The following is a 144,179-nucleotide window of genomic DNA, read 5'->3' on the forward strand; positions in this document are numbered from 1 at the left end:
CAAGACGAGGTAAGCCCATGGAATTGCTCTGTGACAACGGAACCAACTTTGTAGGAGGAGACCGAGAACTACGTGACACTTTTGATGTCATGGCACCCAAGCTTCAAGAGCTGCTTGCTCCACAGAAGATCAGATTCCGCTACATTCCACCTAATGCTCCTCATTTCGGAGGAACCTGGGAGCGTGAAGTCAAGTCTGTAAAGACTGCACTACGGGTCATTCTGCGAGAGCAAACGGTGCCAGAGCCAGTGCTGCAGACATTGTTGACGGAGGTTGAGGGTATTCTAAATGCCAAGCCCCTCGGCTACGTATCTTCCGATGTTGCAGACGTCGACCCAGTGACTCCGAACCTACTCCTTATGGGCCGTCGTGATGCCTCCTTACCTCAAGTCTTTTTTGACTCTACCAACCTGCTAGGAAGACGCAGATGGAGACACAGCCAGGTGTTGGCGGATCATTTCTGGACTGCCTTTATCCGAGATTATCTCCCAAGTTTACAGGATCGGCATAAGTGGAGAAAGGATGGCAAAGAGCTAACTGTAGGCCAAGTGGTTCTCATTGTTGATCCCCAACTTCCCCGTGCCCTCTGGCCTGTGGGCACAGTGACTGAGACGTTGGCTGGACCTGACGGGAAAGTTCGCACTGCTCGTGTCAGAGTTAATGAGAAATCCTACACTCGTCCAGTTATTAGGTTGATTCCACTTCCTCACTTCGAGGAAGAGCCTTAGACACTGTAGACAGACTTTCTTAGTATTTACAATTATCCTGTCAGATAATTGGGGGCGGCTGTGTACGAAAGCCTGTCCTAGGGACTAGAGTTGTTGGCCGCACGGACTGATTATAGTGTGACGCGCAGGAAGACGGTTTGGTGAATGTTCATCTCTGCACACTTGTCTTTGCTCTGTATAATGCGTTTATGCCTTGATGTAAGTACATTTGCATATGTATGTTTATTGCGTGTATGTTATTGATGTCCCGCGATCTTTCTGCGGTTACCATCGGCGAGTTTTGAGCGCCGTAGCGGCCGTAATTTGCCGCGAGAGAAACACGCTAATCAGTATTAGCCTCGGCAGTATTCTAAACTGCGTCATCAATGTTGTTTACATTAATAATGTATCATTGCACAATTTATCATGACTATTTGCATCGAGAGGGCTGTTATTAATGTTAAGAATGCAGACTTGAGTGTTTAATCATTGTTTATTGCATTTGTTCGACTATCATGCCAGTGTGTAAATGATTCTCAGAATATGATTGTAATTATATTTCTTTATTGTTCTTTTAGACCATTAATACAGACATCATTGCCAAAGAATAACTGATTTAGATGACAACGCAAAGACTGTTCAATAAATCCATCTTTGTGAAGATCTGTTCTCCGACCCTTGATTCTCTAACCGGAATCCCGTCCATATTTGGCCGCCTCAATCAGCATATTATAAAGTTGTAGCACGCCTCCGCTACAAGTAGTGTTGTCAAAAATATCGATATTTCGATAAATATCGATACCGAAATATCTGGACGATACCAATACTAATTTCCCGAAGTATCGATACTAGCCGCGCTTTCACTTTCACTTCTCTCCAAAAGCGCGTTGACAAACACCACACGCGCACTCGTCTCATTCGCTCTGGTTAAATAGCAAAAGCCAAGTGAATGGGGTTGCATTTTTTGCAGTGAGAGACGCCTATTTTTAATTGGTTTTACAGCGAGCGTTTTGCGCTCTGTTTATGCGCCTCGCGGGCCTTCCGTTTTAGTGATGAAAGCTAGTTGCTTGAACGCCCGGAGAGTGCAATGATGGAGGATAAACTTGTGGTGCTCTCGCGACTCGCGGGTTACCAGGAGCTTAACTACTTCACAAACCGTAACTACCACAATGTTAACAGAAAGTAAATAAAGTTAATAAAAGGCTGAATTGACGTTTACTTGACTGACAGGACTAGGGGTGTCCATGGTTAACCGATTAACCGTTAAAAATTGCGTAACCGAGTGAAACATTTTGCTCGGTTAAAGTGGCGTCAATGGCGTGCATTGAATTTAGTTGTAATACATTTTTGCACCACCAGAGACCGCTAACGTTAGACCAGTTTTCTAATATGAAGCGGGCAAAGAAAGCGCGCGTCTGAGAGTGAAGGCTGTGCGCGAGCCAGAAACAAACATAGTATCCACGCCACTGATCGCAGCACAATAATATCTGTCTGCAGAGCCGTAGAGCGACAGCTTTATACCAGCAGTTTTACCCCGCGCATGCGCAGTTTCATCACAACAGTTTTACCCGCAGAGTCCGTTTACCGTTACATTAACCCATACAATTTGTATTATGCATTTCCTAAACATGTACTTGCTAATCAAACACTTTATATGAACAAACTACTAATCTATAAAACACATTCGGTCTTCCAACCTTTTACTATTGTGTTGATATGCGCGAGGGAGAGAGAGCAATACAGCGCTCGTGTTGTTTGAAGGCGGTGAGAGTGCGCGCGCGCGGCCGTGACTCTCTCACTGTTTGTTCTTATGCGCCCTGTCCACTGATCTAAATAATTAGTTGTTACGACGACTTTGTTCCCTCGTTTTAATAAATCGTGGACACGTTGAACTAATTCCCTCCCTCATTTTGATTTAACGAATTACAACGTGGCCAAAACAGTTTGAAACTATTAATTAGTGAATGCTAAAGACCTATTTTTTTGTGAATTGGTGAATTTGCAGGTGAATTATTTCGTGGCCACGAATGAATAATTATTAAACTGTTTTTCTTACCTGTGAAGATAGCTCTTCAGTGAAGGCCGACTATTCTCGTACAGCTTTTTATTCCTTTTTTTGTGTGTGTGTGTGAATTGGTGAATATTCAGGTGAATTGTTTCCTAGCCACGAATTAATAATACCTCAGCACGTTTTACAAGACCCTTCTCGATCGCAGCGGCAACGAGCACTTTGATCACTTGATTTAAAAAACAAAACATTTCAGTGCTAGATCGCCTAAAAAAAAAAAAAAAACGAACGAAATGAATGCTCTGCTAGTTAACTGGAGATGTTTTGTTTACTATTTGTATTGGTATTCGTGCCGCGAGATGTTTCAAAAGTGGTGGGGACAATATCGACCTTAGAAAATAGTGGTGGGGACATGTCCCACCCGCAAATTACGCCTATCTCGGGGTTGCGGCGCGCACGCACACTATGGTTAACCGAGTATTAACCGATAAGGGCCTCGGTTAACGGTTAATGAAAAACTTGAAAACGTGCAGCCCTAGACAGGACAGCTGTTTCAGTGGTTGCCTAGCAGCATTAAAAACGCAGCGCACTGCTCGTTCTGTTTTCGAACCTGAAAAACGCGTTAGGTGTGATGGATCTATATAAATAATTTCGAGAGGTTGGTAACTCTTCTCATTTTAAGATTTTTGAAATATTAACCAAGATGGACTAGTAGCCTATTGTTGTTGATATGAGTGTGTGTTGTCTTGTTTTTTCTCTGTAATTCTTAAAGTTAATATAATCTGACTGAGGAATCTTAGACAAGTAAATATTTTAACTGTGGTCAAATGTGCTTATTTAACTTTATTCAAAAAAATATTATTTGATTCTGCAATTTGCCTTCATTAGCGATTATCATCAATTTGATAACACAGATACTAATTAAACTAAACTGAGCTAGAAAATGACATCTCTGAATTCTATAATGAAATGCCTTTAACTGAAAATTGAATGCTTAATCTTATTATTATACATTACTGACACTCTATCCTCCAATTTGATACTGTTAAGTGCTTTGACACAATCTGTATTGTTAACAGCACTATATAAATAAAGATGACTTGACTTCATGTCGATCCAGTGAGCATAGTTTTCGGTTGTGTTGCACGCACGTTTGTGTTTAAATCTGTTCATCAAATAATGTTAATGTATTAACCAGCATTTATGCTTTTGAACAAGTGCACTACCTCAGGACATTTTTGTTAATGTAAAATATACCTCATTGTTATATTCAAGACTTGTTATATTTAGCTTTAAATAAAAAATATCCCCTTAATATTAAGGCAGTTTTTTTCTCCGTGGTATCGAAAATGGTATCGAATATCGATATTTTTCAAGGTATCGTATCGAAGTTAGAAATTCTAGTATCGTGACAACACTATTATACAGATATAAAAATTGCTAAACAAAAGCTTATTTGATGTGGCAGTATATTCTACAGTAAAAACTGTACTCAAATCTAGTCAACAAAATGTTGTCTTTCATATTTCGCCTGACTGTAACATTGTTTTTATGAAATATTAGGGCATATAAATGTTAATTTGCAGTTTAATACGTATTGCTTATACAAATAGCCTACATTTTATTTCAACATATTTCAGTCGATTTTTACTCATCTCAGTATAGTAATACAGTTTGCTAAAACATCATCATTCATTCACACACGCGGTTTAAATTTAAACTGTCTGTTTGCGAGCTGTGGTAAACAGCGCGCATCTCTGCCGTTCAAAAACTTACAGTATTCCTCAGCTCGCTCCTCGATATACCCGCACTTCTGAGGTACTTTTTTCATTATTGTTATTCATCACAGCGCTGCGAGACGGTGTAAACAAGTAATGATCTGAATAAACTGATATGTGGGCGTTCACAGGATTGCGTGGATTGCCTCATTCATTTGCGTTTGAATAGCATGCGCTCTCCGTAGGCGGAGTCACATTACATTTGAATCAGCTCTAATTAGGTCGACTGGAATCGCTCTCTTTTAATACAGATTTCACAAGATGAGAATATTTGTTTTTTATATAAGGTACTTCATTTAAAAGAAGAGAATTCAATCTTCATGCCTGTCTGTCTGTATGCCTGTTTGACTGAGTATTCGCTGAGTTATTGTTCATTTTCGGACGCGTTTCAGAATGGACGACACTGGCAGATAGAAGGCAGAACTCGCATCACGTATATTTTTCTTTATTTGGCGAAAAGCACAACACTTTGTTTTTATTGTGAGTGTACACAAAAATAATACCCACTTAACAGGTTAGATTGATGTACAAAACAAGCATATAAGATAAAAATTAATATTTTTATTTTATTATTTTTTGCACTCATACGGAAAAAAACGAGCCTATCGCGCCGACCTCAGGGGGTTAAATGTCATTTGCCATGTGTCTGCCTAGTCCTGAATGCTGTCCAGATCATTTTGAATGACCTTTGCTGGTAGAAAGAAATTGTGTAATATATATACAAAGTTTGGTAAAAAAAAATTAAATAAAAATTTTGTACATATTTTTTTTATTTATCATTAATTTATCATTTATTGAAATATTTGTTCAATTATGGATACATATGGTTACTTTTATTTCAGTTTGCCCTATTCACCTTATTTTTAACGGAAATACGGACGCAGCCAGTTGACGGTATTTTGTGCGAGACTTCCGGTAACTGGCGCGCTGATCACTTTTCACCATATCGGTTAATTAAACAAGTGTTCCTAACAACTAACTCATCGTCATGGCTTCGGGGAAGACCGGGATTGTTTGTGCAGTTAGAGGTTGTCATAAACTGATACAAAAGAAAGGTTTACTTGGAGCAGGAGTGTTTTAATCATCGAAATCATTGACATTTTAATCAGGCGCCCTACGACCAGAGACACACTGGCTGCGTGGCGTTTTACATGTCTTTGCACACCAGAAACGTGTCTGACGCGGCACTGCTAGGTGACATATGATCCTCATTCATTGGTGATTATATTCGACATAATGGGGAGAGAGTTGTGGAAGGCCTTTAATGTTAAACATATATATAGCAGCAAAGTCAACGTCGGCAGTATTGACGGCAAAACAGGCTACAGAATATTTCGTTCTGTATTGACAGGTGCAATATTAGAAAATCGATTTTTTTTCATTGCATTTATATCTGCATTTGTCAAAACCTAAAATTTCAAACATCAAAATGTAATTTATTAATATGTATTCATGTAAAATTAAATACAAAGATCTTTTCCAATTCTATTTTGTCTGGAAACGCTTCCAAAACGCTTGCGTGTTAGTCCAGCGTTGGCTCGACTATGTTTAGGGCGGGGCTGAAGGCGCCGGTGAAGTTTTGTCACTCTGCCAGCTAGATGCATGAGTGTTTTCAACCAGGTCCGGTACCCTAACTGAGTGAGGCGGGGCTTTAGTTCTTTGTAGTATTCATCTGCTACGGCATGTGTAACATTTTTCTATCAACTCTGCATAATCCTTCGCGATCGATATGTTATTTAGCCCAGGGAAGCGAGGAAACGGAAGTGCCGCACAAAAACCGGATATTGGACCCATGTTTACTTCCGCGTTCAAAAATAAGGTGGATAGAAGACATTTTCCACATTTACAACAACATTGTGCACAAAGATTGGACATTTTGCTGGGCAACACATTTAGTTAAATACAGAAACCTACAGCGTTTGTTTAAACATTGCCTCAATGGGGAATATGCCTTGTATCTGTGACCTTCTTGAGCGTTGTTGGAGTACTTTCGGTGTTGCTGTCGGTAGATTTCATTTCCTTACGTTCCCAACCGCTAACGATGAAACGGAACGAATGTTTACAGTGCTGATGATGTCATCAAAACGAGACGGATTTTGTTCTTGAACAACTATACAGCCATGCATAAATTGCTTGCCGACAGTCGTCTGTCCGCACAGATCATTTCATGAATAGCAGTACAGACGACTTCTGTTCGTTATAAACTGAATGGGATTAAATATGACACTCGGCAAGTACTTTTATGGCAGACCCCTGGGACCCTTGTCTCTCCCACATACATTGCTGTTGTTTTTTAGCTGACCCTGCTGCTTCACTTGCTTTTATTTTTGTCTCATTGAAATTGCCTGGCAGGGAGCTCTCCCAGCGCTGTTAATAAATTGGTTTTGCTTACTGAACTCCTTGGCACTGGTCTTTGGAATTCCTGCAATTAGATTTGATATCCAATGCAGGAAAAAATGTGTAATGTTTCAATGGTAGTGTTTTTTTATTCTTTCTAGTTTCAAACATAATGAGCTGATTGTTTTTAAAATGTGTATTCAGTTATGTATCAATGACTATTATGCATGAATTGGATATATCAAAATGTATTTGGCAGGAAGACAAAGTAGCCTAAACTTCTTGTCTGCTAAGATAGGGCCCTAATTTTAACGATCTGAAACGCAAGTGTCAAAGCGCAAAGCGCAAGTAACTTTGTGGGCGGGTCTTGGCGCTGTTGCTATTTTCCCGGCGGGATAAATGACTCTTGCGCCAGGCGCAAATCTAAATGTGTTGGTGTGAAGTCGCTTCATTATTCATAGGTGTGGTTTGGGCGTAACGTGAAATAAACCAATCAGAGCGACATCTCACATTCCCTTTAAGAGCAGGCGCCCTTGTTCTAAAGCGGATTCCTATTATAACGGCGGATTTGCCAGGCGCGCGCCAGGAGCGGTTCACAGCCAAGGAGAGCAGCGCTCTCGTCAGGGCCGTTGGGGATGGAGAAACCCACCCAAATTAACTATTTTTTCCTGGTTTGTGGCGCAATTGTTTTCTAAACCTGCAAAATAGCATGAAGGAACGTTTGCGCCGGAACACGCCTCCTTTTTTGCGCTGAACCGCCCAGGGAGCGCAAGTTCATTCCTTAGTTTAGCGACGTGCTTCTGTGGAGGGAAAAGCGCGCTTTGCGCGGGTGCAAAATAGGAATGATACATGAGTCGGTGTACAAAGTCAATTGCGCTGGGTGCAAGATAGGGCCCTTTATCTTTATCTGGTTTATCAGTGTGTGCTGATAGGGCCCTTTATCTTTATCTGGTTTATCAGTGTGTGCTGATAGGGCCCTTTATCTTTATCTGGTTTATCAGTGTGTGCTGATAGGGCCCTTTATCTTTATCTGGTTTATCAGTGTGTGCTGATAGGGCCCTTTATCTTTATCTGGTTTATCAGTGTGTGCTGATAGGGCCCTTTGAGTGTAAAGGGAATACTGAAGGGAAACGTCTTAAGTGAGAGATGGACTTCGATTTTTGGATTCACTGAACATGTAAAGTTTGAAACCATTTGTTAAACCATTTCACTGTTCGAAGTGTTAAAGTGAATTTGTGGTTTTAGTGTTCATTAGTTGTTTTGAAATGGTAACATGACATGTTTTTGTGTTTGCCATTATGTGTTAACACTCTGAACTACATGGCTTTATTGCACCATTAAAAACAATGTACTGCAGGATCATTGTAGGAGGAGTGGGCAGGTAATGGGGGATTGTGCAAATCTTTCTTCAGAAGGAGGCTCATGCTCAGATTCCAGGAAAGGAGAGTGAACCTGGACCTGCTCCAGCACAGCACACTGTATGTACTGTACTTACTTTTCTCCATCACCGATTTCTGATTACTGCAGAAAGAGGAAGCAGGTAATGGGGGATTGTGCCAGCAGGAGTAGGAGGAGTCTCATGGTCAGATTCCAGGAAAGGGGGAGTGAACCTGGACCTGCTCCAGCACAGCACACTGTATGTAAGAGCAGTGGATCACCTGAGCCTGACCCACAGCCAGCCTGACGCCGAGACGACAACCGACACACACCTCCAACAGAGAACCAGGTGAGCTGTGCTCATTTAAAGACTGGGTGGCAGGAATTGTTAGAATGACAAACTGAATCGGTCAGTCTTATATTTGTGTAGTTTTTTTTTATTCCCAAAACAAGCTGTGCCTCATTTACTGAACAGTGATAAAATGCTAGAATGACTTGCTGGTATAGGAAAGACACATTACTTTTTAAAATGTTTTTTGAATGCACGTGTTTGTGCTTCCACACTGCAAACTGCTCTATGTTTTGGAAAGTGGGGGTTAGTGTAAGTGAACAATCTTGCACTTTTATTCAAAGTTTTCAAAAATCAGCAGAACATGTGCGTAGACCCCCCCCCCCCCCCCACAATGATACTGGTTAAGGGTAGATTCGGGTGGCGGCGCTCAAAACAACAAAGTCAAGAAAAAGAAAAAAAAAAACTTTTTATTCTAATGATTCGGAATGGGGGTAAAAATAAAACAAACATGTTTCAACCTCAATCCTGGTCCTGGATTCCCCGTGTCTGCTGGTTTTTGGTCCATCCAAGCTCTTAACTACTTAAAGGGTTAGTTCACCCAAAAATGAAAATTCTGTCAGTAATTACTCACCCTCATGTTGTTCCAACCGCGTAAGACCTTCGTTCATCTTCGGAACACAAATTAAGATATTTTTGATGAAATCTGAGCCATATCTGAATCCTCCATAGGCTGCTAGTGTGACCGAAACTTGCTGGCCCAGAAAAGTTATTAAAGAGATCGTTAATATAGTCCAAGTGACTCCAGTGGCTCAATCTTAAGTATATCAAGCGACGAGAATACTTTTTGTGCGCAAAAACAAACAAAAATAACGACTTTATTCCACTATTCATTTCCTTCTCTCTGGACCTGTAGTTGGTTTGCGTAGTGTTTTTGCGCAGCGCGTCCGTGTTACACGTCACCACGTAGGCTTACTATTGGCCGACGCGCATCATGTGTGTGATGCGTGATTACGTGGAACACGGACGCGCAGCGCAAAAACACTACGAGGCCCAGAGCGAAGGAAATGAAAAGTAGAATAAAGTCGTTATTTTTGTTTGTTTTTGCGCACAAAAAGTATTCTCGTCGCTTGATATACTTAAGATTGAGCCACTGGAGTCACTTGGACTATATTAACGATCTCTTTAATAACTTTTCTGGGCCAGCAAGTTTCGGTCACACTAGCAGCCTATGGAGGATTCAGATATGGCTCAGATTTCATCAAAAATATCTTAATTTGTGTTCCGAAGATGAACGAAGGTCTTACGCGGTTGGAACAACATGAGGGTGAGTAATTACTGACAGAATTTTCATTTTTGGGTGAACTAACCCTTTAATTGAACCCTTAATTGATCTCATTTTGTCTTTCTCAATGGTTTTCCTCCCTTAACCCTCTGAGGTCGGCAAACGCGCCGGCGCGTTTTGCTGGATTTTCTCCACATTGTAGCACTATAAACTTAAATTACTCCGTCATTTATGGTCATACAGAAAAAAGAAAAATATAAAAATGATCTGTGATATTTCTACTTTTGTATGTGTCCACTTACAATCAAATCAAAACATTATGCTTTTGTAAAATAAAGAAAATAGACAGGGTGTGCGTTCTTCCTCTCCGTCGCGGTGAACTTTTTTTTCTTGAGAACGTCTATAAACTGAAACAAAACTCAGCGAATACTTGTCACACATTTATGAGCCATATACCTTTATAAACATTTAAGTGTGTACTTTCAAATGATCGGGTTCAAAACGAAAACAAATATTTTCTGTTTAAGTAATTTGTATAAAACCAACAAGATGTCCAGCTTCTCAAACGCTTGATCATTAAAGATAATTTGGCCACGCCTACTCGCGCAAAAGAGATTCACATGCAAATCTCCACATGGGGACGCGAATGCGCTCGTTACCTCAACAACAAAACACCAAAACACTTCACTTCACTTTTCGTCGAGTTTGAAAGACGCGCCAGAGCTTACATTGGATTTAGGCTACCTCAGAAGAAGAATAACGCGATTTGAAGACCAGAAAGATTTAAGGTAAGAAATGTTTCCATATTAGTTTGTTATTGTTGCATAAATGTCACATTGCAGTTGAACTGTTGCTAGATATATGGGGAATATTATAATATTTAGACCCGTGTTTACTGTTAGGCCTACTGTGTTTGTGGATATCTGGTGCAAACGTAGATATGTATGGTAACCATAATGTTTTATATTTGAGCTCGATCACGTTTGAATGTATCAGATTTTGCAGCGCGATCGCGTTTGAATGTATCATTTGAAAATTTGAAAAGCAAAACACACCAAACGGCTTCATGTTTTTACTATTATCTCATTTCATATCATCATAACGAATGGAAACATTTGAAGTAACATGATAATCAATATATTTTTCTCTAGCTTGGTTGTTACTGAAATATTTTGGAAGATTTATACTGCTATCTATTGTTATTATTATTTTACCCAGCACTGCGCATAGCTTATGCCTACAAGGCAAACCTGGTCTTCATTATATTATATAAACGTGTGTGTGTGTGTGTGTGTGTGTATTTTGTGAATTTTAAAAAGCAATTTTAACCAGAAAAATCTAATATTTATTTCCAAAATCGTGCAGGCCTTTCTCTTGATATCAGTATGTTCACTTTTTTTTTCAGGGTCCAGATGCCACTGAGTCCTGCCGACTTCAACATTCACATGAGTCTCTGGAACATGAACATGGTAAAGTGAAAATCAAACACCTTGAAAATGAAAGGTATGTACAATGTTTTTAGGAATGGCACAAAGGTCTGTCTTTCAATAAGTGCTTTTTTGCCATTTGTTGTGTCTATTTGCATTATGTTGTGTAAATAAATCTAAACAATTTAAAAGCCATTCTTTTTTAAATCTCCTCATTTACAGTATTGTGCAAGGTTGCTCAGAATTATAGGGGCCTGATAGCTCCTAATAGGGCCATTAGGGAGTGTCTTTGTCTTTCTCAGGTGAGAAAAGCCATACATATTAATGAGCTCTCGCATAAGGCTTATTCACACAAAACACATCGTAAAAATTTTAAATCAATATATTGTCTTCTCTGAATGAGCAGTCAGGGTGATTTTCACATAGTTTTGCAGCAAATATTCTAGGCTATGTCATACAATTTTCAAAAGTCTTGTGAAGAAATAATCAGTAGGGGTTTCATGGCCTTATTTCAGTGAGAATTTTTTTTTGTATTTTCACAAACCACGCATAAATGTCATTATCTCAAAACTGCAAACTTTTACATACATGCTGCTGATATATTATTGTAGCAGAGTTTGTGCTGAATACAGTGTAATTAGACTTTAGCCATGAAAATGTCACAAGTAACAGAAATAACCAGAAATGTCAGAGCATATCAGAACACCTCCAGGGCCCAGAAAACAGCTCAGACCCCAGAGGGTTAAACAGGCAGAGGTCGTTCAGATAAGCGTTCATCTAAGTAACTGATAACTCAGCTGGAACGAAAGCCAGCAGACACAGGGGTAACTCCAGGACCAGGACTGAGAACCACTTTTTAAGGGGCACCTATTAACTTTTAACAAATGAGTAGATATTACATTAATAAACATTAGTTACTGGTCTGTTAATAGTTAACAGTTATTAGCCCTTTGCGGTCCATTTATTAAATGTGCGTCAGCCACGCCAGGTCTAATTAATTTTCACACGTGCAGTTAATTTTAGACGAGCTGTTTAAAAGTTGTTGTTTTTTTCACAGTCAAACGGGTTTAAATGGCCCTGCAAATCAACAAAGCACTCACTAGGCATCTCCAGCCCCGGCCCACCCTTCGTTTGCTATAGATTTCACCGATGTAAGAAATAAATAAATTACAATAATAATAGTCGTACATACCGATCGATCATCTCCGGATCACTCGTTTTATCACCAAACTCCTCAATAATGCGATCCAAGTCATTATTACTATAACATCTCAAAAAAGCTCTGCAAATGTCCGTGTTCTCTATGGGCTGATTCAGGCCCCGTTTACACGTACATGGTTATTTTGAAAAACGGAGACATTTCCCTTCGTTTGTGCCCCTCGTTTACACGCAAACGGAGAGTTCGCCTCTGAAAACGATTCTTTCTAAAAACTCCGGCCAGAGTGGAGATCTTGGAAAACGCCGTCTGCCCGTTTGCATTTAGGCAGCCGACGTCACCGTATGCGACATAACTGGCATTTGCATCAAAAGTGTGACCTATATTTTGGGATTCTGATTGGCTAATGTGTGCTTGAGCTTCTCGTTACACTGCCACCTACAGATTTGGCATGCTCTTAACGGCATATAACACAGGTTCGTGTAAACGAACACTTTTCTGAAAACGGAGAGGGTGAAATGTCCGTTTATGAAAATAACCGGCCACGTGTAAACGTAGCCTCAGTCAGCCAGCTTGTTTACTTGTGTGGCAAAGTGGGCGTGGTTTGACTCAAATTGATGTAATTTCCGACTACGCCACCTGGGGAATTTCACCCCAAGAATTTAATATAATCTCTAAGCTAAGGCACGCACAGGTCCCAATCACCGTTGGAGTCAGAGACATAAGTAATCGTACAAAAGTATTTTATTTAAGCAACATTCATCATTAAAAGAGGCATTGACCAGCAATCACACTCATCTCTGTTGTAAGTTCAATCATTAGTGGCCAAGGAACCCAGGCTTACCAACGGGGGCAGTCTCAGAATATCACCCTTAATGGAAATCACTCAAATCACAGTGACCACACACACACACTAGCACACACACAGCGACCAAGGTCAGAGAAGACCACGACAAACAGTGAAGGATGCCATCACCAAAAGGTCACTCGTCTGCCCCCGGGTGCCCAGGTCCTGGCAACAACCAGAAAGAAAGAAACGTTAAGGGAGTAGAGATATGCATAAACAAAATAAAGTACTCAATGCAGTTCCGGGAAGGAACCAACTTCTCAGTTCCAATCGGATCGTCACAAATTAACACTAGAAGTCCCAGAGATTTGTAACCCTCCTTTAGCCAAGTGGATGCTAACTGGCTAGTCTTTTGGCTATCATTAGCATCAATTCATGTGTAAATGTGGTCATTACCTGAGCAATCTGCAGGGGGGTTGGGGGGTGTGTGTGAATGGTTGCTGGTGGCTTGTTTGTATGTGTGGGGGAGGGAGGGCTGTTAAAAGCAGAGAACTTGATTGACCATGTCTCACATTGGCATGTAAGGTCTTGCCCAGGTGTAAACAGGTATGAATTAGCACATCTAATTGCATGCAGCTTGCTCTCAAATGAGAGGTAATTCCTTTTGTGCTGAGGTGGATAAAATCTCACTGCACATAGCCTACTACTTCAGTGCCCTCAAGAATTCTGTGGTGTACGAACCTCCTCTCCAAGAAAAGAAAATGCAGAGAAGACTCACCACTCGGCAGGCCTTGGAAATTATCCTGAGTGAAGTAAACCCTTGTGACTCAGATGGAGAAGACATAGAACTACAGCCGGATTCGGACTCAGAGCTGTCTGATCTGTCTTCAGGTTAAGTTTCATTTCATATTATTTCCTATTTCATTTCAAACCAGTAAGTGGAAAACACCAAAAAAGCAGAGTGGAGTGACATAAATATTTACTCTGCCTTTTTTGTATTGTCCACTTTTTTGTTTGTACTACTTAGCAGACATTCACTGCCATCTGAAGTGCAAAACATTATTAGTTGTTTCTTTGCTTTAGTTGTATCTTTTTATTTAGGAAGATATTTCAGACATTATTTCGATACAGAGAAGGTGATACTGGAATTATTATTAGTATCTATGCATGCATTTGTGATATCATTTGACTTTTCCATTGCTCACAATTTGAATTTGTTCACACTGCAGATGAGGAGACTGCTCCTCAACCAAAAAAGAGAGCCCGTTTGGGGACTGACCTGACAGAGACAGCGAAAGATGGCACAGTGTGGCGTGAAGAACAGGTGGGGATGCGTCTCCCTTTCACCCCAATCAAAGCGTACGCTGCAGATGGAGAGCCAACGGCTAAGGCCAGGAAAAGTATCTCGAGTCGCCTTCAGAGCTTCCTGTGTTTCATCACTCTTGACATGCTTCATAGCATTCAAGAATGGACTATTCAACATGCACAGGAAACGGAGCATGTTCAATGGTTCATGGCCCTCCCTGAACTAATGGCATTTATTGCAATTGTCATCTTGCGGGGGCTTACCAAGGTTCCATCACTACGTGACTGCTGGTCAGCAAACCTGGGAAACCCACATATCATTGGAACAATGCCGCGAAACCGCTTCCAAGACATCATGCGACACCTACGCTTTGATGACAGGTCCACCCGGAGGGATCGAGCAAAGACTGATAAGTTTGCTGCAATTTCCAGTGTGTGGGGATCATTTGTCAACAATTGCATCACGTCCTACAACCCTGGTCTACATATCACCGTTGATGAACAGCTTTTCCCATCAAAGACTCGCTGCTGTTTCCTGCAGTATATTGCAACTAAACCTGACAAGTTTGGGATCAAGTTTTGGGTGGCTTGCGACCTAAAATCCAAGTACATTTGTAATGTCCTCCCATATCTTGGCAAGGACCCTAGTCGTCCCAGTGGAGAGAGACTGTCTGAAAATGTAGTGATGAGGCTGATGGAACCATTCCTAGACAAGGGCAGAAATGTTACCACGGACAATTTCTTCACATCGCTGTCACTTGCGCATAAACTTCTTAGCCGGAAAACCACCATCCTCGGCACAGTCAACAAGATTCGCCAGGAAATCCCTCAATCCGCTAGACACACAGATCGCAATGAATTCACCACTCAGGTATGTTGCAGGTCTTTTGTGGTTCTATGTTTGTGTTTCTAATTTTTAGAATCAACACCGCCAAGTGTGTCATTGTGTGTAAAAGTGCAATGAAAATAACAATTTATCTTATTTATTAGGTGTTTTCAACCACTGCTGCTACGCTGACGGCGTATGCGCCCAAACGGAAGAAGACCGTCTACATTCTTAGCAGCATGCACAGCGTGATTCAGACTGATAATACCACCAAAAGGAAGCCAAACACTGTCACCCTTTACAACACCACAAAGTGCGGCGTGGATGTGATGGACCAGATGGTACGGGAGTACACTGTCCGCACAGGGACACGGCGCTGGCCAGTTGCCGTGTTCTATAACATGATTGACATGGCAGCACTGAATGCACATGTGCTGTATCAAGCATGCACCGGAAGGCAGGAAAGACGGGTGGACTTCCTGGTGGAGCTTGCAAGAGAGTTGGCTAACTCTCATATGTGTGCGAAGAAGGCAAGAAAAGAACAATTGCTTCGGACACAACCCTCCACACCTAGCCCTGGAAAAAGAGCCATGTGTCAAGTCAAACACCAATGCAAGAACAATCATGCCACTGTGCGATGTGTTCGCTGCTACAGATACACATGTGGTAAATGCAGACGGGAGATACCATGGCAGTGCCAGGATTGTGAGTGATTGCTGGAATGTACTCACTCACTTTTTAATAATATTTGTAAATATGTGTACAAATGGTTGGTTTCTATTTTATTTTGTACTGTTTTTATCAATAAATCTCAGCAACAAAGGAAAAAAAACATGTGTGTTGATTTCTCCCTAAGATGGCAAAGTGAAACACAAGTTTCCTTGAAGTGGCTCAGCATGGCCCCACATTATTTACATAACAAAAGCAACCGTTCACAGGTGATTAAGGATATTAGCCTAAAGCCTTCCAGCCCATCGGCTGTCCTGCGGGTTTTATAGGTAGAAAAGCCAAATGGCTGCTCTCTGGGACTTCTAGTGTTAAGATAAAAAAAATAACAAAAGGGAACATAAACTCAATTTAAATAAATTAAATAAATTGGCACTATAGGTCAACTGTAGAAAATGGTTGATACAAACAATATTCAATAATCACAATAAATGAATTGAAACCAAAATACAAATTCAAAAATACCCAACCATTAAAACCAAAGTAGTAAACAAAAATAAAGAAAACAAAAGCAACTCAAAACATATGACTTAGACACAGCTTAGGAAGCACAAAAGAGATGAAAATCCGTTAAGAACATCTCAGTCTCGTGAAAACAGGTGAAAAATCGTTGAGAGCGTCTCGTAGAAACAGAATCCGATGGAAACAGAACAGCAACTATGATGTGAGACAGAGCGTCGAAGCGAACAGCAACTCTATGATGAAGCACGGAGCGTCGGAGCGACCAGCATCTCTGTGATGAAGCACGGAGCATTGGAGCGAACAGCAACTCTATGATGAAGCACGGAGCGTCGGAGCGACCAGCATCTCTGTGATGAGGCACAGAGCTTATAACAATTAACCAGAACGCCACCATTGCTCTTGTCACGCGCCTATAAACAAAACAGAGTGTTACACTGCCATTCATTCTCCCTATGACTTCCGGCTCGAGCAACCATACTCACAATAACAGATGCTGCACTGGGATTAATATCCCGAATTCCTAGCGATGCATGGAGCCAGATCTCATCGGCAGAGAGCGCGGATGAACTTTAGACTACATAAAGCATACAGATTAGTACTCACTCGATTAAAACCCACAGGAATCTCGTTACACAAATGTCGTCATACATGTTTTCCTTACCACATCAAATGTTTACATTTGATCCTCCAGCACAAGCAGCAGGGCGCGTAGGTGACGTCACGGCCCCGAAAAGTGACGCACGCCTACGACTGGCAGCCCGTGGTCTTATACACCCATGGTCCCAGCCCATTGGCCGAACCTCAAATTAAAAAATTAGGAGGGGTAACAACCCATCCTGCCACAATCTTCTCCTCCCTTTTGCATCGGCGCCCCGACGATGGACTCGATACGGAGCCACCAACACCACTGATGACCGAGGCCTAAACAAAACTGACATACCAGCGGTGGTTACCTCAAAGCCAACTGTGACCCTGCTTCCAAACTCTCCCACCACCCGGGGAGGATGGTACAAGTTCCCATGCCGACCAACTCCAACTCGACCTGTTCGCTGAGGGGCGACCACCCGATCACCCTGGGAGCTAGAAGACTACATGCTTAAAATCACATTACAGGTGCCATTATCTAAACAGCACCTCATGCCTAATAATAAAACAGTGAACTTCAAGGGCTAATGACAGACCAGAAAGAACAGGGCCATATTGTCCAATCCCAAATGACCATAAGGAATTAACGGCCCATAACCAGCCGGCAGCTACAACCACTGACACGGCTGACGTCTTTCCAGCCCCCATAGTTCCAAAGCTTTCAGATACAACTCTCAGTAACAATAGAAACCACAGAGCTAATATCAACCACACACGGTACTCAAAATCCACCCATCTATCTGACAAGATAGGGAACAGGGCAACCTAAACGGGACATGTTACAAGACCCGAACCAGCCACTTACCTACCCGTGCATTGACTCAACACAGAGCTCGTGTCGGTCACGCACAGTACTTAAAATCCACCTATCTATCTGACAAGATAGGGAACAGGGCAACCTAAACGGGACATGCAACTAAGCGACCCTGCAGCTTTTGCAACGCTTTAGTAATTTTACTGGGGTCTCCGCACTCCGCCTCAGGACGATATCGAATCGCTTCTCGGGCCTCCCCCTCTAGGTGGTCAAATAAAAAGACTTGTTCAGCGATTCCCCTATGTCGTGCTCTCATGCACATTCGTGCCTCCTCGACCCATTCATCAATACTTAACCCAGATTCACAGTTAAATTTTGGGCACCGACACACGAAAACCAAACGTTCCGGTGCACTAGCACCAGAAGGCCGGGGCACAACAGGTGGAGCACCGGAGGCACCAGGCAAGGCTGCATCATCCCCGGGTACACCAGCCACTGGCGCCTGTAGCTGCTGCATCCCGGCACTATCAGCCTTCAACTGAGCTCCCAACTCCCGTAATTCTTCCTCAGTTTCGAACAAACAGAAATGGACTTACCACCCCAGAGAAGGAGCCACCTACACTTACACCACGCTGCTGTTCTGTTTCCAAAAATGAGAAATCAAAAACACACAAACAATGTACCACAGACAGCCTATTGTCTCTGACCCAATCTGGCAATAATCCTGCCGACTATACGCCAAAATGTGGCAAAGTGGGCGTGGTTTGACTCAAATTGATGTAATTTCCGACTACGCCACCTGGGGAATTTCACCCCAAGAATTTAATATAATCTCTAAGCTAAGGCACGCACAGGTCCCAATCACCGTTGGAGTCAGAGACATAAGTAATCGTACAAAAGTATTTTATTTAAGCAACATTCATCATTAAAAGAGGCATTGACCAGCAATCACACTCATCTCTGTTGTAAGTTCAATCATTAGTGGCCAAGGAACCCAGGCTTACCAACGGGGGCAGTCTCAGAATATCACCCTTAATGGAAATCACTCAAATCACAGTGACCACACACACACACTAGCACACACACAGCGACCAAGGTCAGAGAAGACCACGACAAACAGTGAAGGATGCCATCACCAAAAGGTCACTCGTCTTCCCCCGGGTGCCCAGGTCCTGGCAACAACCAGAAAGAAAGAAACGTTAAGGGAGTAGAGATATGCATAAACAAAATAAAGTACTCAATGCAGTTCCGGGAAGGAACCAACTTCTCAGTTCCAATCGGATCGTCACAAATTAAGATAAAAAAAAATAACAAAAGGGAACAAACTCAATTTAAATAAATTATTAAATAAATTGGCACTATAGGTCAACTGTAGAAAATGGTTGATACAAACAATATTCAATAATCACAATAAATGAATTGAAACCAAAATACAAATTCAAAAATACCCAACCATTAAAACCAAAGTAGTAAACAAAAATAAAGAAAACAAAAGCAACTCAAAACATATGACTTAGACACAGCTTAGGAAGCACAAAAGAGATGAAAATCCGTTAAGAACATCTCAGTCTCGTGAAAACAGGTGAAAAATCGTTGAGAGCGTCTCGTAGAAACAGAATCCGATGGAAACAGAACAGCAACTATGATGTGAGACAGAGCGTCGAAGCGAACAGCAACTCTATGATGAAGCACGGAGCGTCGGAGCGACCAGCATCTCTGTGATGAGGCACAGAGCTTATAACAATTAACCAGAACGCCACCATTGCTCTTGTCACGCGCCTATAAACAAAACAGAGTGTTACACTGCCATTCATTCTCCCTATGACTTCCGGCTCGAGCAACCATACTCACAATAACAGATGCTGCACTGGGATTAATATCCCGAATTCCTAGCGATGCATGGAGCCAGATCTCATCGGCAGAGAACGCGGATGAACTTTAGACTACATAAAGCATACAGATTAGTACTCACTCGATTAAAACCCACAGGAATCTCGTTACACAAATGTCGTCATACATGTTTTCCTTACCACATCAAATGTTTACATTTGATCCTCCAGCACAAGCAGCAGGGCGCGTAGGTGACGTCACGGCCCCGAAAAGTGACGCACGCCTACGACTGGCAGCCCGTGGTCTTATACACCCATGGTCCCAGCCCATTGGCCGAACCTCAAATTAAAAAATTAGGAGGGGTAACAACCCGTCCTGCCACACTTGGGAATGCCCCGTTATCTGACACCTGATACCATGTAGATTCATGAGATACGCCTTTTTTTTTTTTTTTTTTTTTTTTTTTTTACTTGTCGGCTCCTGTCGCTCCCATTCGGCAAATGAATGGTTTTCTCGACTTTTTCCGCAGAAAAAACTACTAAAAACCCGTTTTTTTCATTGCTATATCATTATAGCATCATTGCTATAATGATGTCGGACCCAGTCCGACAAAGGACCGCAAAGGGTTAGACCATTGATTACTTGATTTATAGTAAATCTTCTCACAGTTAATACATGGCTTAGTAAATTATCTGCTATAATGTAAAGTTATGGAGTAAATGTTGTAGTAGCACTTACCTATTAACACACATAGTAGTAAACATATTAATAAAACAATATATGCTATTCTATTAATAATCGGTGGCATACCAATTTGTTAAGTCATATCTTGTAACATTTCTCACAATTAATAAATCAGTTACTTAATTAACTTGTTACAATGTAAAGTTATGGTCTAAAAGGTGTGGTGGCACCTATTCATGATAAATAATCAAAGAGTAAACCTAAAAATCAGCATTTTCTTCTTCTGTTAAAAGTTACTTAAGTGATATTTAAAGGGTTTATTCAGAGACCTATTGTCTATTTCCTCAGTCAATACCTTAATTACTAAGATGTTAAATTATGGACAAAATCAAAACTTTGACACACCCTCTAAGCACACACAAGAAATCTGGTACTGCAGGTGTTTTTTTATTTTATTTTGTTAGAGGATTATTGCTTCGATCACAGAGGGAACCCAACATGAATACTGGGATTATAATTTGTGATTAGCAGGTGTGTGAAAGTTTTTATTTGGTCAGGTCTAAATGTCATGGTAAATATGCTGCATGCTTACCTTCAAACCCCAAAACTGACTCCCTTCGTCTTCATCAAATTGTCTTAGTGTTGTGTGTGTGGTTCACCCTTCAAAACGTTGTGCAGAGCTACATGTCATGAAGAAAGGACATGTAACTACTTTAGTTCATAGTGAACAGGCCCCCTAAAATAAAGTGAACCCCCTTTTCATTAACTAACACGCTTGTAAGCACTTGAAGCATAGGCGTAAAGACATTAATATAGCCAGTCAACAAATATAAGTCCACTCTTTAAGAATCCTCATAAGTCTAAAGGGACTACCGAAGTACGAATAAGAATACAAGAATACAATTGCGCAACAATATGGCAGTTTCACCCTCTCTTTATTACTCATTCAGTACACATTCTACTGACAGTGTTGCTTTTGTTTTCTCTTTCATTACATGGTATACTTTTGTTAGCTGCTCTTGCAAACAGAAGTAACAAACGTACCAAGAAGTAAGACTGCTCTTGAGTGATTGAGGCCAGACGGCCGAACCGGGGAAAAAAACAAAAAAAGCTTGCAATGGATAATCAAATACTTTACGAGGTCATTTTTAAAATAAAATCCTGGAAGACCGCTCAGCTTCGAGTGGCCGAGTGACAAGGATGTTGAGGTTATGTTGTAATGTTGTTTTTATAATAGATCGTATTATATTGCTTGATAAACCCTTTGAGTGTTCTTGGATAATGGTGTCTTCTATATGTAGTAGTAATAATAATAATAATAATAACTCCAATGCAGCTGCTTATTAGCTACATTAGAGAACTCGAGCTAGTATTTATTTTTAGTTGCGTTTCGGACATCAGCATCTCATTACTGCTTCCTTCACAGACACCTCAAAACCTATGCATTTGGACCTTGTCTCACGCTCGCACGCCCAGACATGAAAATCTCAAGCAATTTGCAAATGAAATACTTTTTCTCCTAATTTTCTCCATCCGAAAGTGTTGTGTATGTACTCCTCTCTCTCCCATTCTCCACTCACGAACACCCAACCCCGAGTGAATGAAACGTGCATCTATTTATACTGTTGTGCTGGGATTCAATTACTAATTAATTATTCACGTGAATTAATTACGTGCAACCCCCATGCACACATTCTAAATACTTTAAATGCACGTGCGTGATGTGCAATCCTCGTGTCTAAATACAATTATATATTTTTAAATACACCACGTGAAACACAGACCCGTTTATATCCCGTGTACCAATGACTATACACCAACATTTACACACAACATGCAACATATAACACACATATGCACACAGGGGCGAGGTACATTGCCACAATGAGTTATTTCAATACGCATGTTGCCCTCATCTTCAAGAAAACAAAAAAAAATCTCAGGCATCGCACTTTGCCGACCTTGAGATCTCTGCCTTCATAATTGAAAATACATGCTCTGTAAGTCTTATATAAGATTAAATACATACAAACTGTACACTAGATCTGTAGCAACAACTTGGGTATCTGTTTCACTGAGGTTGCTGAAGACGTTTCATATGGGGATCGTGAGAGTGAATCTTCATGGAACTGAATCTGCCATGGACTTGTCCCTGTAATCCTGTGTGGAAACCAAAGTTAAATGCACCTACCGGAGAATGATTAGGTCCAAGCAGGTAGAAGCAAGGTCCAGAAACCATGCAAAAAGAAAAAGGGAAAAATAATGGTTAGAATGTGTGTGTATGTATTATAAAATCCAAATGCTTTACCAGAACAGGATCCTGTTACCAAATCAGAAGTCACTATTAACTCAGTCACTATTCAATGTTAAGTACTTGTTGCCCCTCACCTTAATTCATCACCTGAGATACTAACTGGGGATGATCTTGTGGTTAGTACGCAGATCCATACTGAACTAGTAGGCAGTTTAAATACCAACTGCAACGAACAAAGCAGCAGAAGATAGTCTCCAGCTGTGTACTAAAAATGTTCTCAGTTGCAACAAACCCACTTTAACTGCTATTGCCCTGAAAGCCACCAGGGAGATGGAAGAGAGTCGAAACAGCTGGGTTCAGATAGGCAGAAGCAGGGAAAAAAAGAAACTTCGTCAAACACAACCACCAGAAATCCAGACATCCAACAAATTTGAGCCACTTCAACATTTAGATGACCAAAACCAACATCAAGAGAATGAAAGAAACAACATCCAGGACCCTATAAACAGTGCTGGCCAGGAAGCAAAAAGAAGGGAAGTCATGATTGTTGGGGACTCCATATTGAGAAACACTGTACACAGCAAGCTCAGTTCGCAGTTTGGACCCCCTTACTACAACAGTGTGCTGCCTTCCAGGAGCCTCAGTCAAGCACATCACTGAGAATGTCTCCAGACGTGATTGAAGTTGGGGGATTTGGTTTGGTTGTGGGCACCAAAAGCTCACCAATTTGCTCCCAACCCTGCAAGCAACTGTTTTAATTCTACATGGCTGCATTTCAGTAACTCCACGGAAACTCGTAACCTACTACAAGCAAACCATATGTAGTATGCTGATACACATCCTATATGCTCATACCTTGTGCAGTCGATGCTAATGTAGACTATCCTCTTCTTTCCCAAGTGCAAAAGAAAACCTGTCGGTGTGTTTACCTGCAAGGGTGGTAATGAGCTACATCACACAGGTGCCCATATAGCATGTTATGTATTAGCACATTGATATCAGCCTATGTATACATTGAGGGATCTGCAGCAGGGACAGAATGAGATGTACAGCATGTGGCAGAGAGCAGTTTGGTGTCTATTTGTGAAGCCCACACCGTGAGCTGGCCTTATTATGTGTGACGCTTATGTTCAATCCCCTCATTCGGTTGTGGGGAATCAGCAAAAGGTCCATTGATGTCACCCCTTTGTCAGGTATTGAACATGGCCGCATCAACAACAACACACGCACACACAGCTTCTTCGGTCGGGTAAGGTAGCCTATGAAGGATGTAACATAGATTCGGTAATCCTGTTCTTGTAGGAGTCGCCTACACTCTTAAAACAAATGTGCGTGTTTATACAAGGACAACACAATATTTGTGTTAAAATGAACAAACCATAACACAATAATGTGCATTTCTTACACAATAATGTGTTTTCAGCCACACAGACTGTGTTAGAAAGACACATCATTGTGTTGTGGTTTGTTGATTTTAATACAAATATTGCGTTGTCCTTGTATAAGCACGCACATGTGTTACATTTAACACATTTGTTTTAAGAGCGTACAATACAACGGAAATGTAGACTGCAATACATCACAGTGCATACGGTTTATTTCATAGATGCTGTGTATTATTGGGTTATTGTTAATTGATCTGTAGAGGTTTATATGGAGTGTAATTTGTGCCAAAATGAAACAATAAGTAAATAAAGAAATAAATACAGATAAATAAATAAATATATTTATCTTTGTATTTTTTTTTTATTTATGTCTTGATATTTGTATTTATGTATTAATTGTGTTTCTTATGTGAGGATTGAATTCATTAGATTAGGTAAGGCGATAGGGGACCACTCACTCTAAATTGCCCTCTGTGTGTGTGTGTGTGTGTGTGTGTGTGTGTGTGTGTGTGGACTGTGATGGACTGGCGTCCCGTCCAGGGTGTAGTCTCGCCTTGCACCCTGTGTCTGCTGGGTTAGGCTCCGGCTCACCGCGACCCTATAAAGGATTAAGCGGTTAATGATAATTGATGGATGGATGGGTGGATAGGGGACCACTCCCCCTTCTCCCCCTATTTGTAATGAAAAAGCGTCAGCTCCTCAATTTCAAGCAAAGACCGCTTGACTAGGTACCGGGATAACTTGCTCGAAGTTCTTATTTTGATTAGGTACCGGGAACGTTTCCGCTTCACCGTTGGCGACTTGCGATGTTTGATTAGGTCCTGCCCTTAGTCTATAAATGATGTCTTAAAGGCCACAGTTGTGATTAGTCAAAATAAAACACCCTGTACCTTACCATGACCTTTGAACAAAGTGTGTCCATCTCATACTATTCTTTTTTTTTCCAAGTCCTCTGCAAAACGTCAAAATATGTATTACAAAATTATTTGGATGAGGTCGTCTAAAATGGCTTGTCTGTTCCAGGTCCTGTCTAGTGTTGTCACGGTACCAAAATTTCAGTATTCGGTACCAATACCAGTGAAAATCCACGGTTCTCGGTACCAATTCAGTACCAAAGCTTAATTTAGATTAAATTTAAAGTGTATATCACGGTTACAGAGATGAAAAAAAACTAGTATAAAAAACACTTTACAATAAGTTTCCATTTGTTAGATAACATTAGATAAAATAATTATTATTATGTGACTGACTTTGTGTGTTTGACTGAATTGTTTGCTTTATTTGTATAGCTTCTTATACCTTTTACTTATACTTTTATAATGGCTAATATTGATAAAAATGAAATTTAACAAAAAGAGACTGGGTTGAGTTTTGTCATTTTAAATTGTAATAATTGTATTTAAAAATTTAAAAACTGTAATGTTGTTTACTGCAAAATCTGTTGTTTAGTACAAATTCACATATTGCCTGGATCATATTAAAATGTTTAATGTTTTTATATTATATTTAAAACGAAAAGAGGCAGGTTTGTGTTTTATATATATATATATATATATATATATATATATATATATATATATATATATATATATATTCTTTTTTTATATATATATAAATAGGCAAACGTTATGTGCAGTGAATATAATCAATACGTGTTGCATGAACCACATTTGTGTGGCTATAATGTTTAAGATTTCTTTAAATGAAAACGAAAAGAGTTAGTATTGTGTTTTATCACATATTTCGTTGCCTAAAATATACACAGAGATAACCGGAGTAGCAGAGCGAGCTGAGTGACGTGCGCTGCGTCTGAAGGTGGGCGGGGTTAGGATTTCGCAAGATTTTCCATGATGAAAGTGACCAATCATAAGAGGGTCAGTGCCCTCCTTGGTTTCCGCCCCCAAATTGTCAAAAGTCATGTAGACTCGAGGGAGCAGAAATCAGCTGAGCGAGCAGAAATCCACTGCGCGAGCAAAACAGCACTCCGCGAGCAGAAGCCCGCTGCGCGCGAGCAGGATTCCACTGTACAAGCAGAGTTAACCTATGAGAGTATGCCAGGCGCTCGCTCGCAGCTACCTGTACACCTCTCGGTTGTTGAATTTGTGCGCGAGTACTTTTATCATGCCAGCTGAAGGTTCATTTTTGCTCGTGTGAAATAACATAATGTGCTCGTGAGCATGTTTACACAAAATAACGCCATAGAATTCTTCCTCGCTGTCCAAAATCATCTGAAGTGCGTCTTGACCGGAGAAGCGTGCCATCCTTAAAACGCGATGAACTATCAGTAAATCTCTGATGAAACTGCGTGTTTTTATGGCATTGATCGGGGGCGTGCACGATGCAGATAGATCACCTAAACTATTACCATGTGAAAGCGCCAGGGGGGCGTGGCCGCCTCAGCTCATTGCAGTTAATGAAGGTAGAAGGAAAAAACTGTGCCTCTCCTTGGTTTCAAACGGATTACATAAACTGAGAATATTTTTTATATATATATATAAATGACTTTGTTTAAAAGAAGAGAATTCTAGCTTCATCAAGACACATCACTCGTTCCTGTGTGACAAATATTCGCGGAGTTAACAGTTCATTTTCGGACGCATTTCAGAATGGACTTCACTGACAGAGAGAAGGCAGAATTCGCATCATGTTTATTTTTCTTTATTTGGCGAAAAGCACAACACTTTGTTTTTATTGTGAGCTTACACAAAAATAATAGAGACTTAACTGGATCGAATGATGTACAACACTGATCTGTATGACAAAAATCGACAGAGTTATTTGAGTCTCTTTTGCACTGATATGATTCAGAACCCAGAGGTTTAACCTATTAGTCTCTTCTTGCATTTAAATCAGTGCCGCCCTTGCACAATTTCCTAAATATATGTTTCTCTCTTCATTTCAAGAACTCAAAATAAACAAAGAAAAATGTCTTGGAGTGTCATCTTCTTCCCTGATAACCCTGCTAAAAGGGAGGAGGTCATCCGCAGAAACCAAGAGCTTCTGGAGTTGATGAAGAACAACTTCCGAGCCACTAACCAACTCATTGAAGTTCTTGACAAGCACCTGGGTTTGTCCTTCAGTCCCATAGAGCTGAACAACAAGGCCACCATCAAGGAGAACTGCGAGGTGATGATACAACGCATGCATGAGATCCAGGCAGAAGTAAAGAAAATCGATGAGAAGCTGAAGGAGAAGCTGGAACCTGACTTATATGAGAAACTGAAAACCCTGTCACCCAGCGTCAAAGACTTTCAAAAAATTCAATCAATACTCAGCGGATCATTGGGTGCCTTAAGTTTTGTGTCCTTCACTGTACTTTGTTACCTAATCAAAAGTGGAAGGATATTTGCAAACGTAATATCCACATGTGCTAAAGTGTGTGCAGGGGCTTTTTCCAGTTTGGCCTTAGGGGTGCTGTTCATGGGCATTGATATGATGATCCAAGCCATTTTGGGGGCACTAGAGAGAGATCAACTTGATCAGGCCCTGGAAGAGTATGAGAAAGCTTTGGATGAATTCAGGCCTGCTTCTGTAGAGTTCCAGGATCGTATAACTAACGTCAAGGTTAGAATTGAAGTAATGAAAGAGCTAGGGTACTAACGGTCACCATCCTTAGGTTAGCTTTGAATTGTTGCGTATCTAGCTCTATTCATTAGTACTGGATCATCTACACTATCATGATTTTCAGTTACTCTGGTAATCTTTACATATGGATTAATAAGAAACTGATTAAGAAAGTGGTAATTCTTGATCAAACTGTTTTGAATGTTAAATGGTACTTCAGTGCTTGTTTTCTTTCTATATTGCATTCAAGATTTTTCTGTTTTTCAACATTAAAGTTTACTAAAGATACGAATCAGTTGTCTTTTTTATTCATATAATCTGAATTTCAGTTGATCTATTCATCCATGTATCCTCCCTCCCTTCTTCCATGCTCTTCCTATCCCTGCTTTCAGTCCTCTTCATTGTATATTTGAACATTTTTGTTAAAAAAGACTCAATCTTAACCTCAGCAGGGGCCATCCGTTGTTCATTGTGAACACCCCTTGAGCAGTATTAGAGCAATAGGCATCTGCTTTTGACAAGATTAAAACCTTTTGGTGTTGGAGTTTGTTATTGTGAAAGATCCCTGCAAACATCAACTCATGCACTCTCATCTTTTCCATGGGTTCCCCCATTGTCTCATAACTAAAGTGGTACATTGTAGAATTTTGTAAATGATGAAATGTCAATGGGAAATACGTCACTGTTGAATACTTTTGTTCCACCATTAAACCTGTAGGATAGATGCAAAACTACCTAAAGCAAATAATGCAAATCACAAACAAAAGCTTGTCTTGTTAAAGAGGTGTCAGTCGGAAAGTTGATGTGTAATATTCAACAGCCAATACAACACAAGTGCATTACTTTATTGTATAATTGCAGTGCATTTCCTCTTTACTAACAGAAACCACCAGGATGCTGTCGCTGTTCTTTGGGGATAAAAAAAAAAGAAGAAGAGCTGATTCGCTCTTCCCAGCGCCTCCACCACTATCTCCACAAATACTACACCATCACCAACAAAGCCCTGGGGATCCTCAACACTCACCTAGATGAACAAATCTCCCCAGTCTCAGCGAAAGAAAGCGAAGGAATTGAGGAAAGCTGTGTCAGGGTGAGCCAAGTTATGTCTGAGATCTCCCACGTCGCCGAACGGAGGGACAGACATGTCCACAAGAGTATCGAACCCGCCCTGTATGACAAGATCGCCTTCTCTGGGGTGTCACTGAAAGAGAAGGCTGCGGTGGTCAAGGAACTCAACGAGAGCACCTTGGGACTGTTGGGGAAAATCTGTGGTCCTCTGGTCGCTGTCCTACTGGCCAAAAGTGAGCTGGGGAACGTGGCACCTCCAGTGGAGCAGCTCAAGGGCCTCCCACTCTGCTCTCTTACCCTGGGCGACCTAGTACAGAGCAGCGACAAACTCACTAAGCTTCTGAGTACATCGGGGAGCCAGCGAATTAGTCTCGATGAAGCCATACAGTTGTTGGAAGATACCCTCTCGGTTCTGAAACCACCTTGCGACGCCTATGATGACATTGTCAGTGAGGTTCAAGCCTATGTGACACTTGTAACTGAAAACATCTAGAGAAGGATTTTTTGTTGTTGTTGATGTTCAAAGAGGGTAAAAGAAAAAGAAAAATTATATTATAAAATCAAACAGATCATGCTAAAAAGTAAGAGTGGGGAGGAGTAAGGAATGAAATAAATCACATGGGCGATGTCTCATTTTTGTTGTTGTGTTTTATTATTGCTCTGCTTGGTTCTCAGTAGTTTCTTTTGCTTAGAGAGTTAGCCTTCGTTTTTGTGTTCATCCTAAAGAAAAGTACAAAAAAAAGAATTCAATAAATATTGTACACCCTCCTGCTTCACCCAGAAACCGAATATGACAATCAGTCTATTAGCACTGCTGGTTCGTCCACCCTTCATTGTGCATGGAACTGTGGGATACAGGGAGTCCCAGTGTTATGACAGTTGATCATTTGTAGACGAGCCCTTGCGCTTTGTTGAAAATGGTGTTGTAAGTGCATTCTGTAAAATAAATAAATTCATTTCATTTTTTGGATTTTTTTTAAACCAACAACAACATAACACCCAGAACAAAGATTATCCATATTCTCCAGACATTCACTGGTAAATGTCAACGATTAACTTGTTACTTACTCAGACATCCTAAGACGTCAATCTTTGACACTAATCTAAGGAATCGTTAAAGTACTCAGCATATTATTATTTATTTCTTAGCAGACGCAGGGCAGCAGTGTGGAGTAGTGGTTAGGGCTCTGGACTCTTGACCGGAGGGTTGTGGCTTCAATCCCCAGTGGGGGACACTGCAGTAGGGGACACCTTGAGCAAGGTACTTTACCTAGATTGCTCCAGTAAAAACCCAACTAAATAATGGGTAATTGTATGTAAAAATAATGTGATATCTGTATAATGTGAAATAATGTATAATGTGATATATTGTAACAATTGTAAGTCACCCTGGATAAGGGCATCTGTTAAGAAATAAATAATAATATGTATCATATGCCACACCTGGATGTGCCAGTATTGTATAGGAAGCTGGACATTACATGTTGAATGTACCGGCAAGATTTCCAGCAATACATTGCCAAATGTAGATTAGAAAAATTGCTATCAATTATTGTCGGCAACTATGTGTAAACAGGCTTTAACACCCCTAAACCAATCATAGCCTCAGGGTTGAGACGATTCGACTAAAGATTACCCCTTTGTTAATTAGTTCAACCACAGCAACATTAGAAGCCGTTGTCATGATGCCCATTGTCGTAGTAAGAGCGTGAGAAGCTATTTTAATCATGTCAGAAACAGGCGTAGATATATTACGAAGCTTTTTGTACAAATCTGGGTCCAGTTTAAGTCTGGGTCCGGTCTAGTTCCTTTATAAATGGGAACACTTTAACAGAGTATTTATAGAGTGACAGTAGTAGCTGACCTCTACAAATGATTTAGTTTGATGTTATTAAGAAAAAAAATGAATATAAACACTCAGCTAACCAATTTCGTCCTGGCAACTTTGTGTGAGGTTGTAGTTTGGTTGTATTTTGGTTTTGACAAATATGACGTGAGGAAACTGTTGCAGAAACGTATTACCCTGACCACACGGTGAGGTTAAAATGGTTCCCTAAATGTGCTAGTCTAATGTTTTCTGACTGTTGCATAGTAATGTTGTATGCACATTTCATAGACACATCTCTTGAATTTCCATACATATTCAGACCAATTCTATTATTTTGCAAGTATATATTCAGTGTATTTTGTTTGATTTGTTTCATTTAACCCCCTGGGGTCGACGGTATCGCCGGTGATACCAGCTCGCTTTTTTTCAGTTCAGTTCAAAAGAAATTAATTTTGCTCTGTGGACTTTGATATTACAACCAAGTTTCATACATCAATCGATTCTGTTAAATGTGTATTATTTTTGTGTATACTCACAATAAAAACAAAGTGTTGTGCTTTTTGCCAAATAAAGAAAAATAAACGTGATGCGAGTTCTGCCTTCTCTGTGTCAGTGAAGACCATTCTGAAACGCGTCCGAAAATGAACTGTAACTCAGCGAATACTCAGTCAAACAGACATACAGATACACAGGCATGAAGCTTGAATTCTATGCTTTTAAATGAGGTAATTTATATAAAAAAACAAATATTCTCATCTTGTGAAATCTGTATTAAAAGAGAGCGATCCCAGTCGAGCTCATTAGAGCTAATTCAAAGGTAATGTGACTCCGCCCACGGAGAGCGCGCGCTATTCAAAACTACTGAGGCAATCCAAGCAAACCTGTGAACGCCCCCATCTCAGCTCGAGAAAACAAGTTTATTCAGATCATTGTAGCCTACGTATTTACACCATCTGGCAGCGCTGTGAGAAATATTAATAATGGAAAATCTACCTCAGAGTGCGGGTATTGCAGGAGAGCTAGGATCCGAATATGTAGTAAGTTTTTTTTCCTTCTCAAGTTAATCGCGTTTCTGTGAATGAATGAACGGCAGCCGCAGAGATGCGCGCTGTTTATCACAGCTCAAAGACCGTTTAAATTTAAATTGCGTCTCTGTGTGAATGAATGATGATGTTTTAGCAAACTGTATTGCTATACTGAGTTGAGTAAAAATCGACAGAAATATGTTGAAATAAAATGTAGGCTATTTGTATAAGCAACGTTTTAAACTGAAAATTAACATTTATATGCCCTAATATTTCATAAAAACAACGTTACAGTCAGGCGTTTCTGTTTGTGTATGAATGTTTCGGTTTTTAGCAAACTGTATTGCTACACTCAGTAAATATCGACTAAAATATGTTGAAATAAAATGTATTTGTATAAGCAACGTATTAAACTGCAAATTAACATTTATATTTCTTATAATAAAAATGAAAGACCTATGTTACAGACATATGAAAGACAATATTTCGTTGATTAGTTTTGGAAAAAATGTCAGGGCATGTCAGAACATCTCAAGGACCCCAAAAACACCTTAGACCCTAGAGGGTTAACTTAAAGAAACTTGTTATATAAATCAAATTTTAAAACGTTATTTTACAGTGTTTTGACAACATCGCCTGGAGTCTACAAATTTGTGTTGCTACAGTGTCACATGGTTCTGTTTGCACTTTGATGCAATGTTGCCACAACGTTATTTGGCTTGCTGGGCACTCTGTAAATGTTTAACTCAGGATGGATTGTTTATTACTCATAACTAAAGCAGAGGTCAGAGAGCCATTGGCAAACTCAGACCACAACATTTCATTTGAAATATTTTTGAAAACCTCAAAAGTAATGACTAAAGCTAAGGTTTACAATTTTAGAAAAGCAAACGTTCTCGGTTACCTAACGTAACCTCGGTTCTCTCTAGAAGAGGGAACGAGTACTGCGTACTGAAAGTACGCACCGGGTAAAGTCTCTTTGCTCGAGATATTAAAGCCAAAATTGATCCTTAAATTTGAATACATTGTCAACACAATGCAGCAGCAGTCAGACCTAGAGCGGGCAATCTCGCACGCTCATTGGCTGCCCTGCGGCAATTGCTGCAGCCTACCGCTGAGCTCCTGGCGTGATGTCGCGCCCTCTCGCGTCATAGCCCGCCAAAGTGGGAGTGGCTTAGCGTATAAAAGGAGGCTCGAGGCTGCAAACCAGTGTTTTTCATCGCCTGAAGCGAAATGAGCTCGTTGCACAACACGGCAGGGAACGCAGTACTCGTTCCCTCTTCTAGAGAGAACCGAGGTTACGTTAAGTAACCGAGTACGTTCTCTTACAAGAGGTTCTCTCGTACTGCGTACTGAAAGCCGGCAAAGCTGAGAGTGTAATGATCTGCACTCTGAATGGGGTTCCAATCGCTTTAGGGACATAGCCATGCCTCGGTTTAAGGACGACTTTAGAGTCATTAGGTCCAAACTCGAGGCACGCAGCGCTCACAGAGAGCGCGTGTAAGTCACCCACACGTTTAACTGATGCTAGAGCGATCAGGAACGCGGTTTTGAACGCGAGGTACCTCAGATCCACAGAGTGTAATGGTTCAAAGGGATGTGCTTTCAGGGCCTCCAAGACCAAGGAAAGATCCCAAATAGGAACCGAGGGGGGCCATGGGGGATTCATCCTCCTAGCTCCTCTAAGGAAGCGGATGATGAGCTCATTCCTTCCCATCGCCTGGTCGCGCGTCGACTCGGCGAACGCTGCGATGGCCGCGACATACACTTTGAGCGTGGAGGGGGACCTGCCCCTGTCCAACAGCTCTTGGAGGAAGCAAAGCACCCACGAAACTCCGCACGTTTGTGGCTCCAGGCTTTTGCCCGTGCACCACTTAGTAAACACAGACCATTTAGACGCATAAAGCCGCCTGGTAGAGGGGGTGATCGTGTTAACGACCCCTTCTGGCAAAGCAACGGGTACCCGTTGATTATCCATGCATGCAGAGACCATCGCTCTGGATGAGGATGCCAAATCGACCCTCCGGCTTGGGAAAGAAGGTCTTTCCTCACCGGGATTGGCCATGGGGCTGAGTCTGACAGCCGCACCAGCTCCGAGAATCAGTGGGCTATGAGGAGCACCGAATGACGCATTTCCCTGATCCTCTTGATTACCTGTGGTAACATTGAGACCGGAGGGAACGCATATAACGGGCATCTGGGCCAGAGCATCCTCGTTCTTTGAAAAGAACCTTGGGCAATGGGCGTTGTCTGTCGACGCAAACAAGTCGACCTTCGCCTTGCCAAAACGGAGCCATAATGACTGGACTGACTGAGGGTGCAAGGACCATTCCCCGGGGGGAATATTGTTCCTGGACAGTCTGTCCGGTCTGTCGTTCAGGCGTCCTGGCACATGCGCGGCTCTGAGCGAGCGCAAATGGTGCTGAGCCCAGATGAGGAGAGAGAGCCCTGGAACGGACACCGCCCTGGCGGTTAACGTCTGATACCACAGACATGTTGTCCGTCCGAACCAGTACGTGGTGGCCCCACAGAAATGGGAGGAAGTGTTTCACAGTGTACTCGACCGCTATCATCTCCAGACAGTTTATATGGAAGAGCTTTTCCGTGTCTGACCAGAGGCCAAAGACCGGTCTGCCCTCGAATATTCCGCCCCAACCTAGGTTGGAGGCATCTGTCGAGATAAGCTTTCGGTACGAGACAGTTCCCATCGTTACTCCCCGCTGATACCAGTCGGTCACTGACCAGGGCTGCAGAGCCGAAACGCAGCTCTGAGTCACTCTGATTCGTGATCCGCCGGACGCCCAGGCTCGGCGATGTACACGAGCGTTGAGCCAGCGTTGCAGAGGGCGCATACGCAATACCCAGGTGAAAAAAAAGTGCACTAAATTACATTTTATTTAAGTGCACTTAGTACACTTCCATAATACACTTTCATAATGTACTTAAAGTGCTCTATTTTCGACACACTTATTTTGCACTTAATATACTAAAAGCTCACCTTTAGTACTGCTTAATATAAACTTAAAATCATCTTAGTGTACTCAATTGTGCTTTTTTGAGACACACTGAAGATAAACTGAAGTGTATTTTTAATATACTATTTCATATTTTCAACAAATGTATTTCGTTACCAGTTTTAGTATAATTGAAACCATCTTTAAATACAATAATAAACTATTTAAATTATAATAGTAATATTAAATTATTTACAAATTATACTTAGAATGTATTCCGAGATTAAAAAAAGTGCACTAAAATACATTTTATTATACTTCCATAATACACTTCCATAATGTACTTAAAGTGCTCTATTTTTGACATACTTATTTTGCACTTAATATACTAAAAGCTCACCTTTAGTACTGCTTAATATAAACTTAAGATCATCTTAGTGTACTCAACTGTGCTATTTTGAGACACACTGAAGATGAACTAAAATACGCTTTTAACATACTATTTCAGCTTTAATTTATTTTATTTTGTTACCCCTTTTAGTACAATTGAACCCATCTTTATTGCATTTTAAATACACTTAAATTATTTAAAATTTAAGAATATATAATATATACAAATCATATTTATGTATTGCTCACATTTTTTTTTATATAGTAAATCATTTCAAATATGTTTTAATACTGTGAACAGTACCTTTATAAAACAATTAAATATGTTAATGGTGTATTAAAACACATTAAAAAAAATGTATAAAACACACACTTTGAAAGCTAGTAAACTTTTACCCAGTGTACATCAGTACAGCAGCATATGTAAACTGTAAAAAAAATACATTAACATAAAATACAGTGATCTGCAAAGGTATTATAAACAACAACAAAAAAACTAACTTCAATAAACCCAACTAGTCAATAAAGTGCAATCATTAATAGCTGCAAACAGTTACAGTACTGTTACTGATTGGTCTTTGAGTTTGCCTTATTGTTGCATTTCCTTCGAATCTGTGCTTGCACCTCAGACGTGTTGGAAATTGTTTGATCACAGTGTCTATGAAAGGGGGGAAAGATGAGTTTATTTTTATATTAAAGCAAAATTAACCTCTGTTAAAAAAGTAACTGTTCCCTATCAAAAGGGAACTTGCACTGCTTCGATGATGCTATTGGGGAACAATGTTCTCTAGGCGCCTCTTTCATTCTTCTGAGTCGCACTAGTCGTGTCATAGGCTGTCGCCAGTCAAATTCTATTGCCGAGATTGTACAGCTTTTCAAACACTGGTTTACATGGAGGGTGTTCCCCATATCGTCATCAATGCAGTGTCTCATTCCCTGTTCTCAGGGAACAGAGGTCGTAACCTAGACGTTTTTTATTACAACACAGTACACTGTAAAAAAATTCTAACCTCTCCAAGTCAAAATTTTCTAGTGACGGGTCACATCTAAATTTTTTAATTGGCCCAAGTGCAATTCTTGTTGCAATAGTCTGTTAACATTGGCTCAATGAGAAATAATACGTCAGACTAATTGAAAAATTTAGATGTGATCAGTCACTAGAAATTTTTGACTTGGGGATGTAATTTTTTTTTTACAGTGTATAATGTTTTGACATTTCCCTCTGTTGTACATACAAGGTGAAAAAGACATACTGTTAAATGTATTATAAATGCATTAAAGTATATTTGTTTTGTACTAAAAACATACTTAAGTACATATTTATTACATTTAATAGTAAGTCTTTTTCACCTAGTAAAAATGGAATTCTTTAACATAGCATGTAATGCTTAGTTCATATATTTTAACAGTAGACATTTAATACAACATGTTAATTAAGAAAAGGAGTTAATAAAATAGCTCTTGAACAACTGTGAAGTCTACATATGTCACTGCCCTGGTGAAAAAAAATATGTTAAGTATACTTGAAGCCAGACTAATTATTAGTATACTTCAAGTGTGTTAATGATTAGTTAACTTAAAGTGTGCTATTTTGAAACAACTAATTTTGTACTAAGTATATTTTAGTAGTAATGAAGTTGTAGTAAAGCATAACTTTAAATGTATTTAGTGTACTTTTGTGTACTAAATTGGAACAACTTTAAGTATATTTAGTATATTTTAAGTATATGCCTGTGTAGGGACTAGTTACATACTTGATTAGTGTATTAAAGTGTACTTTATTTGTGTTAGAAGTACATTACAAATTAATTACAAGTGTCTTCGAAACATACAAGAAATATACCGTAAATTTATTAAAAATATATACTAAGTATACTTGCAGCCACACTAATTATAAGTATACTTCAAGTGTGTTAAGGATTAGTTAACTTTAAGTGTGCTATTTTGAAACAACTAATTTTGTACTAAGTATATTTTAGTTGTATTTAAATTGTAGTAAAGCATAACTTTAAGTCTATTTAGTGTACTTTTGTGTGCTAAATTGGAACAACTTCAAGTATACTTAGTATACTTTAAGTATATGCCTGTGTAGGGACTATTTACATACTTGATAATTGATAATAAAGTGTACTTTATCTGTGTTACAAGTACATTACAAAATCATTACGAGCAATATACAAGTCTATTATTTTTGAGTAAAAATGATATTCTCCGTAATACATTTGGCTTAATCCAAATACTATAAATAGCACACTTTGTCTTCAATAACAAATGCACATTAATAAACAAATATTACTTAGCTATACTTTGTACAATATACTTTAAAGCTATAGTAGGTAATATTGGAGAGCTAGCAAGATTTGAAAGCGGCACCTCTTCTAAGCTCCACCCCCTCCCGTCCCGTCAGTACTCCGTCCAAAGCTACGCCCCCACAAACATGAACGCGCATCCACAGTCGGAGTCAGCTGCAGGTCACAGGAAAGCAGAGTATTTTTGTCATGTTGGAATAAATATTTTTAAACGATAAATGCCTTTCCTTTACCATTTCAGCATAAACAAGCTATTACTTTTCTTACCTCCTTACATGCTAAATGAATAATGACAATGGATGTGGTATAACACTTTTTGTTTTATTTTTTTTTAAAAAACGAACAAGAGAGACCTAAGAGAAATACTTTTTTACACAAGTATCTGTACTTTCGCTGCTTTTGATTGTCATAAACAATCTGTATTTACATATAATAAATAAGAAATAAATATATAAGAAAAGGAGTGTCCAGGGATGGCTGACAGGTCAGGCTTTGCATGAGGCGTCGTCTGCTGTGGTGATCTACTCCTTTGGCAGTGATTTACCTTTAGGAAGAATATCACAATTACACATCTGACAATAATTACTGCATCTCAAAGACACACAAAGAATGACAACAAAACTTTGTTTCCATTTCACACAGTAACAAACATTTCTTCTCGTAGCTAACAAAACACATATGCCACATCACCACAGTTGTCCCGTTTATAAGCAATATTAACGTCATTTTATCACAATTATAATGCAGACACTTGCGACTATGGCTGTGCAATATGTTCAAAATGGCATGTCCTAAAAGTCAGATAAGCAGACCTGTAACGCAACTGGCTTACACCGACAGAGAAGCTAATGTTAGCATTGGGCTAATACTAGCAACAAAAGTAGCTACGTTGCCTAACGTAACATATATCATGGAAATAACAAATCCCCCCGAAGCAAAACAAATCATTACCTGTTCAGCAGAAAGAACGCAACCTCGGCATCGCTTTTCATCACTTTTGCTCCCTCAGTTGTCTCCACCGTTCAAATGCTGCAATGTTGACGCGAGTTGACGCTCTGGCTTTATCCAGTGCCTGTTTCGTTGCAGCCTTTTCTGCCTCCGATTTTCTTTTTATAGGCTTTTTATCAGGGCGAGCAGTTACCAGCAAAGCTGCCATTGGTAGATTTTGCTGCATTTTCTCTTCCATTGTGCCGCAAACTCCTGCTTACTCGGTGTAGTGAGCTGAATATTTCCGAATATTTTTTTCATTCCTTTTTCTGAACACATAATGTATTGACTTCTCTCAGGATGGAAGGACCATTTCACCCAGTATAAAAAGAAGTGTTTCTGAACAGGATTACCTACCCTAGTGAGTGAACTTCCATTTTTGGCCATGCAATATAGCCAGTGTTTACTTGGCTGCATGTTAAACGGCCACTTGTGACATCACAATCCAGTAGCTGCCACTTTCTGTACAGTAGAAAACACATTTTCTTGTGTGTTCCAATGGTGTGATGTTGATGTAAAATTTGTAATGGATTTGTGTTTATTGTACATTGTGCCTATCTTTAACATTGTATAAACTTAAATTAAAAATACTTAAATCACAATTACAAAAGTAGCCATTTGTACACTGAATACTCAAATCTATTTTAAGTAGATCAACATAAGTATGTTTTCTTTAAATACACAAAAACTTAAAAGGACTTGTAGTGTACTTTTTAGAAATATGTTAAAAGTGTGTTTGTTTTTAGCATATTTCTTAAAAATGTAATTAAGCATATATTTATTACCAATGTACTTATAGTGCACTAGTTAGAAATATATTAAAAGTATGCTTGTTTTTAGCATATTTCTTAAAAGTGTAATTAAGCATATATTTATTACCAATGTACTTATAGTGCACTAGTTAGAAATATATTAAAAGTATGCTTGTTTTTAGCATATTTCTTAAAAGTGTAATTAAGCATATATTTATTACCAATGTACTTATAGTGCACTAGTTAGAAATATATTAAAAGTATGCTTGTTTTTAGCATATTTCTTAAAAATGTAATTAAGCATATATTTATTACCAATGTACTTATAGTGCACTAGTTAGAAATATATTAAAAGTATGCTTGTTTTTAGCATATTTCTTAAAAATGTAATTAAGCATATATTTATTACCAATGTACTTATAGTGCACTAGTTAGAAATATATTAAAAGTATGCTTGTTTTTAGCATATTTCTTAAAAATGTAATTAAGCATATATTTATTACCAATGTACTTATAGTGCACTAGTTAGAAATATATTAAAAGTATGCTTGTTTTTAGCATATTTCTTAAAAATGTAATTAAGCATATATTTATTACCAATGTACTTATAGTGCACTAGTTAGAAATATATTAAAAGTATGCTTGTTTTTAGCATATTTCTTAAAAGTGTAATTAAGCATATATTTATTACCAATGTACTTATAGTGCACTTGTTAGAAATATATTAAAAGTATGCTTGTTTTTAGCATATTTCTTAAAAGTGTAATTAAGCATATATTTATTACCAATGTACTTATAGTGCACTTGTTAGAAATATGTTAAAAGTATGCTTGCTTTTAAATATATTTTTAGAAAATATACTAAAGTATATTATTTTAAAGTGTGTTAAAAGTTGTATTATAAAAATAGATAAAAAGCATGATGCTAATATACTTTTAATATATTTAAGGATAGTATATTTTTTTTAAATATATTTGCAATGTACTATTGAAAAAGGGAATATATTTCAAATATAATAAAGTATACTTTTTTTTCACCAGGGTAGACCTAGCCGGAGCACTGCTGCGGCTGAAGCCATAAAGCCCAGCATTCTCTGAAACGTCTTCAGGGGAAATACTTTGTCTTTCTGAAAAGACGCGGCCAGCTGCTGAACACGGCGCGCGCGCTGTGTTGACAAGCGAGCTGTCATTACCATCGAGTCTAGCTCTATTCCCAGAAAGGAAGCTGACTGACGGGGCAGCAGTGAGCTCTTGGTCCAGTTGACCGTGAGACCCAAGCTTTCCAAATGACTGAGTAGCACAGTTCTGTGAGACACGAGTTCCGCCTCTGATTGTGCTAAAATCAGCCAATCGTCCAGATAGTTCAGTATCCGCATCCCCTGACGCCTCAGGGGAGCGAGAGCGGCGTCGATGCACTTCGTAAATGTACCGTGTGCTAGGGACAGGCCGAACGGCAGGACGGTGTACTGATATACCTGGCCGTCGAAGGCGAATTTCAAGAATGGCCTGTAACGGGGTATGATCTGAATCTGAAAGTATGCGTCTTTCAGATCGAGAGAGATAAACCAGTCCTTCAGGCGAATCTGCGCGAGGATTTGTCTGGTCGTGTTCATTTTGAACGGTCTTTTCATAAGAGCTTTGTTCAAATGTCTCAGATCTAATATAGGTCTGAGCGTTCCGTCCTTCTTTGGCACGAGAAAATAACGGCTGTAAAAGCCTGACTCGCTCATAGAAGGATGTACTCGCTCTATTGCCCCTTTGCACAGCAGTTTTGCTATTTTTGCGCGAAGTAGGTGTGCAACTTCTGGGTTCACGCTCGTCACGGCACGGGCTCGGAAGCGCGGGGGACGGCGGGCGAACTGCAGTGTATAGCCCTGTTTTACAACATTCAGCACCCATTCTGACACGCCCGGAATCGCTTCCCATGCTTTCGCACACATAGCTATGGGCAGAATGGTCTCCGCGTTCTCGAGAAACTGAAACGGAGGTGTCAGCGCGGCACGCGCGATCTTGTTGGCTGAGTAATACTGCTTGCTGATGGCAGCAACCTGCTGTTCCACATTCAGTAACTCGGCCGCTAGGGACGGAGAACAAACTGTGGCACGAACAGCGGTGCGCGGTATAGTGGGGACAGTGTTCAACAGTAAGCGTGAGCGCTCGCGAGCACTTACAGCGCTTACGTTTGAGACACGGCCGGTGAGCTTTATTGATCTCGCCCCCTGTGATAACTGTGCGGCAGAGCGGGCATTTTGTAGGTGTGGGCATTGGGGAGTGTGCACAAATCCTACGTTTAACACTCGAGTGGTACGTGCCCGCTTTATGTGAGTGGGCTCTGTGACAGATATGGACACCGGTTGGGGAGTGCTTGTGCGTAGTGGTGAACACATTGTGGTGGGCACATTTTCTACACTTATAACTCAATCGGCGTGAGCCGCATAAACAGACATTACACTCTTTTTGAGATTTATCTGGGTCGCCGTAAAAACAGCGTTTGTGTGCAGGCGAGCGTGTGCTGTGACGGGCTTGTTGGCTGCTGAATACACTACTGCAGTAGCCTTGCCTAATAAGGGGACTGACAGAGCGGTTAACTTTGATGGCGGTCCGGCAGCGGTGGCGGGACTCGCGCATCTTTTCCTCTTCGCGGCTGCTAGGAGGATTTCGCGGGCTCAGGTCTCAGCGTGATCTTCTGCCGGGGTCCCCGGGGGGGAGGCGGTCTGTGACGGCTGGTCGAGCGCGATCGAGGGCGGCCGCCCTGTCGCTGCTGCGAGGCTGGCGGCGGCTGAGATGGGCGCTGTTGTGCAGAGCTTCGTGCAGGGCCGACAAGGGCTGAAGTGGTCCTGCAGGCTTTAGACGGGAGGGCAGACCTCGAGCGCCATTTTGGGGATGGCGGGCAAAGGTGCACTGCGACCGCCTCTTCCACTGGGGGAATCCGGCTGTAGCCTTTTCCTTTCTCTGGCAGGAAGGGTGCTGACCTAGAGGCGGGCACTAGGCGGCGGCTAGGAAGGAAGCACCCTTCGAGCCTGTTGGGCGCGGGGGCCTCTGGCGGAGACCAATCCAGGCCTAGCTGGTCGATGGCCATAGAGAGGAGGCGGATGAGTTCGGCGTCCCCGTTAGACCGAGCCCTGCCCGATTCCTGAGTCGAAGAGGAAGTGGAGTGAGATCCAGACCAATCTTCACTGTCCGACGCCAGGAGAGAACAGCTGTCATCGACGTCGTCATCCCCCGCCCCGCCCCTTAAGTCGACGGCAGTGAGGGCCGGAGCCGGCACGGCACTTCTTCTTCCGCGGGCCACAGGAGAGAGGCGGAGCGACAGCTTGTGCGTTGAATAAGGCGAGTCGAGCCCTCAGGGTCGAAATCGCCATCTCGTCGCATTCCGCGCAGCCGCCCGTTGAAAGGGCGGTGGCTGCGTGGTCTTGGCCCAGGCAGAGAGCGCAGATGAGGTGGCGGTCTCCGTCGCTGAGCGCGGTTCGGCATGAACCGCAGGCGAAACAAGGCATTTTTGTACAAACGCCTCGGCTCTTTTAGTCGCGGCGGCGAGCTCACGGAGAGTTTAGCTTTTAAAAAGGATACTTGTCGCCGGATAGCGTAGCTGGCACGGATGGCTGAAGGTGGCGAAGACGGCCAGCTTCCTCAGACGCTGTCCTAAGCTGGCTGGTCGCTTGCTTCAACGGCGGCGGCTTCTCTCAGAGGTCAGGGAGCATAGAGCGTCGCTGAAGAGATGAAAATCACTGGTTTGCAGCCTCGAGCCTTCCTTTTATACGCTAAGCCACTCCCACTTTGGCGGGCTATGACGCGAGAGGGCGCGAAGTGCCCTCATTGGGCGTGACGTCACTGCAGCAATTGCCGCAGGGCAGCCAATGAGCGCGCGAGATTGCCCGCTCTAGGTCTGACTGCTGCTGCATTGCGTTGACAATGTATTCAAATTTAAGGATACATTTTGTCTTCAATATCTTGAGCAAAGAGACTTTACCCGGTGCGTACTTTCAGTATGCAGTACGAGAGAACCTCTCGTAAGAGAACTATGAAGGTATGAAACGGAGACTAACAGAAGTAGATTGGAGTAAAATAGAGAAAACATCCAAAGAAAAAGGATGGCTGTTTTTTAAAAATGTAGTACTAGAAGCGCAAAATAATTACATTCCAAAAGTAGACAAATCTAAATCTAAAACAAAATGGCCAAAAGGCTTTAATAGATCAATTTAAAAAAATATTCAGTGGAAAAAGGCACTATACAGAGCATTTAAAAGGGACCAAAAAAAGTACACAGAAAGAGTACTTGGAACTGCAAACACAAGTCAAAAAGGAAGTTAGAAAGGCCAAGAGAGAGATAGAAATCAATAATCCTAAGGGGGCTAAAACCAATTCCAAAATATTTTTCCAATATTAGAACAGCAAGAGAAAATTCAAAGAGGAGGTTAAATGTGTAAGAGACACAAATGCCAAAATCATAGATGAAGAAAAAAAAAAGAAGCAAATGTGGAGTGCAATAAGTGAGGAGACAAGAGACGGAGATGCGTCGAGTCAGCTTTACTCTCCACTTCAATATTAAACAAAACACTGTACAGCGATTGATGTCAAAACAGCCAGCCCGCGTTAACCCGGAAACTCTAACTCAAAACAACTCTCCCTTAAAGGTACAGTCCCTTGGTGAATGTCTCTTTCGGTCTTACTTGTGGGTCACCACACAGCCCCCCCCAGAATTCATCCATAATAACAGGACCAGACCGAACAGGTACCCCAAATAGAACATGGGACCAATTCACTAGTGCAAAACAGAACAGTCCAGCTCATAACAGTCCCTAGAAAAGTCAACGTATAGGGGGGCGGACCAAGCGGCCATACCGGCTGCGCTTAACAGGAGAGGGGCAAAGGGCAAGGGGCGGGGCAGGGGTCGAGGCTGCCGCAGGGGGGCGCCCTCGCCGTGGGGGCTGGGCCAATTGAAGCGGTTCACCAATATCCACATGAGCAGGCTTGAGACGATCTATAGCCACCCGCTCTGGTCTGCCCCCCATATCCACAACAAAGTTCTTAGACCCTCCCACCAGGACACGGAAGGGCCCATCGTGGCGGATGAAGACATACTTGGCTGATGGTAAATCCTTGGGCACATAGAACTGGGGGAGGCCATGGTGAGACGTTGGAATGGGAACAAAAGCGTCGGCAATGTCCCGAGACACAGCGCGATGGGAGGCAAGTGACCACGGGGCCGTGGCATCTGGAAGAAACTCCCCCGGGACGCGTAAAGGCTGGCCATACACCAGCTCGGCCGACGAGGCCTGAAGATCTTCCTTGGGGGCGGAGCGGAGGCCAAGCATAACCCATGGGAGGTGGTCAGCCCAATCGCTGCCCTTAAGGCTGGCCCTGAGTGCAGCTTTCATGTCCCGATGGAACCGCTCGCAAAGTCCGTTGCTCTGTGGGTTATAGGCTGTGGTACGGTGGACCTTCACCCCCAGGACCTCAGCGACCGCAGTCCAAAGCTCCGATGTGAACTGCGGACCTCTGTCCGAGGAAAGGTCGGACGGTGTGCCAAAACGGGCCACCCAAGCCATAATGAACGCCCGGGCCACTTCAGCTGATGTAGTGGAGGACAGGGGAACTACTTCTGGCCACCTGGTGGTCCTATCCACCATGGTGAGGAGGTAGGTGTAACCACGGGAGGGGGGAAGTGGGCCCACCAGGTCCACATTCACATGATCAAAACGCCTCTCTGGCACTTTGAAGGGTGCCAAAGGGGCCTTGGAATGACGAGTCACCTTTGCGCGCTGGCACGCCACACAGGCAGCAGCCCAGGTCCTGACGTCCCTCCGCAGGCCTGGCCAGACAAACTTAGCCCCCACCAGCTTGGCAGATGCCTTCACCCCCGGGTGGGAAAGGCTATGGATGGCGTCAAAAACCTTATGCCTCCAGCCAGCGGGAACCAAAGGGCGCGGTTGGCCAGTGGAGACGTCGCATAGGAGTGTAGTGTTGGCCGTATCAAACACTAAATCTTCCATGAGCAAAGCAGTGGGGGCCGTCCTGTAGGCTTGCACCTCAGAGTCCGCGGTCTGATCCTCAGCCATAGCTGCATAATCGAGGCCCAAGTGGACGGAACCAGTGACCGCCCGGGAGAGGCAGTCGGTGACGAAATTGTCTTTTCCAGCCACGTGCTGAATGTCAGTGGTGTACTCAGAGATGGCAGCGAGCTGACGCTGTTGTCGACCAGACCATGGCTCCGAAGACTTGGCCATAGCGAACGTCAGCGGCTTGTGGTCAACGAAAGCCGTGAACCGCCGGCCCTCCAACAGGAAACGGAAATGACGGGTGGCGAGGAAAAGACCCAGGAGCTCCCTGTCGAAGGCGCTGTATTTCCTCTCGTTGTCACGGAGCTTGCTGCTGAAAAAGGCCAGCGGCTGCCAGGCTCCACCCACCCACTGTTCACACACAGCCCCCACGGCGTAATCAGAGGCGTCCGTAGTAAGAGCAACTGGGGCGGTTGGAGACGGGTGCGCCAGCAGAGCAGCGTTGGCCAGCGCGGTTTTAGCAGCATCAAAGGCACCAGTCCTCTCTGGGGACCAAACCAACACGTCCGCCGGCCTCCCACCCCGTAAGGCGTCGTACAATGGTCGCATGAGTTGGGCCGCATGGGGGAGGAAACGGTTGTAGAAGTTCACCATGCCCAGGAACTCCTGCAGGGACTTCACAGTGCGTGGGCGTGGGAAACTGGCGACAGCGTCCACTTTGGCAGGGAGGGGGACGGCCCCCTGTGGGGTGATGTGGTGGCCGAGGAAAGTGATGGACGACCGGCCAAACTTGCACTTGGCAGGGTTAATGATGAGACCATGCTCACTGAGCCGGCCGAACAGCTGCCGGAGATGCTTCAGGTGGTCGTCTGCGGACACGCTGGCCACAAGAATGTCGTCCAAGTAAACAAATAGGAAGGGCATGTCCCGCAGCACAGAGTCCATGAGGCGTTGAAACGTCTGCGCTGCCCCCTTGAGGCCAAAAGGCATCCGCAGGAATTCGAAAAGGCCAAAGGGTGTGATGACCGCTGTCTTGGGTACATCCTGCAGGTGGACAGGCACCTGGTGGTAACCTCGCACCAGGTCCACTTTTGAAAAAATGGTGGCGCCGGCTAGATGGGCGGAGAAGTCCTGTATGTGTGGCACTGGGTACCGATCAGGGGTGGTGGCATTGTTTAGGCGACGAAAATCACCGCAGGGACGCCAACCGCCATCAGCCTTGGTCACCATATGCAGGGGGGAAGCCCACGGGCTGTTGGAGCGGCGCACAATGCCGAGGTGCTCCATGGTGGTGAACTCCTCCCTGGCGTGCATAGACTGGGGGGCCCACCGTGGTGATGTAGTGCTCCACGCAATGCTTAGCCACCGCCGATGAAAATGTGGGCGTGGTGATGTCAGGGGACTCCACAAGCAGGCGTTGATACAGGTCTCCGGTGGCAAGCGTGTTCGACAGACAAAGCGCCCCCATCCCTCCCAGTGTGCAGGGGTATGAAGCAAAAGAGAGGGCGTCAATCAGGCGGCAGTTTGTAACATCCACCAACAGTCTATAAGCACAGAGGAAATCCGCCCCCAGGAGTGGCGTAGACACAGCGGCCATGACCAAATTCCAGCCGAATCGCTGCCCGCCGAAACCTACTTCCACATACCTCGTGCCATAGGTACGAATGGGCGTGCCATTGGCGGCGTCCATCGGGGGACCCTGCCCGCCAGCTATGGTGTCCACAGGCTTCGCCGGCAGGATGCTGCGCTGAGCCCCAGAATCGACCAGCAGCCGCCGGCCGGACAAGGAGTCAGTGATGAATAACAGCTTGCAGTCACGGCCAGCACCCATAGCTGCTAATGAGCGCCGGCCCTGGCTTTTCCCTGGGATCCAAAACTGCATGGCTGGCGACACTGCTTGGCCTTGGCCCCAAACCTGGAATGGTAATAACACCACCCTTCCTCACGCTATCGGCAGGCCGTCACAGCAGCTGCGGTGTCCGGGTCGTCCTCTGTTGGTGGAAGCAGGGCAGACGTGCGCTGGGGGGGCAGCAGCGCATGGACAAACTGCTGCCGGTTGGCAAGGAAAATCCTGTCTGCCTCCACAGCCAATGCCCGGTAATCTCTGGAGGAAGGGAGGGGGAACTGGCTAGTGCGGTGCGTACGGGTGCTGGAAGCTGCCTCAGAAAAATGTGGGCGAAGAGGAACGCGGGATCCGCCGCGCCCAGCACAGCCAGCATCTTCTCCATTAACTCGGACGGCTTGCTGTCGCCAAGGCCGTTTAGGGACAGCAGGCGGTCTGCCTTTTCCAGCTTCGACAGAGGTTCAAAGAGGTTCAACAGGAAAGTTTTAAGCGCGTCGTACTTGCCGTCGGCCGGCGGAGCCTCTAATAGCGCCATAGCCCTGGCTGTCGTCGAGGCATCTAAGGCCGCTACAACGTGGAAATACTTTGTAACGTCCTGTGTTATTCCTCTCAGCTGGAACTGGGCCTCGATGTGTTGAAACCACGGCCGTGGATTGTGCTGCCAAAAGTCCGGTAACTTGATAGTGGCCGCGACATTAGCCGCGCCGTTATCAGCGGCAGGCGCCGCGGCAGCCGCATTTTCACCACCGTCGTTGTGTGACATAAGTCAGCCGTATCAAACTCGCGTCGGGGTCACCAATGTGGAGTGCAATAAGTGAGGAGACAAGAGACGGAGATGCGTCGAGTCAGCTTTACTCTCCACTTCAATATTAAACAAAACACTGTACAGCGATTGAGGTCAAAACAGCCAGCCCGCGTTAACCTGGAAACTCTAACTCAAAACAACTCTCCCTTAAAGGTACAGTCCCTTGGTGAATGTCTCTTTCGGTCTTACTTGTGGGTCACCACACAAATATATTAAATGATTACTTTTCACAGGTTTTTACAAAGGACAACACGGACAACATGTTGACCTGTTCCTATCCAGTTTTAAATAACTTTAGCATAACAGTGTTAAAGGGACTAGGAGCTCTTAAAATAAACAAATCCCCTAGGCCGTATGAGATCCTCCCAATAGTACTCAGGGATTGTACAGACAGACTGGAAAATTGCAAACGTAATACCGATCCACAAAAAGGGTGACAAAACCGAACCAGGTAACTACAGCCTGACTTCTATTATGTAAACTTATGGAAACTATAATAAGATCCAAAATGGAAAATTACCTATATGGTAACAATATCCTGGGAGACAGCAAGCATGGTTTTAGGAAAGGGAGATTGTGTATAATGCTGGGTACACACCAAAAGATTTTTTACATCTTATAAGATTTTCAAAATGTGATAGACCACAAACATGAGGACAAAAAATCCTAGATTTAAGCATATTGCTCCTATAGTGTGTGGTGTGCCATGATGTGACAAAGACAGCACACCACACACGAACAGATTTTCAACCAGATTCTCAACTGTGAACACAGGAAATCTCACAAAAGCTCGCGAGACTTCAGAATAAGCATGTCGGATGATATCCAGGAAGAAATTATGATGATAGTGTTTGATGAATGATTTTCACAGAAAATTCACATATAAAAAAAAAACAAAAAAAAAACATTGTACCCACCATTATATATAACCTTTTATACAGAAATATATTCATTCTTTATTGTCTTAATTTATTCTTTATTGTATTTATTTTCTCTTTAGAAAAAGTTAGCCTATTTAATCCCTCACTGAACCCTTATAACACTCAGCTTCCTGCATGTGTGTGTGTGTGTGTGTGTGTGTGTGTGTGTGTGTGAGAATGACCGTGTCTTCCATCATCTTGCTTTCTGATTGGATATTGTTTTGTTTCACGTGATAATCTCCAGAACGTGCGCGCGTTTCTCTTCGGGGTTCCCCCCACACATCAGGATTTCTGATCGTAAATATTAAACATGTTTAATATTTACGATTCGCGATCGGGGCTGCTCCGACGTTCTTCCGAGCAGGTTAGGACACTCTTAACACACCTCACACCAAGGGAAAATCTGATAAAATAATCTGTTGAACCATCAAGATAATCGGGACATAGCTAGGATTGTCGGAAGGGGGGAAATCGGCCCAAAATCAGCCCGATTATCTTTTGGTGTGTACCCAGCATAACTTACCTACTTGCACATGGATTAGGGAGTGGTTAACAGGTAGAAAACAAATAGTACTGATTAGAGAAACCTCAAAATAGAGTGAGGTAACCAGTGGTGTACCACAGGGATCAGTATTAGGTCCTCTGCTATTCCTAATCTACATTAATGATTTAGATTCTGGTATAGTAAGCAAACTCGTTAAATTGGCAGACAACACAAAAATAGGAGGAGTGGCAAACACTGTTGCAGCAGCAAAGGTCATTCAAAATGATCTCGACAGCATTCAGAATTGGGCAGACACATGGCAAATGACATTTAATAGAGAAAAGTGTAAAGTATTGCATGCGGGTAATAAAAAAATTGCATTATAAATATCATATGGGAGATAGTGAAATTGAAGAAGGCAACTATGAAAAAGACCTAGGAGTTTATGTTGACTCAGAAATGTCTTCATCTAAACAATGTGGGGAATCTATAAAAAAAAGGCTAACAAGATGCTTGGATATATTGTGAGAAGTGTTGAATTTAAATCAAGGGAAGTAATGTTAAAACTCTACAATGCATTAGTAAGACCTAACCTAGAATATTGTAAAAAGGATATTGCTGCTCTAGAAAGAGTGCAAAGAAGAGCAACCAGAATTATCCCGGGTTTAAAAGGCATGTCGTATGCAGACAGGCTAAAAGAATTGAATCTATTCAGTCTTGAACAAAGAAGACTACGTGGCGATCTGATTCAAACATTCAAAATCCTACAAGGTAAAGACAATGTCAACCCAGGTGACTTCTTTGGCCTGAAAAAAGAAACTAGGACGAGGGGTCACAAATGGAGATTAGATAAAGGGGCATTCAGAACAGAAAATAGGAGGCACTTTTTTACACAGAGAATTGTGAGGGTCTGGAACCAGCTCCCCAGTAATGTTGTTGAAGCTGCCACCCTGGGATCCTTCAAGAAGCTGCTTGATGAGATTCTGGAATCAATAAGCTACTAACAACCAAATGAGCAAGATGGGCTGAATGGCCTCCTCTCGTTTGTAAACTTTATGTTCTTATGTTCTTATTTAAAAGCTGTCATTTGCAACCCCTACACTAAAGTGTTACCACAACTGACATCATATTGCAGGTTAATGTCCAAGCCATGCATGGGTATACTGGCATTGTACAGGTACATTTCTCTGTGTTGTATTTCTTCTTTTTTGGGTAGCATGGAAGTAAGTTCTGTCACGTCTCAACAGTTCATCCCCAGATATCACTGCAATGGCACCTATTGGGAAACTACCATATCCAAGCTCTTCTTCACTCAATGTTTATGTATCCATCCATTCTAGGTGATGATTGGTCTAAAATGCACTGACATCATGATAGACACCGTGAAAAAGATAAAAAATTATCAGTCATCATGGCAGAGGAACAGGCGTCACAAGGAGAAGTTAAGGTGGTACTGATCAGCTCCCGAACCTCATCATGGTGGAACCATCTCACATCCAGAGGCACTGAAGCCTCCAGGATAGACTGGTGGACAGTCTCAGGATGTGCTGTCACTGTGTGCCCTCATCATCGTCTGAGTAATGGCCTGGTGTTTGCACCACACACTCAAACTTCATGAGCTTGCACTGTTGAGAGTACACGCTACAATTCATGTAGTCGCCCTTATAGGCAATATTGCACCACATCAGTGAAGCAAATTGTGGCTACAACATTAGGGTGGAAGATGTGGTGTGATACATTAGTCCTGATTTCTGAGAACTGCACAAGAGTTTCAAGAGAATAAAATTGTTTTTCACAAATAACTTCAACTATGGCTCTCAAATAGTAGTTGGTCTTGTAGAAATGTAGCGCTACAGGAAGTGGTCCAGTAAGGTTTTTTTTTTTTTTTTTACATGTATAGAAATAGAATTCAGTGGGGTAGCTTAGTGCATACAACTTCGAATGTTTGACTAAACAAGTAAAAATAACCCAATGTTTTTTTTCGGAGGAAAATGCACACAGATGCCGCCCCCCCTCTCCAATCGATAATGATAATAAGCAGAACCAAATCAAATTATAAACATGCTATTTAAAAGTTTTTCTAAAAAATAAATAAATAATAATAATCAGTGTAACTTACAGATATAACTTCAGTGATTATTAAAGAGGGAAGGAAACGGTTAGTGAGATAAGTTATAAGGGGCTTGTGAGGTCTTTTTGATGTGCAACTGATGGGAGAAAAAAAGAGAACCACTAGTTTGTCCTCCTTATTGTCTGGATCTGGACAGGTTGTATAGTGAAAATGCGAGTTTATACTCTATACAACAAAACCAATTGAAACCTAAGCAGAATAATTTACCTATTCAAAATAATAAACTGCCAAGTGCAGCAAGTAATCATGCTATTTGTCACTGCACAAAAAAAGGAATAAATAAAAGTGTATATATATATATGCAACCCCCCCCCCCCCCCTTTATGCAGTTCAATCGGTTGGAATCTTTACAGCTTTCTCTAGGCTGAATCATTGTTCAACAAACTTTAAAAATATCAGCTGACTTCCTATAAAAAGGAAGCACTCTCTTTCATTGACAGTCTCAGTATCGTGGCAGGAGAAAGGACTAGGAGGGCAGCTCTAAAATCCCCAAAACATCAGATTTAAAACCAAAATAAATAAATAAATAAATAAAACACTTGACCACAAACACTCTGAAAAGCCTGACCGCGCTGGTCAGTCCTGCCCCAGAGAGCTGGTTCTTTCGAGATTTTAAAATGGCCAGTTTTGCCTGGCCAATGATAAATTTAATAAGAACACATGTCTATAGGGGGTTCCAAAAATAAAAACCTGTTTTGTAAATTGAACCCCCAGCCCCTGCAGCAGCTGTGTCAGGAGGTGAAACAGCAGCTCCAGTCTCACACAGTCTCCATATGTATGAAACACTGTCTCCGCCTGACCACAGAAACTGCACACAGGGCTGATATTGGGGTCCACTCTGTGCAGGCATCTCCCCGTGGCTAAAATCCCATGCAGGAGCCTCCACTGCAGGTCCCCAGCTCTCTTCTCCAGTGGGGGCTTATACAGCACTCTCCACCACAGACAGGTGGTCTCTCCACTTAGAGTCTGCCACTCCTCTTAAAAAATTAAAATGGTTCTTTTTAACATTAAAAACATAAAACCTTTTACTACCTGTTTTATGGAAAACTACTTTTAACATTTCTCAATGTAAGTAGTTTTCCACTCTCCTGTTCCTCCTCCTCCTCACAGGGAGACAGCAGCAGTGCTGGGAAACTGGTGTCCTCACTCTTCTCCCTTCCTCGCTCCATTTCCTCCCTCAGGACCTCTCTGAGCCCCGGGGAGAGACAGCCTCTGACCTCAGCCAGCACCCTGTCTACCTGTCACTCGCAGCACCAGCCCAGCCTGCCACCGAGTTCAGCAGCACTGAGCCAGCGAGAAAGCCCAGGAGACATTAGATGTACCAATCTGACCACTCCTGCCCTCACGAATCTGGCACACAGCGCCTCTGACTGAAGGCAAGGTGTCGAGAAAAGCGAGTTGTAGAAAAGAGGCTCCTCCAACAGGTGCTGACCATTCAGATTCTCCTCCTCTCTATCTACCTTTACACCTTTCCAGACTTTTAAAATATTCAAATAAAATAAAGGCAGGTTGAAACTTTTCAGAGTGCTGTGATCAATTAAAAAAACATGTTTTCCTAAACCAAACCCCCCCCCCCCCCCCCACACACACACACACACACACATTGTTGAGGAACAAGCAGGCCAGCTTTATCCAGTGAGCTTTTTCTTCAGTGTACAGGAGCCTCTACACCGCCATCATTCTAAAAGCTGCTAACCTGCTGGCGATGTCAACCAACCCTTGTCCTCCTTCATCTCGTGGGAGGTACAGGACCGCTGGCTTCAGCCAGTGCCTCCCACCCCAAAAGAACTCCAAAAACGTCTTCTGTATCTCTGAGACCAGCCCCCAAGGAGGGTCCAGGCACATGAGCCTATGCCATAGCATAGAGGCCGCCAGGTTATTACTCACTAGGACCCTCCCCCTGAAGGACAGGTGAGACAGCAGCCATCGCCAGCTCTGCAGTCGCCCTCTCACCTTGTCCGTCAGGCCGTCCCAGTTTTGCAGCCTGTCCAGTCGTGCTCTGACTATGCGCTGTGATGTGCGATGTGACCAGGTGTATTGGCGAGTGGTGGGATGCATACACCTCCAGGTGTCAACCAAGTCAGTGGATTCCAAAATTGCAGCCAACTCTCTTGTGGAGGGAGGGTGGGGTTCTGCACTTTTACGATCTTTGTTCAAATCCACAGTACAATTAAAATCACCGCCCATTATTAACATATTTTCATCATTTACAGTTAAAAGAGTGCTTTAAAATCTCTAAAACTAAAATACTAAAATAGCTAAAATCCTCTGTTTTTGCTGTTACTTTTAAAATCCGCCCTTTTATTATCTCTTCTGTCTTTAAAATGTCAACTTCCAAACCTGGTTCAAAAAGCACAGCTACCCCTGCACTATTATTGGAACCATGGCTCAGAACACACTTCCCCTTCCAATCAGCTCTCCAGTCTGGGTCATTACTGACATCAGAGTGCGTCTCCTGCAAAAGAGCCACCCCCACCCTCTTCTGATCTAAACATTCTAAAACTTGCGCTCTTTTAAAACTCTGTCTACAACCATTTAGATTAAAAGAGATCAAATGTATTCTCTTCATGGCGGTAAAATTGTTTAAAACCATAAAAGAAAACCAACAAAAATTATTTAAAAAGTTATAAAACTGAGCCATTTTAATCTTTAGAAGTTTCCATCATTCTCCTGACTATTACCACAATTTTTTTCGTCTGTACCTCCTTGGCTGGTCAATTTCATGCAATGTGGCTTTGTGACTTCTCCACCGCAGAAGATAACCACAGAATGTGGGAGCTCATATTCAACCACAGTATGTGGGAGCTCATACTCAGGAAGGCCTAGTGAGGCCTATGACCTGATAACCACAGTATGTGGGAGCTCATATTCAAGAAGGCCTGGTGAGGCCTATGACCTGATAACCACAGTATGTGGGAGCTTATACTTAGGAAGGCCTAGTGAGGCCTATGACCTGATAACCACAGTATGTGGGAGCTCATATTCAAGAAGGCCTGGTGAGGCCTATAACCTGATAACCACAGTATGTGGGAGCTCATATTCAAGAAGGCCTGGTGAGGCCTATAACTTGATAACCACAGTATGTGGGAGCTCATATTCAAGAAGGCCTGGTGAGGCCTATGACCTGATAACCACAGTATGTGGGAGCTTATACTTAGGAAGGCCTGGTGAGGCCTATGACCTGATAACCACAGTATGTGGGGAGCTCATATTCAAGAAGGCCTGGTGAGGCCTATAACTTGATAACCACAGTATGTGGTAGCTCATATTCAAGAAGGCCTGGTGAGGCCTATAACTTGATAACCACAGTATGTGGTAGCTCATACTCAGGAAGGCCTAGTGAGGCCTATAACTTGATAACCACAGTATGTGGTAGCTCATACCAAAGTCCTTCTAGGCAAGTCGTGCCACTCGGCCGCCATCTTGGCAACGCCTCCGGGCAGCTATTTCGGACTAACAAGACCAGGCTCCTATCTAAATGAATGGGCAGAGAGTCAGAACTGCACTTTTACTGGTCACCGGGACATAAAAAATGCATGTATAGAAACAGCAGTAAAATATGATAAAAATCGCTGAAAAGGTTTGATGACTTTGCCCCAAAATAAGGTTTAAAACGCCTTTTTCCCCACAGGTTATACTTTACTACGCATGCGCAAGGGTTCACAACACCAACTTTATTTACGTCTCTATCCAGAATGCCGGTGTTGTGCAATAATCAATGTCAATATTGTTCTCCATTATTTAAATATAAGAAGGTTTGCACTTTATCAGTAATAACAATGTATTGTATAGATCAGTTGTTTTAACTATTCATTAACATGAATCGGTTCAAATGAATCATTAGTTCGCGAATTGGACGTGTCATACGTTTGTGAGATTATCCCAGCAGTTAGGACATGGACATCCCACAAGGTTAGTGTCAACACAGAAAACATTACATCACTGGATAGGTTTTTTTCGTTTATTTAGAGAGTAATTTTATGTCAGCTGAATGTGCGGAACGCATTTCAGAGAAGATAAGGCAACGTATTTTAGCACAATTCACACCTAGCGGTAATTAGGGCTGAACGATATGGACAAAATTTCATATCTCGATTTTCATGGCAGATATCTCGATATCGATACAATACGATATGACTACGTAAGTACTAAAAAAACAATACATTTAGAGTTTGTAAAATACACACTGATGTCTATGGAAAAGGTAATAATAATCCTTTTCATTATATTTCGACACGTTTTATTCATATCAGATACACATTGTGTAAGTAACTTCAATGTTTACTCTATTCTATTCCCAGTTCACCAGCCACTTACTTTTAAGTATTTCGGGAGAAGTGGATGAATTCACGTGTTGTAAACATAGAGGTAAATCCAACAGATCCGATTCTCTGAACTGCGTCTGCGGCACAAACTAACACGGCGGCGCCCATCGCGCATACAGCTCAACTAACGCGATCGTTATAAAGGTGTTTAAACAACAATATACTTCCACTTGCATGTATTTGACAATCGGAATATCAGATATTTCATGCCATAGCTAACACATTTGTGAATATTCTGAATAAAAAAGGAAAAATGACATAAAAGCAGATCATCATTCATTCAGCGCTGTTGCTGCTGCGGTGTGTCACGTGACAAGCAATGACGCGTCACCATGGAAACGCCACCCCCCCTCTCACAATATAGTTCCCACGCATGTTCCCACGTCCCTGGTAGTGTGCTGGCTTTAGCGGTGCATTCAAGGGCACTCGTAAAACTGATGTTTGTTGTGACTGCCAGAGTTGTATGCCAGGCGAGCGCGGAGAGTGGAAATGTATCGTCTATATCGTTGCTTTTTTCGATAGTAATATCTTGAAAGTTCATATCTCGATATAGATACGATAACGATATATCGTTCAGCCCTAGCGGTAATTCAGGGGGAAAAAGAGAGAGAGAGAGTGCGCACGCGCGCGACCGGGGCTCTCTCTCTCTCCGCTGTCGCAAAACCTCAACTGTGCGCATGCGTCAGTGGAACCAGGCGATAGGCTTAAATGTTTCCCGGCTTGACTTTTAAAAGCAGATGATTGGCTTTCCAGCGGGAGGGGCGGGACATGTGCATACAACCGCCATCTTTCCCGTTACGGGTTTTCCTTATATAGTTGTATTGAGGATTGAGGAAGTGGCATGTCTCATATAAATTGTCTCTGCTCATACTCAGGAAGGCCTAGTGAGGCCTATGACCTGATAACCACATTATATGGGAGCTATATTCAAGAAGGCCTGGAGAGGCCTATAACTTGATAACCACAGTATGTGGGAGCTCATATTCAGGAAGGCCTAGTGAGGCCTATGACCTGATTACCATAATATGTGGGGGCTCATTAAACCATAGTATGTGGAAGCTCATATTCAGGAAGGCCTAGTGAGGCCTATAACCTGATAACCACATTACTCCTTGACAGTCAATTCCTGGGAGCTCACCTCAGGGAGGCCCAAGCACTGACCGGTTGCAAAATGGGGACTGTCTGGTCAAGGAGGCCTGTTAAGACCTACTACCTGACCATCGAAAAAATCTTTAGATTTACTTTCTTACCCATAACATTTTGCCCCAGACTCTAAAACAGGAGACGTGGTCTGAAAAGAAACAGAAATATGTTAATTTCACATTTTACAAAAAGACCAGAATTACACCTGCTCTTTTTGTTCACTGCTCATCATTTTAATTCCTCAATTAAAATGCAGCCAAAAACACTGGATAACGCGATCTGGATGATAGGCCGCTGAATTACTAAATATCTAACTTCTTAAAAGTCAGATAATATTCCACCATTGGAATTCATAGAATTAAATGCAGCCATAATCACCAGACAATACTGTTTTAACATTTATACGTTCTCGTAATCTACACACTGCCTCGGCAAGCGCGAGAAACGAGCCGTTAAAAAATATATGGCTTTCATCCCTCGAGAAGAAAGTCAACAGGTGCAAGGTTGAAATTTTTTTTGTTGAAGATTTTTTCTTTCTTACGCGCGCCAAGATATTTCTTAATGAACACTGCCAGCACCCTCAGGAACTGACTGTGAACGCCTCGTACCCAAACAGTATTGTTTCACAGATCGCACGCACCACAGCTCAGATGCTGAACCCTCCTCCCTCGAGAAAAGGGTCCGACGAGAGCATTTTTAAATAAAAAACGCTTCACAGGAAAACTGCAATATATTAATCAACTCCATGAGGAACATCCAAAAAGAGGTGGAGAAAATCGACACGAAGCTGAAAGAGAAACTGGAGCCAGAAGCCTACAAGAAGCTTCATGACCTGAACCTGCCACATGAGCAGAAAAAAGCCTTGTTGCGTTTTACTGCCCCAATCATAGGGTCTATAAGCACTGTTGCTGGAATAGTACTTATCACACTCATTGTTAAGGGGGTTATTCTGACCGGTATGGTAGTAGCGATTGGCACTGTAGCTACTTGTGGGATAGCAGGGCTGGCCTTGGCTGTAGTATTTATAGGGGCTGACTTAATAGCAAGTGCCATTATGGGTGCAGTGGAGAGGGACAAACTAGAACATGCAATAAGTGAATATGAAAAAGCCCTGGATACATTCAGGCCAGCATCACATAAATACCAGGAGGATATCTTCTACACCATCATAAAAATAGAAAATATTTAATGGGCAAATACTAGGGTGACCAGATGACTCTATAGGGATTTTAAAGCTCCCCTTAAACTGAATGCAAAGAATCAGTAAATTAAGCATTGACACCTTTGCTTAATTGAGTGTTGTTGCCTTTACGGTGTACAGCAACAGTAATAATGATGTAAAACATCTGCAATTCTGAACATGTTTCACTAGCTTCTCTTCTGTGAATTAAAAATAAGTGGCCCTAGTGTAGGGTTGCCACCTTTTCCACAAACCAAAACCGGACATATTTCTCAATTAGCCTATCAAACACCATACTATCAGATCCTGGTACATATCAATAACATCATACTGTTGGTATTTTTAGCACTTGAACTTGCAGGCCATAGTGGATACAGTAAAGTAATTCCTAGCTGGTTGCACATTTCGCTAGTTCAGTATCGTGTACATAACAGTGTAACACCACTGAAAACTCACAGAAAAACTCAATCATTCATACTTTCTGTCTACGGTACCCGGGCAGATGACAAATAAGGGTGAAACAGCATTTTTGAAAACAAAGTTCTAAATTGCTTGAGAATTGTATGAATTTGTAAAGTTCAAATACTGTTGTTTTTGAAACTCTTAGAGGTTAGCAGATTTTTTTTTCTCATTATGTAATTTATTAAGCTTTTCTCACAGCTCCAGGCAAAATATGTCCTGCGGTGTGACATGACATTACTATAAAATTCAAATATTGAAATATGATTAATTTCAAATACAAATCAGGTATGTTTCAAGTTTAACAAGCATTCTTAAAGAATGATCATTAAAATTCTGCATATATTTTTTTTTCACAGCTGTTTTTTGATTATATTCTTTGCTTGTGCCATCTTTTACCACTCTCTCCAGTGGAAATATTGTGTAAAATGAGAAAAAATATTTGAAAATGTTTATTATTTTTTTATATAGTTATATTATGAAATGTTTTCAAATGCATATAATCATTTAAGCTAGTTAACATAGTAAAAGTCGTTTAATTGTGTTTGAAGTGACGTCACACCACAGGACATCCCGTCACACCACAGGACGAAATGAAACACTGTATGAACATTTATGGTGAAATGTATTGAATATTTTTGTAACAAACAAATTCATTTGCATCTCTATTTGAACATTAATGAAAATGCAACATATCAGTACAATCTTATTACTAAGTGTATGAATTTGAACTAAAAACATAGTAAACAAGACATACTGAATAATTAACATTTTGGAGGCGTCAAATCTGACCCAGTCATAAAGACCATTCATTCCTATTTTTAACTTAAAAGACTAAACAAATATCTTGTTTTTCAGGAGAAAGTCATTAAAATCATGCTAAAATAATTAAAAGCATGTTAAAATCATCAATTCAGCTCTTTGAACAAAGATTCCGTGAACAAGAGAAATTTGACTTCATCCTGTGCTAACCTTTCCCTGTACCTCCTTGTCCTTTCTTTGCTCATGCCTAAAAACTGACAAAAATCACTTTAAAAACAATGATCAGTGACTGTTAACATACACATGCAACAAACAAATGTAGACAGATATATATTTAAGTTTAATATATGTATAATATAGGTATATTATGTATAATGAATACAGATATATATTTATGTTTAATATTATATATAATATACCTATATTATTCATAGATGCCACCTACGTCACTACAAATAGAACGCCGCCATATTTGCGACCGACTCGCCCGGTATGGCCGCCCAAACTGCACATTTGAATGAGAGAGAGAGACGGAGATACCTGGAGAAAATTTCTATTTTAGGCTCCGATCCTTATTTTTTAGCCCCAGTTTTCTTTATTCCATTATTATCTGCCCCAGGCTTGCCCCAGTTGGCTTTTCATGATATAGAAATACTTAAGTCATAGAGCTTCATGGCGCGCGTTCATGAGAGTCTATGAATGAATCTATGAATCTGCAGCTGTTCGGCTGGCATGAATGAATCTATCTAATCCGTCCATCAGCACAGCCAGAGACATCAGCCGAATATCACATAAGACTGCCATTACTGTCAGAAAGAACAGATGTTCAATTACAGAGACGAAGGTTTAATACACACAAATATCGAAATGAAATAATCTTTCGAGTCGAATCTTTTTGAATGATTCGGCTGCGATTAAAAGCTATCAAGAGGTAAGCTCAGTGATTATAATATAACGACTTAAATTGCAGTTTGTTCGTCACATAAAGCTATCATATGAATAAATAACGATATTAATATAACAGACGAGTCGTATTAGATCACTTTTCTGATGTTTTTTTTTTTTTGTCTTTTACTATTTTATTTTTTTGCGTGACAGCCCCCAGTAGGCTAATGTTACTCATTCACTTTCATTACATCGACAAGAAGAGTCTCCATTAGGCTACATTTTCAAAAATGTCCCTTTGTCTTCCACGGAAAGTAAACTTAAGGATTTGCACATGAAGGTGAGTAAATGATGGCAGAATTATAATTTTTGGAAGAACTAGTCCTTTAATATGCATTTCAAGGCTAAGATTATGCATCGTCTGCAGAGCTAACGTTAACGTTTCTAACACAAAATAACATCTAAAGCGCATGTGACGAAGACAATATCTTTATGAACTTCAGAAAAATATTTATTAGACTTATGAAGTTATTAACTAACAGACAAACAGACAGTTATATTCAAAACAACCCCAAATCTTACTAACTTACCATGATAAAGTGCATTTAAACAGATCCAACAATAAAATGAAGACAAAACATTATCTGTCGATATCTGTCTATAATGTTGGCCACTGAGAGTATAATGGAAATATAATTAACCACAAACCAACATGAGACTTCAAGTCTTTTAAATAAATGATTCTCTCTTCTTTTGTTATAGAATAAAATATCAGTTCAGGATTCCTCTTTCGGCTGTTGTTGCAGCCAACTGCACAATATTGCACATTGCAGGCATTACTGAGACCGCGGCCGCGGTCGCAAAGATGGTGGCGCAAAGCTACAGTGACGTCATGTGAATCGAATGAATACATATATTTGCAATATTTGTTTAATATATATATAGAGAGACAGAGATATATTTATATTTATGTTTAATATTGCAAAGATAACAGTCTAGAATCTAGCTAGACATCTGACTTAATTATGTCACACTACAGGACGGGCTGTCACACCACAGGACTTTTTCACTTTTGCAGCCATTTTGAGTAATTGCTATTCAAGATTGACCTTGAGCATTACAGGAACTGAATAAGTTCATTGTTTTAAACCTGAATATGAATCTTTTTTAAAGATATTTTTATTTTTTCTCGAACTAGATCAGTCTAGATCAGTCACACCACAGGACTATCAAAAATGGACACGTTCATGGTCTGACAGAAATGATGAAATATATCAAATTTATAAGCGATTAACACTCATCTTTTAAACTCCTTAGCACATCCAAACATCTGGGGGACTTCCTGGTAGGGGTCTTGACTAAAGAACCCCTATGGCTGTCCATGTAACTGCCAGTACAAAAATCTAATATCCTATGTCACACTGCAGGACAGCATTTGTGTTACAAAACTAAATGTACTGTAAATATTATTTTAGTACTTTTTAGCATTTTGAAAACTTAAGTTAATTAAGTAAATACATACAAAATAATGCCAAGGCATTTATTAGCTGCTCCAAACATATCTGCTTTATTTTACTAATATTTACATTTGATGAGTCATCAATGTTACAGTCACACCGCAGGACATTTTGCTATTCACCTTGAAATATGAACAACACCAAATACATTTTACGTCCCAAAATCATAATATTAAAATAAAATGATGTTCTATGCCCCACTGGCATGTGTTGTTTTAGTTGAGAAATGCAGTTCAGTAAACATTTACACTTAGTTACAGAAAAAACAGGCGTCACGTCATCTGCCCACCCGCGTTTGCTCTTATATAGTGTATTATACAGTACATTACTTTTAATGGACATAAATCTTTAATTTAGTGTCTGCTAAATGTCTATAATAATAATAATAATTAATACATGTTAACAGTATGTATGCTTTGCCTTTGCCTTTGTATGCATTTCACCTAAAACCGGACATTCGGGTTTGTTAATTGGCACCCGGACAAAGATGCCAAGAACCGGACTGTCCGGGCGAAACCCGGACGGGTGGCAACCCTACCCTAGTGATACGCACTGGTGCTGAAATCAGTATCTGATTGGTCCGATCAACTGCAGGAAACACTTGTTAACAGCTAATTAGTATTCTGGGTTTACATGGCATGGTAATTTAACAACAATACTTATTTACGCAGAGGTGTAATGGTTCATTCATACGTTCTCCAGACCTTATCCGCAGCATCCCGGGCATTATGGAGTCATCTGGTCACCCTAGCAAACACCCAATCCATGTAGAGCTCAGCATGTGACTATTTTTCAATATTGCTTTCGCGTTATTTCTTGAACTTCTGTTCCCACCTGCAACAAGGCATAGAGATCCTGCAAATCCCACAAGACAGAAATATTCCCCACATGAGAGCCCCTTAATTCCCTCAACTGTGTTCATCTCGCTTCCATGCCCGTGGGCACTACCGACTCCCACCCATCTCTGCGTCATTTTCTTGCATTTTAGAGCAAACATATTCTGTATACACTTTGATAACCTTAAACATATTGACTTCAAAACTTTGATCCACCCACTAATAGCAAACAACTCAGAATTGAATGGCGGTTGGTTTTGTGAGTAGAAGAAAACGCCTTCTTTTGAACAATCACTCCGCTATTAAGTACAGATTTATCATTTGTGATAAGGGGGGTGAGTCAAAGTTTTGATTTAATCTAGCCCCAGGTTTTTAAATAACATATTTACATTTACTTTCAAAAATCAGGAATTTGGTGTTTTTCTGCAAATTACCCCTCTTTTTTTTTTTTTGTTTACTCAACCAATCCCACCCACTACAACATATATTCGACCCGCTACTGCTCTATGGCAGCGGCCTGTACAGGATCCCAGTCCAGTTGCAATAAATTTAAATTCCATTCATTTTATAATATTGCTACATAGTTTCCTGGTTTTTGTGTTGCTTTTTTGCTCTCCTTCATTAGAAGAATCTATGTAAATGGCAAAATCCCTTTCATGGGCAGTGTGTAGTGTATGTTCCCACTTCCTGTTTGGATTACTTTGCACTTATCAACATTAAATGTCATTTCATAAGTGTCTGTTCAATCCATGATTTTGATCCCCAATCCTGTTCCTGGAGGAGCCGCAGTCCAGCAGGTTTTCTAGATCTCCAAAATGACCAGCACCTTCAGAACTGGGAAGTGTAGCTAAATTGGTCCAATTAGAACAAGACTGAGTTGAATTAGGTAGTTCAGCCCACAGCTGGAATGAAAATCTGGAGACACTGCGGCCCTCCAGGACCAGGATTGGGGACTCCTGGTCTAAGTAATTTTGTAAATTCCTTGCTGTTTGCCACTTCCCCACTTTGTATCATCTGTAAATTTAACTAGTTTGCTATCTATACCAGAATCGAAATAATTTCATATAGATCAGAAAGAGCAACAGATGTAAAACAGACCCCTGTGGTACACTGCTGCTTACACTGGCCCTGATAGAGGTTACGACCCTTAAGATGAATCACTGTTCCCTGTTTCTCAGCCAGTCCATGTGCAGACATTACCTTGGATTCCTACAGTTTTTAATTAAGAATTAACCTTTTATGACATTAAACACGATGTAAATTTTGGCAATTTATCTGTTTTCTTTTTGTCTTTGTATTTCACACAATTAAGAAAGCAGTTATTATTACGTTATTGATGCATATCACAAACACCTGTCACTGTCATTCAGGGAGCAACTGTTTGTAGTGTACGACTCTATTTGTAGTGCAGCAAAACTTTTGGGTCATTTGCCAAAAACCTTGACCTCCTTTGATTTCAATAAAACAAAATTGTAATGAATGTTTGTCTTTGGGAGAAACTGTTAATTACGGGGGATTTAATACCAATCCGGACCCCCAAAATATTTTGTAGGCGACGTCAAGAACCTATTTTAAATCACAACCAACTATATGATACTTTGACAAAATCTTTAAAATGTCAAATTGAGTAAATAATTAGATCAATTAAGTCATTAAGAACAGAAGTTGGAATCCGGTTGGCACTGCGCGGGCCCCCCCTCCAGGAACTGAGTTTGACACCCCTGACCCCGTCCCTTTCGGGGGAGCACGACTGCTATATTTCATAGTATAAAAATTGTTGTTACAATGTTCGCACAGTTAGGGATAGAATATAATTGAAAACCAGGCTGTGTAATGAACTTTTTTTGGAGTGGGTTGTTTTCAATAAAAGTATGTATAATGTATTTTGCAGACTTCAAAATAAAAGCAACAAATAAAATAGCTGAAGCCAGGATACCTTAAAGGGGGGGTGAATTGCTGTTTCATGCATACTGGGTTTTTTACACTGTTAAAGAGTTGGATTCCATTGCTAAACATGGACAAAGTTTCAAAAGTTAAGTTGTACGTTTGAAGGAGTATTTTTGTTCCAAAAATACTCCTTCCGGTTTGTCACAAGTTTCGGAGGGTTTTTTTCGAGTATGGCTCTCTCTGACGTAAGAGAGGGCGGAATTTCCTTATATGGGTCCTCAGGGCACTTCTCCGCGGGCGCGCGCGCACTCGTAGACCAGAGAGAGAAGAGAGCGAAAGCAGTACGTTACCTCAAAGCGCTATGCTCGGCTTTAGGGAAGTCAATGTCACCAAAGAAGTGTGTTTTTGGTTGCCAGGGCAAGACAACCCTGCACAGATTCCCAAAGAACCCAGCGTTAAGGGAACAGTGGATGGAGTTTGTTTTTCCTGAGCATAAACGGAGTTGTGTAGACTGTTTGTTCCCTGCATTTCGACGATGATTGTTTTATAAACAAAGCCCATATCGACTGATGTGCAGAAAGTCTAATGCTTAAGGATCGAGCAGTCACAATGATAAAGGTTCGCTGTCGCATGCGGTGAGTAAACTGCTTCAAATGTCTCTCTGTGTTGTTGTTAGCTCGGTTAGCACTATAGCACACCGCCCACACGGCCCGCCCCCAGCCGCTCGGTTTTTTCCGGAAAGACTCGGTACAGCCTATCTTTACATTATAAATATAATAAAACTAAAGACGTTTTGGAGATATGAAGGATGCAATACTACTCTATAGGTACTCAAGATTAACAGGAGATTGAGTGAAAATGAGCAATTCACCCCCCCTTTAAGAACAACTGTTGTAGTTCACTCTGTCGCTCGTTAACTGTTCATAATCGAGGAGGAAAATAAAATACATGATCCTGGAGGGGATTCGGTGCAATAAGACCCGGGTGTCACTGATCGCACCCGGGTGGCTGAGGTGCCTGTGGCTTGCCCCACTTAATAGAGATGCTTTTGCGGGGACTCACAGGAGTCTGCCGAGCCAGGCAGCAGGAAATCAGTGGCATCTATTTCAACTTTCGGATTCGACCATGGAATGGCGCCGGTTGAATGCGCTGGGCCTTCCAACTGCGGTGGAGGAGACACCGCAACCTGCTAGTGCTCCCGCTACTATAACTTTTTGCTGTTTTTAGATCAGTATGCCCTGCTGAACAGTCTCTTATATACCCCATTCATATTCTAACTTTCTTTTTAAAGTCAAGGCTCTTTCAGCTCCTTCTAAACATACAAATCAATAAAAAATAAATACATAGATATGTCCTCCTGACAAAAAATAAATAGTAGAAATACTACACTTTCTGATATTCAGGCCTTTTTGACATTAAGTTTGAAGTACCCATCTTGTTAAACAACATTTTAACATGACAAGTAGAAAAAAAAGAGGGAAACTAGTTTTCTCTACATTTGACTCTACATTTACAGCTGTGTTGAAAGGTTTTGCGGTAATAATTCATCCATATCTGCTGTTTTAGTGGTGGATGACAAATTGTAAAGAATGTTTGTGGGGTTGCGTGCTTCGGCTAGATGGTAATTGAACTGGGTTACCGTCACAGAGATGATGACCGTACACAGAACGAGACGGCCTGGCAGGGGATCATGCGTTTGAGCTATTCAAATTTTGTGTGCAGACGTCAACATTTCTTTGGAAAAATGAGTCAACTTGAAGTGGTGCAGCTACGTTTGCCTGAGAAACACTGGTATGTGGAGTGACTTTCTCTAAAAAACAACAAAAAAAAAAACTGTGTCATTAGCCTCTTAGTTAACACTGTAAGACGATTCCTGTAATTCATACAACAGACGTTCTTCCCAGGCTTGTTGCTCTCTTCTCTGCCTCTCCATCCGTCATTGGTATCTGAACACAGTTCAGACATTTAATCTAGAAATCTAATATCGGTGTCTTGGAAATTCATTGGGCCGTCCGATTGATATGTTGCTCGCTAAAGTTAATCCAAGCTTTAAGTAAAGTAAACCCAAGCTTATATACATAGGAATAAACAAGTTTCAGTTATAGTGGAGCTTTTCAGTGATTGGCAGTATATACAATTTTTGGGTTATTAAGAGTTGCATAGCTTTGTGTACACAATGTGATCGCAGAATCCATCCTACCAGTTCTTATAACATAACCCGTTTCTTATCTAAGAAAAATCAGCTTTTTTTAAAAAACAGAATTTTTCTCTCGAAAGTCTTCTGCAGTTCTCAGAATTCAAGACTAATCTATCACCCCCCATCTTCCCCCCACCCAGATGCTGTAACCACAATCTGTTCCCCTTCCCCTTACTGGGTTTCTAAAATTATTTTGCAAAACAATACTACTAATGTAATAAACAACAACAAAAAAATCAACATTGCTTAGCAAATTCAACCACATTGAACATTGGAAGTTCAAAATAAAGAAATAATATATGCAGACGGATCAAAAAGGTGGAAGAGAAGTTTTGCTGCGTCTCCAAATTGAATGTAATCAGTTTTGAGGAAGATCCAGAATGCGGTGAGGCATGTTGTAGGCCTGATTGTCACAGGCAGCTGGTTCCACTATTGGGGGACGGGGGCAAAAGAGGAAAAGGAGCGAGCACTAGCAGAAAGAACATAAGAAAATTTACAAACGAGAGGAGGCCATTCAGCCCATCTTGCTCGTTTGGAAGGAAGGCACAACAAGTTAGCCTGCAGAAGAGGATCACAGAGGGCGAGAGCGGATATAGGGAGAGATGAGAGATTGGAGGAAGGAAGGAGCTAGCGATGAAGCCATATAGGGATGAATTGTTGAAAACGATAGTCATGTGAAGTTACGCATAACGGCCGAAGCAGAGTTTTGCTTCTTCGCCTTCAGAAAAAGATACTGACGGTAGCCTTATATCATATGTGATGGTCATCCAGTTGGCAAAATGTGTCCCAAAATGCACATCTGCAAAAGGAGGAACGAGTTCAGATCTGACGTGGCACTTGCGTACTTATCACCCATCTCACTCAGCAATCAAAACACAAATCTCTCTCTCACACACACACACACACACACACACTCACACACAAAATGATTGCTGTCTCCTTAAATTTGCACAGCGCATTTCAAAAAGTGTTTGTAAAACAATGACTGCACTCGCACCACAGCATTTTAAATAACAATTTCTCCAACCAAGACTTCCCTGTAACCTATTATTATTATTATTATTATTATTATTATTATTCTGTTTAAGTATAACGTTGTTACTGTACTGGTGTAACGTACCATCTTAACATTTTGGAATTTGAATATGAAATGCCCGTTTCCAGGCATAATTATTTCAGAAACACAATCAGTCTGATATCCTAGACAAAAAAAGAACTTTGCTTAAATGTAACTGACAAATTTTTTTATTTTATTTGGGTCACTCGAAAAAGCAGCTTTCAAGTAATTTATTTCAAATACATTGTGTAGCCACCTATATAACATTTTAAATATTGAAATAGTTATTTATTTACATTTATCAGGCCTTCAAAATCATTACAAAGTTCCAGTTTTTACTTTGAAAATCAGCCTGAATCTATCTGAAGACACACTTGGAATTTTTAATAATTTACAAATTGTTTTAATTTTTTTTACTCTCAGTGGGCGCTATACTCAGTGGAAGTGTTGGTTCCAACATTTCTTAATAAGGAACGTTTAATGAACGTTTAAGGAGTATTTGCACTCCTTCCCACACTCCGACTATTTAAGGAAAGAAATACCACAGGCGTAACAAATACTGAATATCGACAAAATTCTGACTGTTATCACCTCATTAACTGGTCATGTAGGAGCTTAAAGTGATACACAAAAGTTTTAAGGAGATTTTTTTACAGTAAATATTGACCGGCAGTTCTGGTCTGCCCTTAAAGCATATAAGCTTAGCGTTCACCATAGGAACTGCCATTTCGTCCGCGTAAAACATGGATTTGTGCGCTGGTGTGATGGCATGATGAGTGATGCTGCCGCTGTTTGCACCATGAGCCCACAGCACATAAACAACAAGAGGATTTCAGATGGCTTTTACCAAAAAGAATAAATGCAGCATTTACTTTAATAAATATGTTTTAACAAGAAAATCAGTCAAGAATTGTGCTTCAGTACATTCGGTCTGTGGTTGGCCATATTAACTGTAGCCTATAATCATAAATAAGTGCACATTCAAATACATTGCATTTCAGATTTTCTTTGGAAGGGTAGGGTGAAGAAAGGGGATGGGGGATTTTATTACACCACTCATGCTAGTGTGACAAGAAAAACACCACTGCAAAAGTGTATTCAACATAATGAACAATGAATGAATAAATATCAATATAACATGTAACTGTTATGTTGCATACTACGACTACGACTACTACTACTAATAATAATAATAATAAGGCTGAAAGTCCGGTTCGCATTGCCTTGCAGAAGCAACCTCGGGATACAGGCTGCATATATCTAGCAGAACCAGCCTACATTGTGTTCTGGGCTTCCCATGCAGAAGCAACTTGATCAAAAAGCAGTGAGTTATAACAATGCAACTAAATGTATTATTATCATTATTATTATTATCAATGACAATACTGTACAACACAGACAACCGCCGAGGAGTTAGCTGACCGTCTGATATAAAAAAAATAATGAAACTTAAAGATACAATGAATATTTCCTAAAACCTGCATACTGAACAGGATATAAACTAGCAGATGAGGTGACTGCTATATATGCTGTTTGGAAGAGAGAAAAAAAAAAAAAGGTTATCATAGCAGGTTTAGGTATATCTCCATATATCGCAACATTAAAATCCTTCCAAGCCTCTCTCCGTGCTCCCCCTTCTCGATGTGACGTTAGCCTCCTGCAGAGCTGGACCAATCAAAATGCATTTTCTTACGGTTCTTGGCCCTAAACCTGGCCTGAATGTCAATTATACACTTTGTTTTCACTGATGGAATCCTAATTGATTCATCCTTAAATCCTTCGGTACAATGTGGGCTCAGCAAATTTCCTTATTTCAGTGGATTTCATTTGAGTATCGCTTCGAAAAAAAAATGTTTGGAAAAATATTTTCCACACCACTATACCGACACTTTTGAGTATAGAGCCCAAAAACTGTTTGAAAAATGACGGTTATCAGTAATATTATGATAATATATTGCTGAATTGTTTTGTATTGCTGACCAACCAACCGCATGGTGATACACTCAATGGGTCTCATTCATGAAACATTCGTAAATATACGAGTAAATGTGTGAGTGATTTGCGCGTAAAGAGACATTCCCGAAAATTCTTCTCCTGATTCACAAATACTTCGTAAACGTCAGATTTGATAGTGAAATGTGTGTGTGTGTGTTAATGAATTCCAATCAGTTGTAAATGGGACGCGCGTGCACGCTCATTCTTAATTACCATAAATCCCGCCCATTAAAACCGACTGACAACTATATATGGGCATCATATTATGACACCAAACGAAGGATTTCAACGTGTCTTCTCAAAAGCGAATGAAGAAGAGAAATTTCTCAGATGCAGAAATTGAAGTTTTATTATCAGAAGTTCATTCAAAACGCCACATTTTATTTTCAAGCGTACATAGTGGTGTATCAGGTCCTAAAAAATGATTTTTTTTAGGTAATACCTAAATGCTTTAGGTAAAAATGCTTGGCAGCATATTACAGATGCAGTTAATGGAGTTTCATCTGTTAATCGAGCAGTCCCAGAAGTGAAAAGAAAATATTTCGACATGAAGCTTGACTGCAACACTTGTGACTTGCGAACTTTTAAAAAAAGAAAAAAGAATAAACAGCTTGAATATAATAAATAAATAGATAAAAGAAAAAAAAGACTTGCGGACTTGTGTTCCGTTTGCAGATGCTATTACTGGCTCTCGTAATAAAAGTAAAACGAAAAACCGTATGCAGTTACTATATATATAATATTTTTTCAAAATACTGTGTAAATATGTAGCCGATTACGGTGAATTAAAAGGCAGCCTTATTAATGAGCAAAACATTTGGATGTAGATTTCTTTCGTACCAACTAACATTTGGGAAATACGAACATTTTAATGAATCCGAAAATTTACGCCAGAACCACTTTACACACGATTTACACAAAAATTCGTTCTGCTCGTGTTTCATGAATGAGACCCAATGTATGCCGCCATTCCCGCGCTAACTACACAAAATATTGCGATAGCGATCCTGGGGTCGCGCATGTAAAGAGCTAAATCTGTGTTGTTGTACATCTTGTTCTGTGATGTTCTGGCGGGAGTTGTTGCAATGTTGTGCGCCAAATGTGTGCTGCCAGTCAAGCCGTGATCGCCCAGTCCTAGACATGTGCATGCAGGTTGTGTTTAGCTTGCATGCCTGGGATTAGGCGAGCTCGTAGGTCCGGGGCGGGACAGCTGTAGAAGAGCATAAGTACTGGGTGCAGGGCCCGCGAAAAGAAAGAGATTCTGCTGAGGGCTGACTAGAAACTGCATGTGTTCCTGTCTGTCAAGCTGCTGCTTATTGTGTCTGAATAAACCGTGTATTCAAAAACGGTACATAAAGTCTCTCTCTGCCTACCTTCTTTCCTGGGTTCGCGACAAAACAGATTTGTTTGACGCAGTATGTGCATTTAAAATGAAATCGCAGCTGCAAAAACCAGCTCAAAATTTCTGGTTGGGACTTAGGGTGGGACCTACCTTCTTTCCTGGGTTCGCGACAAAACAGATTTGTTTGAGGCAGTATGTGCATTTAAAATGAAATCGCAGCTGCACAAACAAACCAGGTCAAAATTTCTGGTTTAGTAATTTCGGTTTTTTTGTTTTATTGTTTTTTATCACATGCTTTTTTTGTTGGCACAACTATAAGATTAGCTCCCTATTGGCTAATAAACACAATATGTCCCCCCAACATCTTTAACAAGCCCTTTAACAATATCTACAAAGTAGTAAACTGTTTATCTAAGCTTTCAGATAATATTATTTAGAATATTCCAATACTTTACTATGGTCCCAAATTGTGCAGGTGTTAGGTTTTCTATCAAAAATGAGACAAGGCATACTTAGAAATACTTATAACAAGAGAAAATGTTTTTGAAGGGTTAAAAAAATGATTAGAAGAAACAAGGGATATTGTAGATTTTGTCAGGCATTTGTTCACACCCAATGGGAAAATGTGATTAGACCGGAAGTGACCGGAAGAGACCTGGGGATGTAGACTAGTGTTAGGGCGTGGTCAACCAAAATAATAATAATAATAAGCTATGAATAAGAAGCCACACTCGTCACTAAAAGGTATTGTTTCATTCATTATTTATTTATTTATTTATTTAAGTGATCATCTCAAGATAAAAATGATAACTTGATAGCGTATTATTGCACAACCACGGAGGGCCTGCAGCCACACACTCTTCCCTCTATGGGTCACACACATTTCTGCGCTTCTATGCGAGATTATACGGTAAGACACCGGGATCATCCTAGGTAGGACAGGCTTGTCTTTCAAACAGCTGATTGGTTAAATCACTCATGAATGATAAAGAAGGTGGTTCCTTTCCTGGGACCAGCCAGTAGGCTATACTCTTCTGGCTTCAGCTCACTTCCAGCTGTCTGATTGGCTGAGAGCGCGGCGTATCACCGTTTGGCGGAGGGTTCTGTCAGCGATACCAAAGAGTATAGAAGCCCAAGAGGCGAAGCTCAATAGAACGCTCCATAGCAACAGTTGCCCCCATGACGTGACGGCGCGGCCAAAAAAGATAATGCAAAAAAGATGTGCAATCTAGCAAATGCACACATGAACTATAAACACCTACCAGAGAATGTAAATGGATTTTGCCATTGACTGGCGCTAACGATTTCAGCAGCTTTCAGTCCATAATGGCGGGCGCGCCTCCGCAGCGCCATCTACAGACCGTTACCCATAACACAACAGAGTTTCGCCTCTTGGGCTTCTATACTCTTTGGCGATACTGGCTGCATTCGCGTTACTCCTAAAACGGGTCTGCGTGTGACGTCAGGGTCTGTGTGGACGGAGCGCGGACAGCTTTTGGGAGGAGAAGGTCATATCAAAGATCATAACACTTCAGAGCAAAATTCAGGAAAGCTTATCGGAAACCGTTCTAACAGAACTTGCAGAGCTCCAATCTAAATTAGACAATATTTATAAATACAAAGCTGAAGGCTCCTATGTTCGTTCAAGGAGGAAATGGCTAGAACAAGGTGAACAGAGCTCTGCTTATTTTTTTAGAATGGAAAAACACAACTCTAGGAATCTTTCTATTAGTTCGCTGCAAATTAATGGCGTTTTGACAGATAATTCGAAGGAAATTGCCTCTTTTTGCAGTGATTTTTATTCAAAGCTATATAAATCTAATTACTGTAAGGACTCAGCCTCCCTTTGCTTTCAGTCATTAAATGAGGTTAAATCGATATCTAAAGATGAGCAGCTTGACTGTGATAAAACTATAACTATTTCTGAAGTAATTGGAGGGATTGGAACCGGTTCTCCTGGAACCGATGGTCTAACGGCCGAGTTTTATAAGAGCTTTGCTGAAGAATTAGCACCGTTCCTGCTAGAGATGTTTTTGGAGAGTATTCAGTCAGAAACTTTGCCTTCTAGTTTAACACAAGGGCTTTTAACTCTGATACCTAAACCTAAGAAAGATACAACTTTGATAGATAATTGGCGGCCCATCTGTCTTCTTAATAACGATTATAAAATATTAGCCTGGGCTTTGGCTAAAAGACTTAAGTGTGTTTTGAGTTCAGTTATTGATGAGACACAATCATTGATTTATGCCAAAAAGACATATAGCAAACAATATCCGACTTGTTCTAGATGATGATGAAGTCTTATTCTTTTTGTAGATTTCTACAAAGCTTTTGACTCTCTTGAACACGAGTTTATTTTTCTAGCTCTCCAAAAGCTTGGGTTTGGTGATCCATTCTGCAAGTTTATAAGAACTCTTTATAATAATGCCAACTGTTCCATCAACCTTAAATCGGGTATACCTCGCCTAGATTTGTCAAGAGGAGTTCGTCAGGGTTGCCCTGTGTCCCCTTATTTATTTCTTGTGGCTGCACAACTTCTCTCCTCCTTTCTTCTGAGTAGTCATCTGCAAGGTATTACTATCGCCAACAAACATATTCTTATTAGTCAGCTAGCTGACGACACTACCCTGTTCTTAAAAGATGAATTACAGATGCCGATTGCAATCCAACACATACAATTTTTCTCTAAAGCTTCCGGTTTAAACTTAAATCTTAATAAATGTGAGCTGTTAGCTGTTAAAACAACCTGTCCTTCTCTCTCTCTTTACGGTGTTCCAGTTAAGTCACAGGTGTGACCTATCTGGGTATATCCATATGTAAGGATGACAAAAAATGACACTCCCCAATGGACAGAAATGGAGAGTAACATTTTGAGTCCTCCGTTACCCTTGTACCTTTTTTCTGATACAGAAGCTAATTTGTTGAAGAAAACTAAAAATCCAATAGTTAAAAACATGGTCAAGGTGTGGTATAATGTTAAAAGATACATTAAAGAACCAGTTATTTTATCACGGCTTACCCCAATTTGGGGAACTCAGAACTTCTCCCCAGGGAGAGCCGATGCAGTGTTTAAGCAATGGGCTTTAAATGTGTAAGAACTGATTTTCCTGCTAAAACAAAACTCACCCTGCAATAACGCCATAAAATGCCCCCTGACAGCAGATAGCAAAGACAGAGCACAGAACCTTGTCCTGCCCAAACGTATCTCCTTGTCCCTTTGTTTGACTTCAACTCATCCCCCCTCTCCTCCCTCAAGGCACTGAAAGTTCATTAAGAATGTCTTGTGAATATGTTGTTTTTCCTTTTCATGTTTGGTGTCATTTTAATGGTCGCAGTGCGATTGGTAAAATGGTCTTAATTTCACTGCAGTCATTGGTTTAATGAGAAAGATTGAGAACTTAGAAGAATCCTGTATCTCCTCTCTGGCTGATATCTCTTTACGATATCTCCTGAAATCAGGTGCTACCCCCCTGGGGTACATGGATTGGCCCAAACAACTCTAAACAACATTTGTATAACCCCTGTTGTTCTGGTCTGGTATTTAAGGTGAGGGGACAGAGCAATCTTTGGGACTCTTTACCAGGATCATCCCCCATAGTGATGTTTCAGTGCTTTCCTGTGGGAAAGCCCTGACACATTACTGTGTCTTTGTCAGGAGAACATTACTTACTTTATGAGTCATCTTTGAGTAAATTATGTTATGTATTTTCTGAATTGGCTTTTAATCATTTACTTCTGTAATTGGCATGATACATTTTTACCTGACAAATAAATGTTACATCTTGAATTATTCTGAAGTTTTAGAAATCATTCATTTTAGTAGATTAATGTGTAGTCTGGTGTTTCCGCAAATCTTTGTCCAGGATAGATCAAACTGAAGGCACTTTGAATGGACCATGGGGCACATCTTAGAAAAACCTTCTGATTTCTGACTATCTCCTGACTTAGCATGTTGTACGCTGCAAATATTATAAAGAATTACACCTATGGGTCTGCAGTGTGCGACCGCATAGGGTAAAATACTTGCACTGCACCCTCTGACTATTTCAGGACTGGCTGGTTTGTGATCGTGAGCGCGCAGTCGCGACGTGACGTCTCAAAGCGACACTAGGTCCGTAATGAACGAATATTGAAAGTATGGGATAATCAGAATAATCAAAGATCTAAAATAATTCATAATCAATATTTATGAGTATTTTCTAATCAGAAATACGATCTAAATTTGATTATCATTTGAAATTGGAGTCAGATTACGCATAGAGCTAAAGTAATACTAAAACTAAGTTCCAATAAATTAAGTGAACTTCACTGGATCGCTGAAAAGACATACACGCTTTAAACCTTCGCCAGGCCGTTGGATTCCGTCGTTGGGCCAATGGATGGTCCTTACAAATGGATTGGAGAAAATTCAAGATTTATATCCAACAGACTCAGACAACTTGATGTCATTTGACATGCTTAGGCACAAATTTAACATTCAAAGGAAATATTTTTTCAAATATCTCCAACTCAGAAGTTTTATAGGAACTAATCAAAACAATTTACGGAAACCACACAAATCTGAGGTAGAAGAAATGATAAGTGAAAAAAGTTTTAAAAGGGGAGCAATCTCCCAACATTATAAACTACTGTTATCACACTCCCCAGATAATTCAACCCTAAAATTAGAAGCCTGGAAGAAAGATCTGCAAATAAATGTAACACCAGATGAGTGGGAAATGGCTTGTAGCAAAGCACATAAGCAAACTAAATTCTAGGTTGAGATTATTACAATACTAGTGGCTTATGCGTGTTTATGTCACTCCTGTTAAATTAAACCAATTCAATCCAAATATCCCAGACATAAGTGCAAAGTGTGGAGAAGAAAAGGGAACATTGTTCCATTGTATTTGGGATTGTAGAGAAATTAGAATATTTTGGGGTGTAATAAAGCAAACTGTGAATGATATTATTTCTAAAGATCTGCCTCTAGAACCTTCTTTTATAATTTTAGGCTTGTACCCCAAGCACATAGGATATACAAAAAGTGAGAAGCTGTTCATTGATATATGTTTATTACAAGCTAAAATGCTGATTGCATTGCACTGGAAAAACACAAGTAGACCAAGTATTGGACAGTGGGTTAAGCAGATGTTGGCTACTCTTCCATTGGAACGCATCACATACTTGCTAAAAGGAAAAAAGGACTTGTTTGAAAGTATTTGGAGACCTTTCATGCTCTTTGCAGAAAGCACAGACTTAACCGAAGATCAAGAGGAGGATGACACTCATGAATAGTTTCACTGTCGGGGTTCCTCCTTTTGTGTTTGAGAGCGGGTTCTGTTGTATGTTATGTATGTTACTCTAAAAGTCAAATAAAAACATTGTGAAAAAAAAAAAAGGAAATTCATTTCATGGTTACAGAGAGATTTATCTCTGAGAGGACGAACTCTTATTGCTAAAGCTGAGGGTATCTCAAGAATGACTTACCCTGCCCTCTGCGTATATGTGGATAAAGCTGCATGTGCAGATATTGATAGAATGCTGTTTGAGTTTCTGTGGAAGCATAAGAGGCATTACGTTAAAAAGTCTGTCGTCATTAATAATTATGAATATGGTGGTCTAAACTTTCTAGATTTTACTTCTTTAAATATTACTTTCAAGATAAATTGGTTAAAACAGTACTTAACAAACCCTGATTCATTCTGGAATACTTTTCCCAATCTTGTTTTTTCTAAGGTGGGAGCTAGGTCTCCCTTTCCTGTTATTGTGTAACTACAACATCACCAAATTGCCCCTTACATTATCAAATTTTCATAAACAAGCGCTTTTGGCCTGGCACCTAATTTATAAGCACAATTTTAGTCCTCATTTGGAATAATTGTGATATTATTTATAAAAATAAGTCGTTATTTTTCCCAAACTGGTTTAATAATAATTTTATTTTGGTTTGTCAATTAATCAATAATGATGGATTCTTGTATTCATATTCAGAGTTTTTGAATAAGTACAATATACCTGCTGTCACTCCTGGAGAGTTTGCTATTGTAATGGATATGCCATCCCTTATGGAGCAATACCTCTTCCCAGAGACTCAGCTAGATCCCAGATTTCTTTGTCTCTAGCTCATCCTTTTGATACAACGCTTGGAAATATTTGTTTTTTGGCTAACTCTTCTAGTCGGAACAGAAGAATTAGACAGCTATTTCAAAATGAGATTGTTTCTCTCCCATACATTGTGTCGTACTGGAATGGCCAGTTTGTCAATATTCCACGGAAGAAAGTGTGGACTTTGTCTTCTAAATATTTAATAACCAATACGGTCAAGGATGTGTCTTACAAATTACTTCATCTTTTTTATCTTTGTGAAGCTTTACTTAAAAAAGATGGTTCCTGATATTGACACTTTATGTTCTTTTTGTGGTGCTGAACAAGAATCTATTTCTCATCTCTTCTGGGAATGCACAAATACAAGTCTGTTCTGGAAGGATTTCTGCATCTTTGTTCGCACATTTTCATCACAGAGTTTGTCTTTGTTACTTTGATAAAGATGAAAAGGACCAATATTTTTTGATAAACCTATTTTTTTTTACACAAATGTAAATTTCAGGGTGCTAAGCCCTATTTCTTTATTTTCTGTAAGGAACTTAAATCCTATCTGGACACCCTCAGTACATCCAGCAACTCCAAAGCCCTTAAAACTGTCTCACTGTGCCATTTGCATGATATTCTCCTGACTTTATAACCTGTACTCTCAATTACATTTACCCCTGATTCCGTATGTTCTTAGTAATGAATTTAATAATAAAAAAAAAATAAAATAAAAAAAAGACCTTACGAACACGAACAAGACCGATGATGACCGAAAAAGATGCATGATTTTATGCAATTGTTTCCCGATTATGAAGTTTTGCTCTTGTTAAACCTTCCTATATTTTTTTGTTAAGTCTTTAAAAAGTTTGACAGATTTTTGTAGTATGTAGGCTAGTATAACCCCCCTTTTGACTCACTGTGCATTATTATCTCCAGCATTGACTCGCAATGAAATGTACAGTGAGTGTCCAGAAGATCTTAATATTATTAATGTAAGACTGATTCGTGTGTCATTCACACCCCCATCCTAGGTGGCGCTACCACGTTCACTAATCCTGCATGTGGTTCTCTACGCCCTCTTGCACTGGTGCCGCGCTCTTCCATTGTTTTGAGGACGGGTCTGCTCCTGCGCAGTAACCTTTTAGAATCTGCAAGCAGTTTGCGTTGCTCGGACAGTGTTTTCAGCTCAGCTGCTCCAGCACACACACACATCATGGCTGAGGAGTGTTACAAGCGTGGGATCCGGTTATTCGTGCTCTCAGCACTCACAGGTACCTGCTCAATAACAACAGCAGCAGCGTTGTATGTGAATGTGATGATAATAATTTGTGTTTATCTTACACGTTTCTTTCTGACTATTTTAAACGGTTGTCGAGTCACTCATTTCCCCTTACTTTCGCAATATTGCTGGAAACGTTCTTGCGGGGTTTTACAATTCAAGCGAAAAGCCCAAAACATGAGCACAAGGCAACTTTATAACGGGGCAAGTGACGTACTTCAACAGATACTAATGAAACAACAAGGTATACCTTATTACACTTGTCTGGGGATACAAACAAAATGTATTGTACAAATCGTTTACATTGCGATGCTGCACAGCTGAGTGCTTCCAACCTGAGTCATGAAACATGGGTTGTGTCGCAGTATATAATTTAAAGCGCTTTAAAAAATGATTACTTTTGTTATTTGAAAGCGAAATCGAATGTCTTTAATCACTGCATGCCGAACATGGACATTGTAAATAACCTCTTAGTTTAATTGTTTTAGACGCCCTCTTGAAAGATTACACAAGTTAAGATGTAAATAGCCTGTCTGAATAACATTAGCTGCTCATTTAGCTCTAGAGTAATCAGGTGAATTGAATGTTGGCTTATTCAATAATATAGAGAGAGAGTTCGAGATCTACCAAAGGTGATGGTTACCATAACTTTTATCATTTCACTGTAACTTTCAAAACGTTGGTATGAATGGAAACCGTACACTGGTACTGACTTTGTTAAATACTTGTCCGCGGTAGCTCTTGGTTTCAATCTGTCTCGGACATTACAAGGCATATTCCGCATATATCCCGGTCGCGTAGCGTTAGTTATGACCAGATTTAGCCGTGCACTTGTTCTTCGATGCCAGTGATCTATTAGGGAGCAGCATTTAATGGCAGACCCGAGGGCTGTGACTCAGGCTGTTTCTCAATTCCAAGAACGCAGTCTTGCCAAGCTTCCTCGGTACCGACCACCAGGCGAGTACTAGCTCAAGTCTGCATTCGATGCATCCTCGATATCAAGAACACATCCGGGTTCTTTCATGCGTCCTCTGGACTTGCGTTCTTGAGAATTGGGTCTGAACTTCGACGGTTAATGATGACGTAAAACGAGAACATAAGGATACAAGATCGCTGAAGAACGCACATTGAGAAACACACTCAGTGTGTCTAGTCGTCACGTACACAGCAGTGTTGCCAGATCACACAAAAAAACCTCTTCTGTCTAAGGTAGAAAAAACTCTAGATTTGGACTGGAACCCTCCAGATTTTTTTTATAAACAACTAGTAGTCAGCATTCCCTACTGTATTTAACAAATGTCAATAATATGCAAATAAGCACACCTGTGATTGGCTGTAACAATGTTCATTGTCCAAAGACATGTTGTTCAGGTTGATTGGTTACTCTAAATTGCCCTCTGTGTGTGTGTGTGTGTGTGTGTGTGTGTGTGTATGTGTATGTGTATGTGTATGTGTATGTGTGTGTGTATGTGTGTGTGTGTGTGTGTGTGTGGTGCCCTGTGATGGACTGGTGTAGTCTCGTCTTGTGCCCTGTGTCTGCCGGGTTAGGCTCCGGCTCACCACAACCTTGTAAAGGATTAAGCGCTTAATGCTAATGGATGGATTTCTTCATAACCCACAAATTTTTTTTTTTTAAATCAACATAATAAGGGATAATGATGGTAAATTTGGCAGAATGTTGAGTCTTTGAGTATACCGTACCCCATTGTTCTGTAAACCATGCAGGCCAATGTACAGTGTGTGGTCATTGAAAATGTGTTTTGATATATATTCCTCACAGAAAATGAGCCAAGGCCAATGAGTCTGAGGTTGAAAAAATAAATAATCGTATAATTTTTCTTTTGATAAAAAATGAAAACGGGTCCAACAGACCCGAACACCATATAAGGGTTAAGTCATCTTAAATTTGAGCATTTTTAATTAAGAAAAAAAACTCCAGATTTACCTTTAAAATAACCTTTGTTACATTGTTACCTGAGCAAGGGGAAAAAACTGCCAGCTTCCAGGTTGTGCTATGTGACAGGATATGGAGCATTTCTGCTGATTTTATTCTGGCACAGTAATTTAATAAAGTCAGTGTTTTTTGTCCATTCTGTGCATGTGGCTGTAGATCAGGGGTTTATAATTCTTGCCAGGAGGCCCACGCCCGTTGTGTTTACGCTTCCGAAATCCTTTACAGTCCATCTCGGAGCATCCAAACACAAAAAGACTTGTCTCATAAGGCTCGGTGCGTCCACACACATCATTAGCTCACATAAGTTCATGTTGCACTGTTTTTTTTTTTTTTTTGCAACCTCGTGCAGATTGAGCCGATCAGATCTAGAAAATAGTCTCTCTAATAATATCCCTCGTTTTCTTACGTGTTGTTATGGCTCGTTTCTCCAAGTCCACACATTTTTAAAAGAATGTTAAAGTTTTTGTAACACGCCTTGAACATGGTAAAAAACCTAAACAAAAAAAAGAATATTAACTATAGTAAGTATAATAGGTTTCTGGATGTAATTCCTTATTGCTCTCTTACCAGGAGTTTTTCCTTCCAGTGCCAAGTGAAGGGGAGTTTTTCTGGCTAACAGGTTTGATGCCAGATAAACCTCTTTTACAGATGTCAATCAGAATAGGGTAATTGCAAGAGATCCAGCTGTTTCCAAGGAATTAGCACATATACAGTGTGTGCAGAATTATTAGGCATGTTGATTTTCTGATCATATTTTATTTCCAGGAACATTTTGCCAATTCCAAACCATATTAATCTTAATAACTACTATTAATTTTGTATTTAATCATTTATAAGTGACATATAATTGTTCATGAAGGCTGGAAATTAAAAATGTCTTATTTTCAGGTGTGCAGAATTATTAGGCAAGTTTTCTATTACAGATAAAATAAGCCAAAAAAGAGATTAAACAAAGACTGAAAAGTCAAAAATTATTAAATGCCCATGAGAAGGATGCAATACTAATGTAATACTAAAGATTGCAGTTAAGGCATGACCATTGGACAGTGAAATGCTCATTGGGTCAGCAGGGTCAGACAAAAACAGGTAGAGAAGAAAAGACACATATTAACTGCAAAATAATGAAGAATTATGGTGAAGAATTAAGTGTTGATTTAAGAATTAAGAATACAGATTGAGAGTGACTCTTGAAGGACCAGCACCATAGCCTCTTCTACCACTATTTGAAGAATTCATCTTCTAGAATACGTTTTAATAAGTTTTGGGAGTTTATTTTTAGTCTATCTCTGCAAAACGGACTTCAGGGTAGGCGATGGACTAAAAATAAACTCCCAAAACTTATTAAAACGTATTCTAGAAGATGAATTCTTCAAATAGTGGTAGAAGAGGCTATGGTGCTGGTCCTTCAAGAGTCACTCTCAATCTGTCTGTCTATAAAGCCTATAAAAAAAACAGTCTTCATGTATTTCACAACATTTCAGCTTGTGATTCTTATTAAGAGGGGGTCATTTTTTAGGATTCTTTCCCTAACCCAAGTCTCTGAGCCCCTGACACCTTGCTCTTCTGGAGACTCCAGGTAGGTTGCAGTTCTGGAAAATGGTGGTGCTGAAGACTAAAGGGTTCCCGATGGTTTCACACTTAATTCTTCACCATAATTCTTCATTATTTTGCAGTTAATTTGTGTCTTTTCTTCTCCACCTGTTTTTGTCTGACCCTGCTGACCCAATGAGCATTTCACTGTCCAATGGTCATGCCTTAACTGCAATCTTTAGTATTACATTAGTATTGCATCCTTCTCATGGGCATTTAATAATTTTTGACTTTTCAGTCTTTGTTTAATCTCTTTTTTTGGCTTATTTTATCTGTAATAGAAAACTTGCCTAATAATTCTGCACACCTGAAAATAAGACATTTTTAATTTCCAGCCTTCATGAACAATTATATGTCACTTATAAATGATTAAATACAAAATTAATAGTAGTTATTAAGATTAATATGGTTTGGAATTGGCAAAATGTTCCTGGAAATAAAATATGATCAGAAAATCAACGTGCCTAATAATTCTGCACGCACTGTAATGGCATAATCCATTCTCGGCAAGAGAGGAAAATTAGAATGGGAATTAGAATTAACAAGGAACACACTAAGAACTCATCTCTTATTAATAATGTCAGTCCATAACTGTAGTAATATGGTAGTATCGACTAATAGCTGCACACCTATTGAACATAACAATAAAAAAATAAAAAATAAGGTGATGGAATGTAAATGTGTGTCTTCAGCTATAATAAGGGGTTTCATCTTCCGGCTTTAGCTCTTAGTGTTCTGTCTGCCCTTTAAGCTTGATCTAGATCATTTTTATTCATTAAAGTAGTAAATAAATGAATTAGAGTTTCTAATGTCACCTCTACTCTGAATTTGGTGGGATAGACTTTAGTGTGAGACTTTGCTCCTCTGTTCTGGTCTCATGACTCAGGTGTTTTGTAAGGTTAAAAGGGAAAATCTGCAGGCCTCCTGTACACATCATAGATAGAGACTACGGAAGTGATTACCTGTTTCATACCAATCCTCTGCCAGCCCCAGTTTGGGAGTCTTCAACCGTGTGCATGAAAAGGGTGATCAGAAAAAGACGCCGCTATAGTTTTAATTAATAACTAATTTGAACTGGAGCATCTTTTTTTTTTCTGAACCTCCTCGGTGGTTATTGTTAATAGATTGTTACTTTTCCCGAATTCAAATTTCTCCTTTCAGTAATTAAGTACAAAACATTAATTAATAAGCCTACATCAGAAGAAAACAATCTTGTTCTTTTATTCTCCCCTTGCACCATCACAGAAAGCCACAAAATCACTTTCCAGAACATTCTCATTCACAGTTCCATGCTGGTGGAACGCTCTCCCCGCCCTCATCCGGAACGCAGAATCCCTGACAACATTCAAAAGACAGCTGAAAACCCATCTCTTCCGTGAGCACTTCACCTCATAAAAAAAAAAAAAAAACTTTGAACCATCGCTTATCAGGCTTATGCTACTCTGAATAATGACTGAACTTCGTATTTTGAGCACTCCTTGCGTTGTTGTTGTTTTTGCCTCTTCATGATGACTCACTTAATCTAGTCCTAATCTGTAAGTCGCTTTGGATAAAAGCGTCTGCTAAATGACTAAATGTAAATGTAAATGCACTAATCCCAGAGTGCACACAGCGCACAGTGAAACCACCGGCTGCTCGCCTCCCGCTAAATGAATGAAAGACCAAAGCAAAGGGAATGAACCTCGTCAAACCATGGAAACTCTTGAATCGTAATTGACCACGTTGTTAAAGGAGTCCGATTTTCTTCTTTATTTATTTCAGTGCTTTATCCAGTCTAAAAAGCTACATAAGGGAATTCGAGGGGGGGGGGGGATATTTTAATGTGGTCTGATAACTACATTAGTGCTGACAGCTGTTTCGAAGAAGCAGATTCTTAAAGTGACAGGAAAAGAAAACCGTCAATCGCAAGTTCATTTTACAGATTACTAAAATAAACCCTTCTAACATCAGCTCGAGTCTCATGTTTCCAAAATGAGTCCGCTAACCATTTTGAAATTTGGGCAGAAAGACAAACCTGTAAAATACCTAAATCAAGTTGGTGCCTGTTTGCCTTGCCAGTTGTTCCTTGTTCCTCGTTGTCTTTGTTGATCATGCACTCTGGACTTTTCAGACTTTTTCTTTAGTTTTATTCACAGCACTGTGCAAAGCAGAGGAATTTCTGGTGTATGGAGAGAGGCAGTCTTCTGTAATTATTCCCGGGTTCAGTGTTTTGGAAACGAGTGGACGTTTAAACTGGCAATTCTCCAGCCGTAAGACCAGCGCGACTATTCTGGATTATGTCATTGGAAGTGCGGAAGCCGACATCAGTCCCATGTACAAGAACCGGATTCAGTTTTTCCCCTCCAACGCATCAGTGCTCATTAAGGGCTTGCAGTACAGTGACGAAGGCAACTACACCTTGACAGTGCAGGGCGCTGTGAACAAGACAAGAACCATCCTCCTGCAAGTCCTGGGTAAGTAGCACCGATGATGTCCGTTTTTGTTTAAATTTTGAACAACCCTTTGGAAACGGAATTTTGCGTATTCGATTAGTATTTTTTTGGGAGAACAACACTGAGGGGATTGAGGAACGGCTGCAGGACTTGGTGTGTTGATTAGTCAGCAGAAAGGGAAGAAATAGGTTTCAGGGTTTTGTCTCTCTTTTGCCAGGAACTCCTGCAGGTGCTCTTCAATTCCAACCACCAGTCGCCTCGGTCTGTGGTGTTAATCTGTACCCCCTGCGAACATGCAGGACTAAGTGTAAACACTGGTTCGAAAAGTTTTGGAAATATTTTTTCAGAGCTCTGTTCTCTACAGTCTGTGCAACACTGCTAATACTTTCACCCTTTGTTTTTTCTCCTTCTCAGACAAAAGTCTTTTAACAGACTAGCAGTGACATTGTTGGGGGGGGGTTATAAGCAGCAAGAAAACCAGAATCAAACAATGTAACAAATACTGCTTTAACCTTTTAACTTCTCCTTTTGCTCTTTCTTTGGACCAGGACCACTGTCCAACCCACTGATTTTCAGCTATGAGCGCAACTCCTCTGTGGAGCTCAGGTGCTCTGTGGTTTCGGGGTCATTGTTGACGTTCAGCTGGGAAAGAGGGGGCTCCACTCTGCACAACGACACCAAGTACCAGCTGATGGAGGACTACAGCACTCTCACTTTCACCCTCACAATACGCAACCTACAGAAGTCCGACTGTGGGAGCTACAAATGCAGAGTGTCAAACCCGGTATCTGTGAAGGAAAGTGCTTATGACTTGTCCAGTGGTAAGTGTCTGGTTTTTACTAGCGGTATGCGGTTAACCGAATAAAAAAAAAACAGAAAAAAAAACAGTAGCACCTCAATGCAGTACACAAGATCCGGGGGGAGGAGTCGGATCTTGTATAAGGGGTGGAGATTGGTAGGTTTAGGGGTGGAGATTGGTAGGTTTAGGGGTGGAGATTGGTAGGTTTAGGGGTGGAGATTGGTAGGTTTAGGGGTGGAGATGGGTAGGTTTAGGGGTGGAGATGGGTAGGTTTAGGGGTGGAGATGGGTAGGTTTAGGGGTGGGTTTAGGGATCAGGGGGTGGAGATTGGTAGGTTTAGGTATGTAAGGTGGGAGGAGTTGGATCTTGTATAAGGGGTGGAGATGGGTAGGTTTAGTGGTGGAGATTGGTATATTTAGTGGTGGAGATGGGTAGGTTTAGGGGTGGAGATGGGTAGGTTTAGGGGTGGAGATGGGTAGGTTTAGGGGTGGGTTTAAGGATCAGGGGGTGGAGATTGGTAGGTTTAGGGGTGGAGATGGGTAGGTTTAGGGGTGGAGATGGGTAGGTTTAGGGGTGGAGATGGGTAGGTTTAGGGGTGGAGATGGGTAGGTTTAGGGGTGGAGATGGGTAGGTTTAGGGGTGGAGATGGGTAGGTTTAGGGGTGGGTTTAAGGATCAGGGGGTGGAGATTGGTAGGTTTAGGGGTGGAGATGGGTAGGTTTAGGGGTGGAGATGGGTAGGTTTAGGGGTGGGTTTAGGGATCAGGGGGTGGAGATTGGTAGGTTTAGGGGTGGAGATGGGTAGGTTTAGGGGTGGAGATGGGTAGGTTTAGGGGTGGAGATGGGTAGGTTTAGGGGTGTAGATTGGTAGGTTTAGGGGTGGGGATTGGTAGGTTTAGGGGTGGAGATGGGTAGGTTTAGGGGTGGAGATGGGTAGGTTTAGGGGTGGAGATGGGTAGGTTTAGGGGTGGAGATGGGTAGGTTTAGGGGTGGAGATGGGTAGGTTTAGGGGTGGGTTTAGGGATCAGGGGGTGGAGATTGGTAGGTTTAGGGGTGGAGATTGGTAGGTTTAGGTATGTAAGGTGGGAGGAGTTGGATCTGGATTTCATGTTCTGCATTGAGGACCATCTCAAATAAACGACACTGAACTGGAGCCTTAACTATAACAGTTTTTTTTTTTTTTTAATTCCAGACAAGTCATTCGCAAAAATTCGCCAGCGCACCTAAAGCCGAGGGGACACTAGTCTACATGTTGCTAGAAATATGTAGAAAGGGAGATTTTTTTTGTAGAAAGTGACGTGGAAGCTACACTTTATCAAAGGACTTTTGATTTTGTAGAAGCAAGAGGAGGCGTTGTGCCTCCCTCAACTAGGGCTAAGACCGCCGTTTTGTAGTATTTGACCCGCGCTGACAAATGTTTCTGCATTTGTATACTGTGCTTCAATAAAGTGAGTGCCAATCATGGCAATACCAGCAATTTAAGGAGACATTGACAGGCAAAACACAAGACTCAGTCAGTCACATCATGTAATAGTCACCATTAACCTTCTGGTTGTAATTCTCCTCTTCTGATCACTGTCAGGAAATGTGAAACAGCTGATAGGCGTCAACATTCGATTTAAAAAAGGTTATGCAATAGTTTATGCGTTCATTTCTTTCAGGAGCAATTTACCCATCTTATATTAAAATTTCCCAGATTAAAAACGAATGTGTTGAAATTTTGCACAAAATGGGTCAATAATAGGCTACTGAAACATGTTGTGTAGCTTTTAGCATTGTCTGTGTGGTGTACTGTGCACCGCATCTTTGAAATATTTCTTTTGTATTTTATTTCTCTTTGATAGTGTCGGTAATGCCGGATTTGTGTTAAATCCTTTGAGTATAGAGTCCACTGTTGATTACTTTGACAGCCTGCGTGGAGGTCTAGAGCCTTCAAAATAAATAAATAATGCAAAACCAAATTAGTGGAAAAAGCTTTGAGTGTAGAGCCCACTGTGTGTCTCAAACATTCCAATACAGAGTCTGTGCTATAATGAATTATATAATAATATAGCTGTGCAAAGGTAGGTGGTTTGAAGTTGAATACTGTGTATAACCCCTAGTTGTTTTTGTTAACCTGCAAGCATGTCTTGCATGCTGCTACCTTCAGGGAAAAAATAAATCAAATATCAATAATATAATAAAACGTGTCTCAAAATAATAATACATTTTACATTACAGACCTACTGATAGTATCCAGTGTTTTCTCACTAAATGTTGCTATATACATGCAAATAACAAATATTTTCCTACCAGATAGTGTTTTTTTTTTTTTTAAACTGACAACCGAGTTTTTAAAAGTAAAACCGAACCATAACCGAACCGAACTGAAATTTCCAACACTGCACACCCCTAGTTTTTAGCCAGGACACCGGGGTTAGTCCCTCCTACTCTTTCCGAAATGTGACATGGGATCTTTAATGACCACAGAGAGTCAGGACCCCTGTTAAACATTTGATCCAGAGGACGGCGCCTCCTACAGGACAGTGTCCCTCTGTCACTGCACTGCACTGGGGCATTGGCTAGCGGGAAGACTGCACCCTACTGGTCCACGGGTATATCGCAGTAACTATGGTCAAGTTCACATTTCTAAAGAGCCAACACACCAAGATTCTTGAAAAAGTAAATGGGACTTTCAATTGAAATGTGAAAATGTGCATTTCTTTTTCAGGAATTATGCAAAACTAAAACTAAAATTTATTTTAATCTTAAATACGCTTCATTCTCAGGATAAGGAATTAGTTATTGATGTGTCTCCTAGACAACTAATTTATTGAGCATTTGAAGCCTGTATAATAAGCTGTGTGTACCATTATGTAGAGGGGGAAAAAAGGTATGTCATGCTTAAATTGAAGAAATATCCTATGTTCTCAAGCGTTAATGCAGATTCTATAGTGAAGGATAGGATTCTGAGAGAATGGTAGGTGGAATTATGGCGTCTGTAAGAGAAATGATATTGACGGGCTTTTGTCTAGGATGTTGTGTGTGTTTTTTCCCCAGGTGAAGTGTGTAGGCAGCAAGTGTACCTGCAGTGGTTGGTGCCTGTCTGTGCCCTTGTGCCTTGCGTGCTGTTCCTCATCGGCTCAGGGATTTGTTGTGAGTGCTGAATCTTCACAACCTTGTAATCAGTATACTAAAATCAATCATCCTCAGTCCTGGCCCTCGAGCCCCAGTCTAGCAGGTTTCTCGCCGTTTCTTCAGCATTCCAACTGAGCTCTCAAATACACAAACCCGTAATTGAAGTAATAAAGTGATTAACTAGAGTTTTTTTTAGTTGTTTTCAGTAACCAAAACATTTGTTGAGAGTTTGGTTCAGTGGTTCAGTTAAGCACCTCAAAAACCAGCAGACGCAGTGGGGCGCCAGGAACAGGGCTGATAAACGCTGGAGTATTCGGGAATTAAATCCGACCGCTAATCACAAATTATAAATCTGTACTTAATAGCAGTTTGATAGTTTGTAAGAAGTCACCTTTCTACTATTCATCAAACCAACCGCTATTAAAGTCTGAGTTGCTATTAGCGGGTGGGTCAAGATTTTGATTTAATCTGGCCCTTTGTTTAGAATTTGAGTTTTTTTGTTGTTTTTTTCAGATTTCATGAAGAAGAAGAGAGAGAGTCGTGAAATGAGCGAGGTAAACACCGTTGTGTGAAATGTGTTCCTGCACAAAAAGGTGTTTGGGTAGCATCGATGGTGACACAGTAGCGGTCTCTTCTGCCGGTTGGGATGCACATAAGGGAGTAGAGTGACCTCGCTGTCATGTCTCTCACAAATATTACTGACATTCGGGGTAAAAAAATGACACGGCTTGAAATGAACTTTTCCTTACACATGGCAAAATCCACTGGTCCCTTAAGCCCTCCACCCACTGGCCCCGCGGACCCTCCACCCACTGGTGCCGCAGACTTTTCACTGGCCTGGTATAATGTCGGTTGATAGTTAAGTCTCAGCAATCGGTACATTTATCACTTTCTGCTCTTCAGCCCTTCGAGAGTTGTTTTGAACGACTGAAAATCGTTGTGTGAACAGCCATTACCAAGAAAGAAAAAAATCTTGTTTCTTTTTTACAGGTTTCAAAACCAGTGTATTCCACAGGTGTAATGCATCCCGACTTTAATCCCAGTGTATTTCTCTCCTCACTACCTGTGATCAACGTCATTTAAAAATCTCCATTTCTGGCAAAGCAAAGTGAAAGATTCCTTTAGTTATACAATCAATAAACCGAACCGATCGCCTTTAATAATTTCCAAAACAGTCAATCTGTCCAGAGAAGCCCACTTGTTTAAAGGAGATATTGGACTGGAGTCAAATTTAAAGCAAATAACAGGTCCCGATGTAGATATTTATATTCTGAATGCATTCCTATTGTTTACAATTAAGCAACGCTTTGCAATTAGATATATTAAACAGTGTACTAATTCATGACATTATCGCATGTTGACCTTGCATTCGAGCCAGGTACCGGATGTTAGTCGACTCTGAATTCCAGAACTACGTAATCATTGTACAGCCGGGTTTGTGCTCCGGTTTACGGCAAGCTGCGTTACAAATACCTGATGGTAGATGGTACTGTAGAATATGTATCATGTTACGTTTCTGTAATCATTTTAATACAGTGTTCTATGGAGGATCATTTGGGCCAATATTAAAAAACAAATAAATATATAAAATTAGAAATAATTAAATACATAAATAAATAAATAAATACAAAACGAAATAAATGCATACAAATATCAATAAATACATAAATATAAAACAAAATAAATACATAAAGTAGAAACTGAAATATATTTAATAATCTATCTATTTATTTAGTTTTTTACATATTTCGTTTTTTATTTATTTACTTATATATTCCGTCTTTTATTTGGCTTTTTATTTAGTTTTTTATCTGTATTTCGTTTTTTATTTCTTTCTTTATTTCGTCTGTTCATTTTGGCACAATCTTTGAGCTACCGTCAATCATGCTCGATGGGCGGGACAATAAGTGAGTCGGTGATCTACTAGCTTTGCCTGGTGGTAGTGCGGAGAGGTGTGCAGTCGTTGTTGTACAGTTTCAATGCTGTGAATATTCCATACGTTACAAATGTGTGCAATATGACTTGTATGAGTCTTATCCTAGAAAAGATTAGGGAGCTTTTAATTCAAGTTAAATGTGGGTCGGTAAATGGCGACTTTATTTTGAGTCGAGTAGATTGGCTGTTGGAAAGTCCCAATATATTTTTACCAAGGGAGCCCTCTCCACACTAGTGATGTGCAGTTCGCAAACAAATCGTTCTTTTTGAAGGACTCACTCAGGTGAACGATGGGAATCGGATCAGAGTCCCATTGAATCGGTTCTTTTGATTCACCCTGTGAACAAGCTGCGTGGCAGACAGGAGTCGAGTTACCAGCCTATCAAAACTCATGAAGTGATTCTTTACCTCTCGAGTCTGGCTGATTTGTTGAGTGTTATGAAACTGAAGACCGTATGTGCCATGTTGGATCCAAATTCCCGCTTGCTTAGTGCATGATAAGAACTCTGTGTGAGCCAAAATGGCGTCAGTTACAGCCTCCAGACCACAGCTATATATCTCTGATCCAGACATGTGTACTTTCTAGAGAGCTGCTTCACGCTGTAAGGAACTCCGATTACAAGTTTGTGCACCAGGATTTAGATTTAGTTTTTTATTTATTTAATTATTTATTTCGAATTTTACTTATTTATTTTTAATTTTGGCACAAATTTTTCTCCATAGCATTTGTCATTGCCTTGTAACCTTTGCACAAGTTATAATACAAAATTGTTGTCTGGTCCTCCATATTTGAGTGTTAAATGTAACTCCTCAAATAGATCATCGACTTAATCTGTTTGGGTGAACCACGTACTGTGTATAAATATAATGATCCCAGGCTCATGTTAGTTATTCTCACCTAGTGATACAGAGTATTAGACATTTTCGATTAAGCTAAAAATAAATAAGACCAAAATAATACGTGCGCTGATCAGAACGGCTTTCGAAAACAGAGCTACCCCAGGAATGCTAAACGCAATGAATATGTAACGAACTTAAAATAAGTATTGTTATCTTAACGTAAAACATGATCATATAGAACTTTATTAAACAACTTACCACTATTTTTTTAAAACTACTGTGTGTTTGAGACAATTTCCCACATGTAGATTTGATAAAACTTTTTCCTATGAAAAAAAAAAAACTATTGGGAAAGTATAAAATTAACCAGGATCTTAGTTTAAGGAGCGAACATAAATTACACAGGCTGTACTAATACAGTAACGTTAGCTAGTTATGACTGGAAAGATGCTACTGAAATACAGTTTGGTACACACACAATTATACTAACAATACTTTACTATTTTACAATACTAAAAAAATACATTGTAATTGTCAAAGTCATTCGAAGAAAGGCATTCCAGCATCTGGTGAACGGAACCTCCCATTTGAATTAGAGCTCACTCCTCAATATTTCCCTGTGACACCGGCTTGCATAACTTGCCTGTCATTCAAACTGCTGGTACTGTGTAATGGGTGGGGAGGAAGGTAGCTCACAAAGAATTATGCGGTATGATTTATTATTACCTATTATTATTATTATTATTATTATTATTATTATTACCGTGATTTTTTTTTTTTGAGATTGGGGAAAACCAAGCATATATATATCTGAAGAAGCTGCTGGCAACATTGGAGGGTCTGGCGGCGAGCCTCAGGTTGGGGACCACTGGTCTAGATAGATAGATAGATTAAAACTTCCAATAAAGTCTCCAGTAAGCGCCGGGTCCAGTCGCAATTATTGTAATAATATAACGCGCTTGATACTGGATATTCCCGACAGCTGTACAGTGAGTGACTGCACCGTGACGAAAATGTGGAGCTTGAGCATAATAAACTAATAACTGTAAGCGATGGGAAGGGAACACTCAGGATTAATCTGGGTCAAAGCTACCGTCATTGCAGCGCAAATAAATGATTATTATTATCATGGTAGATCTAATTCTGTTTTTTTTTTTAAAATACAAATTCCTGTAGTTCATACAGTTCAGCAGGCGGCTACTTCGGCCATTCCTGTTGATGAGCGGATGAGGATCACAGTGAGGAATGCTCCGTGCGGTGAAAGATCTTCACGTGCTTCCCACTCCTCTAGTAGCTCGTTTCCATTGGTGCTTCCGGCAGGGCCTCCGGGGCCCTGGTCTCTTTTCGGGGCACTCTTTCGGGGTTCCGGTGGTCTCTTTCGGGGCTCCGGTGGTCTCTTTCGGGGCACCGCCTGAGGATCAGATGTCGATCGCGGCATCGGAGGAGGAGCGGTCATCTTCTGGTGATGACTCAGCGGCTCTGCCCCCTTCGGGTGTGATGGTTGTGGTTGAGCCGGATCCGGAAATGGCCGCTATGCTCGAAAGGGCAGCCGCGAATGTCGGGCTCGTGTGGAACCCTCCATCCGCTCCCGAACCTTCGTGGCTTGATGATTGGTCAGTCGGAGCGGGCCGTGTGGCTGCCCCACAGTCCGCTCCGGTGCCTTTCTTCTCGGAAGTGCATGAGGAGTTGAAGTCTTGGCTGACGCCTCTGGCGTCCAGACCTAGACCCACTCGCCCCTCCCTCCTCACCACCCTTGACGGTGGAGAGGCGCATGGGTGCAAGGGTATCCCCCCGGTGGAGCGGTCTCTTGCGATGCACTTGTGTCCAAGGACCGCTTCTACTTGGCGGGGTGCCCCCTCGCTCCCCTCCCGCGCCTGTAGGTTTTTCTCTGGTCTGACCGGGGATGCCTACAGAGCGTGTGGAGACGCCGGTTCCGCTCTGCATGCCATGGCGTTGCTGCAGGTCCACCAGGCCAAGGCACTCCATGACTTGCAGGGGGGTGTTCCCGACCCAGCTCTGCTGCAGGAGCTGCGTACGGCGACCGACTTCGCCCTCCGGGCGACGAAAGTCACCGCACGTTCCCTGGGTCGGGCGATGTCCACACTCGTGGTCCAGGAACGCCACCTCTGGCTTAACCTTGCGGATATGAGGGACGTTGAGAGAAACAAGCTTCTCAACTTCCCCATATCCCAAGGTGGCCTCTTCGGCGACGCGGTGGAGAACATAGCCCAGGAGTTCTCCGCCGCCCAGGAGCAGTCAGAGGCTATGCGGCATGTCTTGCACAGGCGAAGGGCTGCTCGTCGCCGAGGACGCCCTCCTGCCGCCGCTCCACCTCCAGGTCAGCAGCCACAACCTGAGGGAAGGAGGTCTGGCCGCAAGAGGGTGACCCAGCCCGCTCAGACGCCTCCGGCCCCGCCCAGGAAGAGGAGAGGGAAGCGTTCCTGAGACGGGCGACCTGGACGAGGATGTGACTGCTCTTCGGAAAGGTGCCTCTGCACACCTCCTTCCCCCGGGGGAGGGCCGGGTGGAGAATTTTTTGTTTGGGTTAGGGTTAGGGTTACCAACCCTAACCCTAACCCAGTCAGCGGTACCCACTTTTGCAATAAAAGAGCAGTTTCTACCTCCTCTTCCAGGTCATCCACGGCCGAGACTGATGGGCACCTAGTCTCCCCCGTCCCAGAGGGTCAGAGTAGCAGTGCGTGTCGTCAAAGAGCGGCACGACTCCTGCGCCCCTCTCCCCAGCCTGCGGGTAAGCCCCGGTTGCGTCACTCCTCCCTGTGGCTGGGCCCGGAGGCGCTGAGACCAGGTCACGAGGAGTCAGGGCCTCGTTCCTCGTCTCTCCCCCTCCCCTCGCCACGGGGCAGCCCGCAGCAGAAAGCCCTCGTGCTCTCTCTGCCGTCTGCCCCCCGGTGGGAGCAGGTAGGTGTCAGTTCCTGCACCCAGATCCCACTCTTAGGCGCCAAGACGCCACCAGAGCCGGATCCCTGTCCTCCACCTCGCTGCCCCTCCGCGGGTACGCCGGTGGTCCGGGTGGGCTCATTGGAACGGTTCCTGGAAGCCTGGCTAGCGCTTTCGGCTCCGTCCCGATGGCTCATTCGCACCATTCGGCTCGGCTATGCAAATCAGTTTGCTCGCCGGCCTCCCAAGTTCAGGGGTGTCCACTTATCCTGTGTGCGGTCACTGGATGCCCCTGTCTTGCGGAAAGAGATCGACGTCCTGCTGGACGAAGGACGCAATCCAGCCGGTCCCTCCTGCCGAGATGAGGTCCGGGTTTTACAGCCCGTTCTTCATTGTACCCAAGAACACCGGTGGGTTACGGCCAATCCTGGACCTGCGTGTCTTGAATCGGGCCCTGCACAAACTCCCGTTCAAGATGCTCACGCAGAAGTGCATTTTCGAGTGCATCCGTCCCCAGGATTGGTTTGCAGCGATCGACCTGAAGGACGCCTACTTTCACGTATCGATTCTTCCTCGTCACAGACCGTTTCTTCGGTTTGCTTTCGAGGGTCGAGCGTATCAGTACAAAGTCCTACCCTTCGGGCTGGCCCTGTCCCCCCGCGTCTTCACGAAAGTCGCGGAGGCGGCCATTGCTCCCATGCGAGAGCAAGGCGTTCGCATCCTCAACTATCTCGACGACTGGCTCATCATAGCTCACTCTCGAGATGTTGTGTGATCACAGGGACATGGTGCTCCGGCACCTCAGTCAGTTGGGGCTTCAGGTCAACTGGGACAAGAGCAAACTCTGCCCCATGCAGAGGATCTCTTATCTCGGTATGGAACTGGACTCGGTTGCCCAGACTGCGCGCCTCACAGAGGAGCGCGTCCAGTCGGTGCTCACCTGCCTCAGGTCTTTTCGAGGCAGGACAGCGGTTCCACTGAAATAATTTCAGAGGCTCCTGGGACATATGGCAGCCGCAGTTACGCCGCTCGGTTTGTTACATATGAGACCGCTACAGCACTGGCTTCACGATCGAGTCCCGAGATGGGCGTGGCAGAGTGGCACGTTCCGGGTCAAAGTAACCCCGCACTGTCGCCAAACCTTTTCCCCATGGTCAGATCCTGCGTTTCTTTTGGCCGGAGTGCCCCTGATCCAGGTTTCCAGGCATGCTGTGGTTTTCACAGATGCCTCTGCCATGGGATGGGGGGCCACGTACAAAGGGCATGCAGTCTCGGGTCTGTGGACGGGGCCCCAGCTGCATTGGCACATCAACTGCCTAGAGTTGCAAGCATACCCTTGCTTTGTGTCGCCTCAAGAGGTTTCTCAGACACCAGCACGTACTGGTCCGTACGGACAGCACTGCTACCGTTGCGTACATCAACCGTCAAGGTGGTCTACGCTCCCGTCATATGTCGCGACTCGCCTCCCATCTCCTCCTATGGAGTCAGAAGCATCTGAGGTCGCTTCGTGCTATTCACGTTCCAGGGGCGCTCAACCGTGTGGCCAATGAGCTCTCATGGTTGCCTCCCCTGCCCGGAGAATGGCGACTCCATCCCCAGGCGGTCCAGCTGATTTGGAGTGTCTTCGGAGTCGCACAGGTAGACCTGTTTGCCTCTCCGGACACGACCCATTGCCAGTGGTTTTACTCCCTGTCCGAGGGGACCCTCGGCACGGATGCCCTGGCTCACAGCTTGCCCCGGGACCTACGCAAGTATGCGTTCCCCCCAGTGAGCCTTCTTGCACAGACCCTGTGCAAAGTCAGGGAGGACGAGGAGCAGGTCCTCTTAGTGGCCCCGTATTGGCCCCTCAGGACTTGGTTCACAGAACTCACGCTCCTCGCGACAGCCCCTCCCTGGCCCATTTCTCTGAGGAAGGACCTTCTTTCTCAGAGATGGGGCACTCTATGGCACCCGCGTCCAGATCTCTGGAAACTCCATGTCTGGTCCCTGGACGGGACGTGGAGGTTCTGAGTGGTCTGCCACAGACCGCCCAGGAGGAGGCAGACCCAGCCCTGGCTTTTCTCTGTCCCATCCGCTCATTGCGGCTTTATGTAGACAGAACGCAAAGCTTCAGAGCCTCAGATCAGCTCTTTGTCTGTTATGGAGGCCAGCAAAAGGGGAAGGCCGTCTCCAAGCAGAGGTTGGCCCACTGGTTAGTGGATGCCATCGCCCGAGCCTATGAGTCTCAGGGTGAGCCTTGTCCCCCCCAGGTTGCGTGCTCACTCTACTAGAAGTGTTGCCGCCTCCTGGGCGTTGGCTCAAGGCGCCTCGCTGACAGACATCTGCAGAGCTGCGGGCTGGGCGACACCTAACACGTTCGCTAGATTCTATAGCCTTCGTGTGGAACCGGTTTCCTCCTGTGTTCTGGCTACGGCCAGGGAGTCGAGGGAATAGGTTGTGTCGGCTTGCACGCCACTCCGTGCCCCGGCCGGATAAGTGCGTCTTTTTGCTCCGTTGGCGCCCGAAGTCGGTGGGCCTCGGGAGTTCCTCCATCACCCCCTCCGGCGCCAGGTCTGCTACCTCTAGTAAGAGTTCCTAGTGGACTGGGTGTAGTGGTCTGTTACCCTTATTTTGCCACGTGCAGTTCAGCCGTGTCTTCCCCTGACGGGCCCGTTCCGTCGCCCCTGATTGAGTGCGCTCGGGGGCTCCATATGTCTGCAGCGTCTCCTCCCCCCTCGGGGGTTGTGGCACGCTTCCCAGTGTTATCCAATGCATCCTCTGTGTGGGTCTTGCGGAACTGCAGTGGATTCCCTAGCTAGCCCCCCGCTTATTCAAAAACTGCTGCGGGGCGGCTTAGCTGGGCGCTGGAAGGGGCCAGCACCATGGCGTTTTAATAGGGATCCCAATTCGTCAGGGAACTCCCAGACGACACATCGGAGTTCCCAGGACGAAAGGGAACGTCTCGGTTACGTATGTAACCCTCGTTCCCTGAGTATAGGGAACGGAGACGTGTCGTCCCCTCGCCACGTTGCTGTACCTTCGCTGGGGTCCGTGACTGTTCGGCTCCTCAGCGAAAGGCAATGACGCAATGTTTACTTCCGCCTTTATACACGCGTTGGTAGGCGGGTCTCGGAATGCAAAACTTGCATGCCAATGTCCATTGGCTCGTTGTTAACTTCTCGAAGGCAATTGGCTCCCTAGCGTGATCCCAATTCGTCAGGGAACTCCCCGACGTCACGTCTCCGTTCCCTGTACTCAGGGAACGAGGGTTACAAATGTAACCGAGACGATTTTTTTTTTTACTGTTTAACTAATAGATTTTTTATTTATTTTATTGCTATGAGCGAGACTTAACTTTTTTTTTCCCTTTTGTATGAAAAATACAACTACCAGAAATGAGAGCGAGGCTTTCTGAGTACGTTGGACAGAGTAATCCAACAGCTACAGTTACATGAAAAGAAAAAATATATATATTATTGGTGAACCAGAAAAATAGCATGGGAACGGGGATGAGTCGTACACACAAAAAAAACAGAGCTGAAAACAACAGAAAAACTAAATCGGAAATTGTAATGCAGCTTTGGAGTAGTAGAAATTAGCAAAATAGAAAAAATGTGTTTGAAATGCAATGGAAATAAGTAGGGCTGGGTATTGTTAGGAATTTCACAATTCGATTCGATTTCGATTCTTGAGGCTTCGATTCGATTCGATATTGATTTATTAGCTTCGATATCGATTCAATAATAAGTAAATACACAAGTAATTAAGTACCTGAGTATATTTTTAAATAATGTGTGCAGTATTAACAATGTTTAAGAACAAATTGACCCCAGTATGTTTCCTGTCATGGTTTATTTAGCAGAACAAACTGTACAATATTGTACATGTGTTGAATACAAAACACAACTGTAACAAACAGGTGCTTTATTAACACCACTGAAGTGCATGTAACTGTAAGTAGTAGAAAGTATATTTCTTTCTTCCTATACATTCAAGTTAAAAAATAAATGTAAACATAAGCACAAAATGTGCATACTCATAAAAAAAAGTGCAACCATAGATATAACATTACAAAGTGCTATTTTGTCAACACAATAAATAACACTGCCAATTAAAAGTTCCTGTTTTTGCCCTTCGAAATATTATAAAGACATGGCTACAAGTGAGACTGTGTATCGTGATTCTGTACTATTCTGCTAGTTGAAAATGTATTATGCAGTAACATAATATTACTCTGAGAGAGTGTGTGTGGTGATTTGTGCATAAGTTACATGTCAGCGCGGCATCGCTCGTCAAGTTCGCAGAGAGCTTATTCAGTCCATTTTAAATTCTGATTTTGGCCACCTCTCAAATGGGTTAAACCATAGATATATTGCCTATGAAGTTCAAGTAAATGCGGTAGAAAAACCGCGCTCATTCGTGGATGTGCATTTATAGCACGGACGGAGAAAGCGCCGACGCCTGCATGATTTCATCTGACGATAGCATATTATAATCCATCCGTTTCGTGAGAGCAGAACGAACGAGCCTTTATTGACGTTTTTAAATCTGAAAACTCCAAAAAGCAACGAAATGGTCAGGCATCCATTAGTGCATGTTAACAGAGGAAAACAACTGAAATACAGCGCTGGTGGTTCTCTCGAACGATACAGATACAGATTTGACTCACTCCTGCAGCCGCGCTTGTACAACGCTGAACGCTCTCACTAGTGTGTTGCCCACAGCGCCGCCCATGGCCGGCGGGCTGAATCGATTCATAGGATTTGATGAATCGATATTGAATTGAGAAACAAATAATTGCAATGCATTGATGAATCGATATTTTTACCCAGCCCTAGAAATAAGTGACATGAAAAAAGTATTAAGGATTTACATATGAGGGGTACATATGCAGCATGTACAAAAAAACAATAAAGAGTTCAAGAGGCTAAGAGAAAGACCTCCCCAGGAAACATTTTAATAAGGTCTATAAAGTTTATTGGAATAATGAAATACAGAGTGAAGTTGTCGTCTCCTTTGGCTTAACCTGCTTGGCTGGAGGGAGGACTACCTGGCCGTAGGGACGAGGTAGTTGGGATCCCCCCACACAGACTGATGAGTCTTCCAAAGGGGGGCTGCAAGGGGGTGATGGGGTGGTGGAGGGATGCAAATGAACGAAAGCTGGGGAAGAAGGGGAAAATCCGTGGTATTTATCCCCTATCCGGGAGCAAACGTCAGTTCATAAAACGTCCTCACATTCAGAGATTCCACTAAAACGGATCCAGCTTTGAGAAAACTTTGCATTCTTAAAGTTAGCAGCACCTATTATTTCAACCCCATTGCCATACTTAAACAATCTTTCAATTCAAACAGCCGAAATTCCAGAAGTTTGTAAATCTGCTGTCGTTCAGACTCTTTTAAAGGGGGTGACCTATCAGATCCCAGTTGCTATAGGCCAATTTCTGTGTTACCCCTATGTAACTAAAGTAATGGAAATATTTTTTGACCAAAAATATTTTTGAGATAGTAACAATATATTATCGAATGTGCAGTCTGGTTTTCGTTCAGGTCATGGGTGTATGGCAGCTGCTCTAAACGTTTTGAATGACATAGTAACAGTTTCAGCTGCTGTCTTTTGTAGAGAAGGTTCCTCTATCTCCTCATGCTAGATTCAAGTTAATTTTGACAATGTACTGCAGGCTTTTTTCTGATTTACACCACCTTTTGAATCCCAGTAAAACCAATTAAGTGTTTAATAAGAAAGATTCCACTTGATTATGGTGATGTCATCTGTAAACTGCTTTTGGAAAATGACCCAGTTTCTGAAGTTGCGATGCACTGTTTCTTTGTTTTTATACAGGAAACAGACCACATCAACCCCTGAAGCTGATGATACGGTGTGTTGACTTTTGATACGACCAGGGCAGACACTTCAAACAGTTTTAATCAGACCCTTTCGTATCCAATCGGTGAAATGAGGTGTGATTAAAGGAGCCTTCACACTGGCAACCTGGGTCAAATTTCCTGCTAGTGTGAAAGTACATATCCAGGGTAGCAATGGATAGCAATGTCAAGCTCCTCAGAAATGTCAAGCGCAACACCTGGGTCAGGAAAGGCAAATTGTACTACGCACACAGGTTCCAGTTCCAGAGAGGACAGACATAAGAGGTCATTAAAAGACAATGTCATCATTCTATGAAGGCGATTGTTCTTTGGAGAAACTTTTGTGTGACCCGCATGAAATTTAAATAATTAAAGGAGAGGTGGTTTCATGTAAATGTTGCTCCTTTCTGTACAATTATGTTTGTGCGTTGTGTGCAACCTGCTTGTTCAAGCTGATGTGTGAATAGCACAATACACACACGCTATGACCAAGGAGGCTGAATGTTGAATGCTAGGGGAAAGGCCCTTGAAACCAGGACCGTCCTGCTTCAAACTCCAGCTCTGTCCCTGACTCACTATACGTTTGACCTTTCACAACTTGTTTCACTTCCTTGTGCTTGGCCCTTTGGGTGTGATTTAGTCATGTTCTTAGTGACTCTGCAGCAGCAGCTGCTGTTGATGTGTGTTTTCTGCAATCTGCTAAATCAGGGGTTTCGGTTTTTAACCCTCAGAGGTCGGAGATCACGCCGGCGTGATCTGCTCGCTTTTTTCCTTATGAGTTGAATTGAGACCCAAAATACTCTTTTGACTTTGATTTTACAAAACAAGTTTCATACATCAATCAATTCTGTTAAATGTGTATTATTTTTGTGTATACTCACAATAAAAACATAGTGTTGTGCTTTTCGACAAATAAAGAAAAATAAACACGAAGCGAGTTCTGCCTTTTCTCTGTCCGTGTAGTCCATTCTGAAACGCGTCCGAAAATGAACCATAACTCAGTGAATACTTCTCACACATACGTGTGATATATGTCTTTATGAAGCTTGAAATATCTTCTTTAAAATGAAGTAATTTATATAAAAAACAAATATTCTCATCTTGTGAAATCTGTATTAAAAGAGAGCGATTCCAGTCGACCTCATTAGAGCTAATTCAAATGTAATGTGACTCCGCCCACGGAGAGCGCACGCTATTCAAACGCACATGGCTGAGGTAATCCGCGCAATCCTGTGAACGCGCCCCCCCCCCCCCCCCCAGTATCAGCTCGAGAAAACAAAAACACAAGTTTATTCAGAACATTACTTGCTAACACCGTCTGGCAGCGCTGTGAGGAATAATGAGCAATACGAGGAATACGAGCTGAGGAATACTAGTAAGTTTTTCCTTCTCGGGTTCCTGTTTATGAATGAATGAACGGCATAAATGCGCGCTGTTTACCACAGCTGGCAAAAAACAATATTACGTGACAGTTCTCCATTATGGACGCGAGCTCTAAAAAAAAAACACTAAAAGACTTTCAAACTTTCACAGAGACCTCAAAACAGAAAGTACAAATCCTTTCTTTAAAACGAATTTCGTTTTGTATCAATTGTATCTTAATTTTAATATTTTTTTCATTAACAAATTTCCTGGATTTAAAGTAAATAAGCCTATCGTCAACGAATGATGATGTTTTAGCAAACTGTATTGCTATACTGAGATGAGTAAAAATCGACTGAAATATGTTGAAATAAAATGTAGGCTATTTGTATAAGCAATGTAAACTGTTTTTACTGTAGAATATACTGCCTCGTCAAATAAGCTTTTGTTTAGCAATTTCTATATATAAAATAGCCTAATATTTTTGTCAAAAATAAAGTCATCAACTAAGATGTTAGCTGTTCCAATGTTGGCTATATTCAAAGTAATGAATACATAGATAAAATGTAGGCCTATAATCTTTTCTTTTTTTTTTTTACAAATAAAGAGTACACTTGAAATATTGTTGAAATTGTAATTATTGTTGTAATTGTAACCTTTTTAATAAAATAGCAAAACATATGTACAAGATAGATGTAAGCAAAAGCTTAAATGGTCAATATAAGTCTTCTTCTAAATATCCTTTGTCCTTGCATTGTGGCTCAGCCAGTTTCACACCTGTGTGAATGGCTCATTATGCAGAGTGGGTGGTAATTTCAGGTGTAAACCACTCCTCGTTCACGCCCCCTCGCATATTGGCTTTCCAAGCAAAACCTGTTTTACATCAATTTAAATCAATGTATGGTTTTATTTGAACGATAAAGCAAGACTATTTTCACATAATTTTGAAGAAAAAACTATAGGCGACGACATCCATTGGTCAAAAGTCTTATTGACACATATTTACTATGTGTTTTGTGACCTTATTTCAGAAATTTTAGTTTTTAGTTTTTTCAATATCCACGCATAAACATTATTCTCTCAAAAATGAAAACATGTACATACACGTGGCTCACATATTATGGTAGCCCTGTTTGTGCTTTATAGAGTGAATTTACACCTTTGCCATTAATATGTTTATAAGCAACTGAAAAAAGCACAAATGTCAGGGCATGTCAGAACAATTTTAAGGGCCCAGAAAACCGCTCAGACTCCAGAGGGTTAAAAAAAAGGCAAGTCAGTCAGTAATAAAAACATTGGCATTCAATAAAGTTGTCGAACCCATAAAAAGTAGAACCATTGTCTGCTTTAGATAAAACAAATCACGACATGACCTTGTGTGAGTGAGTGAGTGGCGTTCACACCAAACGCGAATAGAGCGTCTGGCGCAAGTGATTTTCATGTCAAGTCAATGTAAAGATGCGTTTACGCACATCTGGAGGTCCTGCGGCGCGAATGTGGCGTTTAGCGCGGCGCGGACGTGCGAATGAGGCGAATTGAGCGTCTGGCGCGATACGCGCAAGTGATTTGAGGGTGAGAGAGAGAGAGAGAGAATTCTGAATAGTCGAGAGGATGTATCGCGTTTAGGCTAAAAATAGGTTTGGCGCTTATCGCGATTTGGAAAGAAACTGCATCTTGCAGTACATTTTAAACAAGGAAATATAGCGATTTGGCATGAAACGTTGATGGAGCAGTGAATAGGTTCAGTACACAGCAAAATGACATGACAAACTCATTTTTTTTTTAAATGCCATTTTCTCAATTCGGCATCTGACTGTGCTATCTGACAAAGGAATCCACACACTACACACACACACACAATAGTGGGCCGCCGATTACTTGTTAGTCAGAATGGTGGTCCCTGGCACAGAACCAGTTGAAAACCCCTGTGCTAAATGACAAACTAAAAATGAAAAAAGAAGCAGGAGATCAGCAGCCAGACACACAGATCGATTACTTTAGCCTTTTTATACTGTTCTATTTACAAATGTAGAAGCTACGCAGTTGAGGGCCAAGAGTTAACAAACAGGTTTGTTTTTACACTGGCTTTGTCGAAAGAATGGTAAATGGACTGCATTTATATAGCGCTTTCATAGACCCAATGGCCACCAAAGCGCTTTACAATATTGCCTCACATTCACCCATTCACTCACTCATTCATACACCGACGGCGGTGTCAGCCATGCAAGGCGATCCAGCTCGTCGGGAGCAGCTGGGGTTCGGTGTCTTGCTCAAGGACGCCTCGACACTTGGTCAGGTGGAACCGGGGATTGAACCACCTTCCGGTTTGTAGACAATCTACATGAACCACTGAGCCACTGCCGCCCAGGAAAGAAGACAGACATGATCTGAGTAGGGGTATCCAGGCTTTATTGACGATGAATCTGTCTTGTGAAAACTAAGGTCATGGTTGATAACCTAACAATGTTTGTATTGGTTTTGTTCCAGATAGCTTCCTGCATTGCTTTCACTGATTCAAAAGCCTTGTTCAAGTGAAGGACTTCCCCTCCCATTGGATCACTCCAGCAAATAACAGAGATAAACGCAGAGTTGCCTTGTGCCACCCAGAAGGAAGAATTGTTTTGTTTGTTTTTCTTCTTCAGTGTTTCCAGTTGATTTACGCTTTAAAGTTGGCATACCCAATTGTCTTCTCATTGCATTATTTTCTTAAAGGGATTGTGATTACCATTTCATGAAAATATAATTATCAGTACTAACCACTCCATTTCATTATTGGTGTTAAGATCATGTACCGTTTTTTATTGTGTGTGTTTGCATTCTGGAGCTCAAATTTAAAGAATAAAAAATATGAAAATGCCCAGCGCCTGGAGAGCTCATTCAAGTCTCTCATGCCAGGCTTCTCAAGTGACGTCACGGTACCAGAAGCTCAAGAAGCTGCTACCACAAACGCAATGCACTGTTTCCTGGGGTGCTTTGTAAAAGTTCGTCATCCGAGTAAATGGAGCAAAAAGCTCCAAGCGGTCGCTTCAGTCTTAGCAGTATACATTTGTATTTTTATATATATATGTATGTATACACACACACACACACACGGTGCCTTGCAAAAGTATTTAGACCCCTGACCAATTCTCTCATATTACTGAATTACAAATGGTACATTGAAATTTCATTCTGTTTGATATTTTATTTTAAAACACTGAAACTCAAAATCAATTATTGTAAGGTGACATTTGTTTTATGTTGGGAAATATTTAAGAAAAATAAAAAAAATCAAATATAAAGTAAAAAGAAAAAAAAAGCTGAAGCCGGATGAAGCAATAATCATAGCAGTCACTTGCACTGCATCACTGTGCTTGCATCACTAGCTTTGCTTATCAAAACAAACACACAGCGTTTCCCCAAATCACAGCAACCCTCCAAACCCCCGACTAAGCCGGTAGCTTTTTGGGGGTTTGTAAGTGAAGATTATGCAACCTGCATATTCACAGCAAAAAAAAGTATGCTCAATAACTCCAATGATTCTTTTGATTGAATTCTCTTAAGCATATCTGGTTTCAGCTGTCAGCAATAACAGTCGTACAAATGTCAGCACAGGGTGGAATTTGCCAACCGTCGGCTGTCAACTATTTGCCAATGTTCTATCAACGCCATCTATGTACATCATCATCCTACTATGTACAGTATTTGCAGAACCAAAGCACTGTTGCTGGAAACTCAACTGAAGCACTAACCTTGCACTAACACTACTTTTGTCTTTGTATACAAAAATTGTTTTAAATCCTAACTTCTTATTGTATTACTGTAAATGTATTGTATCTAAACATTACTCTTGCTTTGTATTGCCCTGTAACACTTGTAAGTCGCCTTGGATAAAGGCTACAGATTCACCTGCTTGCCAAAACTGCAACTAATGCTGGGTACACACCAAAAGATTTTTACATCTTATAAGATTTCCAAAATGTGATAGACCACAAACATGAGGACAAAAAATCCTAGATTTAAGCATTTTGCTCCTATAGTGTGTGGTGTGCCATGATATGACAAAGACAGCACACCACACACGAACAGATTTTCAACCAGAGTCTCAACTGTGAACACAGGAGTTCTCGCAAAATGACGCGAGACTTCAGAATAAGCATGGCGGACGATGCTGGAAGAAATTGTGATAGTATTTGTAATGATTTTCACATAAAATTCACGTGAAAAAAAAACCATTGTACCCACCATTAGCCTATAACCTTTTATACAGAAATATATTCATTCTTTATTGTCTTTATTTATTCTTTATTGGATTTATTGTCTCTTTAGAAAAAGTTATTTAATCCCTCTTTTTTTAATCTTTTTTTTAAAATTGATTTTAAGAATTACAATTACAGTCAGGGGGGTACAAAGAGTAAAGCCGATAAACAAACATAAAAAGACATATACATAAACAGTGACAAACTTAAAAGTTAAACAAAAAATTTAAAATGTTTACAGATTGAAACGCACTTTGCAGCTTTCTTATTTTTCAAATCCAATATTGTGTTTAGGTATTGTAAAATTTCTGCTCTTGAAATGAAAAACAAAGGCTTGTTTCCTCCAAATTTACACTTATGAATATTAAATCTTAACACTCAGCTTCCTGCAAGTGTGTGTGTGTGTGTGTGTGTGTGTGTGTGTGTGTGTGTGTGTGTGTGTGTGAATGACCGTGTCTGTCTTCCATCATCTCGCTTTCTGATTGGATATTGTTTTGTTTCACGTGATAATCTCCAGAACGTGCGCGCGTTTCTCTTCGGGGTTCCCACCACACATCAGGATTTCTGATCGTAAATATTAAACATGTTTAATATTTACGATTCGCGATCGGAGCGGCTCCGACGTTCTTCCGAACAGGTTAGGACACTCTTAACACACCTCACACCAAGGGAAAATCTGATAAAATAATCTGTTGAACCATCAAGATAATCGGGACATAACTAGGATTGTCGGAAGGGGGGAAATCGGCCCAAAATCAGCCCGATTATCTTTTGGTGTGTACCCAGCATAAGGGATTTAAAATGTGCTTCTTATTGCCTTACTAAGTTTGTGGTCCAAGTTGAAGATCTTTATGAAAAGATGCTGATATCCTATAACATACATTGCTAACCTCAAATTTTTTTTAAACAAACCCTACTACCAGCAGAGGAACACAATAAAACACTGTCAATACCAACACAAACCTACCACCAGTACATGAACCCAATAAAACACTGAATACTGCAAGAGGAGATTCTTACGTGTTAAGTCAGGACTCGTTCACTGTCTACTTTGTGCCTAAAACAGTAGATTTCCACCCAGGAATAGTTTAAACCAGGACAGTACCTGGATATTTTATTTGCAAGGTTTTCACAAAATAAAAAACAAATAAAAAAATTGAACTCTAAACAAAACCTAGCTCAATATCCAAGCCTAAACTAAACAGTTGTAGTTTCCCTTAAATACATACTGGACAGCTAGGCTGCTTGCCAGGAGAAAAACATATAACCCACAACTTGCACTTTTAATCTAAATATAAAGAATACCTTCTAGTTCACAGTCTCGGTCCTTTCCACCACAAAGCCTTCAGACAATACCATCAGGGTTTCCCTTGCTTTTATCCAGGGGCTCAGACCCAGGTGCTTCAACTGCCTACAGTGAATGCTGGTAAATGTAGTCCTGGTCTTTAAGTAGGTCCCCAGGACTACATTTCCTTCTGCCTCCAGTTAAAAGGGGAAACCCAACGAGACGAGCGACCTACAAACAAACAAACAAACAAAAAAACTGTTCGGTAGAGCCCATCTGCATTCCCATGTTTCTTACCAGCTTGATATTCAAAGATAAAATCAAAAGGTTGTAATGCTAAAAACCACCGGGTCACCCTGGCATTTTTCCTTATTTTGCTTCATCCAGGTTAGGGGGGCATGATCTGTAACTAGTTTAAACTGTCCTAGCAGGTAGTACTGTAATGTTTCGAGTGCCCATTTAATTACCAGGCACTCTCAACTGTGGCATAGTTTTTCTCGCTAGGGTTCAGTTTCCTACTTGGAAAGACTATGGGATGATCCTCACCCCGGACCTCTTGGGAGGGCACAGCTCCCAAACCAACCTTAGATGCGTCAGTCTGTAAAATGAAGTCCTTTGTCATTAAAACTGGCTGTGCACACGGGGCATATTTCAAATTCTGAAAGGCCACCTCTGCTTCCTCTGACCATTTTACCATAAAACAGTCCTCTGGCTAGTGTCAAGTCAGAGGTGCTGCAATTGTTGCAAAATCTGCAATAAACCGCCCGTAATCCCCAGCTAGGCCAAGAAATGCCCTTACATGTTTATTAATTTGTTGCGGCCAATTCTGAATAGCCTCCAATTTGCTGATCTGAGGTTTAATAATTCCTCTACCAATAATATAGCCCAAATATTTGGCCTCCTCTAGCCCAATAGAGCACTTATCAAGGCTGCAGGCTTAACTGCTAATCTGGCTATCACTTAGTACTGCCTGAACTTTGGGTAGGTGGGTATCCCAGTCTTCACTATGGACCACCACATCGTCTAAGTAAAAGAGCCGCATACTCCTTGTGAGGTCTTAGGATTTGGTCCATCATTCTTTGGAACGTGGCCGGTGCTCCATATAGACCAAAAGGCAATACAGTGTATTGAAATAGCCCTTCCGGTGTGGAAAAGGCTGTTTTCTCCTTGGCTTAATTTGTAAGGGGGATCTGCCAATAGCCTTTCGTTAAATCAAGGGTCGTTATATACTGGGCAGTCCCCAATCTATCTATTAGTTAGTCTACCTGAGGCATCAGGTAGGTGTCAAATTTTGAAATCACATTTAGTTTACGGTAGTCATTGCAAAACTGGATTGTCCCATCAGGCTTATCTACTAAAACTATGGGGCTTGACCATTCACTATAGGATTCTTCGATAACGCCCAGCTCTAACATTGTATTTACTTCTGAGCTAGTGGCACTCCTCTTTGCTTCAGGAACCCGGTAGGGTTTTAGGTTGACCTTTTCCTCCCGATGGGGTAATGATATCATGTACAGCCATATTGGTTCTCCCAGGTAGGGATGAGAATACCTCTTTGTTTTGACTAATAAATTCACTGTCACTACCAAAAGAAACAAACTCTCCCACCAGCACACGAACCCTACAAAACACTCGCTACCAAAAGAAACAAACTCTCCCACCGGCACATGAACCCTATAAAACACTGTCACTACCAAAAGAAACAAACTCTCCCACCGGCACATGAACCCTACAAAACACTCACTACCAAAAGAAACAAACTCTCCCACCGGCACATGAACCCTATAAAACACTGTAACTACCAAAAGAAACAAACTCTCCCACCGGCACATGAACCCTACAAAACACTCACTACCAAAAGAAACAAACTCTCCCACCGGCACATGAACCCTATAAAACACTGTAACTACCAAAAGAAACAAACTCTCCCACCAGCACATTAACCCTACAAAACACTCACTACCAAAAGAAACAAACTCTCCCACCGGCACATGAACCCTACAAAACACTCACTACCAAAAGAAACAAACTCTCCCACACTCACTACCAAAAGAAACAAACTCTCCCACCGGCACATGAACCCTATAAAACACTCACTACCAAAAGAAACAAACTCTCCCACCGGCACATGAACCCTATAAAACACTCACTACCAAAAGAAACAAACTCTCCCACCGGCACATTAACCCTACAAAACACTCACTACCAAAAGAAACAAACTCTCCCACCGGCACATGAACCCTACAAAACACTCACTACCAAAAGAAACAAACTCTCCCACCGGCACATTAACCCTACAAAACACTCACTACCAAAAGAAACAAACTCTCCCACCAGCACATGAACCCTATAAAACACTCACTACCAAAAGAAACAAACTCTCCCACCAGCACATGAACCCTACAAAACACTCACTACCAAAAGAAACAAACTCTCCCACCGGCACATTAACCCTACAAAACACTCACTACCAAAAGAAACAAACTCTCCCACCAGCACATGAACCCTATAAAACACTCACTACCAAAAGAAACAAACTCTCCCACTAGCACATGAACCCTACAAAACACTCACTACCAAAAGAAACAAACTCTCCCACCGGCACATGAACCCTACAAAACACTCACTACCAAACGAAACAAACTCTCCCACCGGCACATGAACCCTATAAAACACTCACTACCAAAAGAAACAAACTCTCCCACCGGCACATGAACCCTATAAAACACTCACTACCAAAAGAAACAAACTCTCCCACCGGCACATTAACCCTACAAAACACTCACTACCAAAAGAAACAAACTCTCCCACCAGCACATGAACCCTATAAAACACTCACTACCAAAAGAAACAAACTCTCCCACCAGCACATGAACCCTATAAAACACTCACTACCAAAAGAAACAAACTCTCCCACCAGCACATGAACCCTATAAAACACTCACTACCAAAAGAAACAAACTCTCCCACCGGCACATGAACCCTACAAAACACTCACTACCAAAAGAAACAAACTCTCCCACCAGCACATGAACCCTATAAAACACTCACTACCAAAAGAAACAAACTCTCCCACCGGCACATGAACCCTACAAAACACTCACTACCAAAAGAAACAAACTCTCCCACCGGCACATGAACCCTACAAAACACTCACTACCAAAAGAAACAAACTCTCCCACCAGCACATGGACCCTACAAAACACTCACTACCAAAAGAAACAAACTCTCCCACCGGCACATGAACCCTATAAAACACTCACTACCAAAAGAAACAAACTCTCCCACCGGCACATGAACCCTACAAAACACTCACTACCAAAAGAAACAAACTCTCCCACCAGCACATGAACCCTACAAAACACTCACTACCAAAAGAAACAAACTCTCCCACCAGCACATGAACCCTACAAAACACTCACTACCAAAAGAAACAAACTCTCCCACCGGCACATGAACCCTACAAAACACTCACTACCAAAAGAAACAAACTCTACAAAACACTCACTACCAAAAGAAACAAACACTCCCACCAGCACATGAACCCTACAAAACACTCACTACCAAAAGAAACAAACTCTCCCACCAGCACATGAACCCTACAAAACACTCACTACCAAAAGAAACAAACTCTCCCACCGGCACATGAACCCTATAAAACAGAGAATTCTGAATAGTCGAGAGGATGTATCGCGTTTAGGCTAAAAATAGGTTTGGCGCTTATCGCGATTTGGAAAGAAACTGCATCTTGCAGTACATTTTAAACAAGGAAATATAGCGATTTGGCATGAAACGTTGATGGAGCAGTGAATAGGTTCAGTACACAGCAAAATGACATGACAAACTCATTTTTTTTTTAAATGCCATTTTCTCAATTTGGCATCTGACTGTGCTATCTGACAAAGGAATCCACACACTACACACACACACACAATAGTGGGCCGCCGATTACTTGTTAGTCAGAATGGTGGTCCCTGGCACAGAACCAGTTGAAAACCCCTGTGCTAAATGACAAAATAAAAACGAAAAAAGAAGCAGGAGATCAGCAGCCAGACACACAGATCGATTACTTTAGCCTTTTTATACTGTTCTATTTACAAATGTAGAAGCTACGCAGTTGAGGGCCAAGAGTTAACAAACAGGTTTGTTTTTACACTGGCTTTGTTGAAAGAATGGTAAATGGACTGCATTTATATTGCGCTTTCATAGACCCAATGGCCACCAAAGCGCTTTACAATATTGCCTCACATTCACCCATTCACTCACTCATTCATACACCGACGGCGGTGTCAGCCATGCAAGGCGATCCAGCTCGTCGGGAGCAGCTGGGGTTCGGTGTCTTGCTCAAGGACACCTCGACACTTGGTCAGGTGGAACCGGGGATTGAACCACCTTCCGGTTTGTAGACATGAACCACTACATGAACCACTGAGCCACTGCCGCCCAGGAAAGAAGACAGACATGATCTGAGTAGGGGTATCCAGGCTTTATTGACGATGAATCTGTCTTGTGAAAACTAAGGTCATGGTTGATAACCTAACAATGTTTGTATTGGTTTTGTTCCAGATAGCTTCCTGCATTGCTTTCACTGATTCAAAAGCCTTGTTCAAGTGAAGGACTTCCCCTCCCATTGGATCACTCCAGCAAATAACAGAGATAAACGCAGAGTTGCCTTGTGCCACCCAGAAGGAAGAATTGTTTTGTTTGTTTTTCTTCTTCAGTGTTTCCAGTTGATTTACGCTTTAAAGTTGGCATGCCCAATTGTCTTCTCATTGCATTATTTTCTTAAAGGGATTGTGATTACCATTTCATGAAAATATAATTATCAGTACTAACCACTCCATTTCATTATTGGTGTTAAGATCATGTAACGTTTTTATTGTGTGTGTTTGCATTCTGGAGCTCAAATTTAAAGAATAAAAAATATGAAAATGCCCAGCGCCTGGAGAGCTCATTCAAGTCTCTCATGCCAGGCTTCTCGAGTGACGTCACGGTACCAGAAGCTCAAGAAGCTGCTACCACAAACGCAATGCACTGTTTCCCGGGGTGCTTTGTAAAAGTTCGTCATCAGAGTAGATGGAGCAATAGTTGAAAAGCTCCAAGCGGTCGCTTCAGTCTTAGCAGTATACATTTGTATGTTTTAATCTTTAAATTTGAGCTCCAGAACAAACGGTACAGGGTCTTAATGCTACTAAGGAAATAAAGTGGTAAGTATTAATATTTTTAGTTTGATTATCCAGTGCTTATTATCCCTTTTAAGAAACTGTAGGTTTATCTTAAATTGAAAAAAATCTGTCGCTATGAATGTTTTTAAATATGTAATACCGCAAATGTGCAAAAGCAAACTGATTATTGATCCAACTGTGCTCACTGGGATATCCAAACACTTGGATATTATTTTGTACTCTTTCCATAATCTATGCATTTGTATTACTTTATCTCAAACTTCTGTAGAATGCTCTTTCGTCTTCATTTTCCTTCAGAGTCACAGCCTGACCAATGATCCTTCAACAGTGGGGTTTTTTTATCTAGAAAATGTGACAGCAACTTTATTGGTTCACAGGTGGAGGCCAATGGTAAGGTAAATGTGTCCTTGTTATGGCAAATTCTTTCATCAGTGTAAACTGGACACTTCCACAGCACAGGGGTTGAATACTTATGCAAGCAATATATTTCATTTTTTTTAAATTTTTCTTAAAAATATTTCCCAACATAAAACCAATGTCACCTTACAATAATTGATTTTGAGTTTCAGTGTTTTAAAATAAAATATCAAACAGAAAGAAATTTCAATGTACCATTTGTAATTCAGTAATCTGAGAGAATTGGTCAGGGGTCTGAATACTTTTGCAAGGCACTGTGTGTACACCTATACACACCCATACACACACCCATACACACTCTGAGTGTACAAAACATTAGGAACACCATCCTAATATTGAGCTGCACCCTTTTTGCCCTCAGAACAGCCTCAGTTCGTTGGGGCATGGACTCTACAAGGCGTTGAAAGCGTTCCACAGGGATGCTGGCCCATGTTGACTCCAATGCTTCCCACAGTTGTGTCAAGTTGGCTGGTAGTGGATCTCTACTCCAAATAGCTCATTCCATCTCATCCCACAGATGCTCAATTGGATTGAGATCTGGTGACTGGGCAGGCCACTGCAGTAAGCTGAATTCACTGTCATGTTTGTGGAACCATTCCTGGACAATCCTAGCCTTGTGGCATGCATGGGGCATTATCCTGCTGAAAAAATCCATTAGCAGATGGATACACCGCTGCCATGAAGGGATGCACCTGATTGGCAATGATGTTCAGATATCCTGTGGGTTCCCGCAGATCCTTAAAAAGTCTTAAATTAGTTTTTATATTTTAAGGCCTGAAAGGTCTTAAATATGACCTATTTTCAATTGAAAGTCTTAAAAGGTCTTAAATTATTTTTTCCTATAAAAATAAAAAACACGATACCAGAGATCAACTTCTGAAAACTGCCATGCGTACCCGAGTATTAAACAAGAAACTGCCCGTACCCTAAGCAATGGTCGCTAGCAAACGAGATTGTAAGTAAATGAAAACATACAACAAATAAACTTGAAAATATCACCTCGAACAAGGCACAGTAAATGTTCAAGATTTATATTTTGACTATAAACCAACTACACTTTTCATCACTGACTTCTATTAATTTACCGAACCAAAGAAGTATTATCAGTGCACACTCGTCACACAAAGTATTCGGTCAATGAAGTGAAATGTAGTAAGCACATACACCAATGCAGATCATCAGAAAGTCTATGTACTACTAGAACTTGTCTAAAACTTTAGGCATTAGAATTTTTATTTTGAACGGTATTGTAAAGAGGTTGCCGTCTCCTCGAGTTGATACTACGACTAGTGAGCTCAATTGTGTTGTGGGGATTTGGGTTTTATGTATTAAAAAATGAATACATTATTTTTCCCATTTAAAAAATACGTAGCCCGTTGATTGACACCTCCGAGGCAGGGCAGCATTTTTATCCCGAAAAATAAAAAAGAAATGCTGTGCCCCGCAAGGTGTGGAGCCTCAAAATTGAGGAAAGGATAGTGGAGATGTCGCAGAAACACCCGTGTGTCTTTGACATAAGTGACATTTCCTATCATGATCACTCATTGAAGGAGCAGATGGAGGGAAATGCCTTTGGCACTTCAGGTACCTAAGTAAATAATTGTTATAACTTGTTAACGCCGAAGCAGATGGGCCTACTGTGTGTGGGAGTGTGTCCTCTCATTAGAATCAATTTCTACAGTCACCCGTATTCGATATCCCTTTCAAACCCCTACTGTATGCTTGTATTGCTAATTTAATCAAACAAGAGGAGGAGGGGTGCGTGTCTGTGTGTGTGAGAAATAGAGAGAATGTAGATTACATTGCATATTTAAACCTATAACACAATATTCTAGGTGAGGTCTTACTAATGCATTGTAGAGTTTTAACATTACTTCCCTTGATTTAAATTCAACACTTCTCACTATATATCCGAGCATCTTGTTGGCCTATAGCTTCCCCACATTGTCTAGATGAAGACATTTCTGAGTCAACATAAACTCCTAGGTCTTTTTCATAGTTCCCCCCTACAATTTCACTATCTCCCATATGTTATTTATAAGCACATTTGTATTGCCTGCGTGCAGTACCTTACACTTTTCTCTATTAAATGTCATTTGCCATGTGTCTGCCTAGTCCTGAATGCTGTCCAGATCATTTTGAATGACCTTTGCTGGTAGAAAGAAATTGTGTAATATATACAAAGTTTGGTAATAAAAATTTTGTACATATTTTTTTATTTATCATTTATTGAAATATTTGTTCAATTATGGATGCATATTAGGGGTGTGACGAGACGCTTACTCCACGAGACGAGACGAGACACGAGATTGGGTTCACGAGAACGAGACAAGACGAGATTTTTTAAACAATTTTTAAGAAATCCTCAATGATGAAATAAATGAATGGAAAATAGTCTTTTATTCAACTGAAAATCACAAAATGCAAAACAATTTAGGTGCATTTAGAAATCAACTTGTAATGAATGTTATTTTACTTCTATTTTAAAGAATTCTATGCAGTAAAGGACATGCAAACACTGCAAAATGTTTTTGCTATAAACTCTACCGTCTGGCTTCTCCCCTGTACGATTTCATATGAGAAATCTAACTCCTTTCCACAAATCGAACATAAAAAAATAAAACAGTATAAATAAATAAATATTAATAACTGAAATAACACTTTAAATGCAAACAGAGTAAGTGTGTATCCATAATCAAAGTACTGCTCTCTCAAAACTACAAGTTCAAACAGAAACAATTTTTTTTCTTCAAGCATGAAAATGAGATACACAGAACAGCCTAAGATTATGGTCATGTTCTTTTTCAAGAATATAAGCATGTCGACGATTTCTGGCAGCAGTTGAGACCTTTGGGCAGTAACTGGGCTGCACGATATGAGGAAAAGCTGCGATGTGATCATTGTTTAATATTGCGCGATGTCGATATGACTTGTGATATGTGAATGTTAGCTATACTGTTCCCATGTCTTAGTGCTTTAATAGGTTCTTTGCGTGATAGGTCAAATGTTTATTACCATGCCTGGTTCAGATTACACTATTTTAGCGCGATTTTGGCACGATCCGTTTCGTGGAGATTCGTGAAGGACAACGGGCGTCGGGACGCAAGATTCGATCGTTTCATTGTCATACTGGGCGACAACCTACGCGTCTGCGATGCTTCAGGACATCACGACAGAAAAACTAGCATGTTTAATTTTAACGGTCCTCCACGACGGGTTGAGTGTGAGCGAGAGGGAGTGTGCGCGAGGAGTGAGTGAGTGTGCGTGTGTTTGCGCGCGTGAGTGAGTGAGCGAGGGACAGTGTGTGTGTGTGTGTGTGTGTGTGTGTGTGTGTGTGTGATTGGCCCGGCACACAAATTATTTAAAAGTGGCAGGGGAATCTTCAATACTAATTTCACCCTCATGCTCCATCACGCTGACATCACAACAACTCACGAGACAAAGTTTCACCTCGACGAGAAATCTCGTCGCGTTTTAGTCTCGCGAGATCTCGTCACACGAGATCTCGTCACACCCCTAATACATATGGTTACTTTTATTTCAGTTTGCCCTATAGAAGACATTTTCCACATTTACAACAACATTGTGCACAAAGATTGGACATTTTGCTGGGCAACACATTTTGTTAAATACAGAAACCTACAGCGTTTGTTTAAACATTGCCTCAATGGGGAATATGCCTTGTATCTGTGACCTTCTTGAGCGTTGTTGGAGTACTTTCGGTGTTGCTGTCGGTAGATTTCATTTCCTTACGTTCCCAACCGCTAACGATGAAACGGAACGAATGTTTACAGTGCTGATGATGTCATCAAAACGAGACGGATTTTGTTCTTGAACAACTATACAGCCATGCATAAATTGCTTGCCGACAGTCGTCTGTCCGCACAGATCATTTCATGAATAGCAGTACAGACGACTTCTGTTCGTTATAAACTGAATGGGATTAAATATGACACTCGGCAAGTACTTTTATGGCAGACCCCTGGGACCCTTGTCTCTCCCACATACATTGCTGTTGTTTTTTAGCTGACCCTGCTGCTTCACTTGCTTTTATTTTTGTCTCATTGAAATTGCCTGGCAGGGAGCTCTCCCAGCGCTGTTAAAGGGATACTTCACCTCTGGGAAGATAAATGTGTATTTAAAATAGGTCATTTAAGTAGAAGAAATGTGAAGAAAATTTTGAATTTGGAGCTTTCTAGACTGAGAAAAGCCAGAAAATGTATTTTTGGCTTATGTGGATGAAAGACAACAACTCCCAGAATGCACTTGCTTCGCTGCCTCAGGAGGCCACGCCTACCGGTAAGAGTGCGCAGTTGAAAACAACAAAGCTAGCCTTAGTAGCCTACGTGATGAGTTTGCGAGGGATTTAGAGATCGTCCAAAATGTCCGGGATTCGGCTTTTGCGTTCTACAGTCGCCATTCATTCATCATGTTTACTGTGGCGAGCAGGACGAGGCTGACGGCCGCGGGAGAACAGCGCGAGGCCGGTGGCGTGATTACTGAGACGCGCCGAGTCTCCCATCTCTCACGGAGGAGCGGGAATTTTTCTTAGCAATGTTAAAACGCACATCAACCGATCACTTGTTTGGCGTTCATGTAAACACTACATTCAAATTCACCAATCGGAATGAATTCAGTTAGATTGAAACAAAAGGTGTGCATGTAAACAAGGAATAGCGACCGCAGAAAGCAAAAGCTGAATCCCGTAAATTTTGAACGATCTCGCCCGCCGGAAAAGTCCGGGAAAAGGAGGATGGTTACTTACTCAGCTTTCTCCTACTATTCAGCTTTCTCCACAGAACAAGAGCCTGCTAGCTTAGCTTCCAAAGAAAGATGGCTGACACTGTGTATCTGTTTGCGTCATCGGAGGATTTTTTCCAGACAAAAAATACATAAATCTCTTGTCTCAGGGGGATATGAGGGTGGAAAGCATGGTAATTCGAAAATGGACACAGGGCCAGGAGGGTCAGCAGCATTGTCCGCTGCCACTACCGGTCTTGGCAGGTGATAGACATTGGAATGCTGGCCAGCCGTTGACCGTGCTGTCCGACGTATGGCCACTTCACTAACTGCTGGAACAAACGGAGACAAAGGGGGTGAAGAGGGGGTAGGTCCTTCTGGTGCCCTGGTAGAAATAGGCACTAACGGGGCTCGCCCAGTAGGTGCCAAGGCAGCTGGTAGAAGCTGCAACCGAGGGGTGGGTTGAGTAACAGACACTTGAGTGGGGGTTACCAAAGGAGCCTCATGCCTCAACACCAACAGATCATCCCCTGACAACTCGTCCTCCGACTGAGGCAGGTCAGCAAGGCAGCCTCACTTGGAGGATGGGCTTCAACCACAGCCTTCAGCAGTGCACGGTTGACCTGCCTGGCTTTGGTCGGTTCGTCCACTGGTGCAATTGTGTACACAGACCCTCCCTCTCTGGGCACTTTGAGGACTCTGTACTGTACAGGTGCATAAAGGTCACGGAGCTTATGACGCCCCCGTGCAGCAAAATCACGAAACCACACTAGCTGGCCCAATTTAAGAGGCAAAGCTCATGGCGATCATGGTGATTCTTACGACGCTCTGGAGCAACCCGCAACCTCTCTGTAGCACCTTCGAAAGCCAACTGCAAGCGGGTCTGGTGCTCCTGAATCCACTCATGGACGTTTCCACCCACGGGATCCTGAACTCCACCTAACAGGAAGTTGACTGGTAGTCTAGGCTCCTGTCCGAACATTAAAAAGAACGGAGACTCCCCAGTTGACTGATGGGGGGTGGTGTTATAAGAGAACAGGACCTGAGGCAAGCAGGAACTCCAGTCCCTCTTCCGAGACACTGGCAGAGTGCGCAACAAGTTATGGAGCTTTCTATTGAACCGTTCGCATTGGCCATTCCCGGACGGATGGTATGGCGTGGTGCGAGACTTTTCAGTGCCATAAAGGCCACACAGCTGTTGAATAAGGGAACTCTCAAAGTTGCGGCCCTGATCAGAGTGGATACGGGCAGGAACACCAAACTTGGAGAACCACTCTACCACCAAAGCTTGGGCCACAGTGGGGGCCCGTTGGTCAGAGGTGGGAACAGCAAGTGTGTATTTGCTAAAGACATCAGTCATGACCAGTACATTTTCTAAACCACTCTGGGTGGGTTCTAACACTGTATAGTCAATGGCTACAATCTCATCAGGCCGTGAGGCCAACAGGTGCCCCATAAAACTAGAACTAGGACGTTGAGAGTCCTTACCAACTTGACACCTCTCACAGGCCTGACACCACTTGGACAAGTCTGCGGTCATACCCGGCCAATAACAGCGCTGGCGTAGGAGCTCCAATGTCCTTTCTGTGCCCTGATGGCCATGCTCCTGGTGGACCTTAGTAAGCACCTCTTCCTTAAAGGAAGCAGGCACCACCACCTGCAAGACTACTTCCGCGCCGTCGGGGCGAAACACCCGGCGATACAGGGCACCACTCCTCTCAACCAGCCTGTCCCACTGTTGAAGTAACGTCAATGCAGGCCGGGACGCCCTTTGACGCTCTTCAAAGTTGGGACGCTGCTCACGTCTCCAAAACACTAAGACCTCCTGAATAACCGGATCAGCCTGCTGGAGGGTACAGATTTCAGAAGTGGTGAGATGAGGCAGGGCCATGACAGCAGATTGAATTGCTTCAGGTTCCCAAAGAGCCTGCCGCAGAGGCTTCGGGAGTGATGTACCAGGAAGCATAGCTTCCATATCTGCTGGGACCGGAGGATACTGGCGGGATAGAGCATCCGCATTCTTGTTATTTCTACCCGATCGATACTTTACCTCGAAATCAAAGGACGCAAGCTGGGCTGCCCAGCGTTGTTCAGTTGCACCAAGTTTAGCCGATGACAAATGGCTAAGCGGATTATTGTCAGTGAAGACCACACATTTATGGCCCAGCAGATACTCCCGAAATTTCTCCGTCATGGCCCACTTGAGTGCAACAAATTCCAATTTCATAGAGCTGTAGTTCACCATGTTGCGCTCAGTGGGCCTTAAACCCTGACTAGCGTAGGCTACGGGCCTAACCTTACCATATTGCTCTTGTGATAACACGGCACCAAGGCCACCATGACTTGCGTCTACCTCCAAAATGAATGGAAGTGAGAAGTCGGCATACGCAAGCACCGGAGCACTGGTGAGCCTAGCTTTCAGTGCTTCAAAGCTGCTATGGCACTCTTCTGTCCAGTTTTCAATGACAGCTCGCTCTGCCCTTCTCTTAGACTTGGTGGCACCCAAATGTGCCACAAGCTTGTGTAACGGGGCCGCCAGCTTCGCAAAACCCTCCACAAAGCGGCGGTAATAACTGGCGAACCCAAGAAATGACCGCAGCTCTGAAACAGTAGCAGGAGACCGCCAGTTGGATACCACCTCTACCTTGCTTGGGTCCGTGCCAACCCCCTTACTGGAGATCACATGCCCCAGATAACGCACCTCTTTCTGGAAAAAGGCACATTTGGTGAGCTTTGCCTTTAGATTTTCCCGTTGAAGACGGCCCAGCACTACTTCCAATCTCTCCAAGTGCTGCTGGATTGTGGAGGAGAAAACCACAATGTCGTCAAGGTAAAGCAACAAGGACTGATTTTGTTGGTCACCGAACAGCCGTTGCATCAATCTTTGAAAGGTGCCGGGGGCATTACAAAGCCCAAAGGGCATGCGATTCCATTCGAAACGCCCAAAGGGCGTGCAAAACGCAGTCTTGGGCCGATCTGCCTCAGTAACTGGGACCTGGTTATACCCACTGGCCAGGTCAAGGGTAGAAAACCAGCAAGCACCCGTGAGTGCATCCAAGGATTCCTCGATGCGAGGAAGAGGGAAAGCGTCTTTCCGGGTTTTACAGTTAAGCTGCCTATAGTCAACACACATTCTTAGGGTTCCATCCTTTTTCTTAACAAGGACAATAGGACTGGCATAAGGACTGCTACTCTCCCTAATCACCTGTGCGTCAAGAAGTTGGTGAATGTGCTCTTTAACCAGCTCACAGGAACATTGTCAAAAAAAGAGGGATGTCATGGCTAATCAGGTTAGTACAACCAAGGTCTCCATCATGAGCAGAAAAGACAGAGCTGTATCTCCCAAGAAGGGACTTTACCGAACCCTGTTCTTCAGCAGACAATGATGAAAGGTCCATGACAGCTATCTGATCCTGTACCGTAGGAGCAGCAATCTGAGATGCCACTGTGGCCACACCTGAAGGTACCTCAGTGACTCCTGTAGGCAGGCTAACAACACAAACATTGTCCAATGTACCTACAACAGTGCGTGGATAAAGCAGCACATCAATAGTACCTACATTCACCACTGGGATGTAAGCAGTACCCCTTGCCACCCGAACCAAGGCAGGAGACGCAAGAAGTCCAGCTGGTAGGCCAGAGCTGAGGGGTTCAAACAACACAGTAGTCTCAGAATATTGCGCTGAGCATGTGGTAGTGACTATTTTCATCACACCCCCAGGAATCCGGCAAGCCTTCCTGCCTCGCACTCTTACATTACCAGCTGCATCATCAAGGGAACGGGTGCTGGCCTGCTGACACCCTTGCAACGCCTTCACAACAAATTCTGGACTATTGGCGACCACAGGTAAGTCAAACATGGCCAAGCCATGCCGACTAAAAAGCTCTCTGTAGCATCTGTGAATCACTTTCATCCCCAAAATACCAGGGACCTGAGAAGACACACCACCAGGGGGATCCTTAACTACCAGCAACCCACACCGCTGCAATAATTTACCACAAAGCTTAATGTCAAGCTCCAAGTAGCCAAGATAGGGAATGGCCAACCCATTGGCTGCCCTGAGCTGCAGCCAGTGACAAGACTGGAGCCTCTCTTGACCCCATGGCTCGAATTGCTGGAGAAAGAAACTCTCTGTGATTGTAGAAACCATTGAACCGGTGTCTACCAGGCAAGGAACCTCAACCCCACCCATACACACATCTAAATGTGGACAAGATGACATCAGTTTTGAAGTTTCCGCCAAATAATTAAACTTAAATGAACCAGTATCTGCCCCCTCCGAACTGTGGCTCTGCAATTCGGTGGGTGCTAGTTTTCCGACGCCGGAGCAGGGCAAGACTGCCTGTTAAAAGGTGGAGGGCCAGGCAAAGGAAAGGGTGCACGAGCAGGGACACGTTCTCCTTCACACTCCCTGGCAAAATGGCCAGGCTGCTGGCACCGCCTACATATTATGGGGCCATTATGAGATGAACGACCACGCTGGCTAGAGCTCTGCATGCAGGCAATGCTTTGAGTAAGCTGGTTGAGCTGTCCTTGCTGCAGCTTTAGCATCTCTCGCATTTCACTCAACTCAGATACTTGGGGTGAGTTAACAACCGACCGAGGATCACTCTGAACGCCAAACTGAAAACCAAGTGCTGAAGGGACAGAATGACTCCGTCCCCTAACGCCCCCTGGCAAACCCTCTCGCTCCCACCGGATCGCTTCTGCCCTCACTTCTAGCAGGGTAGCGGCTGGCTGTCTACGCACACACTGTTTCAACTCACGACGGAGGGTGCCATCAAGTACATGCTCAACAAATTGATCGCGTAACAAAACTTCGGCATTTGGTACATCGCCGGGTGCGCGTTGTTTTACCGACGTCATAAGACTCATCAGCGAGAGGGAGAACTCTTGCAGGGTTTCCCCCTCCCGTTGCCGACGGGAGAAAAACGCTTCCTGCAAAGCTACGTAGGACTCACAACAACCATAAAGCTCCTGTAAAACGGCAATTATCTTAGCTGGATCCTCACGTTCCGCATTAGGACGAAATTTTACTTCATCGCGAGCCTCTCCCTCCAGGTGATCAAACAAAAAGAATGCCTGATCGGATGTTGACAAATGGCGCGCCCTCATACAAGCTTGCACTTCCTCAATCCATTCTGTTAACCCTATGCCTGATCTTCCCCTAAACATGGGACATTTTCGGTCACGGGGCACAAAAACCAATCTCTCAGTTGTAGGGGTTCTAGTCATGGGTAAAGCAGTAGGTAACACATTAGGGGGTGCGGAACTAGGTCCAGGCACGGCCACAGCCCGTTCTAGGCGCAGCCTCTCATTATCTGCTCTTAACTGCTCAACTAAGTCCCTCAACTTCTGTAACTCTCCCTCCATACTTATCCTGCCCAATAAAGGGGAAACTCTACCGTTAGGAGATAGGAAAGCGGAGAAAGAACACCAGCTGCTGTTTTGCCTTTAACACAGAACAAAGAAAATGTGAACACTCTTGGACAAATCAAAATGCACCCAGGACCACAAAGGAGCAGAAATAACCAAATGCAACAAAATTGAACACGTCTCGGCTTTAAATTGTAAACCCTGCCGACTATGCGCCAAATTGTGGCGATACAGAGAGCCAAACAGTACTGAGGAGGTTATAGTCTAAGTGGAACCTGCCCCAAAAACACCGACTACGCCACCCTGGGAATTTCACCCAGAGAATGATTCTTTATTTCCTAATTGCAATACTATTGATTCACTTAAGGACACACGGGTAAGTAAACAATTCAGCCAGAGACGAGGTTCAATTTTTAAAAGAGATAACAAATTTTATTCAATAATTTAAAACAATTCAGAGCACGTTCATACTTGCTGCTGAGGCTTACAAGTGGAGGAGAAAGGAGTCACAAGGCACGAAGGAATCCCAGGAAAGGTCACCACGTGAACACAAACACTGAAAAACACAGTGAACACAGCAAAGAAAACGGGGTAGACAACACAGCACGCAGGAGGGGGATACCACCACCCAGACACCAACACCACCACCTTCGGCTCTCAGCAACTGAAACAGACACACACTATCAAGGGGGATTCACTCAACAGAAAGAGAAAAGTCAATATAATATTTAAATAAAAAAAACAAAATGAAATAATCTTAATCACAAAATAGCCAAACTGCCAGAACCAACAATGGTTCCAGAAGGCAGTCCACAAAAAAATAGGATATCAATTCTAAGACACTTCTCAAACAAAGAAAAACAAAATAAACATGGATTAAAGTACAATGAAACCTTGGCCAAGGAAAACGAATTCAGTAATGAGACAGAAGAAAACAAAATATAAATAAATCTATTAACTGGACTAGTTTATCTAACGAGATAAACTAAAATCACTGATAAAGAAACAAACTAGAAGCACAAATTAACTAAATTGAAAACAAAGTAATAGAAAAGAAATATAAACACTTAACTCAAATTATAACTGTAAAGAGCCAACCCCTTCAACTGCACTCAAACAGTTAAAACACTGGCCCAAGTCAACCTAGAGGCTCGCACAGTCAAACGTATGGCCGTGAGTGTCCAGTGGCCGTGATTGCCCAGTGGCCGTGAAGGCAGAACGGGCGGGCAGCGATCGAGTAGAGTTGATGATGCAATGTTCAAAATCTACATTAAAGAGACAGCTGTACAGTGGTCGAGTGACGCTAGAGTTGCTGGTACGTAATGTTCAAAACACACAAGGAAACAGCTGTCCAGGACGAGCAGGTAGCGCGATCGAATAAGATTGCTGATAGAATGTTCAAAATATACACATTAAGCAAGCAACACTCCAGGACGGACGTGCAGAAATCAGATGACGTTAAGGTTGATTGTACAATATTCAAAATGTGCGTTAAACAAACAGCAATCCAGGCAAAACAGCAGCTAGTGAATGAATGCTCTGCAACTGATGTCGATCTCCCATTGAACCAGCCCGGTTCCTGTTATTTATTAAAAAAAAATGAATTAACACCAAATCAAACAAATAAATCCTACACTATATATCCTACATACCAATCAAGCAGCGTTTTGTATCACCCAGCAAGAGGCAGTCAGTAGGGCAACTACCTGTATTTATAGGGGGCTGTGGCAGCGATTGGCCAATAGAATGCAGAGTAGTTACGAGTTAAACTCATACTGCTACAACTACATTCAAATTCACCAATCGGAATGAATTCAGTTAGATTGAAACAAAAGGTGTGCATGTAAACAAGGAATAGCGACCGCAGAAAGCAAAAGCTGAATCCCGTACATTTTGAACGATCTCGCCCGCCGGACAAGTCCGGGAAAAGGAGGATGGTTACTTACTCAGCTTTCTCCTACTATTCAGCTTTCTCCACAGAACAAGAGCCTGCTAGCTTAGCTTCCAAAGAAAGACGGCTGACACTGTGTACATTCTGAGTGAGATCCCACCTCCTATGGGCGGGCTGAAAACATGCGGAACAACGCCATCTACTGGCTGTAGTGTTTAGCCTCTGGCCAGAAAATCCTCCGATGACGCAAAATGACGATTTTTGCGTCATCGGAGGATTTTTTTCCAGACAAAAAATACATAAATCTCTTGTCTCAGGGGGATATGCAGTAGCGGTTTTAGGCACGGGCGAACCGGGCAATCGCCCGGGGCGGCATTTTTTGGGGGGCGGCGCCGCCGGCACGAGCAGAAAAAATAAATAAAATAAAAATGCGCCGCGAAACAGTTTTCTATTATCTATCATTTCACTGTGTGGGGAATTAGCAAATTTGCGCCCCCTGAAGCGGCAGGCGCCCTTTGCTTACTAAGAAGATGCCGTGCACAGAAGCTGTTTGTTTGAGAAGGGGAAAGGGAGGGGGCGCGGCGGAGGCGCGGGCGCGGATGACAGTTTCCCTGGGTCTCTCCCAAATTGAACGGACAAGGAGGGGGAGCCATATAGTTATCTAAGTCAGTCACACCTCGACTTTCTTCCAAATAACGCACATTTCATTCATAATATTATAAATACAGGCCTCTATATTTCCTGCACATTTTTGTTTTTCTGAATGGTCTGAATGGCTAATAAAAATAGGTCATACAAAACGATTACTTGGTCACCACCACCAAGGTGAATTGGTTTAGTCTTGACTTCTGGTCGTGACTCGTGAGTGTCGTCAGTTGGTATGGGGGGATCAGGGGAAATCTGTTGATTGTCGATGTCAAGCGCCAAAATAAGAGATGGACAAGAAAGGTCGACAGCCATCAGGTGCCCAATTTAGAAACGAGCGAAAGATAAAGGTATGCAACTATGTTTTCTTTGTATGATTACGGTATCCATGTCATGAAGGGGCAATTGGTGGGTATAACTCTTATTTGTTAGCCTTTTTGCTATGATTCTTGCTATGCTTAACAATAATTCGGTTTTAACTCAAACACGAGATCTAATTTCACCATAATATTTTTCTTTGCAATAAAACCGTTACAAGTTCAGTTATTACAATTACACTGCAAAAAATGCTAATCTTACTTAGCATTTTTGTCTTGTTTCCAGTCCAAATATCAAACATTTCTTAAAGATGCATAACGTTATTTTAACAAAGTGATAAAATGACATAAGCTATTAAGTCTTGTTTTCAGGGGATTTTTTTTAATGAGTTTTTGCTTAAAACAAGCAAAACATGATCCGTCAATGGGGTAAGAAAAATTATGTCCAAATGGGGGGGGGGGGGGGATTGGGGGTTTGGGGGGGGGCGCTCGAAGGGGGTCTCGCCCTGGGTGTAATTCAATGTAGAACCGCCACTGGGGATATGAGGGTGGAAAGCATGGTAATTCGAAAATACTACAGGTTTTCTACTAATACAAAGCTTAATGCTAAATCCTGAAGTAACCCTTTAATAAATTGGTTTTGCTTACTGAACTCCTTGGCACTGGTCTTTGGAATTCTTGCAATTAGATTTGATATCCAATGCAGGAAAAAATGTGTAATGTTTCAATGGTAGTGTTTTTTTATTCTTTCTAGTTTCAAACATAATGAGCTGATTGTTTTTAAAATGTGTATTCAGTTATGTATCAATGACTATTATGCATGAATTGGATATATCAAAATGTATTTGACAGGAAGACAAAGGAGCCTACACTTCTTGTCTGCTAAGATAGAGTGTAAAGGGAATACTGAATGGAAACGTCTTAAGTGAGAGATGGACTTCGATTTTTGGATTCACTGAACATGTAAAGTATGAAACTATTTGTTAAAACCATTTGACTGTTCGAAGTGTTAAAGCGAATTTGTGGTTTTAGTGTTCATTAGTTGTTTTGAAATGGTAACATGACCTGTTTTTGTGTTTGCCATTATGTGTTAACACTCTGAACTACATGGCTTTATTGCACCATTAAAAACAATGTACTGCAGGATCATTGTAGGAGGAGTGGGCAGGAAATGGGGGATTGTGCAAATCTTTCTTTAGAAGGAGCCTCATGCTCAGATTCCAGGAAAGGAGAGTGAACCTGGACCTGCTCCAGCACAGCACCCTGTGTGTACCAAGGTTATTTTCGTAAACGAAAACTGAAACTAAGACTAAAACTATTGGTCAAAAAACATTTTCGTAAACTGAAATTGTCACATGTCTGTCCTGTCTTGTGCTGCACATGGGTGTTTTGTTATTTTGGGCCATGTGCTCATGTCATTGTCTGATCCCTCCCACTTGTTATCTGATTATTGTTTGAGTTCTCCCACCTGTTCCCTCTTGATTAGTTCCCTTTATAAGTCCCCTCTTGTTTGCAGTCTGTGTCGGTTCATTGTCTTTTGTTTCCTGTTCCCGTGATCTTCCAGAAGTGTTCTTGTTCTGTTATTATTGTTGTACTTCTTAGTTCTGTTTTCCCCATCGTGGGTTTTGTTTTGTGTTTTTGTTAATAAATACTTATTTTTCTCCAGCGTTTGAGTCCTCACACCTTTTGTTCTTAGTCTGCCGTGACAGAATGAACCGACCCACTAGGAGGACTCAGCGGAGAAGAGAGGCGCAACCAGTCTCCTGTCCGCAATGGGAGCGGATTCTCCAGTTTCAGGAGTTAGTCTCCCTCCGTCAGCAGGGGATGGAGGTGAGGGAGTTCGGGCAGAGGTTCCGTCGCGCTGCTGAAGGGCTGAACCTGGGCGAGGAGGCTTGCAGGGATCTCTTTAATTATGCGCTGGATGAACCGATGGACTGGCTGATCTGTAGAGCTTTTGATCACGTCAGTTTTGAGGCGATGGTGGAGGGTTTCATTCGCCATCAGGAGAGGATCGCCAGGGGAATGGTCTCTGTTGCTGTTCCGGTGATCCCAGTTCCGGTGGACCCAGTTCCGGTGGTCCCAGTTCCAGTGGTTCCGAAACGGAGGAAGAGAAGGAAGAACCCCTCCGTGGCTATTCCGGTGGACCCAGTTCCGGTGGTCCCAGTTCCAGTGGTCCCAGTTCCGGTGGTCCCAGTTCCGGTGGTCCTGAGTCCGATGGCTCATAACACGAAGACCATCCCGGAGGTTACTACCGCCCCTGACGCACTGCCCAGGCGTCTTGCTCTGCCCGCGCCAACCAGGTTTCCTGCTCTGCCGGCCCCGCCCGAGCGACTCGCACTGCCTGCGCCACCCCAGCGATCCATCACTTCTGCTGATCCAGAGACTGTTCACGTCACGCCTGCCAAGCCTGGGTCTTCGGACAAGATGGCCGCCGCCGAGAGTGTTCACGTCATGTTTGCCGAGCCTGTGTCTTCGGACAAGATGGCCGCCGCCGAGCCTGTTCACGTCACGCCTGCCGAGCCTGTGTCTTTGGACAAGATGGCCACCGCCAAGCCTGTTCACGTCACGCCTGCCGAGCCTGTGTCTTCGGACAAGATGGCCGCCGCCGAGCCTGTTCACGTCACGCCTGCCGAGCCTGTGTCTTTGGACAAGATGGCCACCGCCAAGCCTGTTCACGTCACGCCTGCCGAGCCTGTGTCTTCGGACAAGATGGCCGCCGCCGAGCCTGTTCACGTCACGCCTGCCGAGCCTGTGTCCCCTGACAAGATGGCCGCCGTCGAGCCTGTGTCTGTTCCTGAGCCTGAGCCGGTGGTGCCAGTTCCAGTGCCTGAGCCGGTGGTGCCAGTTCCGGTGGTGCCAGTTCCAGTGCCTGAGCCGTTGGTGCCAGTTCCAGTGCCTGAGCCGTTGGTGCCAGTTCCAGTGCCTGAGCCGTTGGTGCCAGTTCCAGTGCCTGAGCCGGTGGTGCCAGTTCCAGTGCCTGAGCCGGTGGTGCCAGTGTCTGTTCCTGAGCCGGTGGTGCCAGTTCCAGTGCCTGAGCCGGTGGTGCCAGTGTCTGTTCCTGAGCCGGTGGTGCCAGTGTCTGTTCCTGAGCCGGTGGTGCCAGTTCCAGTGCCTGAGCCGGTGGTGCCAGTGTCTGTTCCTGAGCCGGAGCCAGTGTCTGTTCCTGAGCCGGAGCCAGTGTCTGTTCCTGAGCCGGAGCCCGTGTCTGTTCCTGAGCCGGAGCCCGTGTCTGTTCCTGAGCCGGAGCCCGTGTCTGTTCCTGAGCCGGAGCCCGTGTCTGTTCCTGAGCCGGAGCCCGTGTCTGTTCCTGAGCCGAAGCCCGTGTCTGTTCCTGAGCCGGAGCCGGTGTCTGTTCCTGAGCCGGAGTCGGTGTCTGTTCCTGAGCCGGAGCCGGTGTCTGTTCCTGAGCCGGTGTCTGTTCCTGAGCCGGAGCCGGTGTCTGTTCCTGAGCCGGAGCCGGTGTCTGTTCCTGAGCCGGAGCCGGTGTCTGTTCCTGAGCCGGAGCCGGTGTCTGTTCCTGAGCCGGTGGTGTCTGTTCCAGAGCCTGAGCCGGTGCCGGTGGTGTCTGTTCCAGAGCCTGAGCCGGTGGTGTCTGTTCCTGAGCCGGTGGTGTCTGTTCCTGAGCCGGTGGTGTCTGTTCCTGAGCCCGTGGTGTCTGTTCCTGAACCTGAGCCGGTGGTGTCTGGTCCTGAGCCGGTGGTGTCTGGTCCTGAGCCGGTGGTGTCTGTTCCTGAGCCCGTGGTGTCTGTTCCTGAACCTGAGCCGGTGGTGTCTGTTCCTGAGCCGGTGGTGTCTGAGCCGGTGGTGTCTGAGCCGGTGGTGTCTGTTCCTGAGCCGGTGGTGTCTGAGCCGGTGGTGTCTGTTCCTGAGCCGGTGGTGTCTGAGCCGGTGGTGTCTGTTCCTGAACTGGTGTTGACTGTTCCTGAGCCGGTGGTGTCTGTTCCCGAGCCGGTGGTGTCTGTTCCCGAGCTGGTGGGGTCTGTTCCAGTTCCTGAGCCGTTGGTGTCGGTTCCAGTTCCTGAGCCGGTGTCTGTTCCAGTTCCTGAGCCGGTGTCTGTTCCAGTGACGTGGCCGCCCGAGGGGTCGTCTCCGCCGTGGCCGCCCGAGGGAAAGTCTCCGCCCTGGCCGCCCGAGGGAAAGTCTCCGCCCTGGCCGCCAGATGGACTGTTCGCTCTGCCCTGGACGCCGGAGGGAAAGTCTCCACCCTGGCCGCCCGATGAACTGGCCGCTCCGCCCTGGCCGCCTGAGGGAGAGTCTTCGCCCTGGCCGGCCGATAAACTGTCGTCTCCGTTCTGGCTGCCAGATGGACTGTCTGCTCCGCCCTGGCCGCCCGATGGACTGTCTCCACCCTGGTCTGTCCCTCCCGTCCCACCCTGGTCTGTCCCTCCCGTCCCGCCCTGGTCTGTCCCTCCCGTCCCGCCCTGGTCTGTCCCTCCCGTCCCGCCCTGGTCTGTCCCTCCCGTCCCGCCCTGGTCTGTCCCTCCCGTCCCGCCCTGGTCTGTCCCTCCCGTCCCGCCCTGGTCTCTCCCTCCCGTCCCGCCCCGCCCTGGTCTCTCCCTCCCGTCCCGCCCTGGTCTCTCCCTCCCGTCCCGCCCTGGTCTCTCCCTCCCGTCCCGCCCTGGTCTGATGGAGCGTCTGGTAGCCGCTCCGTAGGGAGGGGGTAATGTCACATGTCTGTCCTGTCTTGTACTGCACATGGGTGTTTTGTTATTTTGGGCCATGTGCTCATGTCATTGTCTGATCCCTCCCACTTGTTATCTGATTATTGTTTGAGTTCTCCCACCTGTTCCCTCTTGATTAGTTCCCTTTATAAGTCCCCTCTTGTTTGCAGTCTGTGTCGGTTCATTGTCTTTTGTTTCCTGTTCCCGTGATCTTCCAGAAGTGTTCTTGTTCTGTTATTATTGTTGTACTTCTTAGTTCTGTTTTCCCCATCGTGGGTTTTGTTTTGTGTTTTTGTTAATAAATACTTATTTTTCTCCAGCGTTTGAGTCCTCACACCTTTTGTTCTTAGTCTGCCGTGACAGAAATAAAATTAGAAATTCATAATAAATGATAAACTAAAACTAAACGAAACTAACAACAGTTACTGAAAAACTAACTGAAATAAAATAATAATTAGCAAAAATAAATAATAATTTTCGTATTTAATAAGCTCTTTACTTTGGTGGAAAGTCTGACCTGTGGCTGTTTAGGGAAATGCCTGTAAATGGCGCTTCACACGCGTGAAGTTGCTGAGGCGATTAACCACTGTCCTGTGACGCGCTCAATGAAGGACCAGCGAACACACCGCTAGTCCTGAGCGGCTGTTCATAAAGGATGCTAGTGGAATGGGAAATAATAACTCAAGGTAATGAGACGCAAGTTGAACTTCTTTTAACTTGAGCAAAGCATTTTTAGAATGTCCTTTCATTTGCGAGACTCGGGTCATACCTGTCAACATTTGGGTACCGAAATACAGGAGACCTGGTGGGGGGTTTCAGTTCAACCACATGCGGTTTCATGTCATCTATACATTACACACCCCATCGCCACATCATAGACAAATTCAGTTAAGACAGTTGTATTCATCTTAACAACACACAACAAATCAATATAGCCTACAGACAAACAGATTTCTGGAATAAGGCATAGGCCACACATCTGTGAGCAGGCTACAGTTTTCAAGTCTGAACAGGTGATGTTGTGTAATATTCAGTTACTGTAAGAAACTGCTCCAGCGGCTGGAGTTTACCGGTATTAGCTACTCATCACCTGTGTAGCCTATAGCCTACTCCATTCCCTGGAGCAGATTTTCACTGGAACTGAATACTACATCCAAATATTTTTATGTAATCAATCAGCATATTGTTGTGTAACTTCACTATTGGAACAGTATTTCACAATTTTTCACAGGAACTGAATATTACAAACAACTATTGCGAAAGAACGATTTACAAAACAACGATTGCGAAAGCGTGCTCGGATTATGAATTTGTTCACTGTTAAGGCCATTGCACATTGAGTCCGAAATTCGCATCTGAAATTTTCGCACGTTAAAAAAAAAAAACGACCTCACGTTATGTCAATCACGCTTGCACACTGTCTACGAAACTTTCGTCCGTAATAAAAAAATTCGGATTGGGTTCGATTTTCTGCGTTTTTCGCATTCACAGCCAGTATTTTGAGAGGTTTTTTGACAATTCAGAGCCACCGTACAAGCCAACGACAAAATCCAGAACGGCGTCTGACAAGTTTATACACTTCGTCTCGCAGCACAAGTACTGTATGAAAAACAAAATGTGGATTACAAAGACACTGAATAAAATATAACCTGATACAGCTGTTCTGTCTGCCCAGAGCTTGAATTCTGCCGGCCGTGTGTGTGTGTGTGTGTGTGTGTGTGTGTCTGAACAGTCTCTGATTTCCTGCTGCCTGGCTCGGCAGACTCCTGTGAGTCCCCGCAAAAGCATCTCTATTAAGTGGGGCAAGCCACAGGCACCTCAGCCACCCGGGTGCGATCAGTGACACCCGGGTCTTATTGCACCGAATCCCCTCCAGGATCATGTATTTTATTTTCCTCCTCGATTATGAACAGTTAACGAGCGACAGAGTGAACTACAACAGTTGTTCTTAAGGTATCCTGGCTTCAGCTATTTTATTTGTTGCTTTTATTTTGAAGTTTGCAAAATACATTATTCCTACTTTTATTGAAAACAACCCACTCCAAAAAAAGTTCATTACACAGCATGGTTTTCAATTATATTCTATCCCTAACTCTGCCAACATTGTAACAACAATTTTTATACTACGAAATATAGCAGTCGTGCTCCCCCCGAAAGGGACGGGGTCAGGGGTGTCAAACTCAGTTCCTGGAGGGGACTTCTGTTCTTAATGACTTAATTGATCTAATTATTTACTCAATTTGACATTTTAAAGATTTTGTCAAAGTATTATATAGTTGGTGATTTAAAATGGGTTATTGACTCAGCAAAACGTCGCCTACAAAATATTTTGGGGGTCCGGATTGGTATTAAATCCCAGTTTCTCCCAAAGACAAACATTCATTACAATTTTGTTTTATTGAAATCAAAGGAGGTCAAGGTTTTTGGCAAATGACCCAAAAGTTTTGCTGCACTACAAATAGAGTCTAAACAGTTGCTCCCTGAATGACAGTGACAGGTGTTTGTGATATGCATCAATAACGTAATAATAACTGCTTTCTTAATTGTGTGAAATACAAAGACAAAAAGAAAACAGAAAAATTGCCAAAATTTACATCGTGTTAATGTCATAAAAGGTTCATTCTTAATTAAAAACTGTAGGAATCCAAGGTAATGTCTGCACATGGACTGGCTGAGAAACAGGGAACAGTGATTCATCTTAAGGGTCGTAACCTCTATCAGGGCCAGTGTAAGCAGCAGTGTACCACAGGGGTCTGTTTTACATCTGTTGCTCTTTCTGATCTATATGAAATTATTTCGATTCTGGTATAGATAGCAAACTAGTTAAATTTACAGATGATACAAAGTGGGGAAGTGGCAAACAGCAAGGAATTTACAAAATGACTTAGACCAGGAGTCCCCAATCCTGGTCCTGGAGGGCCGGCCGCAGTGTCTCCAGATTTTCATTCCAGCTGTGGGCTGAACTACCTAATTCAACTCAGTCTTGTTCTAATTGGACCAATTTAGCTACACTTCCCAGTTCTGAAGGTGCTGGTCATTTTGGAGATCTAGAAAACCTGCTGGACTGCGGCTCCTCCAGGAACAGGATTGGGGATCAAAATCATGGATTGAACAGACACTTATGAAATGACATTTAATGTTGATAAGTGCAAAGTAATCCAAACAGGAAGTGGGAACATACACTACACACTGCCCATGAAAGGGATTTTGCCATTTACATAGATTCTTCTAATGAAGGAGAGCAAAAAAGCAACACAAAAACCAGGAAACTATGTAGTTTATGTTTGGTTTAGGGGTGTTAAAGCCTGTTTACACATAGTTGCCGACAATAATTGATAGCAATTTTTCTAATCCACATTTGGCAATGTATTGCTGGAAATCTTGCCGGTACATTCAACATGTAATGTCCAGCTTCCTATACAATACTGGCACATCCAGGTGTGGCATATGATACATATTATTATTTATTTCTTAACAGATGCCCTTATCCAGGGTGACTTACAATTGTTACAATATATCACATTATACATTATTTCACATTATACAGATATCACATTATTTTTACATACAATTACCCATTATTCAGTTGGGTTTTTACTGGAGCAATCTAGGTAAAGTACCTTGCTCAAGGTGTCCCCCACTGCAGTGTCCCCCACTGGGGATTGAAGCCACAACCCTCCGGTCAAGAGTCCAGAGCCCTAACCACTACTCCACACTGCTGCCCTGCGTCTGCTAAGAAATAAATAATAATATGCTGAGTACTTTAACGATTCCTTAGATTAGTGTCAAAGATTGACGTCTTAGGATGTCTGAGTAAGTAACAAGTTAATCGTTGACATTTACCAGTGAATGTCTGGAGAATATGGATAATCTTTGTTCTGGGTGTTATGTTGTTGTTGGTTTAAAAAAAATCCAAAAAATTAAAAGAATTTATTTATTTTACAGAATGCACTTACAACACCATTTTCAACAAAGCGCAAGGGCTCGTCTACAAATGATCAACTGTCATAACACTGGGACTCCCTGTATCCCACAGTTCCATGCACAATGAAGGGTGGACGAACCAGCAGTGCTAATAGACTGATTGTCATATTCGGTTTCTGGGTGAAGCAGGAGGGTGTACAATATTTATTGAATTCTTTTTTTTGTACTTTTCTTTAGGATGAACACAAAAACGAAGGCTAACTCTCTAAGCAAAAGAAACTACTGAGAACCAAGCAGAGCAATAATAAAACACAACAACAAAAATGAGACATCGCCCATGTGATTTATTTCATTCCTTACTCCTCCCCACTCTTACTTTTTAGCATGATCTGTTTGATTTTATAATATAATTTTTCTTTTTCTTTTACCCTCTTTGAACATCAACAACAACAAAAAATCCTTCTCTAGATGTTTTCAGTTACAAGTGTCACATAGGCTTGAACCTCACTGACAATGTCATCATAGGCGTCGCAAGGTGGTTTCAGAACCGAGAGGGTATCTTCCAACAACTGTATGGCTTCATCGAGACTAATTCGCTGGCTCCCCGATGTACTCAGAAGCTTAGTGAGTTTGTCGCTGCTCTGTACTAGGTCGCCCAGGGTAAGAGAGCAGAGTGGGAGGCCCTTGAGCTGCTCCACTGGAGGTGCCACGTTCCCCAGCTCACTTTTGGCCAGTAGGACAGCGACCAGAGGACCACAGATTTTCCCCAACAGTCCCAAGGTGCTCTCGTTGAGTTCCTTGACCACCGCAGCCTTCTCTTTCAGTGACACCCCAGAGAAGGCGATCTTGTCATACAGGGCGGGTTCGATACTCTTGTGGACATGTCTGTCCCTCCGTTCGGCGACGTGGGAGATCTCAGACATAACTTGGCTCACCCTGACACAGCTTTCCTCAATTCCTTCGCTTTCTTTCGCTGAGACTGGGGAGATTTGTTCATCTAGGTGAGTGTTGAGGATCCCCAGGGCTTTGTTGGTGATGGTGTAGTATTTGTGGAGATAGTGGTGGAGGCGCTGGGCAGAGCGAATCAGCTCTTCTTCTTTTTTTTTATCCCCAAAGAACAGCGACAGCATCCTGGTGGTTTCTGTTAGTAAAGAGGAAATGCACTGCAATTATACAATAAAGTAATGCACTTGTGTTGTATTGGCTGTTGAATATTACACATCAACTTTGCGACTGACACCTCTTTAACAAGACAAGCTTTTGTTTGTGATTTGCATTATTTGCTTTAGGTAGTTTTGCATCTATCCTACAGGTTTAATGGTGGAACAAAAGTATTCAACAGTGACGTATTTCCCATTGACATTTCATCATTTACAAAATTCTACAATGTACCACTTTAGTTATGAGACAATGGGGGAACCCATGGAAAAGATGAGAGTGCATGAGTTGATGTTTGCAGGGATCTTTCACAATAACAAACTCCAACACCAAAAGGTTTTAATCTTGTCAAAAGCAGATGCCTATTGCTCTAATACTGCTCAAGGGGTGTTCACAATGAACAACGGATGGCCCCTGCTGAGGTTAAGATTGAGTCTTTTTTAACAAAAATGTTCAAATATACAATGAAGAGGACTGAAAGCAGGGATAGGAAGAGCATGGAAGAAGGGAGGGGGGATACATGGATGAATAGATCAAATGAAATTCAGATTATATGAATAAAAAAGACAACTGATTCGTATCTTTAGTAAACTTTAATGTTGAAAAACAGAAAAATCTTGAATGCAATATAGAAAGAAAACAAGCACTGAAGTACCATTTAACATTCAAAACAGTTTGATCAAGAATTACCACTTTCTTAATCAGTTTCTTATTAATCCATATGTAAAGATTACCAGAGTAACTGAAAATCATGATAGTGTAGATGATCCAGTACTAATGAATAGAGCTAGATACGCAACAATTCAAAGCTAACCTAAGGATGGTGACCGTTAGTACCCTAGCTCTTGCATTATTTCAATTCTAACCTTGACGTTAGTTATACGATCCTGGAACTCTTCAGAAGCAGGCCTGAATTCATCCAAAGCTTTCTCATACTCTTCCAGGGCCTGATCAAGTTGATCTCTCTCTAGTGCCCCCAAAATGGCTTGGATCATCATATCAATGCCCATGAACAGCACCCCTAAGGCCAAAGTGGAAAAAGCCCCTGCACACACTTTACCACATGTGGATATTACGTTTGCAAATATCCTTCCACTTTTGATTAGGTATAAAGCTACAGAGGAGGACACGAAACCTACGGCACCCAATGCTATGCTGATTTTTGATTCAATTTCTTTAAAGTCTGTGATGCTGGGTGACAGGGTTTTCAGTTTCTCATATAAGTCAGGTTCCAGCTTCTCCTTCAGCTTCTCATCGATTTTCTTTACTTCTGCCTGGATCTCATGCATGCGTTGTATCATCACCTCGCAGTTCTCCTTGATGGTGGCGTTGTTGTTCAGCTCTATGGGACTGAAGGACAAACCCAGGTGCTTGTTAAGAACTTCACTGAGTTGGTTAGTGGCTCGGAAGTTGTTCTTCATCAACTCCCGAAGCTCTTGGTTTCTGCGGATGACCTCCTCCCTTTTAGCAGGGTTACCAGGGAAGAAGAGGTCACTCCAAGACATTTTTCTTTGTTTATTTTGAGTTCTTGAAATGAAGAGAGAAACATATATTTAGGAAATTGTGCAAGGGCGGCACTGATTTAAATGCAAGAAGAGACTAATAGGTTAACCCTCTGGGTTCTGAATCATATCAGTGCAAAAGAGACTCAAATAACTCTGTCGATTTTTGTCATACAGATCAGTGTTGTACATCATTCGATCCAGTTAAGTCTCTATTATTTTTGTGTAAGCTCACAATAAAAACAAAGTGTTGTGCTTTTCGCCAAATAAAGAAAAATATACATGACGCGAATTCTGCCTTCTCTCTGTCAGTGAAGTCCATTCTGAAACGCGTCCGAAAATGAACTGTTAACTCCGCGAATATTTGTCACACAGGAACGAGTGATGTGTCTTGATGAAGCTAGAATTCTCTTCTTTTAAACGAAGTCATTTATATATATATAAAAAAAATATTCTCAGTTTATGTAATCCGTTTGAAACCAAGGAGAGGCACAGTTTTTTCCTTCTACCTTCATTAACTGCAATGAGCTGAGGCGGCCACGCCCCCCTGGCGCTTTCACATGGTAATAGTTTAGGTGATCTATCTGCATCGTGCACGCCCCCGATCAATGCCATAAAAACACGCAGTTTCATCAGAGATTTACTGATAGTTCATCGCGTTTTAACCCTCTGGAGTCTGAGCTGTTTTCTGGGCCCTGGAGGTGTTCTGACATGCTCTGACATTTGTTGTTTTTTCAGTTATTCATAAACATGTTAATGGCAAAGGTATAAATTCACTCTATAAAGCACAAACAGGGCTACCATCATATCTGATCAACATGCTTGTAAATCTTTGTGTTTTTAAGAAAATAATGTTTATGCGTGGTTATTTGAAAAAATAAAAATGAAAGTTGCTGAAATAACACCACAAAACATATAGTAAATATGTGTCCACAAGACTTTTGACAAATGGATCTTGTTCCCTAGTGTTTTTTCTTCCAAATTATGTGAAAATCATCCTGCCTTATCGTTTTCATAAAACAATACATTGATTTAAACGTTGTAAAACAGTTTTTTATGTCAGAAGAGGTTTATGCATGGGAGTGGTAATGGCTATAAATATTAATGAGATTCAGACCAGGGTGTGACATAGACACCCCCCCAATGACTTAATGGCCCATCACAGCCTGAACAAAGAAGTAGAGGAGGTTGTTTTTTTTTAATTGTAATTCCTCTATGTGGAGAGGACATAAAAACGCTTTTAAAAAAGCACATTTTACAAACCTACGTTTTGCGCATGTGCTCCTTCACGCACTTTTTCAGTCAGAACACAGCAATGAGAGGAGGACGCGCTGAAAACTGTAATGCTGTTCTCTTCCTTCATAACTTGTACTGAGAAAGTTTGAAGATCCATCCTCAAAGATCCATCAAAAGTAATGATTATGAATATGTAAAATAATATGTTACAATAAGACATTGTAATTGTTTATTAACTTCTGGCAAAGATGAATTTGACGATAGGCTATTGACTCGCGATCTTCAGCAGTAGGCTAGTGAACGCACCGGAGAAATGCACATTTATTAGGCTACATAGTTTTTTGTTTTGGATGGTTTTGTTTAGAACCAGCTTTCTGTAAATATATTTCACATTTTTTAGACATGTGAGGCGAGTAGACTACGGTCTGGTTAATGATGATCTCCAGTTCGAGCCCCATATGTCGTGATGGCTTTTTGTGTATTAAATTTGTTAATGAAAATAATATTAAAATTAAGATACAATTAATACAAAACGAAATTCGTTTTAAAGAAAGGATTTGTGCTTTCTGTTTTGAGGTCTCTGTGAAAGTTTGAAAGTCTGCTGCTTTCAAAGCGCTCGCGTCCATAATGGAGAACTGTCACATTGTTTTTTCCTCATAAATGCGAACACGTGTCAACTAATGCAAGTAAATTTAAAAGACTTACTCACCCGAAATATTATCCACGGCTGGATCAAGTCGCTCAACGTTCGTTGCTCAAAATACAAACGTTCGTCGACTCGTCAGAGTCCAGCTCTTCTTCTGAGCAAAATTTGAACTCGTGATATTCCAACAGCGCAGGAATGTGAATGAATGAAACTTGCTGGTTTGAAGCATAGAGGTTTGAAGGCATTTCAGGGGGCGTTTACCTCATTTTGCATAGATCACCTCAGCACATTATCTTATGAATAGCGCGCTCTGCGAGTGGGTGTGAACTCATTATCGATAATTAGATGAGACGGGAGAAACTGTGCTTCTATTTAGTTTCATACAGATTACATTGCAGGAGAATATTTGTTTTGAATTTGAATTGTTTTATTTAAAAGTAGAAATTTAACCCTCTGGAGTCTGGGCTGTTTTTGGGGCCCTTGAGATGTTCTGACATGCCCTGACATTTGTGCTTTTTTCAGTTGCTTATAAACATATTAATGGCAAAGGTGTAAATTCACTCTATAAAGCACAAACAGGGCTACAATAATATGTGAGCCACGTGAATGTACATGTTTTCATTTTTGAGAGAATAATGTTTATGCATGGATATTGAAAAAACTAAAAACTAAAATTTCTGAAATAAGGCCTCAAAACACATAGTAAATATGTGTCAATAAGACTTTTGACCAATGGATGTCCTTGCCTAGAATTTTTTCTTCAAAAGTATTTGAAAATAGTCATGCTTTATTGTTCACATAAAACCATACATTGATTTAAATTGATGTAAAACAGGTTTTGCTTGGAAAGCCAATATGCGAGGGGGCGTGAACGAGGAGTGGTTTACACCTGAATTACCACCCACTCTGCATAATGAGCCATTCACACAGGTGTGAAACTGGCTGAGCCACAATGCAAGGACAAAGGATATTTAGAAGAAGACTTATATTGACCATTTAAGATTTTGCTTACATCTATCTTGTAAATATGTTTTGCTATTTTATTAAAAAGGTTACAATTACAACAATAATTACAATTTCAACAATATTTCAAGTGTACTCTTTCTTTGTAAAAAAAAAAAAAAAGATTATAGGCCTACATTTTATCTATGTATTCATTACAGCTAACATCTTAGTTGATGACTTTATTTTTGACAAAAATAGTAGGCTATTTTATATATAGAAATTGCTAAACAAAAGCTTATTTGACGAGGCAGTATATTCTACAGTAAAAACTGTACCCAAATCTACTAAACAAAATGTTGTCTTTCATATTTCGCCTGACTGTAACATTGTTTTCATGAAATATTAGGGCATATAAATGTTAATTTGCAGTTTACGTTGCTTATATAAATAGCCTACATTTTATTTCAACATATTTCAGTCGATTTTTACCTATCTCAGTATAGCAATACGGTTTGCTAAAAAAATCATCATTCGTTGACGATAGGCTTTTGACTCGCGATCTTTGCAGTAGGCTAGTGAACGCACCGGATAAATGCACATTTATTAGGCTATAGTTTTTTTGTTTTGGATGGTTTTGTTTAGAAACAGCTTTCTGTAAATATATTTCACATTTTTTAGACATGTGAGGCGAGTAGGCTCATGATTCATGATGATCTCCAGTTCAAGCACCTTATGTTGTGATTGCTAGCCTGCTATAGGCCTATTTACTTTAAATCCAGGAAATTTGTTAATGAAAAAATTATTAACCCTTTAAAGCCGCACGTATCATATTTGATACACGAGTTTCTAAGACATATACTGAATCAGTGAGAGCAATACTTTCTTTGAAAACCTGTTGTATCTATTTTGATACGTGTATTCTGCCATCTTGTGGAATTTCACTGTACTGCAGGCAGTAGAGGGGTGATTTTTTAGCTTTTCAAATTGCCGGCTGCGAGTTGAATCACGCTAGACGCTTTCGGCAGGAAAATAAAGGCTAATTTCAAGTTGTTAAGGTAAAAAATAATATTGGATTTCGCCTGATATAATTAATTTAACACTTTCTGAATTGAAATAATGTATAATTACTTAATAATTTAATCGTTAAATTACGAGTAAATCGTGTTGGAAATTGTGTATCAAATTTGATACAACAGGTATTAATGGAACATAAAGCAGTCTAAACAGTAATGTCAAATGTAGTAATGTTATTTTATGACTACCACAATGCAAACACACACAATATTGGGATAATTCAATTAATGGCAATTAATGACTGAAATGCCATAACCCTCTGGGATTCTTCGCCCGAAAACAGGCGAAAACTTGAACGTTTCGAATTGTTTAATTTTTTTGCTTCATTGGATGGGGGTGAAACTTGGTGACTTTTGTTTTATTACCTATATGAAAACACAAAAAAAAAAAAAAAAAAAAATCAAGGAGATGATTCTGATATGGTAAAGGGTCGTAAAAAAAAAGTCACACTTAGCTTCCTCCCGCCCGAAAACGGGCGACGAATGGGAAATATGAAAAAATAGGAAAACTCAGAGAAACTTTTGGTGGTACAAGCTAGATCAGCCACTGTGCTGAAAAAAAGTGTACAGCAATGAAGGGGTGACACTCTAAAACATCAAGAGTGCAAATAAGACACCCCCCCCCCCCCCCCCACACACACACACACACCCACCCACCCACACACAGAAATGAACTGGTAAGCCTGAAACAGCCAATTTTGCCCCATATAAAAATTATATAATCATAATAACTCCAAAACTATAGCAAGGAGAGTCAAAAGGTAGGTATCGTTTGAAAGAACTCTTTTTACATTTTTTGAAAATATAAATTACATTACATTTGGACATTGTCCTGCCAAGAAACGGCGGATAAAAGACAATATATATATATAATTTTATTATGATTTTGCATATCTTTCTTATTTGTCATGGAATAACTCAGGAAGGAAATAAGGTAGGAGGAAAATTCTTTTTTAGTGAAGTCCCCCTATGTTAGCTGCATCTGGATAAAAAATAATAATTTTTGGATAAAGGAATCAAAAATTACAGCATTTTGAAAAGAGATGGCCTTTTTGTACAGTCTTTGACACCCCCTCATGGGCAATTTTTTCTCCATGAAGAATATCTTGTCATAAAAGCAATAGATTATGTTAATTTTGGGCTCATTTTAATTGTAATAATATGCTGTAAAAAATGAAGTGCCATTTTCTATTATCTGAGAATGTTTCATGAGCTGTATGATGTTTTTGACACATTGCAGTACATTATTTTATAGATTATGAAAAAAAAGAAATTCTATTTATCAGCAAATAACTCAGTTATACTTAAGAGTTTTTCAAAGTGGATACATTCACTGTAAAATTCAGACTCTAAACTTTCAAATGACATCAACTTTGTGTTAATCAAGGCAAGATTTTTTAAAAATATGGTAATGAATATTTTCGCAGCTAGATGGCGCCTGCTGGCGGTACACTTGGTTTTAGAGGGATTACTCAGCACTCGTTAGGAATTAATAAATGTAATTAGATGCATTAAAAAGCTGAGATCCTAAGCTTTAAAATGATATATAATTTGTGTTGTTCCATTCAGTGGTTGCTTAGTAATTAAAAAAAAATCTTTCCAAATGGGAATAAATCAAATAAATAAATAAAAAAGCTATAGGCCGCCTAAAGCTATAGGCCGCCAAAGTGCATCTTTGCACTTTGTTGGTGCAAAGATGCAAGCATTGCACCAACAATTACTTCTCACATGTGTACTGTGAGAAGTGTAAGGTGCATATTTGCCTGAACAAAGACAGAAACTGCTATGTTTTCAAACTGTTAAAGGCATAAGATATTTTTTGTATCTAAAATCTACACTGTTGTAAGCAAAACGTTCCCCAAAAGCCTGATGTATCAAATATGATACAAAAAATATATCATAAACAAAATGAGTTGGCAAAAAAAAATTTTTTATATTTTGATTCAAGGCTTAATAAACATCTAATTTCCAAAAATATATAATTTTCTGACATTTTTTTAATGTGTCAGGCTTTAAAGGGTTAAAATTAAGATACAATTGATACAAAACGAAATTCGTTTTAAAGAAAGGATTTGTACTTTCTGTTTTGAGGTCTCTGTGAAAGTTTTAGAGCGCTCGCGTCCATAATGGAGAACGTAATGTTGTTTTTTGCCAGCTGTGGTAAACAGCGCGCATCTATGCCGTTCATTCATTCATAAACAGAAACCCGAGAAGGAAAAACTTACTAGTATTCCTCAGCTCGTATTCCTCGTATTCCTCATTATTCCTCACAGCGCTGTGTTGTAAACAAGTAATGTTCTGAATAAACTTGTGTTTTGGTTTTCTCGAGCTGATACAGGGGGCGTTCACAGGATTGCGCGGATTACCTCAGCCATTTGCGTTTGAATAGCGCGCGCTCTCCGTGGGCGGAGTCACATTACATTTGAATTAGCTCTAATTAGGTCGACTGGAATCGCTCTCTTTTAATACAGATTTCACAAGATGAGAATATTTGTTTTTTATATAAATTACTTCATTAAAAAGAAGAGAATTCAAGGTTCATTCCTGTGTGTCTGAATGCCTGTTTGACTGAGTATTCACTGAGCTACAGCTCATTTTCGGACGCGTTTTAGAATGGACTACACGGACACAGAGAAGGCAGAACTCGCTTCGTGTTTATTTTTCTTCATTTGGCAAAAAGCACAACACTTTGTTTTTATTGTGAGTATACACAAAAATAATACACATTTAACAGAATCGATTGATGTATGAAACTTGTTTTGTAAAATCAAAGTCAAAAGAGAATTTCGGGTCTCAATCAACTCATAAGGAAAAAAATCGAGCAGATCACGCCGGCGTGATCTCCGACCTCTGAGGGTTAAAGCTTTCTTTAGACACATGTTTCATGGTTGTGTGATAAGTATTAGCTGAGTTTCAGTTCATTTTCCAGACTTGTTTCAGAAAGATTTTTGCGGAGACAGAGTGAGCTGAAAGCGCACCCTGTTTATTTTATTTATTTAAAAATAAAAACAAGGTTTTGATGTTAATGTGAGTGTACACAAAAAAAGAAGACACTCTATAGTTTATAATCATGTATTTATTTTATTTTTATGACCACAAATTACGGATTTTTTTAAGTTTATGTTGCTGCTATGTGAAAAAAATCCAGCAAAACGCGCCGGCGCGTTTCTCGACCTCAGAGGGTTAAGGATGGCACGCTTCTCTGGTCAAGACGCACTTCAGATGATTTTGGACAGCGAGGAAGAATTCACCTTTTCTTCAGAGGAAGTAGATTGCAACCCAGACGAAGAACGGCTGCATTATGAAGAGCGAATAGATCCCGCCGAGCGAGGATACAAGTTCAGAGTAAGTTGTTTAGTGTTATATAATTCCTTTTCTGATAATATAGAACTCATATGAATTTTCGGACTATATTTTCACTAGTTTTGGCTTGCTTTTGACATCTTACAGAAACGATTGCCTTACAATATCCCTAACATTCGTGTATGCTCAAGTGTAAACTTTTTTAATGTAATATTAGGCTACTCTCTTAACATATTTGTATAATAAATATATTTCACTCAGTTTTGATTAGTCTATGACACAGGTTATCATACTAAAATGCTGCCTTATGCGTAATGTAGCTTGTTTGCGAATATCTGTGTGTAACGAGGACGCTGAGGCTGAGTGGGAATCCATGTGCAGAAGTTTATTAAAGAAAGTTTCCACAGACAAATACGATGAGGCAGGCAGAGGGTCAAAACCAAGGTAGCAGTCAGATCTTTCAACGTACAAAGGGGAATTCCAAAAGGCAAGAGTGAGTAGGCAGGCAATAGGTCCAAGCAAAAACATCAGTCCGATCAGGCAACCAAAACAAAGGGGATAATCCAGAAAATCGATAAACAGAGGACCAGGCAGAATCATACACAGTAGACAGGCAGGATAAACAGGAAAACAACGCTCGGTAAGGCAGATAACTGGCAATACTTCGCAATGAGTACAAGAATGGTCTCTGGTTAAATAGCAGTCAAACAGGAAATGAGTGCAGAAGAAGCAGAGGGAGTGGAACACAGTCAGTACTCAGGCGAGGGCTCCCTCTGCTGGTTTGGCATTACAGAACCCCCTCCTCTAGGAGCGACTCCTGGAGCTCGACGTGGGCGTCCCCGTGGTCGTGGCG

At 41.9% G+C, this 144,179-nt stretch overlaps 5 protein-coding genes and 1 long non-coding RNA gene across 8 annotated transcripts in view; 3 read left to right on the top strand and 3 right to left on the bottom strand.

Moving 5' to 3' along the window:
• Nucleotides 1–8,502: 8,502 nt before the first annotated feature.
• Nucleotides 8,503–29,279, top strand: LOC307161625 (single-pass membrane and coiled-coil domain-containing protein 3-like). Its single transcript, XM_079876482.1, has 2 exons — nt 8,503–8,556; nt 26,926–29,279. The coding sequence occupies exon 2, from the start codon at nt 26,948–26,950 to the stop codon at nt 27,620–27,622; it is 675 nt and encodes a 224-aa protein (XP_079732608.1). The 5' UTR covers nt 8,503–8,556; nt 26,926–26,947; the 3' UTR covers nt 27,623–29,279.
• On the top strand, nt 14,387–16,496 carry LOC307161620 (piggyBac transposable element-derived protein 4-like). Its single transcript, XM_079876475.1, has 2 exons — nt 14,387–15,327; nt 15,447–16,496. The coding sequence occupies exons 1-2, from the start codon at nt 14,482–14,484 to the stop codon at nt 15,993–15,995; spliced, it is 1,395 nt and encodes a 464-aa protein (XP_079732601.1). The 5' UTR covers nt 14,387–14,481; the 3' UTR covers nt 15,996–16,496.
• Nucleotides 20,168–79,182, bottom strand: LOC307161626. The gene is made up of 3 exons (XR_013821765.1): nt 78,912–79,182; nt 76,135–76,200; nt 20,168–22,570 (listed from the first exon to the last, which is right to left on the bottom strand). It is a non-coding gene; the product is annotated as an uncharacterized lncRNA (long non-coding RNA).
• Nucleotides 77,773–105,057, top strand: LOC307161621 (HEPACAM family member 2-like). 3 transcript variants are annotated; one of them, XM_079876478.1, is made up of 7 exons: nt 77,773–78,008; nt 83,684–84,013; nt 84,541–84,813; nt 87,829–87,924; nt 88,420–88,460; nt 99,398–99,434; nt 103,270–105,056. In XM_079876478.1, the coding sequence occupies exons 1-6, from the start codon at nt 77,951–77,953 to the stop codon at nt 99,419–99,421; spliced, it is 822 nt and encodes a 273-aa protein (XP_079732604.1). In that variant the 5' UTR covers nt 77,773–77,950; the 3' UTR covers nt 99,422–99,434; nt 103,270–105,056. The 3 variants fall into 3 exon arrangements, with proteins under 3 accessions (XP_079732604.1, XP_079732602.1, XP_079732603.1); XM_079876476.1 differs by lacking the exon at nt 99,398–99,434 and having other exon boundaries at nt 103,270–105,057; XM_079876477.1 differs by lacking the exon at nt 103,270–105,056 and having other exon boundaries at nt 99,398–100,370.
• Nucleotides 105,058–132,660: 27,603 nt separating this feature from the next.
• The window catches only part of LOC307161624 (single-pass membrane and coiled-coil domain-containing protein 3-like), a 20,058-nt gene continuing 8,539 nt past the window's right edge, over nt 132,661–144,179 (bottom strand). Inside the window, exon 2 of the mRNA XM_079876481.1 lies at nt 132,661–136,148. Within this exon, the coding sequence (XP_079732607.1) occupies nt 135,452–136,126 (675 nt within the window). The 5' untranslated portion in view covers nt 136,127–136,148 and the 3' untranslated portion in view covers nt 132,661–135,451. The remainder of the gene's footprint in view (nt 136,149–144,179) is intronic.
• On the bottom strand, nt 133,928–134,593 carry LOC307161301 (single-pass membrane and coiled-coil domain-containing protein 3-like; the record flags this gene model as incomplete). The annotated part of the gene is made up of 1 exon (XM_079875928.1): nt 133,928–134,593. One exon carries the CDS (start codon nt 134,591–134,593, stop codon nt 133,928–133,930), a length of 666 nt encoding a protein of 221 aa, XP_079732054.1.

Source organism: Squalius cephalus (assembly GCF_949319135.1).
Source record: "Squalius cephalus genome assembly, chromosome: 7".
NCBI classification, from domain to species: Eukaryota; Metazoa; Chordata; class Actinopteri; order Cypriniformes; family Leuciscidae; genus Squalius; species Squalius cephalus.

Excerpts from the sequence above, each read along its gene's own strand:
- LOC307161620 (XM_079876475.1), top strand. The coding sequence starts at position 14,482 with ATGCGTCTCCCTTTCACCCCAATCAAAGCGTACGCTGCAGATGGAGAG. Across the intron at positions 15,328-15,446 it reads GCAATGAATTCACCACTCAG|GTGTTTTCAACCACTGCTGC; the intron begins GTATGTTGCAGG and ends CTTATTTATTAG.
- LOC307161625 (XM_079876482.1), top strand. The coding sequence starts at position 26,948 with ATGTCTTGGAGTGTCATCTTCTTCCCTGATAACCCTGCTAAAAGGGAG.
- LOC307161621 (XM_079876476.1), top strand. The coding sequence starts at position 77,951 with ATGGCTGAGGAGTGTTACAAGCGTGGGATCCGGTTATTCGTGCTCTCA. Across the intron at positions 78,009-83,683 it reads CGTGCTCTCAGCACTCACAG|TTTTATTCACAGCACTGTGC; the intron begins GTACCTGCTCAA and ends CTTTTTCTTTAG. Across the intron at positions 84,014-84,540 it reads CATCCTCCTGCAAGTCCTGG|GACCACTGTCCAACCCACTG; the intron begins GTAAGTAGCACC and ends TCTTTGGACCAG.